At 44.6% G+C, this 143,712-nt stretch overlaps 5 protein-coding genes across 22 annotated transcripts in view; 4 read left to right on the top strand and 1 right to left on the bottom strand.

Moving 5' to 3' along the window:
- Positions 1-15,799: 15,799 nt before the first annotated feature.
- MICU3 (Mitochondrial calcium uptake 3) lies at positions 15,800-37,196 on the top strand. 6 transcript variants are annotated; one of them, XM_050169987.3, is made up of 13 exons: positions 15,800-16,071; positions 16,147-16,291; positions 16,428-16,538; positions 16,647-16,694; positions 16,772-16,854; positions 17,939-18,019; positions 19,714-19,785; positions 22,352-22,381; positions 25,131-25,234; positions 26,337-26,514; positions 28,282-28,390; positions 31,132-31,289; positions 36,978-37,196. In XM_050169987.3, exons 1-13 carry the CDS (start codon positions 15,835-15,837, stop codon positions 37,047-37,049), a joined length of 1,428 nt encoding a protein of 475 aa, XP_050025944.1. In that variant the 5' UTR covers positions 15,800-15,834; the 3' UTR covers positions 37,050-37,196. The 6 variants fall into 6 exon arrangements, with proteins under 6 accessions (XP_050025944.1, XP_050025945.1, XP_050025946.1 ...); XM_050169988.3 differs by lacking the exon at positions 22,352-22,381 and having other exon boundaries at positions 15,801-16,071; XM_050169989.3 differs by lacking the exon at positions 17,939-18,019 and having other exon boundaries at positions 15,801-16,071.
- Positions 37,197-45,382: 8,186 nt separating this feature from the next.
- Positions 45,383-86,725, top strand: LOC126521324 (uncharacterized). 4 transcript variants are annotated; one of them, XM_050169995.3, is made up of 12 exons: positions 45,383-45,622; positions 46,191-46,334; positions 47,527-47,718; positions 53,204-53,511; positions 54,602-54,746; positions 55,044-55,270; positions 66,647-66,838; positions 68,155-68,257; positions 71,536-71,592; positions 73,250-73,495; positions 83,152-83,875; positions 86,290-86,725. In XM_050169995.3, exons 2-11 carry the CDS (start codon positions 46,256-46,258, stop codon positions 83,856-83,858), a joined length of 2,256 nt encoding a protein of 751 aa, XP_050025952.1. In that variant the 5' UTR covers positions 45,383-45,622; positions 46,191-46,255; the 3' UTR covers positions 83,859-83,875; positions 86,290-86,725. The 4 variants fall into 4 exon arrangements, with proteins under 4 accessions (XP_050025952.1, XP_050025950.1, XP_054921885.1 ...); XM_050169993.3 differs by having other exon boundaries at positions 46,229-46,334; XM_055065910.2 differs by having other exon boundaries at positions 46,229-46,334; positions 53,240-53,511.
- A 7,084-nt stretch (positions 86,726-93,809) lies between these two features.
- On the bottom strand, positions 93,810-103,112 carry LOC126521326 (dehydrodolichyl diphosphate synthase complex subunit nus1-like). 3 transcript variants are annotated; one of them, XM_050169999.2, is made up of 5 exons: positions 102,698-103,112; positions 101,813-101,941; positions 97,787-97,951; positions 95,415-95,505; positions 93,810-94,560 (listed from the first exon to the last, which is right to left on the bottom strand). In XM_050169999.2, the coding sequence occupies exons 1-5, from the start codon at positions 103,014-103,016 to the stop codon at positions 94,470-94,472; spliced, it is 795 nt and encodes a 264-aa protein (XP_050025956.1). In that variant the 5' UTR covers positions 103,017-103,112; the 3' UTR covers positions 93,810-94,469. The 3 variants fall into 3 exon arrangements, with proteins under 3 accessions (XP_050025956.1, XP_054921887.1, XP_054921886.1); XM_055065912.1 differs by having other exon boundaries at positions 101,813-101,990; positions 102,698-102,790; XM_055065911.1 differs by lacking the exon at positions 95,415-95,505.
- A 120-nt stretch (positions 103,113-103,232) lies between these two features.
- On the top strand, positions 103,233-110,280 carry LOC126521325 (uncharacterized). Its single transcript, XM_050169998.2, has 3 exons — positions 103,233-104,151; positions 106,613-106,785; positions 108,219-110,280. Exons 1-3 carry the CDS (start codon positions 103,753-103,755, stop codon positions 110,212-110,214), a joined length of 2,568 nt encoding a protein of 855 aa, XP_050025955.1. The 5' UTR covers positions 103,233-103,752; the 3' UTR covers positions 110,215-110,280.
- Positions 110,281-122,300: 12,020 nt separating this feature from the next.
- The window catches only part of Dys (Dystrophin), a 494,001-nt gene continuing 472,589 nt past the window's right edge, over positions 122,301-143,712 (top strand). For 2 of the 8 annotated variants that reach the window (XM_050170000.3, XM_050170001.3), the window contains exon 1: positions 136,577-139,141. In XM_050170000.3, the coding sequence (XP_050025957.1) occupies positions 138,856-139,141 (286 nt within the window). In that variant the 5' untranslated portion in view covers positions 136,577-138,855. Of the gene's footprint in view, positions 122,618-126,586; positions 126,655-128,837; positions 128,944-136,406; positions 139,142-143,712 lie in introns of those variants that run through there. The other 6 variants (XM_050170004.3, XM_055065913.1, XM_055065915.2 and 3 more) reach the window with 6 other exon arrangements.

Consider the following 143,712-nt stretch of genomic DNA (forward strand, 5'->3'; position numbering starts at 1 on the left):
CCTTTACTGGTATATTTCCTGCGTGTGCAGCGAATCTGCGTTCCACTTCCGCCGCGCCTGAAAAAGGATATGACCAGCCTTGGACAGTGTGTGCGTAAGCATTTGCAGATAAAAGACGGGACGCAAAATCAAATGGCCTGCCAGCGCCTTGGCCTCGGTCATGGCTTAAAGACAGGGAGGATCAATGCCTCCCCCAACGAGAATTAACGGGAAGCTCGGCTTCACATCGCCTGTAAAGATTAATGCACCTATGCAAATACTAATAGGCTACGCAAGAACGATGGCTTCTATTGCTAGGTACGGTTTAATTGGCTAGATTTTCGAACCAGCTTACTTGTTATTCTACTTACACGGTATGCACATACATACATACATACATACATACATACATACATACATACATACATACATACATACATACATACATACATACATACATACATACATACATACATACATACATACATACATACATACATACATACATACATACATACATACAGTGAACAGTCCATGGAGGTTCCCACTCCTCGTTTCTATAAGCTGACTGTTTAAGCACTGATTTCTTTAGTTCAACGTTCTCGATATTGCTTTTTTTTTTTCGTCGCTAAACCTGTACGAAACTATACTAAGCACCGGTCGCATGGACACTAATAAAAAAGGACCCACATGGTCAAAGCACTGATGATATCAGAAACAAAGAATACTTTCAGTATTTCTTTATACAATGGTCGCAACGCAGTCTCGCAAATGACTAATACGTAGTTAAGCATGTTGAAAATAGCTTGCTTTGTTGCCTAATTCTCCTGCGCAGACATTATTGCATTGTATTGTTTCCGCCTTCTGACTAACTGTGCAGACGGGACGATGCATACCGCCTTGTTTCGTTTTTTTTTAATTTTTAATATCCTCGTGGTTTAAAACCGGATTTGCGGTGTTCCGCCGCTGTTGTTGCGAGTGCTATTTTCGGTTGTTGCGCTTCCTTGACGTATTCCCTCCACCGTGCTAACGTTTTGAGCAACCGACGAGACATTTATGGGCGAACGTACGAAACGCAGAGCAATCATGCGCGAGCTGCAAGGCTGCAGGCGTTGTGGAGGAGGCCACGGGAAAGAAGCCCGGAAGAACCTCCGCTACTGTGCTGCGCGTCTCACTAATACCGTGCATCGTTACACGATATACGAGGCACACTTAGGCGGTTATTAAGACGCCGCGAAAAGTAGCGCGTAATTTGAGTGCATGGTACCGTGGCCACACCTGTCGCTGGCGCCAAACGCGATTCGCGCACTACAATGCAGTTCTTGCACCGGCCTGAGGGACCGTTTATGCTCCTTCTGTGGGTGTTGCGGCGTGCGCGCAATGTTCCTTCTCTCCCTCATTTCCTCTTTCTATTCCACGCTTTCTCTTACTTCCAGTGTCGGGTAGCAAACCGGACGCTCGTATGACTAACCTTTCTGGCTTTCCTATCAAATTCAAATTGCTTTTGTTTCGCCAGAAATGGTCTGGATGGCTGTCATTAAACAGCTATCATTGCTTCCTCTCTCTTTCTCTCTTATGTTAATGGCACTTGTAGTGCGCACAGGTGCATACACAGAAGGAGCATGAACGATCGCTCCAGCCGGTGCATTTCAAGAACTGCGCTATTGCAGGAAAACCGTTTTGAGTCCTTGGACAGATGTGTCCACGGTCGCAGTAAAGTTCCGCACTAATTTCGCGGTGCATTGGTAACCGCCTTAAGTACCAGTTCTGCTTCTAGAGCAAGGGAAATAGAATGTGTTCAGGGAAATATTTGACATGCATGGTTTGAGAGTATCTCCTTTCTTGGCTGCGTGCAATATTTGTCCCTCTATGGCGGTTGATCAAAACTATTCTTGAAGTCGTTCTCCAGAAAATCGTTCACTTGTGGGGTCACAGCTTCCTCGAGATACTAAAGATTCTCGAAACGGTATCGCTTTCACTTCTCAGAGCAGAAAATATGAAGGCGGGTGTCTGTGCAGAATGTCAAGTTACCAAGGCGGTCTACAAAGGGCTTCGGTGACAGGCCTCGTGTTCCATGGCGCTATATGCAGGTTAAGTGCGGTTACCCGAAAGGAATTAAGACTCAAAACTTTGTCGCCACTTTACGCAACGCATACAAAAATCACTAAATTTAAGGGGGATTTATTGTTCGTTCGAACTCGTTGATTACGCGGCGAAATCACCCGGCCTCTAGTACCGCAACCTGAAGGGCAAATAGATATATGCCGCAATGATTTATAGAGAAAGAACAACGAGTTGGGCAAGTTGGTTAAGGTTCATCATTAGCGGCAGCGAAAATGACAAGGACGAAGCGACAAAGACGGCGTTGACACGAGTTATAGAGATATGACCTGCATACAGAATTCTGTTTCAAAATCTCATCGCTCGAAAAGGCAATCAACCAAGCGCAACTATCTAAATCAGCTTTACTAAATTACAAACCTGAAAGTTTCCAAGATCTTTGCCTGTCCTTGCCAGGTATTTCTTTCTTTTCATGTGTACAGAGGAATGCTCAGAGCAAGAGAAATCACCAAATAATGCCTTGTGCGTTCAATGGGACGTATATTCACTAAATTGAACTTCTGAAGCAATAGTTCTGCGGAAACCCGCAAGGTAGAGAGAAGTAATTAATAAAGGGAAAATCAGACATCCACCCGTTCGTAGCAATCACTACAAAGGAAACCCATACGGTTTCCTCGAAAGAAAAGCCTCACAGTTGACGAATTTTTCTTCAACTGTGAGGCTTTTCTTTCGAGGAACCAGTATGGGTTTCCTTTGTAGCAATTGCTACGAACGGGTGGATGTCTGATTGTCCCTTTATTAATAAATTGAACTTCTGATCACTTATCACACACATATCTGTTACCCGACTGCGGTTTACGTTAACACGGGCTATACTCTGCTTTCAGAAGCGCACGACGTGAACGCCGATGTGCGCGCCGCACAGGGAGCACCCGTGGCAGTACGCTCGGCGTTCCCGCCTGGCTGGCAAGCCGTGCATGACGCGCTGCACCCGATTTAGTGCATGTCGGAGCAAGCACCCCTTTCGCAGCCGCCGTACAGAACGGCTCGCTGTGTGAGCAGCAATGTTATCGTTACCGCGGGATCGGCCATAAATTGAATTTCCGGATGCCCTTACTAAAATCGGTAGGATGAAATCACTCAACGTGATATTAGAAATATTTCGATGCGCTATACCACCCTCAGTTTTTTTGTTGCCTCTGCCTGCACTGTCCGGTCTTCGTCGCTTGTATTTTTTTCGTACGGTTCACTTCCGCCAGGAGCCTTGTTTTATGGCGGAATAACTTGGTCTGTCTTTGATTATACGATGTAAGCGTATCTTTCATGCTTTCAAACATGCATATGACACGTCCGGGTACGTATACTTAAGGGTTTGTTGAAATTCCACTCAAAACTTTGGGCTCTGTATAAGGGATTGACGTTGGGATAGTTGGTGTTGCATTTGGACGTGGATACAGCGCGTAAGACGAGGACAATTGAAGATCAACAACACATTCGCTGACTAACAACGTTGTCTTTATTGCAACGAGGCAATGTACAGAACCAGGACAGCCCCCCGCGTGCGCGTCGATCGTGTCGTCAAGGATAACAAAATAATTGATATAAAGTTTTCTAGCAAAAGGGTGAATCATCGATTTAAAAAGAGGGGTTTTTCCTCAGGAACGGACTACAGTGCTCTTTATAAGAATGTTCGCTTCCTAATCTTGCGCTGGCATGAATTCCGTTAATTCCTTCCTTCCTTAATTGAATTCCTTATTCCGAGTCGAAAGTTATTAATCAAGGGGTATCACAGGGCTCAGCACTGAGACCCTTGATGTTTTGCATTTACATTAACGACTTACCTGATGTTCTTAAGCTTTCTAATGCTATTATGTATGCTGATGAGACCACTATTTCCACGTCAGATGAGGCCCTAGCAACCGTACCCCTCGAATGGAACAATGAACTAGCGAAAGTTGTAGAATAGTGTCAGTTAAATCAGTTAATTTTAAACCCTGTCAAAACTGACAAAACCTGTGAGGATGTTGCCGTGTATACCCCAAGTAACCCTCGACAGTCACCTTATTCCTGTACCGGACTGTGTGTCATTCCTTGGTATAAAATTAGATCCTAACTTAAAGTTTATTAATCATATTGCATTTGTTAAATAAAAAAACAGATTTCGGCATTAGAGTACTGATTAAATCATGAGCATGTCTTTCAGAACACGCATTATTATCTTTATACTTTGCATTCATTCATAGTCATATCACCTACGGTATTGCTTCCTGGGGAAACACATATAACTGTCACCTCTCGTCTATTCAACACGTACAAAACCAGGCTATTCGCATAATCACCAACAGTTCCTTCTACTCAAATGCTCTCCCGCTACTTCAGGCTAACTTTTTACTACCTGTATCCGGCTTGTTTAAGTATCATTTAAGTATTCTCTTTTTTAAATTGCTTAATTACAAACAGATTGCTTACTAATTTGCACACTACAGATTTCTCACCAATACCAACTGCAGTAGGTTTGCGCATAATTTATATACTACCTAAATGTAACACCAACTATGTACACATGACATCCTCGTTTTCAGTGTTAACAATATAAAATACCTTGCCACATTCACTTAAACTAACATAATCTTTGAATGTATTAAAATATGAATTAACATGTTTTATTTTGTATTAGTAGTTTCATACCCTGTAATATGTTATTCTGTATAATTATGCTTCTCGATATATGTACTTTTTCTTTCATTTTCTCTTACCAATGTATTGCATTTCGCGTATTCGTTTGTTTTCCTCGTACTTATTAAATATCTTGCTGCTTTAACCCGCGTCTTATATGATTCTTTCTTTCCTATGTAGAACCGAGGATCCCGTTCCAGCCATTGACTTTGGGACCGTTGTCTGCATGCTATCTGTTACATGACCATTGTTATTGAATGGATAATAAACTGAAACTAATGTGGTTCACTGTGCGCATGAGTCGCCATATATATAACACGGGCTTGATAGCCATTACTTCCATATTTTAGAAGTGTTTCCCCCCGGACTATGCGAAATTAATGCATGTGATATATTTTAAACTAACGAACGACGTTTTGCGATCAGTAATCATTACCTTTCTGACCTGCCGCGATAGCCCAGTGGCTGAGCCGTTGCGCCTCTGAAGTCGAGGGGCTCTGAAATCAGCAGCAACATCAATGACTTGCCACACATACAGAAACTGGTAACTGCATAACCGAACAAACATCGCGTTGTGCATGTGCTCTCAGTGTACACGTGACGGCAGAATTCGCCACGGAGCCTGTTTTGATGCTGTTTGACCTATAAGTTTGATGAAGTTAATGCAGTTCCCATCATTCTTCGAGCTTCGCAATTCTTGGCACGCAATGTTAATCCATTTACTAGGCTCAGAGCAAGACACGTAGCGACTGCTTACGGGATGAATTAAAAGAGCCCACAAAAAGACACGGACAAGACAAAGAACAACACAGGTGCTTACTAACAACTGCATGATATAGTTCAGGAAGAAGTAAAAGAAAAAAAATATGGGGTTTTACGTGCCAAAACCACTTTCTTATTATGAGGCACGCCGTAGTGGAGGATTCCGGAAATTTCGACCACCTGGCGTCCTTTAACGTGCACCTAAATCTAAGTACACGGGTGTTTTCGCATTTCGCCCCCGTCGAAATGAAGTAAAAGAACAGTTCATCGTCAGCACACGCGCGGAAAACAAATGCCACCAGGCGTAATAAAAGATCAAGCTCAGCTGATCCTTTATCAGAAGTAAGGACTTTGTCATACACAAGCCTTCTTGAGCAACCTGTTTCCGCAGTAGTTGTAGAAATAGTTGGGGCACCATAGATGGGGATTTAGCAGCTCGAGCTGCAAAAGTAACCTGCATAGCCGAAGCCACAGACCCGTAATCTGGGGCGTCTAGCTCTCGTGGGCTACGCATAGCGGTTTTTTCATCGTTATCTTCTCCTTCTCCTTCTTCTTTGAAGCCGATCATTAGAGGCCCACAGTGTTTCAAAGGCTGTATTCACACGACGGTTTCGTGCCGTAGTGGTTAAACATAAAACCCAAGGAATGTAGCAGTAACCAGCTTATAGAATTGGCACTGTTTGCTTCTGTTCACGAAAGTTTTAATTTTATTTCATTTTTTTTTTTTTTTTTTTGCCTAACTCCTCTCCAAATGGCAACATACATTTGTTTCAAGTCGATGCACAAACTACGCACGTTAACCTGTTAACTCCATAGACGAGCAAACGTAGACCTGTTGCAGCATATACTACAACAGCTGCTTGAAAGGGCAGACACCTGAAGGAAGCTACGTTGCAAAATCAGCACCGACTTATGAAAATTTGTGCGCGCCTCTGCAATTTGTCTTATGTATATTCACTTGAAACACAATGCGCATGGAGTGAAATAAGAGAATTTCTGATATTAGGCAGCCGCATATGTATGTGCTGTATAATTATAGTGCAAAAAAAGCTTCTATTGACTATGATTGTTTTCGCTGCGTAGGTTATACAACTGCAGTCAGATTTATAATACTGTAAATGTTCCGCAGACAACAACCTTGAGTAACTACTTTCACCGTGCTGTTCTAGATGTTTTTTTTTCCTCTTCTCTTTGAGTGCTTAATTTATAACCAATGTTAATTTGCTGCACTGGGTCGAGCAAAAATAGTGCTGTCAGCATCCTCTTTCACAACATTAATAAATGTGCAAGGCAGCTTCGCCGCATAATACATGCGCTATGCGTGCTGCCAGTTCGCAGAAAAATGAAGAAGCCCAGGCTAGGATCTTTAAAGGGACATCTGATTGACCTTTCAACATTGACATCTGTAAACGTAAAGGAAATAAAAATAAATAGTTTCGATATATGTTTATGTTACACACGTCGAATAGCACACATACCAATTGTGTCGCGAGAGTCAATTAAGTATGCCACGAAACAAACAAATAAATAAAAACGGGTGCGACGCCGCCCCATTCAAAATCCCGAATCAGCTCCTTGTGTCGTAACAAAATTCGTCAATGGCCGACCAAGACTGTCTAATCTTTGAGAATTTTTATGAAGTCACAGTCGCCCGTCCACCTTTTCTTTCAGATGCATGGTACCGTGCCTAATCTTTCCTTTCTGCGCGAGCTTTTACTAGCAGTTCTCCAGCCGAGCGGAGAAGCCTACTTGCAGAAGCCCTCGCAACGCCTGTCAAAAGAAACAAGCAGGTACCATAAAACGTGCGTTGCGGTGTACCGCTTATTTTTGTTTCTTTGTTTATTACCGTGCCGCATTGATGCCAATCACATTTCCAGGGCTTTCACCGTGAGTGGTCTGAAGACGGTACACTGAAAGATTACCGTTCTCTACAGAGACGCCTGGCTGAATCTCCGCGGGAGCATTCCCCGACTTTCACAACCGACGAGTCGCAAAGACTGCTGCGAAAGAAAACTCTGTCTCAATCTGCACCATGCACGTGGCGGTGTCGTGGATCGAGGACTGCGTTCCTGCAGCGGCTGCACGCCGACGTCTGTCGGATATCGCCGAAAGTAATGCGCGCTAATACTCTATTTACGATCGTCTTGAAACACTCGCTCTTCGCTTCCGATCGCCGACTGCAATCGAAGCCGAGAAGCTCGCCCTCGTTCTTATTCTTTTTTTCCCGTGCCTCACGGACCTCCTGCGGCGCGATGCGCTACCATGTATGTCACATATAGCCATCACTCTAGCCAGCAATTGCGTGCTACGTTTTGGAAGCTAGGAGACGCTATACTCGTTCTGTGCCTATCTATCTATCTATCTATCTATCTATCTATCTATCTATCTATCTATCTATCTATCTATCTATCTATCTATCTATCTATCTATCTATCTATCTATCTATCTATCTATCTATCTATCTATCTATCTATCTATCTATCTATCTATCTATCTATCTATCTATCTATCTATCTATCTATCTATCTATCTATCTATCTATCTATCTATCTATCTATGTGTCTGTCTGTCTGTCTGTCCGTCTGTCTGTCCGTCCGCCCGTCCGTCCGCCCGTCCGTCCATCCATCCGTCTAAACTCTAATCTAATCTAATCTGTAACCTCGCGGAAATTCGTATGCATGCTCTCCTTTCCAAAGCGTACCGTACTCAGGTCTCAAGAAAAAAGTTCCGGCAGAACCAATCTCACGATGAATGTCGACGTTAATACGACTAGCACGGAAGCAACGTAGCGTCACACCGTATTTGCACCACCGAAACGCGCCATGCATGAGGCGTGTATGCAGCCGGGTTCCTCTCTCGCCCTTCCCACTAGATCTAGTGGCGCCGCCGCGAAGCCTACGCGTGGCGCCTGTTCAACTCGCGGCTTCAGTCCCACCCAGCACAGGATAAATCTCAAACGACGTCTTTTCATTGAAGAGCGGCCCATACCCAGTGCCACATACCTGACCCAAGTTAGCGTAATATGGGTTCATTGAAGAGTGGCACATACCTATAGTTAGACATAGCATGTGATCCAAGTTGGCCCGACAGTCGGTTTTCAACCATATATTCCCTGAGCACAGTAGCCCGATGCTGTACCCATTAAACCATGGGCCGCCCAGTACGTGATACAAATGCCAACCGTATTAAAACAAGCCAAACTCTCACAGAGTCTGCACATTCTATAAGTATGAAAGAACTTCCGGGTATACTCTCCTTCTTACGTGACGTGGCCGCTGGCTTGTCCAATGAATGCGCACTAAGACATTCCATGAAAGTGATCGATCGAGAATACGGCGTTCGCACTCACCCTTCCAGGCTCCCAATCGCATTTTCATCCCGTGTGCCCAAGCGCCACCTAAATTTCGCGTTTTAGCAGAACCTGTCCCCCGTAAGGATTTAAAATACGATAGTTTAATTCCACCAGTGAAGGCTGCATCACCCTGTAATCATGCGCGGCGCTTCTGCGGAGCAGATATCGCAGCTGACTTTCTTCCATTCGATTAAGTCAGACTCTTGCCACGGTTGTTAAAAGCTACCAACCCGCTAAAACTGAGGCATGTACAAAAGTGCGAGGTTTACTGCAGAATAAATGATTAGAAGTAATAATACGACACGTGGCACTGTTTGTTATTATTGTTCGTCCTGTTTCTCGCATTGCACTTCTCCTGAGTCTGTGTAACAACCTTACCAAGTTTGATACTCAAGTTAGTCTAATTAATAACTTATATACATACATATCATGGACCATAACACAGCCAACAGACAATGAAGCCAAGGAAAGCATCGAGGAAATTGGATGTGGTTGAAATTGAAATGTAGAAAATAATAAAGAAAAGGGAAATTAACGTGGACGAAAATACAACTTGCCGCTGGTGGGAGCCGAACTCCCAACCTCCACGTTGCGCGAGTGTTGCTCTAGCAATTGCGCTGCAACAACATCTATCAATTCGTCCATTAACTTGGGTATTTATGCTTACTAGATATAGTGTTAGCCAGCGCCACTCAGAGCCATGTTGGCGGATGTGGAACATCCTTTTCTGCCCGATAGCGTCACGTAACACGTGAACATAGAACCACCGACACGCGGTAAAAAAAAAAGAAAACCTCCTATGCTATATACCTAATGACATCAAGGCTGCCACACTCGAGACCCTCACAATGAATGAATGAGAGAAGAAGAAAAACCGAGCTGCTCGATTTTTGTTTAAAACTAATGGGGTTTTATGCGTCAAAACCACAATCTGATTATCGGACACGCCGTATAGTGGGGGACTCTGGAAATTTGGACCACCTGGGTTTCTTTAACGTGCACCTAAAACTAAGTACACGGATGTTTTCGCATTTCGCCCCCACCGAAATGCGGCCGCCGTGGCCGGGATTCGATCCAGCGACCTCGTGCTCAGCAGCACAACACCATAGCCACGAAGCAACCACGGCGGGTTCGATTTTTGTTAATCGTGACGGTAATACAGCCAACGGACAATAAAGCCAAGGACAGCATCGCGGAAATTAGCTCTCGTTGAAACTGAAGTGTAAGAAATAATTAAGAAAAAGGAAACGGAAGTGGACGAAAGGATAATATGCCGTCGCTTGAAGCCGAACATTGTGTGTGTATGCATATATATGTATAGTTAGGTACATACATATGCATGCTATATTTAAGCACGGGGTGTCCATCATGAACATTCTTACCCAGTATGGAGGTTCACAATTCAAGAAAAAGGCCCCCTTTTTCTTAATCCACCATTGAAATTCGCAGTAACTTAGGCATCTATTTTTTGAAAGTCCCATTATGTTATTCGAAGATCTGACGATTATTCAATTAGGTATAACAGGGAGGCTCCGCATTACATAGCGTACCGACAAGAGCGGGGTTATTTCGAGTTCTCGACGTCTACCATGCTGCAGGGAACTGTAGGGAGCAGGGTAGCATCGTGTCGTGGGCTGCTTCTAATCCTCTTCCGAACAACCCCGACGTGTCACGAAGACCGCTCGCAACCTTCGTCTCTTCCTCAGAGCTCTTTCTTTTTTCTTTTTCCAGTAAAACAAGGAGCCTTCTTTGATGCCCACCTTAGCGCCTGCGGTCGGTAGATTACGGCAGTATGCGCTCGCGAACGATAAGGAAACGATGCGCAGCCCTCGCGCGTTGATTACCTAGAACGTATACAGCACCTCTTCGGATCTCACCTTCACGCGGATCCCTTTCTCGCACAGAATTTGTCAGCTGCGTGGTCCGAAAGATGTTGTATTTAATTGTGGCATATCACGCAGGCTCGCGAGGTGTTCGCCGAAGACTGGGTATGTTTTATTCAAGGCAGAGTGGCTACCTGAATAAAGTAAATTTCACGCGCACGGCGTTCGTATAAACCGGTGTTTCGAGATAGGCGGGCTCCTCAAAGAAAGTGCGTCTGCACGGTGCGCACACCGTATATGTACGGTACGCGTGATTCCTATGCTATGCGCGTGCACCGTATGCGCTATGTACGCGTGTAACCACGCCGTGTGCGTGTAACCAGTGCTGCATGCGTGTAACCGGCCTTGCTACCACTTTGACGTGCATCTGAAAATGTAATTGGCGGATACAGAGGAGCCACACCTCTTGGAAATACCAATACTCATGCGCCGACGACAAACGTGAGCTTCCATAAGTGGCCGGACTTCCTCGATTTCTCTATATGGCCATAGTGCCGGAAGTGTCTTCACTTCACTTCAGATTATTGCTGCCACTCCAGTCACGTGTTTATCCTTACATCTGCACCTGAGTTCAACCACACCTCGGATGACAATCCTTGCCTATGGCGGGTTCAATTCTGTATACCAAAAAGAAGGGAACGATCCTCAATGCAACAGAATCAGGCACAAATAAGCCTGTGGAACATGGGCCATCGTAGTCTACCTTCCCTCTTCGTAATTCGAGTGGGATCTCTTTCTTAATTGCTCAATCAATCAAAGGCGTGTTCCTTTCCTTCGCCGTGTCGTTCGTCACTCTAAAGGTTTATGCTAACAGCTGAGTCCATGATTTTGTTTGCACTTTCTTGAAGGCTGGGTCACCAAGTTGTACGTCGCAAGCGCATAGAGTTTATAAGTATGTCATATTAAAAAAAAAAAAAAATCTTTAAAGGTGAGCATTGTGGTCTGCGGTTACTTCCGCGGCTTCTACCGCCGCACCGATGCGTGAAGTAATTACTTGGTGCAGAGTGCGCGAAGTGGCGGTCACTTTTTAATGGCAAGGCGCTCAAATTGCGTCGAACCAAATTTTCGCATGAATGCACCGGATACCCGCTAGAGCACCAAACTCGGGAGTTACGCCGACTTGAAAAGCCAAGGCCAATCGCAGTTGTGCGTGGCCTGCGCCGCAGCGAAATCTTTCTTTCTTTCTTTTCTTTTTGTGTCCAAGAGCGCCAACTACTGCTCTGAAAAGGCGCCGTGTGCGCATAGAGCATTTTAGTTATAATTGATTGGGTACCCCCATTTTAAGAACGCTCCGTGATTATACGCCTTCTCTCACTTTCTTCTGAAAGGGAAATCGCCCGCAGTATGCGGCTTTCTCGTCCTTCCCGAATAGCCTTCATAACGCTCTCGACGCTCTCAGGTTGCAAAATGTGCCATAAAGTAATTCATAAGACATTTATTTAATTGGCAGCGTATAGTTACTTAGTAAAACAGCTATATTGTTTAATCCACATTTACATACTTTCATATTGCTGCAAGTAAGCGTTGACGAACAAATTTTATTTCCACTACACTATCTTTGAAATTTTCGGCTTTTCCCATATAAAGCATTTGGCATATAGCTGAGGATGTGGCTCCGATGTGTGGCATCCATGTAGTTTCGTAGAACCTCTGTGCTCACCAGTATTACCAACTTCGTCCAAGGTTTTTAAATTATAACTGTTACGAACCTTGTTTTGCTGAATGTAATTTCATCTTACACCGATTTCAAAACTTAAATATTATTCTGGGGTTTTACTTGCCAAAACCACGATCCGAGGCACTCCATAGTAGGGGAATTAGGATTAATTTTGACCCCCAATGTGCACCCAATGCATGGTACACGCGCATTTTTGCAAGTGAGTGTAAACAGCGTGTCCAGGACCATAAGGAGGCAACGGGGACACCAAAGCTGGAATCCGGACTGATCCCAGCTTTGAACTATAGGCCCGCACTGCCCGTTGGGTGCCCTGGAGATTCGGCGCCACCTGCTTTATTATAATCTCAGGTGCTCTCCTGGGATGTAACCAACGCAAGAGGGAACACAGAACATAGGAAAGGCGGCAAGGTCAAGCGCTAACTTCCAACTGGCGTGTATTACAAAAAGGCACGAATATGCCTTTTTGAATATGAATAGGCCTTGGCGCGCTCTTATTGATCTGTGCTGCTCATGCTAAGTAGCAGAATTATATCTGGTTGTGATAAAGTGCGCTAGGTTATATATTAATGCCTTTTTGTAGTAATTAAAGGGACACTAAAGGTTAATATTAAGTCAACGTGGGCTGTTGAAATACCATCCCAGAAACCTCGAAACGCTTGTTTCGTGCGAAGAAGAGACTTATTTTAAGAGAAAATGCGCTCTGAAGCATCCGCGTACCTCTAGCGCAGTTCAAATCACCCGCCCTTCGATCGAGGAGTATTGACGTCATGGTCTCATAGTGACGTTGCGCCGTCGGTGAGTAAAACGGCTCCCGCAGACGGCGCTACGGCTTTTCTGCACAAAACGCAAACGCGCGGCCAGAAACAGAGCCAGGACAGAGCCGACAGCAGCGCGAAAGCGGAACTATGGTGGCTAGCGGAAGGGAAAGCGCATGACGATAAGCTGGTTCTTTATTTTATGACGCCAACTGCGACGCTCGTTGCAATGGATGATCCTGACAACGACACATTAGCTCGTTATGCTGGGCTCGAGTTCAGCGATTTAAGCACTGATGAACGTGACCTGCTGTTGAGGGCTCGCGCTGCCGGCGTCGTTGCGTACTACTACGACGACAGCCTGCTTTGAAAGGCACTTCCCGCGACTTCAGTAAGTCGGCGTTGAACTCGTAATCCTCTTGACGAAAGTGCAGCGAGCACACTACGTGATTTTTCGGCTTTTTGCCAGAGCGCTGTGGCAGAGGTATGGCACTTAACCACTTCGAACGGAGAGGTTCACTCGTTGGCACACAGTGATAAGTAACGTTGGATTCGCCGCTGCAACTACCCTTGGCCAAGTTCCGCGGACCGTTCGCGCATCCCACGACATCACATGGACGTGGCATTCTCGCTGCTTGTTCCAAATGCAAGCTTCACGAGCCCGCAGGACCACCGCAGCAGGACGCGATAAAGAAACAACTGAAACTCCAAAGCGCGCGTGGCCCAAAGTCGACCACGCAGAGTCGAGCGAAAACGAAACCTTTCTATCACCCATACCACTCAAGGGTAACGTCAAAACGTTATTTTTTTCTTAGAATCGAATAGAAGTAGACAAGTAGCATTTTCTTCCGTCTTATAATCTAATGAAATCATCTTTTTAATACGAGTAGTTGAGTACTAGTGACATAAATTATGATGCTTTCGTCATCGGGCTAGTACCGGAATGTCACTGGGGGGTCTCAAATCGTGTCGTGCATTTACCTCAATTTCTCGGTTACTAAAGCTCTGTTCGCGATTATATTGACGCCTTAGACGTTCTAGAGCATTGCTTTATCACTTTAACTTGACTTTCTGGTAACCTTTAGTGTCCCTTTAAACGCCAGTTGGAAGTCAGCGCTTGCCCTCAATAGCCGCCTTTCTTGTGTTCTGTGTCCCCTCTTGCGCTGGTTACATCATCATGGAATACAAACTAGCCCGGTCTCACGCCTTGCTCTCCTGAGACCTCCGTTCGAGGCTGACCGTCCTCTATACGTGCTCCTGGAGTGTCGGGAAGCTGAATCTGAGAGAAAGAGACATTTTCCCCTAGCAAACTGGCAGCACATCCTTATTCATCCGGTAATGTTTCTCGGTCCAGAAATGTTTATTGAAACCAGTACAGTCCTAGGTTTCCTGGAAGATGTATTAGCCCAACGAATTCGTAGCGCATCCTCTCTTCAGAGGGTGCTGCTGTGATAGTAATTTTGTATAGCACATGTCTCCAGCCCCTTGTGTTTCAAGGCCTCTGGTGAGCCAATTTTTACATCTGACATATTTTATATATCGTATCATTCTTTCGCAATGCATTTTAATGCTCATAGTGTACATCATCAGTCATTGCCATAATATTATTACACGTAGATTTTACGCCCTTTACAGTGACTATATTTAGGCCCCTTTACAGCCATGCCACATCAACTTCATAGAACTCATCCCTCCACTGCAAACTCACTAACACTGGCATGGCGCTCTTTAACCACGCCTGGCTCTTGTGTCACTAAACAACACACATTCATTCGACACCTCCGTTTGCCAGAATTATTTTCATTTTTGCATGCTAAATGAGCTCATAGGAGCAAATCTGACAGGAAACACAAACATTTTCCCGCAGAAAGATGCGAGAAAGAAAGAGGCGCGTTCTGCGCGCCGCCGGATAGAATTCCCCGCAAAGAATATCTGCCTACTTGACCAGAGAACACCTACAACCAACTTGGCCAACCAACTTGACTCTACGATGGTGCGTTAAACGACGGCAAACCAGCGGCCGTGTTTGAACTTATTCTAAATTGGCGCCTCTGGCGCGGCTAGCTTCCGAGATTTGCGCACGCCGACTGGTTTTGCTAGTTTTGCTTCGGCTGGCCCATGGCTGGCCCATTCACCGCGCTCCCCAGCAAAAATGTAATGCGGCGCGCGGGCTTGGCTACGCCAAGAGGGCGCTGTTAGCCGAGGCGTATTAGGGTGCCTCGATGTCCTCCGCGGGCGAGGAGGACATCGAGGCACCCTAAGGCGTATTATTGAGGGGTTTTAAGGGGTACTAAGGTCCCTGATTCAGGGACCTTAAGGCGTACGAAAGGTGTGCTAGTGTCCTTGCATTAGTACACTCTACCTTGCATATGCTATACTAAAACCCCTGGTGTACCAGTGACTCTACCTCCGCCACCGTTTATAAAGGATCTATAAACGGTGACCTCCGCTGTGCAGCTTAATCTCGGAGGCCACGTTTACGATTTTTATTGCTGTTCACATTACCCACCATCTATAATTATATTTTTAATTATTGACAGTAACTATTAATTAAAAACTAAAGAAACTAAAGTCGCAAGAGGCTGTCGAGAGCCAACATTGACCTTGGCACATATTTGTAGAGGGTTGGCGCCGCTAATCGCCGCCGTCTGGCCACTCAATGTAAACCGAAACTAGCTGTCTGCAGATATGGCGACGCCCATTTTGCGCAGCAGTTATGTTGCGCTTTTCATCGGAAAGAGCATAGCGCGACAGTCTTCACGATGCATATCTCACAAGCGAGTATTGGAGAGAACACTTCGCTTTGGCGTTCCCATGAGTATTGTTGCGTCCGCTTCAATGGCTGCTTACCTGCTAGTGAGCAAACGACCCCTGACTGTGTTGGCCAAAAGACCGACCAAGGAAGCGAGGGATGCTGCGATTCGAGTGAGTAATTTCTGCCTACTTGTACTAGATCGTTGTATTCAATGTGTGAATTCTCAAATTATATTTGATATTCAGGAGGATCACGAAGAAGCCGAACACGCGATGCATTTGACTCAGCGTGAACGACGATTCATTCGGTTTGCCTCAGTTGAGTACGAGGGCCAACTTTACATGACCCCCGAAGACTTCCTTGAATCACTGACCGAGTCGGAACCAAGACGTGAGTAGCAGCAACACTCTGGGCGACTGCAGTAGCGTAAGCTACAGTCATATTAGCTCGTTTCGTGAATACGCATTCTTGTTAAGTTATGCGCTACCGGTACGTGAACTCAATTCCCGCCTGTTCCTTTTGCCAGCCCGATTGCGCAGGCATCACCTGTCCAAGAAAGAGCTCGAGCACATGCTTGACCAAACACCAGCAAGAAAGTACGGATCTACAAAGCTTTTCAGAGACCTGAGGGAGCGCGGTGAGTTGTGACTGTTTGTATCACGGCCGTAGCTTAAGCTTTGATTTGCTGCAAACAGTCTATAATATAATATGACATGATTCTTAACTTAACATTCATGTTTTTCAGGAATCATATCATACACAGAGTACCTCTTCCTGCTGTCCGTATTGACAAGTAGGTGTTTGAGAACGTGCGGCACGTGCAGCACGATATAGCCGTTTGAATAAATTTCATTGCTATTTTTCTTACAGAGCCTCAGTCTGGATTTAGAATTGCGTTCAACATGTTTGACACGGATGGCAACCAGAGAGTTGATAAGCAAGAGTTTCTGGTGGTAAGTGAGTGTTAAAGTGGTATTAATTTATTGTATGTAGTGTGTGCATGCATATATATATATATATATATATATATATATATATATATATATATATATATATATATATATATATATATATATATATATCTTGATCATTCATATAAGTTACATAGCCAAAGTTAATGTACAACACAGTGGGTCAACTCAGGTGAACTGTCTGCAAGGTATTAATAATTTTCAGTTCCAGCCCTTTCATGTATCCTCAATATTTAAGAAATTTTTGCTCAATTATGTCATGTGGCACATCCAAAATATTTATATAGAGATGTTGGCTTATCTGTTTTATTTATATATGCATTGTGTTTAAGGGCATATTAAACGAGAGAAGTCTCTTTGTGTTATAAACATGTACTAATAACATGTACTAATATGCTCTAGTGGTAGACTTCACTCTTGTAGTTGATGTTTTGGTTTGTCCTCAGGTCATGAATTGCCCTTCAAGGACAGTTTTTATCACATTGTAAAGATCATAGGATGTTGATTATCAGTTGTTTTCAGACACTTCACTCTATTTCTCAAGTTAATAAACAGTGCACTAAAGCTCATTTGGCAGCTCTTTCTTTGCCTTTAATAATGCTGATGACTTCGGACTTCCACTTTATATTTTATTTAGAAAGATTCAAAATTTTTTCAGTGCTTAATAAGCAACACCTCTGCCCACTGTGGCCCTACAATTGACCTCACAGTGCACAGCTTTGGGAAGCTGTTTTGAGTGTATTTCGTAGTGCAACTGCTCACTTACTGTGGCAATTCTCATTCTTATTGAATGCAGTTAGCATATTGACTAAAGCTCTCTTCACTTTTCTTGGTTGGACTCTGTGCATTTGCACAGTTACTATATGTAAAAACAACACACACTGTGTTTTTTTTTTTTCGTCATGATGTGCAAGCATGTAAGCATGAAGTATTTACCTTTGTTTTATTATGAAAGGCTTGCACATGCTCAAAATGTCCTTTATTTCTTTTTGTCTTCATTTAAATTGACTTCTTTTTACTCTTTATGTTGCTTTTCTTTTGCACATATGCATGTATGCAATATCAGGTCCTGCAAATCCTTGTAGCAGCACTTTTTTTCAAAAAGTCTGGAAAGCTCGGAATTTTTGCAGATGTTCCTCCGGATATTGTAAGTTCATTTTGTTGTGTTTGGGTGTGTCGTTTCTCTCAGGCTTGCAGAAAAATGTTTGCATGAAAGTTGGCTTTGCTGGAATGATATCATATGCCTGTCGCTGCCTTTCTGATTTTTTTTTTCATCATGGATAACCCAGCTGTGTGCTTAGACAAAGTGAAAATTTTCACTTCAGGTTGCGCAAATATAGCTGCTTCAAATGGCAGCATTGTGTGTTTTACAGTTGTGAATGATGTGAATGAGTTTTGGTGTCATTGGTGTTATTTGTGCTAGCAAAAGTTGGCAAAAAATTATAATGCATAAAGAACATACACTGTATTTAATGCCAGGTAGCTGTTAGCTGTCGACTCACTAAATTTAGTCATGTGATGTCTGAGCACTTGGAATGCTAAATGCTATACGATTTTCAAGTGAATGACTAGGAGTGCTGGTGATTTTATTTTATTGGAAAATTATGTTATGAATATACGGCTCCACATGTCTGAGCAGCCGTTAATGATAACTCCTACCTTAAGGAAGTTGAAACACTGTCATCAGCTGTCAGTGGGCTTTTACTATAATAAACATCCCAAGAATTTGGCCTTTGAAGATTGCATGCACGATCCTAAGGAACTTAGTTCTGTGTAAGCTGAAGAAAACCACATATTCTGAAATTTAAATATGACTTCCAGCCCTTTTTTATTTTGTCACCTGTGTAAACTTTGTGACCTGTCCCCAAACAGTTTGTTTTTAGTGTGAACACATGCAAACAGATTCTGTGCTAGGTTCACTCAAGAGAAACAATAAGTGACGCAGGATAGCTTCTGGCAGGGTGTAGGCCATTTAAGTGAGAGCTCCATAATTTTTTGCCAAATTAGTATGAGTGCATATGTACATTCTGCTTGAAGGTACTAAGGAGATGGCAAGACCTGTCTGTTTGTTTTGGTTCCTGAATGTGAACAGCAGAGAGGTTGTAGCATTTCACTGCATCATTTGCACTTGCTGCAATGGCTTAGCAGCTACGTTGGTCTAGTGTGGAGCATGAAGCTGCAGGTGCAGTTCTCAACCACAGTAGCAGCATTCCGATGGGGTTGGAATGCAAGAGCACTCGTGTACCTTGCTTTGAGTGCACCTGGAAAAATCCCTTGTGGCCAAATGTAATCCAGAGCCTATATGGTATCTTCCACAGCCCCTATGTTGCTTTGGAATGCTAAACCCCATTGATTGATCGATTGATGCAATCAATCAGTCAGTCAACTGCATCGCAGCATCTGCAACCACATATTTGGGTTCTGCATTATGTGTTGTAGACTAGGATTATGCACACATTCCTCTGCTGAAAAGCATTCGTTTCAGCTACTTAGCAGGTGAGGCCCTCTTGGTTCCCCTCCTTATGCCAAGATGAGCTATGTTGGTGGTTTGCAAGTTCTCTTTTGTGTCCGAGTATTGTAAGCAGAGCCAAATGTGTTATCTGTTGTTTTGTGACTGCTGCTTTATGCAGTGAACACAATGCTTTGAGCGCCTGCACTTGTGTTCTAATTGTTCCTGCATTTGCACTCTGGTCCTGCACCCATTGTTGCAGGTGCCCAACCTTTGCACTGCACTGGCCACATGCACTCAGAGCGAGTGGTGCAAACTCTCTGTTGATTGCTATCAAGCCACACTCTTGACTTTTCCCACCCCTCTGTCATCTTCTTCCCTCTTTTCCTTAGCTTGAAAAGATATTTAGCACTGTCGCACGACGTGGAAAGAGGCTCACAGGAAATACAGATGTGCCTGAGCTGGTAAGCATGTCCCTAAGATGGCAACTAGTCACTTCATGTCGTATAAATGGTGCATCTTGAATTTCAGCCTAGTGTAGAGGCAATTTGTGTCTCTTTTGTTACCTCCATGAAGTTATCCCTAAAGTTTAGTGTTTTATATAGCTACGTGAGATATTTAAATTTAAATTTCATGGCTGTTCGCATTAAGTACATTCAGAATAGGAATTCTCAGCTTGTGGTATTGTGCATAAAAGGTAGATGTTAGGTGCAGCACTTACTTTAATAATGATGTAACTAATTGTGGAAACTAATACTCTTCCTTAACTACTGATTCTGACATGCACGTTTGTGGTGCAAAGTTGAAGATGGTGCACAAGACTAAGCCATTTTTATGATTCTCGTAACAAGGGTGCAACCCTGATCGCAGTAGTTTTCACAGCTGGGGTTCCGGAAAAATTTGAAGTCCCATTAATAGTCTCATTACCAATGCATCCGTTCTAGAACTGAAACAGTGCAGCGCTGAACTCCAGGTGGAGCTTCAAAGCTAAAAGTAAATTGACCTTTTCGTGGCTTCTTTTCTCTGAAAGGTTTTGCCAATTGAATGTACTGCTAAAATTTTTTACCACAACTTTTGTGGCTTGGGTTTGCCAGTAGATTTATTGAGGCTGTACTTTTCACTGGGAAGCAGGTGAGCAAACGAGCCAACTTTGCAGATGCTTTGAGGTTGGTGGTTAGCTGCAGCTTGATCTTCATCCTGAGCTTGAAGCTTTTGTAGCATTGAGTCATGTTATGGTCACTACTGTTACAGCGTAGTCTAGTTCCCATGTTAGAACAGCCCAGCAACGCAGTTATGAAAGGTATTAAATGTGTCCCATATTAAAGGGCACCTCTTTGTGAATATATTCCTAGGAAATGTTTTGGATGTTCCTTGCATTAATAGCGCTATCTGCAACTAAATGTTTTCACTGCCACACCTAGGCGACCTTCTCTTCCCTTTCATCATTTCTATAATACTTGAATCTGTGTGCTGCGCCCGTACAGGACAATTCCCACCATGCTGTGCACATCATCAGGCAGAGCTTTTGTACTGGCATGGCCTCAATTTCACATGTCGGGACCCTCTGCTGTGTCACCCATCCCAGAGGCCATAGTATCAGTGCAGTGGCATCATTCTTTACCACCAGATTACACTACTACTCCAGTGATGAGATTTCTTCGCTTTTGCTTTTGCTAGAGGCGCTGCTTAGTGGTGACGCTCAAAGTAATCAAACCAGTGTAATTTGCATTGTCTTCTGCGTAAGAGCAAGGATAGGAGAGGACGGCGTGTTGAAAATCTGAAAAGGCACGTGGCTTTTCAAGTTAAGTTGTGTGCCCCCAGCTGCACATACAAGAATAAGAAAATCATGACATTATCACTGGGTGTCTGTGTAGGCTTATTTTCCATGAAAAAGAAAACACCATTGCAAGGTTCTTTTTATAGCTTTTCTTTAATAGTTTTGTCTTCCTTCCACGTATACCTTATTTGTGTTAGGTTGTGGCTGCAACTTGCTGTGTGCATCCCAGTCAGATGTGCTTTGTGTCTGAAAAGCTGTGCTTTTTGTGGGCAGCTGTGAAAATGGCGCGAACATTGCTGCACTTCCTTCAGTTTCTGTCGGCAATGATCTGTTATGCTGCCCCATGTGTTGCAGTGCTTACCTTAACCACTTGAGCATCAGTTGCAGCAAATTGTCTTTGCTATTGTGCATCCCTTTGAGCATATTTGTTGAAGCTTACAGTTTTCTTTCTCAACCATAGCTTCATGTGACTGTCCATACTGCTTTCACATTGTGCACTTCTACAGGAAACTTCCCATAACACAATTGATAGTTGTCATTCCATTCTCGCTGTGTACACAGTCGTTGTTTTTTGTACTGTAGCACAACCTGTGTGACATCCGCAATTAGAAGGAAATGTTGACAGTACTATGCATACAAAGTAAGCCTTAGAAAGCACTTGGAATTTATTTGAAACTTTTCTTAAAATACAGCATGAGATCTCTCCTCCCTCCATTGTGCACTTGAAAATTCAATCGGCTGAACCACTACGTAATTAAACAATGTGGAAAAACCAGCTTGTTAATGTCGGGAATTGCGTTGGTGAATAGCTAGAGCCCAACTCAGTGCAACTAAGGTATTGTAGGCATTGGTGATATTGAGTTTAATTATGCGGTAAGAAACCGACTGAAACTGAACCGCAAGATAATTAAATGGACTTACGGATAGCGCTACTTGCAATGAAAAAAAATTGATTATTTTTTCCACCTTTGCTCTCTATTTTTTCTTTTTTGAAAAGCAAGAAAATATTCAGTATTCACTTTGTCATTCAAAGCACAAATTTCCCAATACACGTAGTGTTCACTGCTACTTGACAACTTCATTATTCAAACCCCTCTAAGAAAAGTTTTCAGTTGGCCATTTGCCGGCCATTGTCTCCATTGTCTTAGTGACAGTCTCCCACTAGCACAAAACAAGAAGGGCACTTGATACATGTGTGTGTTGTGTATGGAATTAACATGTGTGTTGTGTGTCTCACCTTTACCCATCACCAGAGATTGTACTCACTTCCATCAAGGCTTCCCGTAAGGCCTCGTCCTGTGGCGATCAGTGTTTGTAATTATGCATGTAACTGATAGCCTTCGTGTGCTTTCTTGAAAGCTTCTCCATTACTTGCTTCTCCTTTTGTTTCACTGGCTTTGCTGGAGGTCTTGAGCATAAAACCCAGCTTAGGCAATTGTGCATTTTCTTGGGAATTGTTTGTGTCCCCTTCAGGCACTTCATAATTCAATCAAAAGAAGCAGATTTCTTGCATCTTCAGCATTATAAAGAACATTTGGCACCAGAACAAATGAAAAAAATTTGATTTTTCGGTTAGTTTTCTTGCATCCACGAATGTGGACTCCATGCCTAACTTTAAGAAATACTTCATGTGGGGAAGCACAATGTACAGTTTTATGTGCAGTGTAATTGAATAATGCCTGCCGCAGTGACTAGGTCGAGGGTTTGATTCCTGGCCCGTGTGGACACGTGCCGATGGAAGTGGAATGCAACAAATGCTTATGTTGCGAGCTTTGGGTGCATAGTAAAGAACTTGCTACTGTTGGTCACCCTCCACTACAGCATCGCCTGTATAGCCCCTTTGTTGCTTTCGAATGTCAAACTCAATGAATGAATGAAAATGATCAGTCACTTGAGAAACTTGCTTGACACAAATCATTAACAAAAGATGAGAACTCTCTACATGGCCACATGCTTGGGCTGTGAACAGATGCCCAGACGTCTTTCTTCCAGCTCTCTTCTCCAGAATAAATTAACATAGTAATCATCTTCGTAGCATAAGTTCAACCAAAATTGTCTTAAGATCAATGCAACGCGCTTTAAAGATTAATGTTTTAATTAGTGATTCCGTTTTTTGGACAATGTCTTGGTGTCTGCAATTGTACATGCAGTGCCCGCAGGTGTTACAGGCTGCCTACCAAAACTGTCTGTATTGGCTTTCTCATGAACCTTGCAGTCTGTAAATATTCTGCACTGATAGTACATTTATCTGACATCCTATCGTGATGACACTGATCAGATTCAAGCAGTCTTGCATTTAAGGTTACATCGTATTTAGTCCCACATTTTCTTTTTTTTCTTCTTTTTTTGCTCAATTTAGCAGTATGCGTATGTGTCAGTGGTTTTTCAGGTGAGAGATGGTGCGTTGGTGCAACAATATCGATCCACACTGGTTGCCGAGCTAGTATGCAAGTTTCCATTGGAAATGCACTGCCATTTGCGTTTTGCTGGGTTTATTCGAAAGCCTCAAGCAAGGAAGCTTCTGACATCCTATCAGTCCCTCCTATCCAGTCCCTCCTATCACTCCTATGACAGTCCCTCCTATCAGGCTGCCTTTATCTGCTTGCACAATATAAGCATTCATTCAGTGTGATCATGTGTTGTTGCATTATGACAGCTTACTTCTGCTGATTGCTGGCTGATGTGCTTCATTGCATCTTGTTTCAAAAGTGTTTCAGTTAGTACATATCTAGATTGCTAGCATTTGGGACTTCACATTACCCATTCTATGTTGTGCTATGTGTAATATCTAGTAGACTCAAGTACACTTGAGTCTTGTTATGATGAAGCCAGATCTGGCACAAAAATACCTTAATTATATCCATTATTCATTATAAGCATGTATTTATTAAACGCTGATATTGGTGAGAAAAATTTTAAGTTTACTTCAATATATGCAATAATTCATAATGTTCATGTTTGACATATATACGTTGGACTGTATATTTAAAGTAGCATTACATGCTTATTTTCTTGATGCATGTAACAAATCAGCTTACTGTCAATCTGTGCATGCTGTTTGATGCTAATTATCTAGGGAATCATTTGCGCTGACAGATGTCAGGATTATTAAAATCACTAGATCCAATTTGCCTTGCTTTATGGTTAATTACCGATGACTTAAAACATATTTGAAATGGATACTAATGTGTCCCAGGCCTCATATTACCTGTCGTGGTGGCATGATGATTGGGTGCTTTGACTGAATTTTCATCTTGTGCTGGCAGCCAACGCTGGTATTTCTTGCAAATTCCTCTGGCTTTCCCAGCTGCTTCATTGTTCGTTTTTGGCTTGCAACAGAGTGCATTCTGTATTTGTGCTTTGTCATGCAAAGTAGTGCCCTGTAGCAAATTTTTGCATTGAGGCTTTTGTCATGCTTCACTTGCTTCTTTGCAATTCTGTGTCATAATCTCATGTTTTGCTACTTGCATGTACACTGTGCATAGGGTTAGCAAAATTTACTAATGCCAATGCATTTGACTAATGAGTGTGAGGATGTGTAAACATTAAAGTACACTGCTGGAATCTACATGCATAATGATTTTTTTTTCTTTTTCTGGCATTGATGGGTACCAGCTAAACCTAATCTTTTACTACTGCATACTTTATCTTGATGGTAGACTGTGGATTTGCTCTGTTCAAGTTGGCACTTAAGCATTTAAGCTGGTGAAACTTTTCATTTGTTAACTATTTGGTTATTGCTCCTTCTGCTTTAAGTACTCCTCAGTTTTTCAATTTGCTTGTAATATGATATCACTGAGGATAATTTGTCAACTTTAACTTTAGCTGTCATGAGAGCAAGTAGAGAAGCCACAGCTAAATGTCAGGCATAATAGTGGAAGACCACTAAATTTTATTAACTCGGAAACTACACTGTAGCTTTCTCCTTTGCAGTGTGCATTTTTTTTTTTACCAGCTCTAGTTCTAAAAGCAAACAAGTGAGCACATTGGCTGCTTCATGTTGCGTGTATTACAAAATACAAATTTTCCTAGGAGAACAGTGAAAGCAATGATTACAACATAGTAGACACAACATTGCTTGTGCACTTGTTTGGAAAGAAAGGCTCAGACACGCTTAAATACGACGACTTTCACAGGTGAGTGCATCTGATGGCAAGATGCATTTTTTATCTTGCTAGATAGAGCTTGTGTAGATTTGGGAATCGATGATAAAAGTACAGAAGGTGTTCTTGAACATTTTAGTCATGTACTGCCACTCACAGCATATTTTTTAATGATGCAGGAATGAAAAACCTGAATTCTTTTGTTGTTTGGGCATACACATTGAAAATCGAAGGTATATACAATATTTAGGTGGCACACACAAGCCTAGAGTGCATTCGTCAGTTTCTGCATTCATGCTTCTGTGACTGGCTGTGCTATTCATAAAAATAAAGCACCTCTGTATTTGGAGCTTTCCTTGATTTTGTTTCCCACTTCCTCACAAGTTCCATATTTATTTGGATCAAGAGTAAACCTGCATTTGTGTTGGTTGCATTGTTGTTTGTAATTTCGTTGTACATTTTTGTGCACAGCAATTCCAGTGAGAAAAATGTGTCAGTGACTGTTTAGGCAAGCCCTGCTGAGATTTGCAGTGGCTTCCTTCGCAATGGCTTAGGTAAACATTACTCGGGTGCCGATGCGAGTGGGCAGTTCGAGTTGTTTACACACAGATGTATGGTCGTACAATTAATAAAGTTGGCACTTCCACTCTGGGCCACTCACACTTTGTCCTTGTTTTATATGGGCGTTACACTTAGAGATAAAACCTAATCTTCTGAAAATTATGATGGTACTTGTGCAGTAATGTTGCTAACATACACCACCTCTTTTCAAATGACAAGTTTCTCCATTTTCGAAATCTTTTAAAGATTGTGTGGACATGATTTGAGAATCTGGCTTTGTTTCTTATTCAATAACGCATTCAGAGTGAGAATACTCTCAAAGATCAAGGTGGTTGCACTACTGTTTCACAGCTTGAGGTACTGGCACATTTTGATAATTTTATGTTTGCGTTAGGAGCACGAGTATATAATTAAACGCAGTTTTCTTTTTCTGAATGGTAATTCCTCTTCCTTCACCAGTTTCTGTGCAGAAAACAAAGGCATGTGTTGGTGAATCATTAGTACATGTGCATGGCCTCGCAAATGGACCTATCGTTCACTGAAACATACTCGCTGAAGCATCTTCTATGCCCAGGTTTATGGACAACCTTCAAACAGAAGTGCTGGAGCTAGAGTTCACAGAATTCTCGAGAGGGATGCCGACCATCTCGGAGGTGGACTTTGCACGCATCCTACTTCGCTACACGTACATTCACAGTGCCAACTATGAGGCCTACATTGACAGGGTTAAGGACCGTATCCCTGAGGAGAAGGTTAGTATGCTTGGAAAAACCTTGCTTCACTGGATTTTTTCATAAAGTTTCTATATAAAATTACTAGAGAGAACTCTGGCCCTGAGATGTTCAGCTACTGTGGGAATAGTGGGTAGTACATGCATTTGTCTAACTTTTGAGCTTGTGGCTCCAGATGTAGTGTTATTATGCTTTATCTTTCTAAGTTTTCAAGAAACCATAGTTTTCTAAACAGAGAAAGGCAATAAATCTCAGTACACATGCATAATCATTGTGAATTGTTCTATTTATAATGCAATATATTTCTAAAAATTATCGCCTTCCAAAGTCACAAAGCCATTTGAAGCCAGAAGGATAAAGTTTAGGCAAATCATCATACTGTCCATCATTCCAATACTGTCCATCATTTCCATTCTCTCTAATAATTTGTGCGAGAAGCTCTGTTGTTGTTCTAGGAATGCGTTACCTGGGTAATGCTGCTACTGCGACATAGAGTTGAAGAGCCACAATAGCTGCAGTGAGCACTCATTGCTGGGCATTGTTCCATCCGTCAGGTATCTCATTCATTCGCAATCTATCCTCTGTCAGATTTTACATGACATAATCAAGTCGCAACAGCATTTAGATCCCTAACTGCAAGGAGTAAAGATTCATTCAATGAACAACATTGAATGAATGAGCAACAGACATGCAAAAGTAAGGCTCATTGCAAAGAAACACTTTCCTCTAGCATACCGCCAGCACACCCCTCCCCATCCTGTAATGTTTCTCTGCGCAGAACCATTCTTTGACACCAAAGCAGTTATAGGATTCTTGAATGATGTTGAATTGCATGCTTTTAGCCCCATAAATTCATAGCACCTCCTCTTTCGAGAGGATGCTGCTTTGATAGTGGTTTTGTATAGCACATGCCTCCAGGTCCTTGCGTTTCAAGGGCTCTGATAAGGCAGTAGTGCTTCTTGCAAACGCTTACCTCTGACACATTTTACTATATTATAATTGTTTCACAATGTATATGCTGTACCCATAGTACAGCTCACTAACCATTGGCATAATTTTACCTTATATAGGTATTACGCACTTTACATCAACTGTTTTGTAGGCCCCTTTACAGCCACGTAACATCTACCCCTCATTACTCATAGCTCCATTGTGAACTCATTAACACCGGCCTGGCGCTCTTTGGCCATATTTGGCCCTAGCACCACAGAATACCACATTCATCATCATCAAGGCTTAATGCAGGCAATCATTGATAATAATAATCAGAACAATGTCACTGTTGAATCATGGTATAAAACAGCACACACATATTGTAATTGGAAAAGCAATATATGCTTTTGGGGCTATCACTATAGGACTGCATTCCTTGGATAAGTGAGCAAAGATGATTCCCATAGCTTGAATAAGTTGCCATAGCAGATGCTCCATCGTGCTGGAGTGAATATATCTTTGAAAGTGACATATCAGGAATGTGGCCTCTGCATACAAGATACACTGTCATGTACATACAAGCTTTTGGTTACAAGCATAGCAGCTGTGAGAAATAAATAAATAGCTTTCAAACTTAATTTCTATTTTGCATTCAGAGCTCAACTACCGAGTCACACATACGTAATGTAACATTTTTTCCAGGAATATGTCAGTCTGCTAGCTCTTTCTAATGCTCTACAATTAATTTTCTATTCATGCAGTGCACTAATTCTCAAATTATCATGAGAGAATTAGCCTTGCCGGGTGAATTGTGCCTTCTTTTTTTTTAGGTTGTTTTATGTTTCTTGTTTGCAGGGCATCACCTTTGACCAGTTCAAAGCCTTTTGCCAGTTCTTGAACAACTTGGATGACTTTTCAATTGCCATGAGGATGTTTACATATGCAAATAAGCCAATATCACAAGGTACCATCATACCCCAGAATTAATTTTTTTCCACGTGGTACTCGGTGATTGTTTAGTCAATGTTTCAGTTTTCTTTAGTGAAAATGTTTGTGTTTTGAAAAATGCATAGTCATCATTGCACACAGGCTGCTGTAGCTCGTCGCATGCACCAAGTTGGGTTCCTTTATTTATTTATTTATTTATTTATTTATTTATTTATTTTTAGCTGCTGTGTGGAGATGCCACTAGTGTTTAGTGCTGAAACTCAGTGCATTGATGACAACCCTTTCCTTCCTATATAAAATTCCTGTTTTCAGGTCTCAAAAGGAAATACACCGTTATTATCTCCAAGGATCACCACCAAGGCTGCACTGTTGGTTGTCAAAAACAAGCCAAAGGAATTCTTGCATTTACAGTAACAAGGAACATACTCATTACAAAACTGAGCAGGAATTGTTGAAATAAGAAAACTTCAGTAGAAGTATAAACACTTGTGAAGAACTAAGTGTAGCTTGAAACCAGAAGGCAGAAACAGAAGGTCCAAATATATCTTGTAAGCAGTACTTTCAGTAAGAATTACTCCAGATTTCAGCTTGTGGGAAAGAAATGTTTTCTGTAAATTATTCTGTTACAAGAAAAGATGTTCATGTGGTCAGTCTGCAACTTCGCAGAATGGTCGCACTGCCATATTGGCCTGTTAAAAGAACATTTTGTCTGCAGTGACGTCAGACAACATGGTCATGAAACACCGATTGCATTTGTACAGCCATTTTCATGCATACAAATCGACTGCAATGCCATGCGTTTGGTTGTTACAGATAGAAAATAGCAGCAGTGATAGAGCAATTGAGATAGTGGCACTCAAGCACTTCCATAAAATAGTGTCGTGGTACTCGCACTGCCCTCTTGTGGAGTGCAAGGCGCCGTATAACAAAGTAGCACTTGCTTTGAGCAAGCTTTTAAGACAAGTTCCTGAAACAGGCCAAACTGGCAATGGCGAAGTCACTGAAAAAGTAACTGTGATCTAAATACAGTGTGTTGCTTGTCAGCCTTCGCTGTTCCAATTTTGCTACAGCATATATGCTGCGTATAAAGATGCTGTGTCAAATCATCATTAAGAAACTGCCTGTGCATTCCACGAAAGGTGCTTGCTCAGGGTGAACTTTAAGAAATGCGTGCTATCACTTCACGTACCCCCCTTTAGCCATGCCTAGGATTTTTTTTACAAATTTTAATGTTCACAAGTTGGCAAGTATGTAAATCTGCTGTGTGTTGGGTGTTTTTGGTATGCGAACTTAACAAACATTTCAGCGTCACCGAACAAGGTCAAAAGGGAGACGTAGACACCACGATGTGCTATCGGGAGAGAAAAAGCTATACACTGTCCAGCTGCCACCCACCTGGGCTCCGAACCACTTTAACACTTTCTTGCTGTCAGTATTAAAATCTAATGAATGGTCTAGAAAATTACATGCGCATGTGTTAGAATGACATGAGAAATTACTTTTCTGAGGAGCAGCACTATGTAAAGTAGACGCCTTAATTATAAACAGTGACCACTGACCAGTGACCTATGCAACTGCTTTAAAAATTGCCACTTAAGAAAACCAAACTATTATAAGGAAAGCAAATATGCGATGTCTTAGCTGTTTGAGTCGCAAGGAAGCACCCACAATGCAACAAAATAGTGACCTGGAAACTATCTGTGACAGGCAACTGTGGGAAATAGGTGCCAGTGGGGAGAGAGGTTAATATTTAGCTACTGATTTCACCGCCCATGTTTTGATGTCTAAGCTTTAGGTTAAGCATAGGTAGGTGGTGTTGTTGAGATTTTGAGGAACAAGTGGATTTGGGCAGGTTATGTAATGCATAGAGTAGACAAATGTTGGTCTGTTAGACTAACAGAATGGATGCCAAGGCAAGGGAAAAACCATTGAGAGCAGTAGGGGATTAGGTAGTGTGGTGTTACTAGGAAACTTTCAGACTTCTGATGGATTCGGCTGATGCAAGACAGGATAATTGAAGGTCACTCGGAGAAGCCTTTGTCATGCAGTTGATGTAATGCCGCTGATAATGATGATCTCTCATGCTTCTCTCTTTGTCATATTCAAGAGAAAGTGTGCAAATTTTCAAAAAGGTGCACACAACAATCACCTAATGCACCTCTCAGTGCTGCCGTCAAACATGCCAAAAATGGACTGATGTCCTCCATGCCTGACCATGTATTGTGCCACAGATAAATTCAACTTACCTATTCAAAGGCATCCGAAAACATTGCATTACAATATGAGCTTTGGCGTCAGTGCTTGGGAAAGTAACTACTTATTCATAACTAAGAGTAGAGCACAAATATATAATGATAATTGTCCTTATGACTGTTAACAACACACAGCTGATTTCATTCATATAAAGCGCTCTGAGTGTTCATGTTGTTATTTTTAATTTTTGTAGCACATCAGCTGGGACTTGCTGTATATGTCTTCACAATAGAACTTTAACTTATTATTTTATTTTGTTATTCTTGCTGTGCTGTAGTGTATTGTCATTTCTGTGGGCCATGTTTACTGTTGCCTATAATAGAAAATGCATGACTAAAAGCACAATGAACGTGCGGATGAACGAACCAAAAACTATCTCAGCATACTATATAAAAGGCAGGAGGTGCAGCAAGAAGCATTACGTCTTTTTTTTTTATTATTGCACGTTCAGCCTTGTGCCATTTTTCATTGTTTCTAATTTTTCATTTTTCCTGTTTCTCACAGAGGAGTTCCACAGAGCAGTCAAGATCTGCACTGGTCATAACCTGGATCCCTACCTCGTGGACACAGTGTTCCAGATATTTGATGCAGACGGTGATGGATTCCTTTCATACAAAGAATTTATCGCCATTATGAGAGACCGCCTCCATCGTGGCTTGAGGGTAACGAGTATCTATCATTTGTTTTAGTCAAAACTGCCTGCTCGTATCAAACGTCTTAACTGCAGAACTCAAGTAATTAAGACGAGTTTTGTAACATTGCAACAAAGGTGATGCTGCAGTTAAAGTTGAACAATGTGAGGTATTGTGCCAGGTGTTGGTTCCTAGTTCACCATTTTGTCTCTCGCAGTGCCTCTTGTTCTCTGTAAAATATCATGTATATGTTTTGTAAATACATTTCCATTTGCTGCTGTCTGCTTACATTTTCCCGTAGCAATAAAATATGACCAGTCATCTAAAGTACCCTTCCAGATCTTCTTGCACTAAGGTTCTTGCCCTGACAAGCTGGCCTCCTTGCCTTCCCTTGTAAACAAGTTTTTATTGCAGATGCCATGCCACAGTACTACTCTACTGTGCTTTTATTGAAGACTTCTTGTTCATATTTTGTGCCATACCTTCGGCATTCAACCACAAACCATCTACAAAGTTTACCTTTGTCAACGTTATAGTATACCAAGCAGATAGTACGTGCATCATATCACATGCATGTACCAAGTACACGATTGATGACATCTTTTGCTCATGTTGTGTCAGAATACAGTGCAATTACTTTTTGTTTGACCACTGTTTTAGTAATTCATTTTGTGTTTGTGCCTTGCGTTATCTTGGCAAGTGTGAGAGGAAAGATGTTTTTTTTTCTGTTTTAGTTAATGGTGCTGCCTATTTGCCATTACATTATTATTCTGTCTCTTTGTCTCAATGTTGTTAATAGGAAGTAAAGGCATCACTTGTAGTAGGTCCTAAATATCCACAGGCATTTAAGATACCCAACTTCTGACTTCAGAAAGATATCCTGTGCTGTCAGTGTTTTGTGGGAGGGAGCAAAGGGGCGCATTTATCTCATTTGTTCGGTGCTGCCTTCTATCTAAATGTTTCAATACTTTGTGTGAGAATAGTTTTGGAAGTGGGCACCAAGTGGTGACAAACATGCAAGAGCTGAAAAAATTATCGTAATTGTTGAATCGCTTCATGAATTTGGCCCACACTTGCTCGTGATAAGGAAGTTCTCAAGATGCCCAATAACTTATTCTTCTTTCCATCACTTAGACGTGCACATTTAGCTCACAATAAGCACCTATTTTTGTATCTTGAGGTGGCAGCTAGTCTGCAAGACTTGCCCTTGTCAATGCATGTGCAAATAACATGCACATGCAAAAAGACGGTGGTGCCATTTGTGTTCGACACATAGGCGAGAAGTGCACGCAAGCTTTTTGTGTATGGCCTGTGCTGTGTCACTCTATGCGTCAAGCTTCTGTTCGTTTTATAAGGGAAGTGGTTCAATATAATTTTTCATTGAGATTATGAGGATCAGCGGGACAAACGCGTCCCACATTTAAATTAATGGCTTGCCATAGAGAAATGAAATTCGTTGTAAACCATTTCTGAGCTCCTCATTTACTCATACCACAAAAATACTTTCTAGAGTTTTGTTAGAAATATGCACCATTTTACAAATGGTTAATTGAGCTTTATGTTGTTCTAGCATTTTGTTATGTACTGAGTAATGCCAGTACTGTGTTTCAAAGTTCACAGTGCTTCTCAAGAATTTTGTATGCATCATTTCCCTGCATTTCAGCACGCGCCTTTCACATTAGTAAGTACAAATATGCCAATAACTTGAAATTCAGGTAAAGCTAGCTGGCTGTGTAATGCTTTCATTATGAGTTTGCAGTATTACTTCAGAGAAATCAGTGTTTACTGAGTATAGTGTTTTATGTTACTAATTCTGACTTCTGATGCTTATTGCACCTTTGGATTACCAGAACCAAAACTTGCAGCCATTAGAAAGGAACATATCTGTCTAAGTAGGTGTGCAAATTAAAATGTATAGAAATACTTATTCTTGGAAAGTGGGGCCATGTGCTTACTGCAAGCCCATCTCCACCTGCAGTGTGTACCACCTAAAATATGAGAGGCATACAACATAAATTGTGGAGTGTTGTATGTATATCGGACAACATTTTTGAAGAGAGTGTTGTATGAAAGCGTCTTTCTTGTGATTACCTGGCTATGGTCTAACATTAAAATATAATATTGTGGCATAAAAAACTAAGTTCTATAATTTACATGTCTAGGCCACATTTAATGTGCTTCTTGGTTATTTGATGAAGTTTACAGTTTCCTGACAAAATAATTTGACTTGGCAGAGGTATGTAGAGAAAAAAAGAGCACTACACAAAATGGAGTGCCTAATTATGCGACTTCTTAAAAATCACAATGGTTCAATTTGTTCTGGCTCAATTTACCTTTGGTGTACTGCTGCTAAGCAGAAAGCCATAAGTTGAGTTCCTGACCATAGCACCAGCATTGCAATAGAGGTGGGATTCAAAAATAGTAATGAACTTATACTGTATCTAGGTGCCCATTAAAGGGACACTGATCATGAGAAGGAAATTAACAGAAGAACAAAAATCTACTGAAGTGCATGCGGCAGGCATTACCAAATCCTGACTGGGAGCTGACCACTGTTGTTGAAAAGAAAAGTGTGCAATAATTGCATTCTGCCGGTGCTAACATATGGGGCAGAGACTTGTTGGTTAACAAAGAAGCTTGAGAACAAGTTAAGGACTGCGCAAAGAATGATGGGTCAAAAATTGTTAGACGTAACATTAGGCATAAGACAGCAAGAGTGCAGTGTGGGTCAGAGAGCAGACGGGGATAGCCGATCTTCTCGTTGACATCAAGAGAAAGAAATGGAGTTGGGTACGCCATGTAATGCATAGGATAGCTAACCGGAGGACCATTAGAGTAGCAGAATTTGTGCCAAGGGAAGGGAAGTGTGGTCGAGAACGGCAGAAAACTAGGTGGGGTTATGAAATTAAGAAATTTACAGGCACAAGTTGGAATCAGCTAGTGCAAGACAGGGGTAATTCGAGATCACAGGGAGAGGACTTCGTCCCACAGTGGACATAAAGATAGGCTAGTTATTATGATGATGAAAGGGACACTAAAGAGAAAAATAATTCGAGCTTTATTAGCAATTTCCCTTATACAACACCAAAAAAGCCACTCTTACCTTAAGAGGATGCTTGCCAAGCCTGAAAAAACACAAAAACAAAAGTTGGTTGGCAGTGCAGCCTTAAAATTCCCACACCAGCTTGCCATAACATCATAAATTTTGACGGCATCTAACTGGGTCTAGATTATTTCTTATTGTTAAAGGTGGGCTGCATTGTATTGTAAAAGAGACAAAGGCTGAATTCAGCAAGTCTCAAGAACTTCTATTGAGCCACAATGGCCTAATATTAATAAACAGTCCTTCAAAATCTGTGTTGTCACACTGACGTACCTGCACCGAGATTCTGTCACAAAATTTGAAGTATGGAACTTTGACCTTCATTTTCTCTTCCAATGATCAACCTATAAGAATAAATTAATGAAAATAGCATTTTGAAAGAATAGTTTATAAGTCTAAACTGATTCAGTGTTTCTCTCCAGTGTCCCTTTAAAGGATGTCAGGATGTTAAAATATTTGGCTAATTACAATGTAACAGGTGCTCTTGTGCCAGCATGGGCACCAAACGGGGGAGCTTGGGAGCCCATCTAGGTGTTCTATGCTACCTAGTGGATATTACATGTGTAGAGTTATACTAATCAAGTGCATAAATTACTAAAGCTCTCTAATCAACTTTATGAGCAACAATTTTGGAGTCATTTTGCAATGCAAAACTGAAGCCCTCTGTGGGGCTTCAGTACTACCAGTGGTGTACGCAACTATAAACACTTGAGCACTTGAGCGTTGCTCCTCTCCAATACTCAAGGTGCTGCTTGGTTAGCATTGCAGCATTGATGTTAACTGTCCCATTCGTGTCCACGAAACCCATGGAGGAAGGCAAAACCCAGAACCTGAATATTTTCAGGTTCTGCGAGCATTCAAAACGAATGCGATCCCAACCACCAGTTGGACAGACCTTTACATCACAGCTTGAATTTAACAAAAGCGAGTTTTAAGACTAGTTTCATTCGTACATGCAGGGACATATCAGTAGGAATGGACCCGGCTTTTCTGCGGGCTGAAAGCCGATTTCTCGTTGCCGACGTATTATTTTCCATTTTAAGAGCGTATTATCAACAGACACACGGCCGGGCACAATTCGCAGCACAAGTGCGCTGATGGCGTCATGTTGCTTCCGCAATGTGCCCACTTCAACTACCTTATCCGGACTAAAAACACGCAACAAGCACTTCGACATGCACCGCGGTCTCACGGCCAGGCGATGCGGGCTTTTAGGGTTAGCATTGCAGAAAGAGCATTCTGCAGCGCATGACTTGCGACATTCGTCTGCAAAAAGCAAGAAAATCTGTAAACTTTTGTGTGTTCGATGCGGTTTTGCAAAAACAAATCGGTAAAGGTAAATTACTGAGCTTTTCATGATCTCGGAAGACTGTCTGAGACGTACAGAGTTTTCGATAAGCTTCAGATAGGCATATCGTATATTTCAAATTATTGATATATCAAACTAGTTCAAGATCCCCTTTGAGTTCGGTGTATCTTGGATCGACTATGCTGACTGCTTGTGAGTGTGTAAAACTGACCTAAATAGCACACAAATTCACGACAAAGTTCAAGGATCCAACACTGTCAAGACGTTATGTGTTTGCCTGGCATAAGAAATTCATGAAAGGCTTTGAAGAGTTTGAACTTGAGAAATATCACCATCGAGCACAGACTATCAAAACACGGCTGCCAGCAGGCAATCTGCTTGCAACTGTTTTTTTTTTCTACCACTGGCATTTTGCCTACTGATTTCTTGCACGGATTCGCACCATCAATGCTGCATATTACTTTGAGCTTTCAAGTGAGGTTAAGCTTGCTTATCACTCCAAAAGGCTTCACCAGCCACTACATAAAGGGATGCTTCTCCATGACAACTTCAGACTGCACAGTGCAGCTGTCATATGTGTGCAAAGTTTAGGGAAACATATAGACTGAATCTCAGTGGAACGCTCTCCTTATAGCCCTGACTAATTGCCCTATGACTTTCATCTCTTTGGGCCACTCAAGCAAGCTCTGGAAGGCCAACAATTTGACAACACTGTAGTGGAGGTGTAGCGCAACTGGCTGCTAACACACCCCACTTTTTTTCATGATGACTAGATCAAAAAGCTACCAATTTGCATTGAGTATATATATATATATATATATATATAAAGATCACCGATTCGCAATATACATATGTAGGGAAAGGGTTTGGAAATGCTTGTCGCCCACACCCCACCTACACACAAATATAGAAAAATTTAAACTCTCCACCTATATTTGCCAGATGTAGCGTCCATCAACACTGGCAGTACAGAATGGCAGAATGAATGTTTCTTTAAATTCTTATTGCTGATTTCTTCCTTGTGCACTGTTTCATTTTTTATCTCAGAATGAGCTAGGCTGACATTTCACTATATATACTCTTGTAACTCAGTACTTTAAAGGAAAGATCACCAATTCTACAAATACTGGCTGGGATGAAATGCAAAATTGGATTATTGCAACTACATGCAGCTGTTTATATTTGTTAGGTGAGCAGGCTAAATTACGCCTGCTGTATGTTTTCTTTCTTTCATTTTTCTTTTTTTCTTTTTGCTGTATACCAATGTAAATCTATATGTAATAACCTTGTTTCTGTTTTCCTGCAGTCTCATCTAATATCAACAGAAGGCTGGGATGCATTCAAGCTCTGCATTAAAGAAGAAATTCGGAGCCACTAGAAACTTGTTCTGTTAATGTTATATTGTTAATTAATGTATGGACATCATCCGCATGCATTGCATATTTATAAATTTTGGCTGACCTGCCACTCTGTTGCTTTGACCCTTATCTAATTGTGCTACAAATAAAAGCGTTGCTGTGACTTATATGTTGTCTATGAAAATTTTCTTACCTGACGCTACACAATTCAATGCTGTTACATGAAAAACAAAGCCTGATCATTTATAACCTACAGATCTTATGTGTCTTGACACAGCAGTGGGCTATGTGTCTGCAAAGTTTTCAAAAGTTTATTGTTAAGTATTTGGTCCATTTAGAAGGAAGGAAAGTGGGGAGGAAGCGCGCAGTTTTTCATCATGCGCAAGGCTCCGGGGTGGCAGGTAGGGAGGGGGTTGGGGGCATTCTACTCCGAGTGGCGTGGGTTGCTGTGTGCCCACCCAGGCCACTGTATCGTGTAAGCCATCTGCGACGAAATGCGCTGTGTTTTCGCGGCTTAGTTTGCGTTGATGCGAGAGGCAGCGTGAAGGTGAATTCGCTCGCTGCTGCGGCCGTGCTTCCTCACTCCAGCGTTTTGACGAGTTTCCATGGTCATTGCTTGAATGAGACATGTTCATGTTTGCTTGTGTGCGTGACACCATGCTTGTTAATTTAGTTGTTATGCTTATGTTTACAAGTTTATACAGCTGATAAAATCATCTATGATAAAATTACTATCCTTACTTCATATAGCTGTTGACTAATTAGCTATTGCAATCGATGCTTCACCTTTGGGGCAAAATTGCAACTTCTTTTATTAATGCGAAAGTATATAATGTATGCCCCATTTTGCGAAAATTTGGTGGCGACGTGATTAAAACATGATACCATAAATGGCCGACAGCGCAAAGAGTAAAAACATGTCAAGAAATGCTCAGATTGATGTCAAATTTCTCAGTGTCTTACACAACCCAGCATCGTCTCTTCCCTATATGCAAAAGCTCACGCAACACTTTTGATGACGTGCGGGTCACTGTCGTCATCGTCTTCTATATCGCATGCTATTGATGCGATATAAAAGACGATGACGACGGCGACCCGCACATCTGCACTTCTACCATCTACCATCTGCACTTCTAGTTCCAGCATTGCAGAGCAGGTTGCAATTGCTCATGCATTGACGGACGATGTACATGACACGATTTATTCAGACTCCAAGGCCGCTATCAGGGCCTTTCAGATGGGAAGGGTAGCTCCCCAGGCCCTACGTATGATTCAGGATGCTAAAGACCTCAAACATCGCTCATTGGCCTGGTTCCCTGTGCATCTTGGAACCATTTAGGGTGCCTCGCTCAACCCCAACGAGGAGGCGCACTCGGCTGCACGAGGTTTGACTGACCGTGCGCCGGGTAACGCGTCCTCTCCAGGGCAACCCGAGCCTCTCTGCTCGTACAACGAGATCTGCAAGCATAATTATCTCTCAAGAAGACTCCTGCCTTTGCCACACTCCTTGCTGTGCAAGGCCCAAGCAGTCACTCTCAGACTTCTACAAACAAGCACTTACACGAGCCCCACGGCAGTGCACACAGTCTACCTCGAGCAGTTCCCAAGCCCGGACTGTCCCCTGTGTGCACACAGGGGGCAGTCCTGTGTGGTGGTTATGCAGACTTGGAGCATGTCCTGTGAAGCTGCGCCTCTGCCGGTCCCCCTCTCACCCAAGAGGAAATGATGAAACTTATTAAGGCCCAGGACCAGACCTCTCGAATCCTGGCAGTCCAGAGGGCCCGCGAGAGGGCCGTCAGGTTTCACCTGATGGTCCCCGAGTGGGCCTAGCCATGTGACGTTGATTTTACTCGCATCTATTGTGGACTGAATAAAGTTGTTTCACTCACTCGCTCATGCTAATGATCCTCCAATACAAAATGGTGCCACTGCGCAACACTTTTGATGTGCGGGTCACCATCGTCATAAATCATGCTCTAACGATCCTTCAATACGAATGGCACTGCTGCGCTTCGCATAATCATTTCTTGGCCAATCCCCCATATAGTGGGTAGGAGCCACATACTTGACAGGAAACAACAACTACAACAGCGCTCGACGCCAAATCGTGAGTGTATATATGATCTGGCCCCCTCTCCAATTCGTCGTGTGTAGGGGAGATGAGACCATAGAACATTTCTTTATTTCTTGTCGACGACTTATTAGCTTAAGAAAACAAATCCTAGAAATATCACTCTGCCTGCTTGGATTAGATTGAGCTCTTCAGAATGTACTATCTTTGGGTGCCTCTACACTTGGGCACAGCGGTGGGAAGGTTAGCACTGCCATCTAATATTTTTTTTAGAATCAATTAGATTTAAACTCTGAATATAGATTTAAACTCTGAATATAAAATTTTTAAGTCTCCTTTTCTTTCACCCAAATTAAATTTGAATTGTTTTATGTGTATGGCTATGGTAGCATTTTCATACTTACAAAATCATGTAGGCTCTCCAATCTCTATCTTTCAATTATAACTTAGCCAGCATAAAATTTTGCACTCTTCTACATTTCACTTTGACCTACCCAATTCTTGGCCAATCCCCCAAACTGGGTATGTGCCTGTATATTCCAAGGATCTAAATGTACGTCCACATATAATATGAGGTGTACCACCGCCAACATGTCTGAAAAGGAACACTGTGCAAATTTACAATATGCACGACGACATGCAGATGAATACCTAAGCAAAAACACTTCACATAAGTGGCTACATTGCTTTCGCATTCCCGTGCCTAAGCTGCCTTAAGTGTCCCTGTTGATATTTTTTTCTTTTGTGGCTTAAGCATTCACTTTTGTTAATTATAAAACTTACTTTTACCATTTCAGTGTAACTAATTAGCGCTCCTCTTTAGTGTACATCTCTAACTTAAACATGCACATCTTAAAGAATTAGCAGTGCTGGTTGAAATTCACTTGGTGTTAAATGAAACCAGCTAGGGCCTGGACAAAGTAACAATTCCATTCCAATTCTTTTCCTTTTGGTACTTCATCAGTGGTCCGAGCAGCACTTCGCCTGTGTTATCACTGAGGCCAACTAGCCGTGAGTGGCGGATGGTAAAAAAGGAATGGAATCAGGTGAAATGAATTGTTGCATTATACCAACTTGCTTTTCAATGCCTTGAAAACTGAGCTTTTACAGAAGGTTGCAGTTTCATCCAAAGTAAGAATAAGCAGTGGCAGCACCAGCGAATAGGCACATTTTTATTTGCTGTAAGGTTCTGACCAATTCATATAGTATTACTTGCACAAAATGTTCATAGCCATGCAAGGACACTCCACTCTAGAGAACTACAGCTTTAGCTTTTTGTTTTTTAAGGTCTTCTATTCACTATAACATCCTTTGGCTTCTTTCACCTCACTGCCGATATATGGTAGCCTTCTGCACCATAGTACATACCATAACCACTTCCTTGTTAAGCAATGCTGCTCACAGCACCAACATTTTCTCACCGTCTTGGTGACACGGTTGCAGCATCAATATTTTGAGAATGTAAGCGCTCGGCAAAGTGAAGTGAACAGTGCATACATTCATTGAAATCACCCATACGACACAGAACAGCATACGTTTCTATAAAGAACAAGCTCAAAACAAGCATCCAAGCCATTAATAAAGCATTGCATACCCCACTAAGCAAATGTAGTGGCGGTTTTGCAAGGGCTTTGCAAAATTAACCCTAATTCACCTATTAACATCAAAGGTCGTGGGTTAGACTCCCACTAAAGATAGAGGGTTTAAGTGCCTTAATTAACTCTATCTTACTTAACTGTGGCTAATGAATTTCACCTTGGTTAGCACCAATGGTCGTGGGTTCGAGTGCCATAATGAACTCTATATTAATTAAAACTGCCTTATCATGTTCATTATAGAACGGTTTTTTTTTTTTTTTGCTCCAGTAGCAGCAGGTAAAACAGCCTTAAGAAACCTAACATGTCAACTGAAGCTATGGAAACCACATATACATATGTATACATATATATATATGCACTACTTATACAGGCTGACATAATAATTAAGGTATACATTTATAAGAGAGATACTGAGAGATAAAGAAATGAGCAATCTTCTTCAATCTGCTAACATATCCCTTTTCTAGATCATGTTGGTGGTTTCTGAAGAGAGATTTCTATCTCTCCCTTCTTTACCACACACAAGTGCCTTGCTGTGTTGTTTCTTGTGTTTCGTGTTTTTGTTTCACTTTAAAAAGTTCTTAAGATGAATGTCAACCAACTAGCCAGTTTGTTCATAATGTTCATATTTGTGAATTTTAAAGGTGTCTGGATGCATCGAGTGGAAACTTTGGAGCAAAAGTACAGCAGCAAAGGAAGAAATTGGATGCGTTATGTGTTAAGAAGCATTGTTTTCCAAGCACCGCTTGCACGATTTAATTTGTTGTTCATTATGATTAGGTTTTTAGTTGCGAGATTAATCATGAACATCTGAGGCACGCACCTATGCATCCTTATCTCGACAAATTTTCACAACTCTCGCGGCAGACGAATCCAGAGATGACAATGATAATGCGGCTTCACTCTTTGCAACGGGCAGGCATGTCAATTGCACGCCCTAGCCATGAAAAAAAAATAGAGAGAAACCCTAAATAAACAGTACAGTAAACATACATGACCCACAAGTAAGGGGGCAGGGAAACGAAAGGCCACAGTGGTGTACACAACCCACATGTACAAGGGGGAGGGAAACAAAGGGCCACAGTGGTGTACGCAACTATAAACACTTGAGCACTTGAGCGTTGCTCCTCTCCAATACTTAAGGTGCTGCTTGGTCAGCTTTGCAGCAGTGATGTCAACTGTCCCATTCGTGTCCACAAAACCCATGGAGGAAGGCAAATCCCAATGATTGGATCAGTGTTGTCGCCACTTATCGGGTACACAAGGAACAAATCACGAGGCAGCATGGGCAATGGGGGCCATGCTCATTCTTCATTTAGCCCATTGAGGAGTTCCTGGGAGCTACTAGATGGGCCACTACTTTAACGGCACCTTGTTCTTGCATGGATCGAGATGCTTGAAATTCAAGAAGCGCGATCACATTTTTTTTCACTGCTTTGTATTTGTGGCAAAGTGTTGTGTGACACAGTATGGCAGTGCTACAAAATATGCCTTTATTCGAGGAAGCAGCAAATTTGCATGTGGAACGGGAACTGCATTCACACACGCCTAACCAGCCGCGTGTAAACATATCAGATATGTATCATATTCCGACTGCCCCATTCGGAACTGAAATGAGGAAAGTACACTACATCTCCAGGCTTGGAGTGGTGCCTGACACTGACACAAACACCGAGAGCAAGTGGGGCTATACTAATCCAAATTACAACCATATAGGAACCAAATTCAACCAAATTAGGAAGACCCACTAAGCTTCAACAAGACACTCCCTCACCAGAACAGGAATTGGCCTCCCTGGTGCAGTATTCGGCCACTCCCTCCCAAATGACTCATTCAATTAACTCATGGCCTTCAGTCCCCAGCAGCTGCAGAGCACCTGACCAAAGCAGTGGTCAGACCTGTAACGTAGCAGAGGGTGCTAAAGATCTCTGGGCCTGGACAAGCCGGCAATGGAAACTGACCCTTGCAACGTTTAACACCCGAACCCTCTCAAGTGAAGCTAGCCTAGCAGGACTCTTTGAGAAACTATCAGGCATTGTTTGGGCGTATCATTGGCCTTAGTGAGGTTAGATTACCAACACCTGCAGACAGGCTAGATGGTGCATTGCAGATCGATGGAAATAAAGCGCACAGGAAGACATACACGAACAGCTGAGAAAAGCACAGGACAGGCGCTAATGAAGGTGCACATATAAAAGAGACCTCATTGTTTGAAAGATAGTTTAACAACACCTGCAGATGGGCTAGATTGTGCATTGCAGATCGATGGGAAATAAGTGCACAGGAAGACACACACGAACAGCTGAGAAAGACACAGGACAGACGCTAGATGCAGGATTAGCGCCTGTCCAAGACGTAGGATTAGTGCCCGTTCTGTGTCTTTCTCGGCTGTTAGTGTGTGTCTTCCTTTGCATTTATTTTCTGTAGTGAGGTTAGAATTGGAACTGGCGAGGCTTATGCAGTGCTGAGAAATGGCCACGTCCTTTGCTATAGAGGACTACCAGATAAGAAACAGTTCATAGTAGGATTCTTAATCCATAAGGAGATAGTTGGCAACATTGGCGAACTCTACAGCATTAGTGAGAGGGTAGCAGCAGTCGTAATAAAGCTGAATAGGAGGTATAAAATAAATTAAGGTAGTACAAACCTATGCTCCAACCTCCATTCACGATGATGAAGCAATAGAACAGTTTTATGAAGATGTTGAATTAGCGATGCGGAAAGTGCAAACTCAGTATACTGTAGTCATGTGCGACTTCAATGCAAAAGTGAGGAAAAAGCAGGCTGGTGAATAAGCAATTGGCAACTACAGTGTGGATTCTAGGAACACTCGAGGGGATATGTTCATAGAATTAGCAGAAAAGAATAAGCTGCAAATAATGAACACCTTCTTCAGGAAGTGTTGGAGCAAAAAGTGGACCTGAAAAAGCCCTAAATGTGAAACAAGAAATGAAATTGATTTCATACTTTCTGCCGATCCCAGCATAGTGCAGGATGTAGAAGTGTTAGGTAGTGTAAATTGCAGTGATCATAGGTTAGTGAGGGCTATAGGATTCACCTCAATTTGAAAAGAGAGTAAATAAAGTTGGTGAAGAAGAAACTAGGCCAACCTAAATGCAGTACGGAAGGGTAAAAGCAGACCAATTCAGGTTGGCACTTGCGAACAAATATGCAACCTTAGAACAAAGAGATGAAGATGACATAGAAGCAGTGAACGAAAGCGTAACTAGGCTGGCTTCAGAAGCAGCAATTGAAGCGGGAGGTAAGGCACCAAGGCAACAAGGCTCTCCCAAATAGTAACAAAGGACCTAATAAAGAAACGACAAAGAATGAAAGTGTCCAACTCAAGAGATCAGATAGAATTTACAGAATGGTCAAAACTAATTAACAAGGAGAAAATAGGGGATATTCGAAATTGTAATGTGAGAAAGACTGCATGAAGAAGCAGTAAAAAATGAATGCAGCCTGAAGTCAGTGAGAAGGAATTGCAACTTGGCATCGGACAAACCAAGATGTATGCACTGAAAGATTAGCAAGGTAATATCATCAGCAATCTCGAATATATAGTAAAAGCAGCAGAAGAAAGCAGCCACAATACCTCCATTCGAAGTAGTAACGAACAGGTTACAGAGGCTCCTTCTATAACTAGCGATGAAATTAGAAGGGCCTTGCAAAACATGAAACGGGGAAAAGCGGCAGGAGAAGATGGACTATCAGTCGATTTAATCAAATATGGAGGAGACATAATGCTTGAAAAACTAGCAGCCCTTAATACGAGCTGTCTATCGACTTCAATGGTCCCAGAGAACTGGAAGAATGCCAAAATTATACTTATGCACGAAAACGGGAGACGTTAAAGATTTGAAACATTATAGGCCCTTTAGCAGTACATTTCAGTACCATATAAAATATTTACCAAGATAACCGCCAATGGAATAAGGGCAACACTGGACTTTAGTCAACCAAGGGAACAGGCAGTTTTCAGGACGGTATATTCTACAATGGCATCCATGTGCATACATGTCATCAACAAGGTAATCGAGAAATCCACAGAGTACAATCAGCCTCTCTATATGGCTTTCATAGATTACGAAAAGGCATTTGATTCAGTATTTGATTCAGATTCAGCGCGCGCATCGAGGCACCCTAGAAATTGCTAAACATATTGCGAGATGCCCCGCCTTCTTGGCGGCGCGAACAGCCAGACAACGCGGCTGGTCTGAACAGGCGCGGGCGCTCGCCGCCTCGCCGCTTGGAAAATCCGCTTGTCCGCTTAGACGCTCCGCTTTCGGTGTGAATGTGCCTTAATAGGCGCAATGTTAAGAGGCAGGAAGAGAGCGGTGTGAGTCAGAGAACAAACAGGAATAGCTGATATTCTAATTGACATTAAGAGAAAGAAATGGAGCTGGGCACGTCATGTAATGCGTAGGTTAGATAACCCATACCATGCCCATACCATGCCCATACTCTATGAGATAACCGGTGGACCAGTGGGGTTACAGAATGGGTGTCAAGAGAAGGGAAGCGCAGTCGAGGACGGCCAAAAACTAAGTGGGGTGATGAAATTAAGAAATTTGCAGGCGCTAGTTGGAATCGGTTGGCGCAGGACAGTTGTAATAGGAGATCTGACGAGTTCTTTTGTTTTCCGCAGGGGCCGCAGTAGTCCACTATCATCATTACCAATTCTCGATTTTTACGCCATTTTGTTAATCTTGTTAGCCCGAGAAACTGTGCACGTTTCAGGTTGCAACGATTTACTATTTTTGATCTCTGGAAGAAAGAGGTGCTGTGTATGTGGACCATGATGTATTTTGGCATCTAGCCTGGCCGTTTGCGAAAGTAAGATCACGGAACATCGTTGCTCCGGCTGCGTCGGAGCCCTGCACTACTGCAGCGCAACTCTTGCCGCATTCAATCACCCAAGGTAAATTTCATTAGTTTAGCTGTATACCACGATCTGAACGCCCTATTGTCGATCACGGACAGTCCATGATTGAAAGAACAGTTGTAGCAAATGATCCCATCGGCACTTTGAAATCAGAAAGAGTTCGTTCCGCGCGCTACCGGCGCTGGCGTAATGTGAAGCGTTCTTCCTTAATGAGAGGAGGTTCTATTTGTGTTTATCATTCCTCCTCTCGACTGTATTGGGTGTGATACCTACTTAAGCTAAAATATGCGAGTTTTTTAAATGTTTAGAAGCTGAATGAAATCCCATAAGGTTTTCTTGTGCAGCGTTTGTGCGGGAGTAAAACGCACTTTGTACTCTGATCGCTACATAATTCATTAGAATCTACCTAGGAACAGGCGTCTGTCGTAGAAAGTACATTCGCTAATCTGCCTATCTTGGATTATCTGCAAGGAGGTCATATCAGAATGCTGAACTCACGTCTGAAAGCTCTGTTATAGGTATTGTGCGCGCATTGTTAACGACGCCGCATGACCGTTCGCACGCTGTTTGTGATGCATGCCTTGATTCGCTTCTTTCTTAGCAGCCATGAAAGAGACTGCAAGTTGCCTGTTTTTTCTTCAGTGTAAAAAATTGCGGTAAATAGAAATCATGTGGTCCGGACCCTCTGGACCGTGGAATCAATGGCCGATTCATGCCTCCATGTATCAAAACGTGCCTCATGAACAAGGTAAGGAACATTACATGTGTGCTATTTTCATTTCTTAACATAATGTGTAAACGTAGAGCATTGTTGTAGTCTTCATGTTTCGCAGCCAGCGTAGTTAGCAATTGGTTATCGTTAGTTACGCTATCATAATAGGCTCTGACATTTAACCATTTGTCTGAAGTATACCCCTTGCAAGCGATCATGCGCGCGACGGGGACATGCGACGCGATGGAGTTGGCTAGTCGCTCACAGCACTTCTGGGCGACGAGTGACGAATTCTAGATTTCCAAAACCGAGCGATCGAGCGACGAGAATGAGTGATCTGTTCGCGCGTCGGCCTGTTTCATAGCTCGAAGCCATCGCTTGTCGCTGTCGCGCACAAAACCGCTCGCACGGAGTTTGCGTTTGACGCAAGCTGCGCCAACCAGGCGCATTTAAATATTGTGCTTGAGGTTGGCTCATTTGAAGAAGAAAAGGAAGTGTAAATTAAACAAGTAAAGCAAAGCTGGTTTGTGTTTCCTTCACATTCCACGATGATGTGCTGGTGATAAGCACCAATAAAGCACTGCAGCAATGCTGCTTTTGTTTTCATGAGGCTGAGGGCTTGTTAAAGTACAGCAAGCTTGTGTCTGAAATGTTATGACCACTGATAGCATTTGTTTCATTGACAACTTCTATTGCACAATTTAAGGGCAGTCGCTTGTTTTCAGCATAATGAAATTGGTGCTCTGGAGCCCAGAAAGGCTGGTATTGTGTATTGTAAAACTGTGAAAGTAGCTGCGAATGTTTCTTGAGTGGACAAGAAATATTTGTTGTTGGCCTAGGATCAAATCTAAGCACATCGTGATCTCCAATAGCGAATAAGCTCAAAAGAACAGACTGGTGGGCTAGCTGGTACTGCATAACTTGAGTTCAAGTTCAAGAGAACACGTAGGACAACAGAGGGGAACGAAGACATGCTTTACCTCGAGTTAAGCAAATAAGTGTTGTTTGCAATAAATAACTCTCAAAATTTATTTGCTTTTGAAATGCACCTTTTTTTCACATGTCAGTATTCTCCATCTCATCCTTTCATATAATTTCTGTTGTTCATCTGTAGTTGCTTAGTATGAATAGTTTCTTGAATTAACTCAGTTGTAGGGATCTTGTGGGGCTCACTTTCCTCCTCCCCCAATATCTGCCCTAAGAAAAGTCTCGCTCCTTGCTTTCTCAGTGGACTGGGCCCAACTTGCCAAGCAATGGATCCAAATGCAGCAGGCACCCTCCAGGCCAGAACCACCTATGCCAGCACCACATATGGCCCCACCTATGGCCCCCAGAGTGCCTGCACCACCCTTGCCACCTCCTCAGGCACCTCTTGGGATGCCACCATCCGTAGCTCACAAACCTATGCGACCACCAATTGGTATGTTTTACACATGCCTTTCTCTGAAACCAAGTGCAACACTTGGTTACAACCTGCATGGTTAGCATTGCTGTGCATTGGTGTGAACGCGACATACACAAGAGACGACTAAACAGATAAGCGCCAGTGTATGTCTTTCTCTTGCTGTCTCTCTCTTGTATATGTCAACTTCAGCTTAGTGCCATTTGAAACAAATTGTACCAATTCACTCAAGAAGTCTTGATGTCCCAAAGCGATACACATACTATAAGTGATACATAAAAAAATGGTAGCCATGACGTCACCATGACTTTCAATCGCCTATTGCAAAGTAAGAACATAAGAAAAGTTTTGGTCACTCTTAGGAAGCAGTCACTGGAGGCTGTACGATGTGAACAATAATATTGGTCACCTGGATTTATTTAACTCGCAATAAAATGCATTGGCCAGGTATTGAATGTGCTACTGCATGCTCAGCACCAGAACGGCGTAGCTTATCAGCCACTGCAGCAGATGGCACAGTTAAGAGGATGCTTTAGGGTTGTGCCAGCCAGGTGTCAATGCTTGGCCTGTCACAGATGATGTATGCCTGTGATGAGGTTCTTTCAATTAATTAATCCTAGCTGAGGCATTGCCTCAGCGCATGAAGTGACGAAGTCGTTCGTTATCACATTGCAAGCCATTCATTAAAGAACATCCAGCACAAAGAGGAACAGAGACTCTACAATCTAATCAAACACACACACAAAAAAAGAATTAAGTCTCCAAAGAAAGTGTCAAAGTCAGAAAGGGCCTACAGTTTCATGGTCTGCAGTGGAGTTGCGAGATGAACTCGAGGTGGCGATGGAGGCAGTCCTCGCAGCATATAAGCGGTGCTGAAGACAGGCACTGTTCAAGAAAAATCCTGGTCACCCTCAGGCGAACACCCAGGATCCAGTAATGTAGGAGTAAGTCCGATTGCGACGCAAGAACAAGGGTAGGTGGCCTTGGCACAGTAGAGATCCTGGTGCGTGAACTTCATTTTCCCGACGTAGCTTGGCATCTTCCTGCGTGCGATCACGAAAATGCGATTCACGAGAACGTGGTTCATGAGACCGCGGTGACACCCCCCTGGAAGGTCGCCCTAGTCCAGTAGAAAGCACAAAGCACGGGCCTGACGTCCGATGACATCACTCCCGCGCCTGGAGCACTGGTGAACTCCTTCCTCCACACAGGCTTGTTGTTCCACATCTCCCCAACCTCTTCTTCCTTTCTTTCTGCTCGCTTGTTGTTGCTGCTGTTCAAATTATTTCTTCGGCACGCTCTGCCATCACTGCAGCGTCTCATCGTCACCTTTGCATGGCTGACCCACTTTAATCACGGCACTCGCGCAATTGACACATCACAATGCTGTAGCGAGCCTCAAACATAAAGTGAGAGGGGAAAGCCAAGACATATTTTTATTTCATGTAGTTACTTCGATGAAAGACATCATGAGAGGAACATCATTAATACCTATTATCAAACAGTACAAATTTTGTAACAGAGTAAAGTGGGAAAGATGTAAATCTGGCAGCATTGTACTATTCTAATGTTGAATAAATTTGTGAGCTCGTAATATAATGTGACAAAAACATTTGGCCATCCTGAAGGACCTGTGTGCCACAAATAAGCATAAGAAAAAGCACTTGAACATGAGAACCTTACTATAGGCAAAAGCCAACTAGTCACACACAGCTTAGCCACAACATTGACTATTTTTGGAGTAAGAAGCTATTATCTTGTCATATATTATGTCTGGCACATTACAGTATGGTTTTCCTGCCATTTGTGCCAGCAGGATATTGGCAAATTGCATGTGCTATAAGGATCTAATGCCTGGCTATGTGGCCATAGACATAGAAAGGGTTTGGCATCATGTGGCATTAGAGTCACACCATTGAAAGAGGGCACTGGGGTTTGTGACCTAGCAGTTGCCCTAAAGATGTATGAAAATACATGGCGTTCAAATCGGGATTTAAAATATGTGGCGTTCTATGGACAAGAAGTTATAAAACGTTAAATACTTCATTATATTGAGAATTTTGCTATACACTTCAACCTGGTTATGATGAAGTTGAAGGGGAAGCCGAAATTACTTTGTTATATCCATTACTTCGTTACACCAACTATTGCCGTTTACTGCAGTACATGCCCAATGATATGCACAACGTTAAACAGGCGAAGAAGACTATAGCTTTTCAGCTTGTATGCAATGAAAATTCAATAAAACAACAGCAATAGACTCTCTATTGGATGCAGTACGTGACGTTTAGCACCTGATGTGACAACCATTACAATAGCGTTCTTAAGTTCCAATGTGATGGTCTTTCGCTTCTGCTTTCCACTTGGCTTGCTCATATTGTTGTGATACCCATTGAAGTATACGGCCAACAGCTTGCCACAGTGCCAGAAACGGAAATGTATATGTGGATGCATTTGGCCGTTGAAAGTGAAACTACCTGAACAACCGCTTTCTCATGTCCCCGCGGCTCAGCTGTGTGAGCGTGCTGGCTTGGCTTGGCTGGCTCGTGCCGATTTCGTGCAATCTCAGAGGTCACGCAGCTGCGTCAGCACAGCACGGTGCGCCGCAGTGAGAGAGAGAAATGAAGGCACTATCCTGATTTTGTTGCGCTGATTATTATACTGGCAAAAATATAACGCTATAGCACTAGTTTTTACTTCACTGCACGCAAGCAGCATCATCAATATGTGGGTCAGCTAGGCGTGGCCTCCGAGATAGCGATCTCGGAGGCTGAGCCTAGCTTCACCAGCTATGTGCCGCACCGAGAGAAAGGTGCAATAAGATGAGAAAGAAGTGCTGCTTGTGCATGGCACCGTGCGTGCAGCTACACGTGGTGGTGAGAAAGACCAGTGCTGCTCAATGGTGTATTCGTTGCGGGAATTTCAATCTGCCATGCTGAATGAGTGTGGAACCTGGTGGAAAGCGATACACTCAGTGCACAACGATTGGTATCTTTGCTTTCGGAGACAAATCTAGATCATTGTATCCATTGGCAGAACAATTTTAGTTCTTTAAAGGGAGGTTTAAAATCAGTGGATCTCTATGGGGATTTCAAGGGGGATTGCATTTACTTGGTTATATCCATTGTTTTGTTACATCCCCTTTCACTATAACAAGGTTCAAGTGTATTGCAGTTAGTTACGTTGAGGTTTAACTGTATAAAGTTTCGAAAAGAGAAGGCATCTTGACCGACTTCATGCCTAGGACCTTTCCCTCTCAAAAATTGATGTCACAGTTAACTGTATCACCATGACATTGATGATGCATCTGTTGAGAGCTTTAATGGCTCAGGAGGCTCTTTGTGTGTTGTGTACCAAGACACAAAAGACAGTTGTAAAAGAGTAGCGAGATGAAAGTAGTTAAGGGGGGGCACTGGTCTCAAGTAACCTTAATAACTCCTAAGCCTATTTCTGCAGTCACTGGGGAGGGCTTTGGCTGCGTTTGGCACTGGTAGCAAACTATCGTCGACGTCTTCCAAAGCTACTGCCCACTTCCGAAAGTTGAACACGTTTTATTTCCCTTTCTGTTCGCCGAATATGCTTTGTAGCAAACTGAATTTGACATCGTTGTGTGGCAAGCTTCGCACGCCTGAGCAGTTCGAACAGACGATGATGAAAATCTGCAAATGGCACGGCATGCTTACCGTCACGTGTCTTAAAGGACGAATGAAATTGCTTGTCGGGACAACTCTTTTGCAGGCGTTTTCTTTATAGTGATTTGGCGCATGGAGTAGCATCGCACATTGCAAGAAAAGGCCGTTATTTGCGTGTTCATCAGAAAAAATTCAGCTTGCCAACATCACATGAAACACTTCCGATTAAAATATTGATCCAAGACGCATGAAAATTTCCAAGATCATGCATAAGTTCCTGAGGGCCAGGTTGGACAGCGAAGCTGTGAGGGGACCACCACCTACAATATGGCTACAAGACAAACAGTAAACTGTGGCAAACGTTCTTCATATTACTGAGAAAAGACGGGGAATGCGGGAGGTGGAAATTCAAGACAATGAGCAAAACGGGAACAAGGTGAATGCAGGAGCCAACGTTTCGACAAGTGGACTTGTCTTCTTCAAGGCGACATATGCTTCTTCAAGCGACATATGCCCTTGACACGCCGGCTAACGCGCAGGTGCCCTGGCTTTGACCTTGGACACAGCGTTCCTTCACTCTCAATTCGACACGCTAACATTTTTTCCTTCGTTTCTGCGTCCTCCCCGCCTCCCACCCTCTCCCCTTTAGAAGAACCCCACCTATAAATACTGTGGCCAGGAAAGCATATGTTGCTTTGAAGAAGACAAGTCCACTTATCGAAACGTTGGCTCCTGCATTCACCTCGTTCACGTTTTGCTCATCTTCATATTACTGTGATATACTGATTACTGTGATATATGGGGCCATGAGCTATTGCATTTTTTGCTTGCTTATGGTGGTATGAACCATTGCTTCCACAAGTATGAGCCATTGAGGATAACAGTTTTCGACATGTTGTTCTCTATCATGCATTTATTGCTTGCTTGGGGATATGAGCCATTGATTAAAGTTTTTTTGCTCGCACTTTTCTATCTGCAGACACTATTATGCCATTAGGGGGTAGCGGGGTGAGCCATTGCTGATGATGATAGTTCTTTCTGGCACTTTTCTGTCCACAGACATAGATGTGCTGTTGGGAGGTAGTGGTATACAGCTTCACTGTAATATATCAATTTAAAAAAAATTATTTTTCCACGCTTTTTTGGTCTCTGAAACTTTTGTACCCCGTTAAGCCTTACTGGCAGCACAGAGATGCCAGAAAAGCTGAATGTAAAGGAGTTTGGCACTGTTTAGAGAAACGGAGAAGAGGCAGAAACTTTGGTTTTTTTTATGTACGTACAAAGCCTGACTACAGAGTTCAGATTCACAGTGATCTGTAAATTGTACTGTGCTACTGTGCTGTCACTGCTTCGCACTTTGGGTGAAGCTGAAACATTTCCCTTCATATGTTGTCGTCAGTAGATGATCAGGGACTTCTTAAAATTCATATTTTTCAGCACTCTGCTCAGTACTTGATAAGGCTTGGCTAGCTGGTTTTCCACACTCGAGCAAGTTGTGCTACGCAGGTTAGTGAAAACAATATAAATGGAAGGTGGAACAAGGCATAAAATAATATGTGCAACAGTTAATGAGGTCTCTAGAGAGGCTAGTTCGTCTTCCACATTCAAGTAAATTGTGCTAGAAAGGCTACAAGAAACAAGAGGGACATGAACCGGATTTCCAGAAGTGCACAGACAAGGAGACTGTCATTTTGAGTTCTGCACTTCATTTCGTGTCTTATTCCATCCTCCAAGTGTCTTGTTTTCAGTCACCTGTGTAGTGTAACTTACTTGTCTATGCATATTGCTTGTGCTTCTCAGGAAAGAAAACTGTGCCATATTATGCGCTTTTATCTTCTAGTTTTTCCCGTGCTCTCTGCTTGTGTAATCAGGGGGCATGCCACCATCTGGGCCACCTCCACCAACAGGCGGCTACTGGGGAGGACCGGCATCGTCGTCCTGGGGTGCTGGGGAAGGAAAACCCTGGCAATCATCAGTGGGTCCACACCAGGCAATGCCGGCTGGGGGAATGGGCCCTCCCACAGTCGCTTCCATGCCACCCATGGGAGTATCGGAGAAAGAGACCTTTGACTATGGCCATGTTTCTTCAAGCCAGCCGCACGCATCCCAGAGCTACGATTACAACCATGGCGGTGCTGAACAGTACGCCCAGTACGCACCCCCACCACCACTCATGGACGTAGGTGCAGCTCAGTCATTGCTCCAGCCAAATGAAGCAGGCACCCTGTGGTTATATTGTAACACTGTGGAGGATCTTCAGGCATAATTCGCTGTTTGAAAGTGGTAGCTCTGTGAAGGGTCAGCACACACCTACATTGTGGGGGGCTGATGGGACTGGAATCATTAAAGGCTTATATATATATATATATATATATATAAAATGAAGGCATGCTGCTTCCTCTGGAACATGAGCCTATGCTACAGGTGCCACAAATTGTCACTTTAAATAACTTTTTCGTATCAATTAAAAAACCTATTTTTGCTGGCTGTTGACACGTTTGCCAACTGATTTTTTGGTCTTTGAGGGGACTGTGATAAGAGTTCAAGCAATGGGAGCAGTCTGAAAAAAGTGAGTGTCAGAAATAACCCTTACGTAATACCCATCAAATGAGACCATTGTAAAAATTGCAATTTGGTTTGCCAAGCATCACATGACTTGTTGATACTCATTTGTGAAGTGTTTGGCTTCTGTGCAATAACAACTGCTTGAGATGTTGTGGTAGTTGTGCACTTTACATTTGACTTATCCTGAAAGACACTGCAGTCTCAATGCAGTAGTCTGCAAAGGGTTGTGCAACCACACTGTCCACAGCAATGATATTTGCAACTCACTGTGTAAGGTAATGTGTAAGAAGTCTAGCAAAACAAAATGCAGTAAAAATATTTATTTACATTGATACAGTGCCTTTGTGGGATTTGTGGCGATGCTGCAAAGAAGTCGAAGTAATGGAATATGTCCTACCTACTCCCCCCTTTCCCCCCCGCCACCCTTATGGAGAAAAGATATCTGAAAAATCAGTTGGCAATTGTAGATATGAATACTTCGTGTTCACTGAGAGAGAGGCACATGGCAGTTTAAGGGAGGCCAAGAACTTCGTACATGTTTGGGCCATTTACAGGCATGCTTTCTGGTAAAGTGCAGGACATAGGAAATTTAAAGAATTGTGTGGGGTAGGACTAGTGGAGCAAAGCTTGGACACAAGCTCATGCTAAAAGACAAAAATGTGTTGCCTGCAAACTTCAGCGACATTTTTGTGGTTTTCTCGCAGAGCTATCCAAACACCGGGGACCCTTACCACCAGTACTGGGGCATGGGCCAGAACTCTTGTGCACCGCCGTTCCTGAGGAAGGAGCGGTGCGATGACAGGGAAGACATCCAGGTTCCCTTTTATGAAGAGGAGGTGCCACAGATAGGTGAGCTCTTGAGTCTCTTGTATTTCAGCCATTTATGAGCAGCTCTGATACGTCTGCTTATACCTTGCCTGAGAACGTTCAGTGCCTGAGGTCACTGGATGCACACTGCAAAATGATTCCCAGCTGAAATCGAGTTACAGACTCCTCAAGAAATGAGACCCAACATTCTGCTGGTACATTTCGTACTGCAGACAGCACAATCTCCTTTCCTGGTGTCTGTGTCCTTGTTCTTTGCTGGCAAGCATTTTTGCAATATACTTATGGCTTGTTCTAAAATATTACCTTGTGTCATTTCAGGCTTTAAGTGCAGGAACAGGCAGATTAACATGGAAATTCCCATGTCTGTTGATGTCCTAGATGCCGCAAAGCGCAAAACCTTGCCTGGCTGGATTCGTGAGGGCTTGGAGAAAATGGAGAGGGAAAAGATGCGCAAGCTGGAACGTGAAAAGGAAGAAACAGAGCGACGTGTAAGGCTCAGCAAGCAAACTGAAGATGACGACCCATCAAACACGAAGTCAAAGTTTGTAAGTGAGCTATGCGCACCATGTCCAGTGCGTGGTACGGATATTATACACTGAATATTGCTTTAAAGGTGTGCAAATAGGGATTTTTAAGACTGAATCAAATATGAAACGAATAGTTTTCAAATAATGAACAGCTGTTACCACAATTAATATAGACAGTGTTCACATCCTAGTAGCCTTAAAGTTAGCAAGTACAGTAGAACCCCGCTGTTACGTTCCTCACTGCTGCGTTTTCCCGGCTGCTACGTCGTTTTCATCCGGTCCCGGCATAGCTTCCAAAGGATCCAATGTATAAGGAACCCCGCTGTTACGTTGTAGCTGTGAAAACGTTCCCGCATGATACGTCGCAACTTAGCACCCCGAACCCGCCTGGGCTAAAGTAGACAACGCGCTCCAACCGCCATTTTGGCTTTTGACGAGTTTTGGCTGGGCTTGGCCGGGCTTGGCTATGGAACTGGCTGCAAGAAGCCGCACGCCAGTTCGAGAGGCCGCATGAGGCCGCCACTAAGTGGCCATTCGTGAAAAATGATCTTACTATCATCACTGTGATTACGATCACCGCTTGGTTGTTGGACGGGTCGACTCACGGAGGAAGGAAACTCGGGAGAGGCCCTGACGTCACTCTTTGTGAAGCTAAAGTGAAACCGGAAGTTGGCGTTGCTCGTGGCGTTGCTCCGCCTATCGGGCCTGCTCTCCTCTCTTGTTTACGTTTCTCCCACGCCGCGCTGCGCGCGACCGGGCTGCTCGGACGCGCGCGCTCCGCAGCAATACTAAACAATCGTTAGCACGTTAGCATGATTACGCCAAAGAGGGCAAAATTTCCCGCGGATATTCGTTCGTCCGTTGCCATTGCCGTGGCGCGGTGACGACAAGGAGCACGAGCCGCATGATGCCGGGGAGTTGCCAAATCCTAGCTTTGGAGAAGCCGTCGTGGCTCTCGACCTCCTCCGCAGGTACGTCGCACCTCACAGCGACGCTGACAGCAATGCGGCCTTCCAGGGTATTGAGAAACGTGTGGCGATTTATAGCGAGCGAAAGAAACGGCAAGCCACCATTCTAGACTTTTTTAAGTCCTAAGCGCACTCTGTGGAAATAAATTGTCTATAGTTGAAGCTGCACTTTTTTCATTCATTTTCGGAGCTTTCCTCACTGTTGCGTTTTCCCGGCTGTTACGTTTTTTTCCCCCGGTCCGGTGAAAAACGTATGAATGGGGTTCCACTGTATCTGTAATTCCAGTCACGTTATGAAGCATTGTTTATTAAAAGCACAAATGATGCTTTAGGAGCATACAATTAGTGTAGTTTCTTTGCGTGCACAGAACTCTTCAGAGAGTGCAATTGATAGCTGTACATATAGCCTGTAAAGTATGCCTACCAAAGTGACATAGCCTACCGTATTTACATGATTGCAAGTCGACTCGAGTGTAAGTCGACCCCCCATATCGCATGTGGCAGGGGGAAAAGAAAGAAGAGCTTATCCGCGGGCGCATTCCATAACGAAAATTTATTAGTAGCTGCCATGGTCATTGCTGCTACGGTCCCACAGCACGTCGTCGTCCAGCGAAATTCCACATTTGCATACATAAGTGCATTTGCATGCATACATAAGTCCATGCCTAAAGCATCCACTTACACAGAGCCACCAGGGAGGCTCTTTTGACATGTCCGGTTGACGTAAGTTTGCGGTCTTCTGCCGCCAGCCACTCGTACTCACGGTGGAGCAAGTCCTTAAAAGGCGAAGATCCAGGCTTGTCTCATGACCATGTCGCACGTCACTGGCAAGGACCGATCATGCATTTTGGCGACGTACTCCGCAGGCTTGGCCTTCAGCTCCGGAAAGCGTCCCAATGGCCCACGGAAACCTCTTCGCTGCCGTCGCCACTCTCGCACCACCCATTAAGAAACATCAAACTTGCGGCCCGCTGCGCAGTTATTTGTTTCTTCAGTGTAGAGGATGGCAGCCCTCTTCAACACTGCTGTGAACGAGTACCGTATTTACACGATTGTAAGTCGACCCCTTTTTTTAAATTTGAAAGTCTGAAGTTGGGGGGTCGACTTACAATCAAAACCGAAACATGGCCCCGCCAAAAAAAAGCGATACCAACGGGAGCTACAACGTAGTTATAATTTTATGTTTGCTCTATGGCCCTACCCGTATCTTTTCGCTATCCCGCGTGTTTGTTCGCTTTTCGGAAGGGTTTTTCAACATTTTTGAGAGTTTTACAGTGCATGCAACACTCATGGGGGGGTGTCGATAGTTGATGGAAGCGCCGCTGTTCCCATTTGCGGCTGCACCCTCAGAACGGCGGCGCTTGCGGGGAGTATCGGTAGTTCATGGAAGAGCAGACACCGCTCGCTGGTTTCTCTTTAAGGCATTAGTATTGGCATGGTATTGGTTTGACGCGTTCCACTTGACTGCCGGCTACGTGCTACTTCTATGCTTCCCCAGTCGTCATGAGTGCTCCAGGCCCACTAATCGTTCGGCACTCGTTCACAGCAGCGTTAAAGAGGGCTGCCATCCTTTACGCCGAAGAAACAAATCACTGCACAGCGGGCTGCAATTTCGATGTTTCTAAACGGGTGGTGCGAGAGTGGCGACTGCAGCGAAGCGAAATTTTCACCTGTGACGACAAGTGAGAAATTTCCCACGTGCCAAAGTCTGGACGCTTTCCGCAGCTGTAGGTTAAGCTTGCGGCGTACGTCGCTGAAATGCGTGATCGGTCCGTGCCAGTGAAGTGCGACGTGGTCATGAAACAAGCCCGGACCTTCGCCTTAATTTTAAGGTTCTGCTCCGCCGTGAGTACAACGAGTGGCTGGCGGCAGAAGACTGCGAAATTACGCCAACCGGACCTGTCAAAAGAGCCTCCCTGACGGCTGCGTGTGGTTGGGTGCATTTGGCGTGGGCTGCTGTTCTGCAAGATCTCCTGGTGCGGTCGTTTGCCAAATTTCAAATTTCGCTGGACCACGACGCGCTGTGGGACCGCAGCAACGATGGCGATGGCAGCACTAGTGAAGACGAGTAGCCCAGTGACCATGTCAGCTACTAATAAATTTTCGTTATCGAATGCGCCCTCGGGTATGCTCTCTTATTTTTTTTTTTTTTTTCGGTCACGCGATATGGGGGGGTCGACTTACATTCGAGTCGACTTACAGTCGTGTAAATACGGTACCAACTGTTTAGTGGACTCTGAGCACTCACGACGACTGAGGAAGCATGGAAATAGCACGTGCCTGGCAGTCAAATCGAACGCATGAAACTAAAGAGCTACAGGAAAAGAGAAACACGTGAGCGATGTCTGCTCTTCCATGAACTATTGATACTCCCTGCAAACACCACTGTCCTGAGGGTGCCGCCGCAAATTGAACAGCGGCACTTCCATGAACTATCGACACCCCCCCCACGAGTGTTGTGTGCATTGTAAAACTCTAAAAAATGATGAAAAACCCTTCCGAAAAGCAAACAAATGCATGGGAAAGCAGAAAGCTACGGGTGGGGCCGTAGAGCAAACATAAAATTGCAACTACATTGTAGCTCCCCTGATATCCCGTTGGTCTCGCTTTTTTTGCGGTGCCATGTTTCAGTTTCGATTGTAAGTCGACCCCCCCCCCCCCCCCACCCCCCCACTTCAGATATTCAAATTTTAAAAAATAAGTTGACTTACAATTGTGTAAATACAGTCAAACCTCGATATATCGAACACGGATATATCGAATTATTGCGTATATCGAACAATTTTTATATCACATGAAAAATCGCATGCATTTTTAATTCTTTATTTCGAACGGGGCCGGATGTAAAATGGGTATATCGAACTCCGCCGCCCCAGACCAAGTGCGCTCTGTTGACATGAGGCGAGCTTTCCCGCAACACCTCGAAGATAGCGGCGGCGCGATCGGCGTTCCAGACTGCTGCGTACGACAGCTGCCCACATCGGTTGCGCCGAGGGCGCCATTTGAACGTAGCGGCGTACACACGCGGCGGCTTGGAGCCAGCACGGCCGCCGCGATCACGCGCGCACCTATGCGCGCACGGCGGGGCAAGCCGCCTCGATCACGCGCGCACGGCGAGGCTTGCCCCCGCCGTGCGCGCGTGATCGAGGCGGCCGTGGAGCCAGTTGGAGCGCTTTGTCGGTGCTGAGCCACACATCATGTGCATTGCGGACTTCGTTGGCGGTGACGACTGCACCGGAACAGTGGCGGAGTTAACAGACGTGGAGATCGTGGCAGAAGTGACTGCTGAGCGGCCAAACGAAGACGCTGCCGAGGCTGATCCAGCAAGCGCTGATGTTGCCCCGCTCCCGACTGCAACTGAGGCTGTAGCTGCTTTGGCCGTTGTACGCCGCTACTGCGGCGCAATAGAAGGCACTGGACTGTCTATTGTGGACCGTTTGGACTATGTTGAGGACGCCGTGGTCAAGCACGCGGTTGCCAATATGAAGCCGGCTACGCTGCTTCAGTACTTTCAGCGAACTAAATAAATACTTTGTTTGAAGCTTCATGTGAGTATCTATTGCGCCACGATTGGTTCATTGATTGATTTGCGCTAGTTTTTGACGCGTTTTCTACGTGATTTTATATATCGAATTCTGGCTATATCGAACTATTTTGCGATCACCGCGCTGTTCGATATATCGAGGTTCGACTGTACAGTACTCCACTGCGCAAGTTCTCGTGTTTTATGTCTATACTACGCCCGTGGGGATAAAAATTTTCCTGCTTTTACTCCAATTTTGTTTCATTGTGTGCATTGGACATTTTTAAAATATTCAGTAAGTATTAAAAAAATATTCGTATTTACGAATAGAGATTATTTGATTCGAAGACTGAATCAAATATAGGACACTACTCGATTTGTTATTCGAAAGTTTCGAATTTTCGCACACCTTTATATTGCTTATTAAATAATAGCGCCAGGTATATATGGATCTTGCGATGAAACTGCTTGGTCATTCGCACTCAAACTGCGAACAGGTGTCGTAACTGCAGTGCTGGGCAAAGATACTTTAAAATTGTATCATGCTACAGATACAAGATGCTAGCAGATTAGTTGTATACAATATGATACTTGCCATTTGTACCTTAAGACACTCCCATAGAGTAAACTCCTCATATGGACCACTGCAGCTTTTCAATAGTTTGCTTGCAAATTTCTTAACTTCTGCAATGACACCTCGTTCCTTTCAAATTTTTATGAACATGCAAGCATTGTTCTAAGAAGGTACTATGCCACGGTTCCGCAACATTCTATATAAATTTGTGAAAACTATAATCAGGCCCGGTACTTTTGCGTGATCACTTTTGTGGGTACAATCGAATTCATGTGATTTGGCACCGGATGTGTCGCTGTCTAAAGCCGATAGCGCTCATTGCACAGTGCCAAGCGCGTCGTCTGTAGGAAAAGTGCCAGATGCCACGTCGTCCCTTAACGCCGATGCACCGGGTGCTGTGTCAAACGAAATCTCGCGAAAGTGATCGTATCCCCGAAAATGATTGCTCAAAAATATCACCTCAGATGAACGGAGGTGCGCAATTTTTTCATGCTACCTTTGTAATTGGGATGACGTAATTATCTGTGGGCTACTACTAAAACGGATCAGCATCTTATTTTTCAGCATGTTTGATCACATCAGGCTTCACATTATGCACTGGACAGATTGGCATGAATTTCGAAGTATTTCTTATAGTTTATAAACAAAATGTTGCTCTGCAGACTTGGTTTTTAAGCAGCATAAGAGGACCTGTACAGTGGCACAAAACGTTTGCACCAATGTTCATAGTGTAAGAAACTGTGTGCTCCTGTGATTATAGCAGACCCGCTGTGGCTGCTTAGTGGCCTTGAAATTGCACTGCTAAGCACGAGGTCGTTAGATCAAATCTCGGCCACAGCGGCTGCATTTCGATGGGATCGAGAGGCAAAAATGCTTGTGTTCCGTGCACTGGGTGCAACATTAACAAACCCCAGGTGGACGAAATTGATCCGAAATCTACCACTACAGCATGCCTCATAATCAGATTGTGATTTTGGCATGTAAAACTCCAGAATTAAATTTTTTTGTGATGATGGTATTTCAAAATGCTCGGCTTACATGTACTTTGTCACCGTCAGACGATAAAATGACATGCAGTGTAACAGCAGATGATTTGACATCCAAGATAGCATAACAACTATCAACAGTCATGGTGAGCCCTTCAATATAAATTTTAAAGTATAATATTATTACAAACGATGCAGCAGATAGCATGTATTGCATGCATCTGGAAATAGCACTAGCCTTACTCAACTACTTATTTGCTTTATTCTTTGAAGGCATTGGAAAAGCATGGAAAAATGCTGACTTGCCATAGGCGCAAAGTTTGAATTTCTGCCGGTGGTGGGGGCCGTTGGTGGGCCCGACCAGCTCTCTGAACCCTATATATAGATATCGCGGATGTATTGAACACGAAGGGGATCGCGAAATAGTTCGATATATAGATAATTCGAAATATAAAATATGCATGTCAAAAGCGTCTCTAACAATTCCACATATCTCAAGGCAGTTTCCTGATGTCGTGACTAACGGGAACTTAACAATCTGTGCCTCCAAGGCACGTAAAAAAACAAAAACACAGCGCGATGACCAGAGCACTTCATTTCGAAAGAAAAAAATCTGTGACCTTTGCTTGCTTTTTCTTCTGCACCATCAAGTTCATTAAGCTGTCCTCAAGCTTGTTGACAGTGTCCAAATGAGAAAGGTCAGCTCCTTCCATTGTGCCTCAACAGCGGCGAATAACGCTGAAAGCTGATGTAAGTTCAGCTGCAGTGCACGGTGGTTGGTCCTCTTCATCGGAACCTTCGCCGCTGCTCGAGTCTGCGTCCTCATCAACCATGATGTCTGCCACAATCTCCGCGTCAGCGTGATTCGCTACAGCTTGCTCGCCGTCATTAGCACTGACGAAATCGCGTGCTGTAACGACGCCTGGGATGGCGCCTGGGAATGCCGAGAGCTCGCGAAATTTGCTGTCCAGGCATCCGGCGTCATCGTCTTCACTGTCAAGACATCCGTCGTCTGCAGCTACCACAAAGCCTGCTTTGCGGAAGCAGTTCACAATTGTGCTTCATGTCGTTCCAAGCACCAGCCAGCATTTGAATGGCTCCGAGGAGGTCCACCTTGAGTTCGATTCCTAATCGAAGGTTGATTAGGAGCCTCTGCACCAGTCGTCGTCTGTACCCAACCTTAAACGCTTTCACAATGGCTTGGTTGAGAGGCTGAAGTTTTGCCGTTGTGTTTGGCGGCAGAAACTTGAGGGTGATCTGCTTTAATGGGCAGACGACATGATGGGCCAAACAATTGTCAAGAAGAAGACACTTTGCAGCCAGACTTCTCCAGTTCGGCATCCCACGCCTGTAGCCACTCAACGAAAAAATTGCGTGTCATCCAAGCTTTCTTTTTGGACGCGTATCGAACCGGGAGGCCTTTCGCGTTCGTAAAGCAACGTAGCGACCTGCTCTTTCCGATAACAAACGGCCGTAGTTTGCATGACCCATCCATATTTGCAGTAAGCAAAAACAATACGCACACATTGCTGTTCTTTCCACCATAACATGCAGTGCCCTTCAGATGCAGAGTCTTGTTTGCCAGCATTTGCCAAAACAGTGCCGTCTCATCTGCATTGAATATTCGCGACGGCGAAAAGCCGTCGGAAATATTTGGCCACTCTTCAGACAACCACTTCTCTATGTGACTTGTGCTAGTCGCCTCGCTTTCGCCCAAAAGGGTCTTTACGATAATGCTGTAGCGACTCTTAAATAGCTGCTGCCAACCAGTGCCACCAGTGAAGCTTTCTTCTCCGAAGGCCACAGCAAACCATTTGGCCTTCTCCATGAGTATTGGGCCATCAACAGGTATGTTCTTGGCACGTGTATTCAAAAACCAGGCGTACAATGCCCTCTCAACCTTGTCAAAGGTTGGGACACGCACACAACACACTCCAGTGCGACTGGACTGCACTGCCTTCAGCTTAACATCGGCTTTGTTCTTGAGGATCATACTCGGGGTGTTGCGAGGAATTCTGAACGGCACGGTGACCGACGACTTTTTCTCGCCAGCCTCCACTCGTCGAATGATGTCCGCCTTTGTTGTAAAATCCAAATTCTTGCGTTTTTTTGTGGCGATGGCTCCAGAACACGTGCCAAAAGCGGAAAGAAAAACGCACTGCACCACATGAGTCTCAAGCCTTTGCATTGGCCTCGTGAATAAAAGGAACAAAGCGAATCGAAAGATGCATTGCTCTGTGTCTCCGCACTACCACAAGCCCAAGCTGCACTGACCTTGTTTGTCTCGCTGCGCCAGCGGTGTCAGCCAACCAAAACACAGGAAACGGGCGCCTGCGGTCAGCGTGGCTTCTGCTTCCCGCTTCCCTTTCACACCCAATCACACTCCAAGTGCTCCTCGTCGCGTGCCTTTTACCCACACGCCCCTTTCTCAGAGTGCAGGGCGGTGCGCGTGAAGATCGCGGGAACGTCGCGAGATCTTTGTGAGGAGAAGCGCACTTGCAGGAGTGGGGTATGGTGGGAGAAGCGCACTTGCTGAGGCGCAGCTCAGCACGGAGTTCGATACATCGATATGCCGGTGCACGGGAGTTCTATATATGCGAACAATAGCGCTATACTTTTGCATGGAATTCCCAAGGGGATTTTTCAACTGTTCGATATAGGCAATAATTCGATATATCCGGGTTCAATATATTCGGGATCGACTGTATTCCATGTACTTGAAAAAACTTCGTGTGACCTCGAATTGTTAATTGAAGTGACTGCCTTAAATTAGAAAATGCAAGACCTCATACAGTCGAACCCGACTATATCGAACCCATCTACATCGAATTATTCTATATATCGAACAATTTCTGGACAAGGTATAGTTTCAATGAGTATACATAGCAAAAATTACACTTCCATCGAACAAAAATAGCAGCGACTTCTGATATATCGACGTCAAATGTCGGAAAAGTGCTCCCAGAAGTTGGCTTTCCCTCGCGGTAGCGGGGAAACTCGGCGGCGCGGCTCCATCCAAATGCTCTCCCTACCGTGACCATGCGCATCGAGCGAGCCGTCGACACCCCCTGCAAAAAATGATCCTGGCCCACCCGCAGCCCTTGCTCAGACAACCAGTCAGAGGCTCTTGTGCCCTCGTCGTGCGGGATGGCGAAAGTGCGAGTTGTCTCGCTGCTTTTCTGGTTCATGGTGTGTGCGCCTTGTGAGCCTTCTCCTGCAGCGTTGCTGTGATGAAGCGGCGGAATTTGCCTTTTGTCGTGAAGCTCGAAATCATAAATTGGGTCGAACGCGGTGAGAAGTTAGATCTCCCCGCAGTGTGCAAGATTCCGAGGAGCACGCTCAGCATGATCTTGAATAAGGGGGTGATTAGGGCTAAATCGGCCAAACTCTCGACCCGGTGCCCGTGGCGCCCAATGCATATGCACGGCCGTGTACTAGTGGTTCACCCGAAATTGCTTCAGCCGTGCCGGTTTTCGGAAGCTTGCTCGGTGATGAGTAAATTCTGATGAATGTGACGAAGCTGTTGCCGGTGTTGCTGAAGTTTGGAGCGAGCTGTCAGAATTTCTGGAAGTTGTTGACGGATCAATGGTAGACGAGTTTGTGAGTGCAAATGATGGTGTCGCGACCACGGGAGAGCCAGAAAATGAAGACTACATTGCCAACATCGTATTGAGCACAAGTGAAAGTGGGCACAATGAGGAAAGCGACAACAGTTCTTTGCCCACATCCTCCGAAGTGATTGGTGTGCTCACACTAGTCCGGTGCTTCAGCGTGAATGCGGAAGGTTGCGGCCTCAGCTGCTCCCGACTCTTTAGACAATGTGGAGAAGTGCATGCGTCGCAGGCAGCGAAATTGCCCAAGCAGAAGAAAATGCAGGACTATTTCATGCGAAACTGAGCTAGTTTCATCAATAAAGTGATTTTACAAATGGTATGTGCTTTTATGACATCCAATTATTTAGCAGGCTTATATCGAATTATGCTCTATATTGAACTGATAGGCGTTTTTCTGCGAGTTCGATATAGCCGGGTTCGACTGTAGTAGGAAACTGTCACAGCCCAAGTCCTCTCACACCACCAAGAATCTGGCGTCTCTCAGTGGTGTAAGCTTCCTTCGTGTAATTGTCGTATACTTCGCTATGACTAATGCTGCTTCGCCTTTTCGGTGAAACTGCAGCCTCTCTCTCTTTCTCTTTCACGTTTTTTTTTATCTTTTCCTTAGAGTCTGAGCATAAGTGCTGCTGCGTTATAACCTGTCCTCTAGCATAGACCATTTAAAAAGTTTAGTGAATTTTGTTTATTATCTTTATTGACCGTGTCTTCTGTAACTCAAGCTAGTTGGCCACATACTCTTCTAACAATTATGACGATCACTTTCAGTTTCGGTTAGCTCCTTTTGGTCATATAGCACCATACAGCATGCTATTTTTACAAGAAAATAGAGGCAAGCGGGCAGTTGCCATTCGGTAAAACAGGAAAGTGCTGAGTTTCTTGATTTCACTGTGTTGATGCATTGTATATGTCCCTGGCCCTGCTGTTATGTATTATAAGTGCTAGTTAACATAAGGATACCTTCCCTTGTAATCACTTGCTTGCCTTCTATGACTGGGTATTTTATTGATTTTGCAAGAGGTGTATCTTGTATCTCAAGATGCCCAATACTTCACTCGATATATTGAAAATAAAGATACAGATACAAGACTTTTTGAATGTATGAAAATACAGATACAAGATGCCCAGAGTATATTAAGGTAGTATCTAAGATACATGTAGCTTCAATACTGCCCAGCCCTGTGTAGCATGACGTGGTGCATGCAACTTAATGCCACATTTAGGTGCATTGCTTTCATGTGTTATCCAGAATAAATCAGAAATGTATTGTCTGCAGAGATGCTGAACAGAAGAGTGCCGATTCCGCCGCCATGAAACTGTGGTGGTGTGATTTGTCATTGTTAGGGGAAACATAGTTTGTGCTGTGTATCGCCGTGCAGTGCAGTGCCTGAACGTGACTAATAATAATTGCCATTCATGTTTCTTTTTGTTTCTTTTTTCCCCTTTGTTTTACTGCTCACTTATGTCGCTGTATAACGTGACTTTTCAATGGAAAATCCAGTTTTGAATGATCACTTGTCCTGCCTCTTTTTAATGCTTGTGTCTTGCTTGATCTCACAGCATCTCTTTTTCTCAAAATGAGCTTTGACTAACTCACCTCTGTCACCAGATTGCTACATTGCTTCATGGTGTAGCTGTCGACCAAGAGCATGGTGGTGTGAATTACATTCTTTGGTTGACTGATGTATTCAGATGGGAGGGGCATGTCCTTACTGGATTTTTTCTCTTTTAGGATTCTGATTCTGAAGATGACAAGGATGCTGTTGACATGTTCAGTGAAGGTGGTCGTGCAAGGCTGTCACCAAAAAGCAATGGTGCTCCACCGCCGCCACCACTACGCGAATCCTCACCAGAGCCAGAGCCTGCGCGAACAAGGGAGGAGGATTTCAGATTCCAGACTCCCGAAGAGCAGCATCAGGAAATGGTAAGCTAATAAGGGACCAACCTCAGTATTCTTAATGGAGCCTCGAATTGTAAGTTATGTCTAGGCTCCACCAAATGGAGCATACCTCCGACCCTCATCTGAGGTAGGGACTGTGATTCAGTAATGCTCATACTTGTCAACTTTCAAGATTTTATTCTGAAACGTCTGATTTGTGGAGCTTGTTAGCAATTGTCGTATTGACACATATTTGTTTTATATTTTTCATTTGTATCCGGATTAGGGTAAATCTTGTTTCAAAAAAGAATCCAAATACATTGCCCACCAATTTCTTTATGTTGATAAATCTGACCTGCTTAATTATCGAGCAGGCCCTTCTTGGATGAACATTTCTGTTTTTCAGTGACGCAGATCACTCTTGGTGTGGCTATAGAGCAGACTGCCTGTAGTCTCCTGACATAACAAAGTCTACACATCTCTCTTTTTTATGAACAGTCAACACTTTCAGTAATAAATTTCACCAAATTTTAGTGTTAGCAGACCTGAGTGCTCCTGGGCAGTTCTTATGGCGAGTTTCTTGAGAAATAGGTTTTTGGACCAGTGCATTTGAGACATCTTTGCTTAGGCGTTGCCATGAGTGTCATTGAAGTGCGTTGATCGCATCAGACGAGGGGTTATGCTGTGATTTGTTTTCCTAAGTTGAGGTGTAATTTTGAGGGAAATAACTTTTTTGAATACGGGATTAAGGTAGCACAGAGTAATTTCATGCTAGATACGCAAAGACTGTGTGATGTTGAGAGAGCATGACATATTTGAAACAATGTGTTCTTGTATGATGCCTACTAGTTCAAAAGTGAAATAACTGACAATAATCATGGTATACGTAGTAAGAAAGAGTGTTGGCAAAAGATGTGGTGAAGTACAGCTAGCATTCCTTATTTCTTTTTTTTCTTTCTAAGTAGCATGTGTGATCATGAGCCTGTATGATATTTGTCTCTTTATTAATTACCTTATTGTGTTGTTTCTCTGGCTTCTAAGTGGTAAACTGTCAACCAAACTTGGAAATATTGCTGTGTTTCTTTAAAAAATTCATACAATTTTTACTTGCACATCAAATTTCTGCCTCAAGTAATTTTAATATGTATGCTGCTATCGTAAACACTATCCTAAAGAAATCAGTTGGGTAATTATTGTTCCTTACGATTAAGGAGGTTTGAAGCGTTTTCTGAAGCCCCCTCCTTGATCCAACTGTGCATTGGTGTGTTATTACGCATGCAGCTGAAGTAATCGGTCATTATTGTAGCCGACATTTGTGAGCACATGCTGTGTGCTAAGGAACGGCCCTGTGACTTTTTCAGATGCTGAAAGTGCGGAGGATGCTTACTGAGTTGTTGCTCGAAGTGACAAATGAAGAGATGCACTCCTTGTGCCAGGAGGTTTTCCAGAAAGCAGTCCTCAAAGGTAGCTTCAGTGTAGCATTGAAGTTGTGTGTAGCAATCAACGTGGAGCAGCTCTTGTGCATTTGTGAAGGATTTGATGCGCATTCAATTTTCAGAGTGCATTCTTCTTGGTTATTAGACCTAGCATTATTGCAGTATTCTTGCTTGTTTGTATGCAGTGGTGGAACAGCTGCACCAATTGCTCCCTCATGCTCCAAAACATTTAACAGAAAATTTCGCCAAATGAAGCATGAGAATGAAAGCCGCCGTTTGTAGATCCTGCCTTAGTTGTAAAACTGAAACCAAAAATTTTAACCACGCCACCATTGTTGTTGTCATTGTGGAAATCAACGAAGTGGCCATAGCTATGAAAATAACCAATGCTGTCAGTTATCCATTTGCTGCTTCTGCAATTTTATTGCATTTCTGACCAATGTTCCATATGTACTTCTGCTGTGCGGTCTTATCTTTTGTGCCCTTTGTGCTGCTGTTTGACAGTACTCATACCAGTGTGGCACGGAGCTTGTTCAAGGAGGATGTTGAATAAAAAGGAGACTCGGATAATGTCTGGTCGCGCATTGTTTAGCATAGTTGTTGGCACTGCCACTTCATCTTGTAATACGTGTACCCAACTGCTGACATATAGATTTCTTATGATTATGGACTTTCCTTGAAACTCTGCATGGTTGGAAAAGCAGATTCTGAGGTTGAGGTTTTGATCAGCTTCACATGTTCCACGGCACATTTATATATAGTCAACATCCAATTTTTTGGACTCTGTAGGGACCGTGAGAACGTCTGAAAAATTGGGCAGTTGAAAACAAATGCATGCCTTTAACTGCCCTCAAGGGCTCAAATCACCACAGCCACGTTAGAAATAGCTTTAAAGGCCTGCCAGTACAAATAAATAGTGTCTCGGTGCTCCTACTGTGACAGGTGACGGCGGGTGCTTGCGTGTTTATTTGGAACGCTTTTTATGTCATTTGACAGTGGCCCCTTCGCACTTTTGGTGCGCTTCACTGCAGTACAATGCATATGCTTTGCTGAGTAACACCGCTATATTGTGGCGAAGCTGACTTTCGGGAACCGGCATTATGCAACATTTTAGATTCTTGCCGTCCTTTCTGCACCATCGGTGAGGATAATGAAAACAGAGTAGGTGCCATTACCAACAGTGGTGAATCCTTTAAATGAAAAACACGGCACTGAGCAGCAGGAAGCTTGACAGCGAACATCAAAGCAGTTAGGCCAAATGACAGCACTGAGCAGATCGGTATGCTCAGATTGGTACGCGATAGCGCTGGTTCAAGGCTGTGAGATCATCAATATGGCAGCGATGGTGGCTTAATTTAACGCCGTTTTGAACGTGCTGTCACAGCAAAAAGTTTGAAAAATTAGGCGACAAGGGTTTCAATGTCTGATATTTCAGGCATCCGAAAAAGTGGTCGTTCATTGTGTACAGGAGAGAGTGAGACCACAGGGAGCTTTCCCAAAATGCCACAATAATATTGTCAGTAACTTTCGCGTGCATTGGCACCGGACGCTGGCTTTACTGACACTGTGCCAAGGCAGCTTGCTTGGCCCAGAGTCAAGACAACTGACCCTATTGGAATATTTGAAGCCAGTCGTCCAAGCATAACAGTTTGCAGACATCCATAAAGCGGACACTGCTACTTTCTGCATCGTAAATAATCCTGGACAATTTCACATCAATAACAGAAACTAAACTGTGGAAGAGTGCAACTGTCATGTTTTTAGAAGATGCCCACAAATGACTTCAAGCTTGTACGATGGTGAGCTGAAAGCTTTACTATTGCGCAAGCTTGAAGCAAGAGTTTTTATAAAGCCGCGATCGCACTGAGATGCTGTGGGCTCGCATGCTGCCTTCTAAGGGCGCCGTGCATGGGCTGCTCGTGTCTTCTCTGCTCGTGTCTTCTCGTGTCTTATCATGTTGAGCAAGGCCACGATTAATACGCTGTGACCACATTGATCCATCAGTAACAGCGTTCTAAATGAGAAGGAAAAAGGAAAGACCAGCTCACCTCTGCATGTGTGAGCTACAGTGAAGTGCTAGCGAGCAGTTGAGCAAGGGCAAGTGAGCGGTGATAGACAGAAAGAATGGCTAGAGATAAGCAGCGAGCGCAGCGTGGCATTTGGTTCAGCTAGTCAGCTGCAGCCATGTGAAAAACGTGTGCAGGCGATGCTACGGAGTTGCCTTTTTCCTGGTATTTTCAAAGTTGAGATTTCGAGATATCTGGAGTCTGGCCCAAAAAGCTTTTCGAGAGGAAAGGTGAAAAACACGGGGGCTGGCACCACGGGCAGAAAAAAATGTTGACTTGTCCAGTATTTAGAGTTAAATAAGGGTACTTGTCACTGACAACCAAAAGTGCTTGTCACTGCGCCAAATTATATTTTTGCCTGTGCCAAGACCTGTACACAAGGTCAAATGGCTGTTCCACCACTGGTATGGAAACTGTAAACTAAAAAACTAAACAGTAAATCTCCGAGTTCATCTTGATTATTTGACAATGTTGGACAAAGGCATCCAACTTCTTGCATTAGGTATTATGTGGCAATATATTTTTTAAGTAGCAAGTGCACCTTAATTGCATCTGAAAAGCTTGCTTCACGAACCTCTTGCTTTGTGCCAAACAAAAAGCTAACACCTAGTTTTTGTGCAGATGTCTGCTGAACCTCATTAATTTCGAGATCTATAATTTGGCAGAATGCTCCAGTAAGCAATAAGGTGAAAGTTTCTCTCTCACTACGATTAGTGAAGCAGGCACAATAGTTAAGAAGAAAGGAAAATATTAAAATTTGTGTAGGATTATTTATCCCCCTTTTCAGCGCTGCACGTTGTATCAAGGCTGTGAGGAAAAGAGAATGAACACAATGTGAAAGGACTGTATTTTTTTTTTCTTTTACCTAAAATTGTTTGTAACTGCCTTTCTGTAATATAAGGTATTATTTAGCTGTAATGCTAGAATGTGGGGCTGTATAATAATAGGAAGCCTGGATGTCATTTCCTTTTGGTGTGTGTGTGTGTGAGTGTGAGTGATCATGTTTGTGGGACTTATGGCTATGATATCAAGTGAGCTGAAATGTATGCAGTATAGCTGGTTCTTGACAGTCTGAGGAAAGTGACTGCAAATGTCTAGGCTGTGTTTTCAGAAACTGTGTGTGTGTTGACACATCTTGTCTTGTGTCTGTGAACAGGAGACTTGGTGTTCCCCTGTGTCTAGGTTGTGTTCTCTGTGTAGTGCACTAAAATGGTTCCCCTCTGCTGTATTGCTGCAAAAGCTCCTGCCCGCCAGCTCAGATCCTCCTCCGCTTTGGCAAATATTACCGGTGGATTGGGTAAGTACACTCTAGGCTGCTGTCAATGCAGCATGTTACATTTTGCAGGCTTATCTGGTGCATTCACACTTTGGGATTTGGTGTCGAGAAAAATGCTTTTTGTGTATGTGTGCACTGCAATGCCATATATATGCTTGTGTAAGGGCCCCACTTATATTTTCTTTTCCAATTTCAGCAGGGTGCGTCACTTCAATTCAGTCCCATTTTTGGTCCATGAAAGCAAGAAAATAAAACACTTTTTTTGTCTTAGTAATGGCACTCTATCCGGCCTTTGTCTGCAGATGTGCCTGTTAATAGTCCATCTTAATTTGTGTTGCTGCTCCTAGGACGCAGTTTGCGAGCACCTTTAAAAAGGCAGTCATCCTCATTGCTGTCAATCGCATTAGAAATGCCTGTAACCTACAGGTAATAATGATAATGTCTGAAGGCATTGTATGCCACATTTTCAAGATCCAGGAGCAGACATGCTGTTTGTTTGCCACCTTACTTTCTTCCCACAATATATGGGCTGCCAAGTTTGGGGTGTGTGGCCCTTACACAAGTATACTATACAGCATACAGTATTTTTCAGGAGTGTGTACTGGGCTGAGTGAACATTCTGTCAGCCCCGACAGAAAAATATGGCGAAGTTCCACTGTGTTTGCTGAATATTGAGAACTCCTAAGCTTGGTGCATCAGCAATCAAAAAGGTTGGATAGTGCAGGAATTTTCACTACAGGAAATATCAGTTTTCTGACACCAAACCCAACTGTGAACATCTTGTAGAGGAGTTCTGGCCTCAGTTCCGGGCAAGTTTGCTGTTGCCTTGCCTTACACTTCAATTGTTTTAACACGAGAATCGCTCACTAGTCTGGTAGCAATCATTAAACTCTTAAATTATATGTCAGTGTGTTAGATAAGTTTTTCAAATATAGCTATAATCTATGTGCCAAAATATTATAATATGGTTTGGGTAATGCCTTAACAATGTAGCCAACGTGGTTCATGTGGATTACAGTTGAGAAAGTGGTTTTGGGGTAATATTTTATGTGCCCAAGTGGTAAAAAAATAGAGCGCGCAAGAATTAATGGCGAATTCAGTGAGGCGCAACAACCCACCTCTTGTTTTTGCCTGGTTTCAATCTTTGGTGCCCTACCATTTTATTCCGTTACTTTCATTGTAAAGTTGCCCTGTAAATACAAAGAAATGATGGTTTCAAGTTTAATCCTCACACGTGGCATTACTTTAATCTTATGCTGCTCACAGATAACATATAAGGTGACTGGGAACCAGAAATAAGAGCAGTTGAAGGTGATATTGTGCATATTGTGCATATTGCTTACTGAGGGTACCATTTGCTACGAGGAAAGGCATATAGAATCGTTTGCTTGGATTCCAAATGCAAGCAGCATCTTCTTGGAGCTGTCTCATTTTGTTCCTTATGTTTTCACAACATATAGTTGTTGAGTTTAATGGCAGAAAAAGAACAGCATCAGAAATGTGGTTGGTTTCTGCAGTCAAGCAAGCACCTTGCTAGAATGTTTTATGATGTTAAAGCAATTACTGTTCAGAAAGCAAGACCATTCAGGAGTTTGCTATCTTTCATTTATCTGTGTCTATTAAGGCCAGTAGTAGAGACATCTGATAAGCAGGGCTCTGTGGGCATGACCATTCTCAGGCGGCATCAGCGGTTATGGCAGCGACAGCGAGTCGAGCAGTGGTGCTGAGAGCGGAGACGACTCTGAGGAAGAGCTGCAGCGCTCTATTCGTGACAAGCGGGCCGCGTTTGCCGAGTGGGAGCACCAGGTGGCTGAGGAGCTCGATGAAGAGGACCGTCAGCATGAGCGCCGGCTGCAGCAGCAGCAGCAGCAGGCAGCTCAGAAGGTAACGGAAGACGGGGGCGTGCGTAACAGCAACAGGCCTGGTGAGTAGATTGGTTATTACTTCAATGCTGGCTTTGCAAGTTCAGTGGCCGGGGGTATGTGGGCAGTGCTTCTAAATAACACTACTTCTGAAAGGAAACTGGCAACAATTGCATTTATCACCATTCTGCATTTTGATCTCATTTTATGCACCATGATGCATTCTGTTGTGTCACTGAAGACGAAAGCCTGTGTTGGCATGTTGTCTCCAACAGGAAGACAGAAGGGCATGTCAATAGGCTCATTGGAAAAAGTAATAATAATAATAAAGGGATATAAATGGTTGCACATTATTGCTGACTGCACTGCTTTTGTTGCATTGGTCTTCAATCCCTGTTTGTCACAGATGTGGATTAATAACTGTTTCATCAAAATGTGTTGCAAGTCCTCTCAAAATTGAATCAGTTTTTGCTAGGAGTTTGCGAATACTTAAATATTCGATTTTGAATTGAATAGCGAACATTCAAATAATTTTATTTGCAAGTCAAATATCTACTTTTAATGTTCAGTGAAATACCCTGCCGGGGTCGATGCCTTGACATGCGAGGCTTTCCCATAGTGTACGATATCTTTCGTTTCGACCAGGTTGGAGGGACTGATCGAAACGATTAATGCAACATGGACAGAGGGAACAACAAAATCAGCGCATATGGAAAGCACGAAATCGTGTGAAGATTGGGCCGATTAGCCGCAGGAGGGCACACAGATCATATCGGATATTGTTCAATAGCGTTTACGCATGCAGGTTCGTGCAGTTCACAAACTTGGCACGCATGCCGACTTGCGTCACATCAAGTTATCGTGGGCCTCCTGATTTGACTACTACAGGTAGCAAACAATGCTAAAACTGAAAGTGAAAGGGCACCCGTTCTTTACCATTGGCACTGACTGCAGTTGACCCGTGTGTCACCGATGATCGTGAGGACTGGTGACAAGTCAGATGATGGTAATGAACTGATGATAATCCACAGAAACCAGTTGCTATCAAGATAGAAAAATCCTGTCTGTAAAAAACCTAAAAGCATTATATTCTTAGTGATAGAAGACGGCTGTTAAGCATAGTATGGCTAACTGTTAAACTGAAAACCTCATTGGTATATGGGGCAAGATAACTCCCCTATTTATTGTATCGCAGAGAAAAATTGATTGATTTTATTCAACAGACTATCTACTGATAAAAAATGTTCTCCAGACCTTCATATACAAACTAAGCTGTTATCGGTGCTGGCGTACTAATTCGACATTTACTTTATTTAATAAGAGCAGATCATACTATACATCTTGGTTCCTAGGTACCTAAGTTATTGATAGCTAGCAACATTCTTATATAATTGAGTAGCCTCCTGAGCATGTGCAGCACCGTGTTCTTTTGCACAAAGTTTGTAAGCATAAAGTGCGGTGGTAAATTTTCTGATATTCAATATTCAGTTTGCTATTCGGCTTCTTTTTCTTGGTTCGATTCGATATTTGATTAGAAATCTATATTTAGTGCACACACACCCCGACTTTTGGCCCATGGACTCGGCACTATCTGTACCACAATTCATCATTTATATCTCAGGTCTGCATTACATGAACTCCTGTTGACTATGGATGCCAAGCAGAATTTTGATCTGTGCCTTAGCAGTGAACCTCGTTACTTAATACATAGAGTTTCTAAATAAATACCCTAGAGGGAAATGTGGTGCTAGTGTCTACGGGGGCTCTCATGAGCGTTGCCTCAACCTACACGGGAATGATGGCAAGTACAGGCTTCGGATTGACTTCGATCTTTAGACTAGTGGCGTTTGCTTGCAGCGCAGTAAACAAAGCTATACTCAAATATTATCGTGTAAAATCTAATTTTATTTCTGCAGTATGTTATACAGTCGAACCCATTTACATCAATTTATTCTATATATATATCGAACAATTTCTGGGCACGGTATGGTTACAATAAGTATATATAGCAAAAATTACGTTTACATCGAACAAAAATAGCAGCGACTCCCAATATGTCGAGCGGCTGAAAAGTGCCCCCAGAAGTTGGCTTTCCCTCGCGGTTGTGGGGAAGCCCGACGGCGCGGCTCTGTCCTACCGCTCTCCCTACCGTGACCACGCTGCTTCGGACGAGCCGTCGACACCCCCCCCTGCAAAAAATGATCCTGGCCCACCTGCGGCGCTTGCTCAGACAGCCAATCAGAGGCTCTTGTACCCTCGTCGTGCAAAATGGCGAAAGTGCGAGTTGTCTCGGTGCTTTTCTGGTCCATGTGTGTGTGCCTTGTGGGCCTTCTCCCGCAGTGTTGCCGTGATGAAGCGGCAGAATTTGCCTTTCGTCGTGAAGCTCGAAATAAAAAATCGGGTCGAACGCGGTGAGAAGTCGGATGTGTCCTTGCAGCGTGAATGATTCCGAGGAACACTCTCAGGACGACCTTGAAGAATAAGGGGGAAATTAGGGCTAGAACGGTCAAACTTGCGCCCCGGTGCCCGTGGCACCCGACGCGTAGGCCGTGTACTAGTGGTTCATCCGAAATCGCTTCAGCCGTGTGCTCGGTGATGACTGTAAATTCTGATGAATGCGACGCAGCCGTTGCCGGTGTTGCAGATACTTGGACCGAGCTGTCACAATTTCCGGAAGCTGTTGACGAATCAACAGTGGACGAGTATGTGAGTGCAAATAATGGTGTCACGACCACGGGAGAGCCCGAAAACGAAGACTACATTGCCGACATCGTACCGAGCACAAGTGAAAGTGGGCACAATGAGGAAAGCAACGACGGTCCTTTGCCTACATCCTCCGAAGTGATTGGTACGCTCGCACTAGACCGGTGCTTCTGCGCGAATGCGGAAAGTCGCGGCCTCAGCTGCTCCCGACTCCTTAGACAATGTGGAGATGTGCGTGTGTCACAGGCAGCGAAATTGCCCAAGCAGAAAGAAATGCAGGACTATTTCATGCGAAACTAAGCTAGTTTCATCAATAAAGTTATCTTATAAATAGTATGTGCTTTTATGACATCCAATTATTCAGCAGGCTTATACAGTGCAGTCCACTTATAACGATACCACATATAACGATATATCGGTTATAACGATGGGTCGACATGAGAGTGTCATTTTATGCATTAGGTCTATGGGGAAAAAAACCATTTATAACGATAGGTTATTCACCGCATATCAGATATAACGATCAAAATTTTGCAGTCTGGACGGCGTTTTCCGTGCCAAATAATCGTAACGTTTGCGTTGCTTAGTTTCTTGAAACGAACGATGTCGAGACAAGGCGATGTTTACCTCCGTAAGTTCGTATCTGCCGCCATTACCGCGCAGCGCGTCTCGCCCCGCCCGCGCACGAGTAGGCGCAGCCAACGTTGGCGCAGCGCGCCACAAGATGGCGCTAGCTGCTTCATGCGCGTCGGCCACAGTCGCTCCGAAAGAGAGAGAAATAAAAAAAGAAGCGACAAGCAAAGCGGCGCGGTGGCGCCCGTCCCGCGTCTCTCTCGCGATAGCAGGCTGACGCCACCGAAGCAGCGTGCAACCAACGGTTCAGCCCAGTTCGAAGATGTCGCCGACAACGCGCAAAGCTGTGTCGCTTGACACGAAGATGGATATTTTGCAGGACTCTCGATGCGGCTTCAAGGTGAGCGCCCTCGTGAAGAAGTATGAGCTTGTCCAGTTAACGATATCAACCATCTTGAAAACCGGGAGCGCCGCGATTGTGAAGGCAGGAGCTATCAGCGGCCATTCCGATCAGCGGAAAAGGGGTTGGAGACCTTTGTACGCCGATGTTGAAGAGGCGCTTTACCAGTGGTTCATCACCAATTGCTTCAAGAAGGCGGGCTTTGTGCGTAAGGACGAACTTCCCCAACCCGCTGAGACCGACCCGGTGGAAGTCGCTGACATAACCGAGCTCTGGGAGCTCGTTCCTACTGGTGACACAGGTGGTGTGTCGAAGGAGGAGTTTTTGACTGCAGACAGTGCTGCCTCGTTCTGCGATGAGGTCACCGACGAGGCGATCGCCGAAGATGTGCTGTCTCGACAGACAGCAAAGTTGTGCAACGGTGGCGACGGCATCAGCGACAGTGACAACGAGATCGACAGTGGCTCCTTGACCCCGACCACGATGTCCACGCAAAGTGCACTGTCGTCGATCGACTCCTTAATTGATTTTATGCATGCTAAAGGATTGCCGCCAGTGTTTGCGCAGCAGCTGGAATCCATGCACACCGCGGTTGTGAAGCTGAAGTTGCCGCAAAAGCAAGTGCAGATTTCGGACTATTTCGGCGCGCCTAATCCTTGACACGGTCATTGGCACTAGAAATAAAGTTTGTTTTTCACGGCCTACTGTATACATCATCTATTCTTTAGAGCAAGTAGCAAATTCGAGTTCAGAGCTGCAAAGGTAAAGAGCGCAAACGCGTTTAAATTTTTTTTTTTTTATAACTGCAGTCCAGATATAGCGATCATCGGTTATAACGATCATATTTTTAGTCTTTCTTGATATCGTTATAAGTGGACTGCACTGTATCGAATTATGCTCTATATTGAACTGATAGGCGTTTTTTTGCGAGTTTGATATAGCCGGGTTCGACTGTATAATGTACAACATGCTACATAAACTTTGTATGACTTTGAGATGGAAGCATGGTTTACTATGGTTTATCACCTGTACACATTAGGGTATGCATTCTTGTGCGATTCTGTTCCCGATTTAACACCAGAGAATAATTATTTATTTATTTTTGTAATAGCAATAACAACCGTGCATGTATTATATAAAGATACTCATCAAGTATTTATTGAAATAGAAATGTTGTATTGTGAGAAAGTGTGGCGCCCTTGAGCGGAATGCTACAAGTGTCGTCTGCTACGACGCCTGCTTGCTGCAAACGCAAGACTTTTCTCGCAGACGACAGGCACTTGCAAAATCGCTCGCTCTTTCGAAAAGCTGCGTCGGCTGTCACGATTGCTGAACGTCTTCGAGTACTTTTAAGCACATCTGCTGCAGTGCTAGCTAGGACGCTAGTGGCCTCCTACGAGTATGCTTCATCATATTTTATATTGACGTACCGCTTCCGAAGCATTGTGGCGGGGTTTTGCACTTACCCATATTGCGACACTAGACTAAAGCCAGGAAGCAGCAACCTTTCCTACCACAAGTAAGTTTGTGTTCTCAAAGTCCTAAAACACGCATTTCAATGAGCACATAAACTAGCAACGCATAATGAAGCCCTCAATAAAATTTGATTGTCAAGCCGCTAGAAGTACAACTGTCTTGTATCAGTAGTGCCTTCTTTTTCCTATCCTGAATTTTCATAAAGCATGTAACACTACAGCGCCAACCTAACACACTTAACAAACCAAGGTCCAAACGGTCAAAACATGTTCTTTCAACGTTTACGATGCCTCGCTTTCTCGTCAGGGCTTAGACACCACACCGCGACACAAATGTCGTCCCAGCCACTGGCCCAGCACGCTATTGCCACTTCGAGCAACATAACAAAGGCAGAGAGCTTTGCGTTGCACTGTCCCACTGCAGGTTATAGCAATTGCGCTTGGAGCGAAACCAAAACTGCCAAAATATACTTGTAGACTAGTTCGCCAGTCAACAGAATGCTAATCCGAAGCCTGTACTTCCCATCATTCCCATGATGGTTGAACGATTGCAGTGCCAGATTTCCCTCTAGGTATACTAATATGAAACTTAATATGAAGGTAGAAAGGCGAAGGGTAACACAGATGCGTAACTGCTACTTGAACTTCCTTGGCCATATGCTGGCTCTGCATGCCCTGCTTATCTGCGCCAAGCTTATATGTGGTGTGAAATCGCTAGAACATGCAAAGCTGGCAGGTGGACAGGATGGTAAAGGCACAGTTAAAATTGATCTAACGAAACCTTATTTTACAAAGTTCGCGATATAATGAAGAGATTTCCATTCCCCAGCTAGTACCTATAAGGTTCAATGTTGTCATCAACCCGAATTAAAGAAACTAGCTTGAATTAATGTGATTTAATGAAGCTTTTCCAGAAATAAATGAGTAAAAAAAGCTGTGATTTCTTTCAAATTTCGACGCAGACAGGTTTTTCTTAGATTGTGCACTCTAATGCTATCGCATTAAAATAGCTAGGCACCATAGTCACGGCCCTACCTTTATTTTGATGAGGCTGCACGTCGTGGCCATGCACAGAACAATGGCCTCGGCAGTCGCTAGCATTCTTAGGTACGAGATGGCGCTAGGGGTGGTGGTAGTTGGGCCACCTTCGCAGACATTTTGCCCGTGCAGGCATGGGTTAGCGGCAAATGAAATGCTGCGGTACCTTTTGGGTATTGCTACGTTAACAACTTTAGATTTCAAAGGACCGAAAAATCCTTCACTCAATTTTCCAAACTTCCTGATTTAATAAAATACCTAATTCGAGTGTGGTCATCACTTCATTAAAATGAGATTCAACTGTATTGGTAAACAGTGGCACTTCTTGGAATAAGACCTTGTTCCTTACCATTAAAAGGGCCTCTGAAACTTTTTTAGTTGTACCAGAGAGGATGGCTTAGAAAATAAAGCACACTTTTTCTCACAAAAGTATAAAATTCTACCCTTATCTGTGAACATGTGGCCATCCCCTTCAAGTTGTATATTGTGCTGTTGCAGCTATGCACCGCTTCCTTAGGCAGTAAGTCGTCCAGAGGTACTAGTGCTATCTATTTGTGAACATGGCCAGCTGCACAATATCAGCCAACTAAAGCACAATAGCCCACTGTATGTGTGTTTGCATGCATGGAAAGTGGGCAGGAGGCCCCTTGGCAAATAATGTAGCTGTACATTGAATACCAGCGTAATCCCTGCCAAGTCATCAAATTATATGCTTATAGGCAGTGTGCTGCAGAATACAGTCTTTTACCAGCTCACCATTGTAGATAGGATAGGAAGACTAAAGCAAAGTTCACAGCAGCAGGCCTCTATAGCAGTTTATTTTTTTGTATTTGCCTATTGTATGTCAATTGGAACAAGCTATGCAATGTTAGGTTGGTTTCTTTTTTTTTGCCTTTGTAAAACTGTGGTATGCTGCTCTTGGTAGCAGAAACTTCAAAATTCCTCAAGCAAAACAATTTTCCAGCCATGCTGCACAGATTTCATGTGTAAACACCTGTTATTTACATTTCATTGTGAGCAATCAGATGGTTGTTTTGAAGATCCTTGAAAAAAACATATAGACAAAGAAAATGTCGGCAGTATTATATTTGCTAAAATTTCAGTGTTTGACGTGAGGTAGGTACAGCAGCGCTGACAAGTGAAATGTGACAAAGCAGCACTCAACTGCTTTCTGCGTGGCTGCAAATAACAGTAGGCTGCAGTGATAATGGCCTGTAAGACTAATGCTGTGAACATGAATGTTTAGTTTGTGAAAAGAAAAAGGCAGAAGTGTAGGGAACCACGCCAGCACATGTAGATTAGGGCATTGATCTTATTTTCTATCACATGTAGAACTAATTTCAATTTCAATGTAAGAAATTAAGGAAAAAATTAGGGATGTGCGAAAATAAAATTTTCAATTTTGAAGCCAATTCAGATGATGAAAAGCAAGTGTGAGTCGAATTGAATTTTTTTTTTCAAATAAGAATAGTTTTGGTTTTCCAGAAAAGAATTCTTTTTTCGCTAACCGGAGGTACAAAAAAAAATGTGGGTTTATTGCACAGCAGGTAATGTACAGGAAGATTCTGCTTTGTGATCAACAAAGTTCTCTAGTGCAGCACTTTTGCTTGGCAGTATCATAACTGCAGTTATTTAATGTTTTCGTGAAGGAAGGGGGATAGCTGCTTGACATGTTCAGGCAGAAGCGACACCCTCGACCTGGTATTGGCAGTTATCCCTTCACGAGTCGAGCCGACAGTAGGCACCATGCTTACACCACCACTGACACGGATCTTCTTTCTGGCCCAAAATTTCGTCATGTGCATATATCTCAACCTGTGCTTGTGACAGTAAAAATTGCTGCCACAAGCAAGTGAAAATTGCGGGTGGTTGATGAGCCTTTGAAAGTCTTTCCACAGTGCTGATGTGGAAAGGAGCCTCTTCAGAAGCTTTCATTGTTGGGAACATGCCTTGGTTTCTGGTTGTTGAACTTTTTCTTGCGTCTTCTAAAGCCAGATTTCTAACCCAGTTTGCCGTTGAAATGCCTCATCCTTGTGGTACTCAACTACTTCTGACTGGGGGTCTGAAAACATTGCCCAGTTCACTACTTTTTCATATTTGTAGTTGGAAACCATGTTTTCCGACACTTGGTCAAATTAATAGTAAACGGATGTTTCCACCTGGCGGCTGGTGTTGTCCAGATACATGAGGAGGCAGCACAGTTTGGGTACTTACAGGGGAGGGGCCCTGATCTGCCCCTCGGGCTTGGTGAAATAACATATTCTGTGGGTAGCATACGCTGCTGTGAACGTCTCAGCCAAGTTTTGCTGCTGTACGCGGTGCATGGAGCTCGCAAGTGAATCGCAAGGTCACCTTTCTCTCAAACGCTATCTTTTCAACAGAAAACCCTGTCCTCACTCTCTTCTAGGGGCATTGTTTTGTCATTCCCTTAGACGGCTGCTATTGGCCGATAGCTGACATCAAGCTGCAGTCAGCTACATGGCGTAGATACCACGGCTGCAGTGGAGTGCCGCCACGAGTCCCCTGGCTCAGCGCACTGCAGCTCGCTGAGGACAACCGCGTTTGGCCTATGTTTAGCACGTCGTAGGCACCAAAGGGGGAAGTCGTGGTGTCTTATGTTAACATTCAAAATGAAATTTGAACCGTGCGCCATGGTGACATTTAGAAGGTGGTGCGTTGTGGGCACACCCCACTGCGCCATAGCCTTCACAGTGCAAGACATTGAAGAAGGAATGGGAGCATAGCGGAGGCCATGTTTGATTGCCAATAACTCCGCTTCTACTGAACCTATTGAACTGCTTTTTGCTGCAAAGTATTTCTGAGATAGCCCATTTTCACTTCAAATTCCTTTCTCCACTTCGATAAAAAGTGGTTGAGGGCCCCTTTAAACTGATATGTCAGAGGGGCCCCGTGACACCCCTTCTTAATTTTGATATGCTTCACTGCGTGGCAAATGTGCTTCACCACAACAGTCTGTATGTTTCGCTGCATAATTCAGCTGTACTACGATGAAGCCGCATTTAAGCTTTTACAACAGCAATGTTTACCGAGTTCCAATATTTTCAATAGGAAAAGTGTCCTTCAAATCGAATATTCGAGGTTTTGAATATTCTCACACCATTAGAAAAAATTGATATGAACATGTTTGTGTTGCCTTAGCATTGCAACAGTGGTGAATGCCTACACCACCATCAGAATTTTTTTTTTCTGTGGTGGTGACCCTTTTTCTCTAACCTTAAAATTTTAACAGTGTGTGAGGTTGCCACTGGTATGAAAAAATGTTTATGGTTCTGCACGACTCACTGGCACAAAACTTACTGTCATGTGCCACTTTACACATTGCAAGAAAGGATGCTCAACGGTGATACAACTGCAGCAACTTCTGCAAATTAGTGCGCAATAAATGTTGCTGTAACTCTTGAGTTTAACAACACTGTGGGTTAACTCCATGTTTTTGTAACTCTTGTTTAGCATCTTGTGAACATAACCTATGCGAAAGATTAAGTAATCGTTATGGTTGTATTTGTAGCCGAGAAGAGTTCTACCGACGCTTTAGACACCGACTCGCCTAGAGAGGTCGTCCACGAGGAGACAGCAGTGCCTGATGACAACGAGGAAGAACAAGAAAGTGCTGGTGACACTCCGCAAGAAGGCTGGTTGAGCCCACCACAGATGCAACTTCCAGACGAAAAGGTCAACGACAAAAGCAGCAGCACTTCTTCTCCTGAGCACAATTCTTCTGAGACGGACGATAGGCAGCATGACGACACCTCTTCATCGAGGAGAGATCGGGAGAAGAGCTCAAGGCGCGAGTCAGTAAAGTCATCATCAGAAAAAACAAGTGTAAGCAAAAAGCGACACGACAGAAGGAGCCGCAGCTCTTCCCATCGAAGGAAAAGTCGTAGTCGTTCCCGAGACAAAAAGGATAAGCGGCGGTCCCGACATTACCGCAGCAGCAGCAGCTCTAGCCACAGCCGTAGCAGTAGCCGGAGACGAACCAAACGACGGAGCCGATCAAGGGAAAGAAAAGACAGGCACAGGCGTCGGAGAAGTAGCAGCACAAGCCACTCCAGAAGCCGAAGTCGAAGCCATGGCCGACGAAGGAGTCGCTCAAGGAGTGCAAAGCGTTCGAGCCGTAGAAAAGATAGGAGTCGGAGCCGAAGTCGGAGGCGCAGACACAGCTCTGAAAGCGCAGGGTCGGGTAAGAGGTCCAGTCGCAAAAACAGAGACCGATGAGACGTGACGTGTTACAGGTGCAGTATGCCTTTTCCTTACTTCTCATTTGAGTGCCTTTGTTCCTCAAAAACAATTTTTTCATTAGTTGCATTCAGTTCATTGAATGGCTTTCTTATTTTGCTGCAAAAATGAGGCCACAAAGTATTATTGAACACAGACTAAAGAGCAATATATATATATATATATATTTTATAATATTTGTTTATTGAAAAAGGCTCGTGTAAATACTTCACTGTTGCTATGAACTGCGGACAGTCATGGACAGAAAGTTGTCTGTGTAAGACAGGGAAAATATGTCTGTTGTAAGTTATTCTGAGCTACCAGACATTTCACGAAAACAAAAACTAGAAAACCCATCACCTAACACTTTAGATAAATGTTTTCAGTGCTTGTTCAATGGATAAATGAACAGTTGACAAAGCTCTGCTAAAGGTACCGCTTGCTAAAAGTAATAGCAATATGTAAAGGAAATGTGCTAAATCGGAGAAAAGAAACGAGCTTTTTTTTTTTTCTGTGTAGTTGTAACAGCGCAAATCAAAACTTTTGCCTGCAATTCCTTTTAATTACATATTTTCAGTCCTTTAGTGAAATGTTGTCATGGAAAAGCCCTAGGATAGGTTGGCATATTTAGATTGATCTTATAGTGTTGAGGGATGCCGAAAGCAGACATTTACTTAGACTAGACTGGTATATTATACCTTCTCAAGACAGCCTCTCGGTACAAAGAGCTTAGCATTAGCTTGAAGGATTGCAACTGTGTACCGAATTTGCTTTCTAAGCTTTTCTGGCTTGCAAACTCCAGCAGCAGACATAAAAACATGGCATTCTCTTTGCACGCAACTGCTAAATGTGAGCGAGCGCCACGCACAGTTGCCAGCACCAAGAGCAGAACCATCAAACAAACAAGAATGGATAGCCTAGACGGGAACAAGAACAATATGTACAAACAGTACAGCAAATGAGAAGAATTAGGGGATCCGAGGGGCTCATTTTTTTGTTAGTCACAACATAGGGGAAGTTGTGTGTCACGAATAGGGGAACTATATTGTTATATTTATTTTAAATGGATAAATAACCAGGTAAAGGGAAATGAAAGTGGATGAAAAAATAACTTGCTGCAGGTCGAACTGAACCTACATACCACATATTACGTGTGTGGTGCTTTACCAATTATCAAGCTACCATGCACCATCTCTGGCCACTGTCTTGGGTATTTGTGTACAAAGTTAGCCCTGGGAGTGTTAGCCAGTGCTGACAAGATTGTTTGACAGCCATAGCCAGTCAACGCCCAAGGAAATGCGAGGACTGAAAGACGAATAAATGGATATGGATGATGCACTCAATATGTTGTTGGCAACTGAATTACATTTCATGGCTTGTACAATGTTAAAGAAGTACAGTCGCTGAGCAACAATTTGGACACCGATAATTCGGACAGCTCCACAGTACCCTCACTGGCCCCATCGCATGTTGCGTGATAATTCGGACTCTGTATGCATGGCCATATGCTAATTTGGCTACCAAGTCGAGCAGAAATGACAATATTTTCGTTCAGATAGCTTGCCAGCATGGTTGTCGGCCATGTCACTGGCAACCAAGTTTACAGTGACAACCGGTGATCAAGTCTGAAAGATTTCTGCTACTTTTATTTCACCTGTTGTGGTAGCTCACTGGCTACGATATTCTACTGGTGAGTGCAGTGCCCTGGGCTTGGCTCTCGGCCATGGCCATTTTTGAGCTCAGCATTTTGAAGCAAATGAGCACACCAGCAAATTTGCTCCTGCTTTCTTCATGCATTGTGTATCCTTTCCCATAGTGGCAGCAGTTGCAGAGTCCAAGTAAACTAAGTAAGTGTTGATGTTTTAGAATGATATATAAAAGAGGGCCTAGTTTTCCTTGAAAGTTCCATATTTTGGAACTGTGTATCAAAACATCAACACAATGTGCACTTTTTTTTATATTTGCGTTTTCAAAACATGCCAATACGTCAGCTATGTACAATGAACAAACTCCTACCAGCACCTAATTTGCCGCAGTAGCTCAGTGGCAATAAAACTCAATAGTAGCTCAGCAGAACAGAGCCTGCGACGTATTGCTTTAGAAGGGCGTCGCGGGTTCTATTCCTGGCTGCAATGACCGCATTTCAGTGGGGGCGAAATGTAAACACACTTGCGTACATAAATTTAGGTGCGGATTAAAAAATGCCAGGTGGTCAAAATTAATATGTTGTCCTCCACTACAGCACCCCTCATAACCCTCTGTGCAGTTTCTGGATGTTAAGCCCCACAATTTGTTTATATTGCCACCATGCCAAAAGGTACTAATTTTCTGGGCCTAGTGGTTCAAAAAGTTTACAGGTGGTTCCCAGCACTCTGGTAGTTCTCTCTCCAGCCCTGGAGCTTGAGGGGTATGCTTTGTGTTCCATTTACAGGTGCAGAGATGATGTGCACCTCTTCCTGTGGAAAGTCCTCATACACACTCAAGGGCTCAGCGTTGCGAGCACGCTGGTCAAGTATGATTTCCTCTTGTGAATAGTAGGGGCATTGTGTACAGAAGCTGCAGTGTGCGGTACTGCAGCCACATAAAAAAAAATCCTACTGGTGAATGCTCAGTGAGGAACTCTGTCCACCAACCAACCTCCCGTCCTTCCTCCCTGCACTGTGTTGTCAAATGTGTAAATAGAACGAGGCTTTGAAAAGCCTCGCCCATCAATCAATCTATCACTCAGCCAAGTTTACCTTGCACAAGCACTTCTCCTCATTCACTCAGTCCTGCTCTTCGCGCCCAATAAAACTGCATTTGCCACATTTGGTTTCTTGTAAATTGTGTTCTGCTGCAAATAAACTTTGCCAATGTTGTTTACTGTGCTTGAGCAGTTGTCCTTTAAATTTGTGCCGCAAACATCACTAGTCTCAACAAAATCAGCTTTGTGGTGTGGATTGATATAACTTGTAAGTCAAGGCTTGCACAACTCAAAACCAACGGAGGGCCGAAATTTATTTTATGGGAGCCACATGGTTTGCCTCTATAGAGGGAGGTGTAGCATCTTTTGCTTGCTTGCAGAAAGGCAGTCTGGTGTCATTTGCTGTCCTTGGCATGACATTTTAATGTCACGTTGGTCCTTGAACATTGGAGGCGGCTTTTGTTCAAAGTCAAACAAAACTTATCGCAGACATAGGTGCTTCCTAAAAAAATTCCAGTTCAAGGCATTGTTAGCTATGTTTCTGTGTTTTATCAAGGTTCCTATTGGAGGGGCTATTCTCCATGCAGGCCAATGAGCTCTGGCTGTACTGTATCATTCGCATTATTCTAGTGTTCTGGTATCAATGAGGAAAGAGTTGTAAAACAGGTGGTCATTGTTTCTTACCTTTGAATGACATGAAATACTGTTTGAATCTTGCTAAAAAGTTCTTCACACATTTTGAAGATTTCCACATGTGCACGAGCATTTCCCTTATTAACGAAAGCATCTGTGGCTAGAAATTATTTAAAAAGACTCCATTTCAGTTTTTGATGCATATAGAAAACATTTCGGCTTTGACCATTAGAATGGACTATTCACCATTTCAATGGTAGTGGCTGTGTCTGCATGCTGATACCAGTTCGGCTAGTGGCAATTTGCAGTAGACTTTCTTTAATTCTACTCCAGTTAATTCTACTTTTCATTTAGTTCGATCCTGACCAAAGGTCCCACGCAGTGCCTATGTATTTCTATGGTCCAAAAATTTAGTTATCTCAATCCGAAAATTGGCCACATATGTTGACGAGATTGGCAGATAGTTCCTCTAGCTTCCTGCTTTACACTTGCCGCTACGAATACAAAATTCTAGCAATCTATTTTGTTATTAAATAAACAAATGTACTCCTAACAATGTATTTTGTGTTTGCCATGGGGCTATGCCATCGCGCTGCGTACTGCAACATATTGATTTAAACTTCTTAGTACAGATTCACAGTATACCAACAGTGCGAGACACAGGACGAGAAAGTAGACAATATATAATTACCGCGCATGCACTGCGTTGCATGAACCAGGCCAGCAGTAAGATTGAAGTTCGCAGAACAAATTCCACTTCATGTTCAGTAAGTGCTCGCAGATCATTTGCAGCTTCCTTCTGGGTCAGACGTGAGCTTTCGAGTTGGTGGAAGAATATGACTAGAAGCAGGCACTGCTTGTGTGCAATTATGAGCGACATAAACTCGTAATTTCTGCAGAAGCGGATGCTAAGCACGGGTAGTGCAAGGTTCCGACTGCACTGGCACGACGACTTTGCTGCGGCCGAATTCTAAATAGTACATATGCGAATAAAGGTAGCTATATGGGTTTCTTGATAGGTCATCTTGTGATTTGTAGTAGTGTAGGCAGAATTACACAGACAAGTTACATGGGACAACAAACGGCGCTGAATTACCACCTGCTAACAGTCGCAGCCTCTAAAGATCTGCTCAAAACCCATATGTTGTGCAGCCTTGTTAATGGATGCTGGGGCAGTGTTCTCAAACTCACTTTCAGGAATAGTCATTCTTGCTACATTTCATGTAATCGGCACCGAACGCGTTGACATCTATGAGCGACAGCATTTCTGGCACTGTGCCAAGACGACAATGTGCTTGGCACGCTAAGAAAAGCGCTGTCACAAGAAATCTTGAGAAATTTACCGTATCCCCAAATGTGGTCATCTTATAATACCTCCTGCTTATTAGTGAAAGTCGCAAAGCAACAAGTTGGCCCAATTTTGTTTTACGGGGACGACGTGCATTCAACCTTAAAACATCATAATTTGATGTCTGTTTCTTTGAAACGCTGGAACACTTGTGGGATTTCAGCTGTCTTGCAAATTGTTCCGTAATTTATACTGCGTAACTTAAACAGCCCAACCCGGATAATTAATCAACTTAGGCACTGACCTCTAAGACGCCGGTTCACACGCTTATAGTGTACAAAACAACGTGATGAATGTCCAATCTTCTCCCGGTATATACTATCTATGTGTAACATAGGTTTTATTGCTGCGGCAATGGCTGGTTTGCACCCTTCGCTGGACAACTTGCAGGCAAGAAGAGATCCTGAAGATCATGCTAGTTATATTTTACAAATTACTTGTTTTTGTGCGGTTACATGATGCATTCCATTAATGACCACCAACTAGCCCGCTTATCCCTGTTAAAAAGTTATGAACTCAGTTTGCTTCCAAAGAAGAGTAGCAAGCAGTGCCGACTAGATGGAACCTTGAGCATCACATGGATACTTGTCACTTCGAAGGGTTTCACCACATTAAAGAAGCATGTGGCAGGTTGGCCTAATTTTTTCTTGGGCACCAAGGAGCGATTCTGAACATGCACGTTTTATAGCAAATAGTTTTGTTTGGCTAAGTATCTTGCAGAGGGAAAGGGCAGCGTGCGTGTTCAGAGGAGGAGAGAGTGCTTGCTGATTGCCCACGCCAGTGCCTGTCACAACTGACGTCACTCAAGGAAAATCGGGCACCAGGAGAGGGAAGAAGTGACAGAGGAGGAGGGCTGCAGAGCATGTGCGTTGTCGAATGCCAACTAGCACATGCTCTTATGCGAGAGCTATATGGCATCCAAAGGCTTAGATGCTGTGGTCAGTAATGGTGCTGTGTCACCTGGGCTGACAATTGCTAGTTTTGTTTGATGCCATAGTTGTGTGTTCTTTGTTGAGAGAGAGAGTAAACGTTTATTGTAGTAGAAGTTGTTTGGTTATGGTGGGTGGAGCCCCTCCTCCAGGGCCTCTCTGGTTACAGCGGCTTGCCGGGCTTGGTCAATTCCACTTCTGCGAGTCGCGCCTCCCACAACCAGCTATGGAGAGTGTCTAGCAGCGGCGAGGTGGCAGCCGCCGGACATAACGTGTACTGAAATGTTGTGTTCCAATGTCTGTGTTCCTTCGCACCACGGGCATTTGTTGCTGTATTTGTCTGGGTACATTTTGTGTAGCCTGTATAAATGTGGGAAAGTGTTGGTTGAGATTTGCCATTTGTTCCTATGCTAGGTTAGGCCATTCTCTCAGACAATAATATTCAATGGTATCAATTTTTTTATGCATAGCACTTGTAGGATAGCTCCCCAGGCTTTGTTATTTTAACACGACAGTGTTAAGGAGCTCGTGTCGCAGAAAAGCCGGTGTCGGCGGCGTTGGCCGTGAGCGAAAAAATCCCGGAAAGCAATTCATAGATAAAAGCAACTTGCAAGATGGGCTGGGTCGGAATCGAACCAGGGTCTCCGGAGTGTGAGACGGAGACGCTACCACTCAGCCATGAGTTCGATTGTTCAAAGTGGGACAAAAACGCCTCTAGTGAATGCGGTGTTGCCTTACAAACATGCCGTAGAAAGTTATACTGCTGTGTATATAGGTAATTATGAGCAGGTAAATTACAGAAGTCCAGTTAAACGCGCAGCTAAGTACGTTTCCGCTACATGTCTTCTGCGCTTCCGCACACGCAGAGCCATCTTGCGGCAAGCACAGAAGACCCCCTCCTCGCAATGTACAGCGCTGCCCCGACAGGTGGCGCACCATGCGTGCATTGGGGCTGTGCGGGGACCGGTGCGAGGCACGTCGCGGCCCGGCTGTCCGTGCTGATCACAACGTTTGGCTCGCGTAGATGGTTTTCCCCTCTGAGACACCGAGTTCTTTGGTTTGTTTCGCTTGCTCAGGCGCACGTTTCGTTGCCGAGCTGAACGCTGCGTTGCTCTACGCTCATTGCGTGATTGGTGGGTGCGAAGTCCGATGCGGGGCGCCTCGCAAGTGATCGCTGCGTCGTAGCGCATTGTCTTACACCCCTTGGCGGGTCGACGGGAGCGCTGTCGCATTCCACTCTTGAAGGTGAAGCTTAAGCGTCCTCCAATTTTTGTCTTCCGTCCGGCTAGTTTCCACATCTTTCAGAACCACTTCTGTGCATTTTCTCATTCTCTCTAGATGGTGTGTCATGCATTGTACTCCAGATGGAGTTTAGCATTCTACTACAGGTACACCATGCGCTCCGAGGGTATGCGTTAGTCTGGTTCTAACGGCCCTTAACAAACTCAAACAACACAGGAGCAGCCAAACAAGCAATACACAATTGAAGTACTTGCAAAACGAAAAAGTTATGACACTTGATCACAAGCTTTCTGTGGCCGAATGCTTCACATTATTAAGTTCCCACATTGTGTGGAATCTGCATAGTAAGTTATTATGCTTGTGTGAGAATTAAGCATGTGAAACCCATAAATAGAGCAGCAAGCAGTACTGATAACATAACAATTTGAAGATCAGACAGATGTTTGCCACTTTAAGGAGTATTGCCATGTTTATTAAAAGAAGTAGCAGGCAACGACTCTTGTGGCAGCGCCTATATGCATGCTTATGCCGCATTATGTCCATGCCAAAACATCGGTCATCATCTGTGAAAGGGAATTTGGATATGGGGAACTATCACAAAGCACTCCTGCAATGAAGTGTGCTTCGAATAATGGTATAGTGGATCAATGCTGTATGCTGTGCTTTTTCTTTCTAGAGCTTTATTCTTTTTGGAGTGAAAAATTGGCTTAACGCTTCCAGATGCCACTTCAGTATTCAAAATTATTTAGACCTAAGTGGACAACTTTAAGGAGTATTGCCATGTTTATTAAGAGAAGTAGCAGGCAACGACTTTTGTGGCGGCGTCTGTATGCATACTTATGCCACATGATGTCCATGACAAAACATAAGCCATCATCTGTGAAGGGGAATTTGCATACAGGGAACCATCGCAAAGCACTCCTGCAATGAAGTGTGCTTAGAATAATAGTACAGTGGATCAATGCTGTATGCACCTATGCAATGTAGTTCTGTGCTTTCTTTTTCTAGAGCTTTGTTCTTTTTGGAGTGAAAAATTTGCTTAACCCTTCCAGATGCCACCCCAGTAATTAGTCAAAATTATGTAGGCCTAAGTGAACAAAGATGTCGGTATTTGAACATACATTGGCAGGAGTTACCATGTAAACATACACAATTTTGTATACAGGACCACAATGGTCGCAGATTATTCGTTGAGAGCACAGATCATATTCTTGCTCCATGTTTTAGAGTGTGGGTGCAGTTGTGATAATTTGTATGCTTGTTAGTACTGTAAAACCAAGGAACATTTCACGTTGCTAATTGCTTATGGCAGTGTTGTCTAATAGAGAAGTGTTGAAACAGCTTACTTGTCTCCAGTCTTGTGCAGTCCACCAGGAATTGCTTTGCATTTTTGCCAAAATGCAAAAGATGGCATTGAAACTGACCGTGGTTGCCATGCCAAGACTGAGAAATGAGCTAAATGCTGCCAATGCAAAAAGAGTAACCTTTTTGCAAATTATTCAGCATGTAATCTACGCGATTGTGATGGTTCAAGCATTGTTTGCAGTCTTGCAGACCCTATGTAAATGAATGCAGTGTGCTCTAATTTGTTAAACAAAATAGTATATGCTGCGCAGGCCCTATCTTGAGAGCGATCTGTGATGGGGACAGAGTGCGCCGAGTGCTGATAGCTTCGTGTGCGCTGTTTTCGTCGCTTAATTTGCATTGAAACGAGAGGCAGCATGAACATCAATTTGCTCACTGCTGCTGCCGCGCTTCCTCACTCCAGCATTCTTACAAAGAATTTCCATGGTCATCGAGTGGATGTGTTCATGTTTGCTTGTGTGCGTGCGACACCATGCTTGTTAATTTAGTTAGTAAGTAAATGTTTACAAGTTTATACGGCTGATAAAACTACTATCCTTATTTTGCATAGTTGTCTACTAATTTGCTATTGCAATCGATGCTTTGCCTTTTGGGTGAAGCTGCGACTTTTTACTCAGCACAAATGGAGGTCACAATTGATAATCTTTTCTATTTTTATTGGCACTTTTGCAAATGATGCAACATCTTTGTACTGGAAGAGAAGCTTTAAGAGGAGTTTTTAAAAAGCAAACTGTCTGGCAGCCTGTAAAACAGTATTGCAGATACGACTGTAATGCATGTGCACCTAGATTGGTGCATCTGTGAGAGTCTCTGGCAGCGTTTATTAGCCTGATCAGAAAAGCCATCTACAGAGTACAGTTTTCCAAGTGAGATGGCACACCAACATGTTGTTGGACAATACACAATTCCAAAAGCCACCTTTCTTTCGCTTAGATGGGCTTTGAAACACCTTTTCTTGAAGTTGAGCAACGCACTGGAATTCGGGTGATGCCTTTTGGTAACATTTTCACGAAAGAAAATTTCGAGATGACCTAATATGAACAGTGATACTAGTCCAATACTTACTTTTCCCATTTCTCCTCAACTAGTTGGTTCCTTTCAGCCAAGGCAGTGCTGGTAGCAATGCCCCGCCAATCACTTTCTTTTTTACATGGTGAACTTGTCGTATTCCTTCAAGGCCAGCGTCTCACAAAGCCACCAAAGAGCAACAGAGAAGGCATGATAGAACAGACGGGATACATAAACCACTAACGCTTCCCCCCGTTTCCTAGAAAATCTGGAACCACGTGGACATGTGTCCCAATGGCCAACATCTATGGGTTGTTGTCGCATTTTATGTATTTTCATTGCTGATGTTACCTAGTGTCGAAAGGTGCAGGAGAGAGCTAGTAACATATTATGCAATATTGTAGTTTCTTTGCTGCATGCATAGTAATATTTGGCTTGTATCTTCATGGCAGCATTGTCTACAGATTGGGAATGTTTTATCAGTGCTCAAAAAGTGTTTGCCACCCTTTTAAGCATCCAGTCCCAAGCTTGGAGTTTAGAAGGCATGGCGCGGCAACCAGCTGGAAGAGGAACAATAGTATTCCTTCAAAGTGATCATTGCAGCAGTGCAGTAAAAATTTGACTATGTAAAATTCCTAATGCTTAGGAGTGAAATCTTTGCTTACCTGTTTTTGGTAGTGTGCAGTAACAAATGGCACTGTTACGTGAACAGCAATTAAATATTAAGCAGAAATACTACTGGCAACATGTGGAAAACATTTATTTACAGCACTTCTCAGTAAAGCCATCTAACAATGGCCATTCTATATTAGCCCAAGCATGGCAAAAACAAGTGGATTGCCATTACTGGTCAAAACCTTCATTTCCAGCCCATGCAAACACGTGTCTGAAAGGCTCATGTTATGTCAAAAGCAAGACATTTTGGGCAATAAACAAAAAAGGAAACTGCACATGGGCAGTGAAGGAAGCATCCAAATTAACATATTTATTTACAGCATTTTCCAGCAGACCTACATAATGTGGCCATGTTGTACTTAACTAGCCTATGTCCACCCACAAGGTGAAAAATTCCAGATATTCATTGCTGGAATCTTCATTTAAAAATCTTCATTTAAATGCCCATGCAAACTTGTATGTGTGAAAAGCTCATCTTGCGTCAAGGGCATGTCTTTGTGAAGGCAAGAGATTGAAACGGAAAAAGTACCTGCAACACCTTCGAGCAATAAAGAAACATCCAAATTAATAAAACTTAAGTAACAACACATTCATACACTAATAGGAAGACTTAGTGTTCCTCCTTTAGAATGGAGCATCTCATCACTGGGACAATGGGTTATGGATGATGGAGGATAGCCAACTTGGAGTCCTGGGTGAAGAACAGTTGTGCTCCAAATATATCACAGTTACTTCCCGAAGCGCTGTTCCCTCTTGTTGTACTTGGCAAGTGCTTCAAAGAACTCCGAAAGCCGGAGGTTGTGATGAGTTGGCAAAGTGCTGCAAGTAAGAACACCGACAACCCTTACTTTTTCTCTCATCTCTACCTTTGCAACGTATAGACACATAATGCAAGTTGCACATAAAAAAATAAGCTGCTGTGCTTTTGCCAATTTGGACAGTTAAAATTCGAACCCTATGCCTTTATAAGGTCGTAGCCTCTACACGAAACTTTTGAGAGAACTGGAGTGCTGCCCTGTGGGTTTCCATTAATCATATCTGTGTTTCTGTATGAGTAACTCAAATTTATTTTTACCCTGCCACTGATCTTTGTTCTTTTGCAATGTTGCATGACAAGGTTCCTATTCAAAATGTAGAAATCTGCTGCGAATTCTGTGGCAACTTGAAATGGAGTTATAGGAAATGCTTCTTAACACAAAAGTCGTTCTTCATACTTATGGTGCGACTGAAGCTACCACTGTCAGCCAGATGCAGGGTTGGTATACGTCCTTGAAATCCTGGAAAGTTTGGTGCAATTTCTTTCATTTCCTGCAGTACAGGAATGCTTAAAGCAACAGATAATGCTGTCACACCTGCCAAGGTGATTAAGTGGCTATGGCAGTCTGCTTCTGAGCACAAGGTTGTGGGTTTCATTCCCAGAAACCATAGCCGCATTCTGACAGGGGCATAATGCAGAAACACTTGCGTATCAAGCTTCAAACTTTGAACAGCATGATAAGGAACGCCACATGATCAAAAATCAATCTGGAGCCCTCCAAAGTTCCATCTTTACAGCCCCTGTGTTTTAGTGTAACGCTATCAGTCATACCAACAACGCCATTACAATCCATCAATTAAGCAGCCTTAATTGACTGACATCAGTAAAATGTATGGCACAATGATGGCAGACTTACACAATCTCTGTTAGCCGAATCTGCCATGGTGGGTAACCCAGCAGGCTGTGTACACAGCCACACTTTAGCAACAATTCAGGGTCAGGAACATCTGTCACAAAGAAAGCACGCATCTGAAGAAAACATTTTTCCTTAATGTGCCTGGAATCGTAATTAGTTACTCATCTTCCAGTGTTTGCAATGTCACGGCTAAAAAAAGTCTAGCCCCCCTCCCCCTTCCATATCTGTGGCAGACAATGCACTTAATAATTGATCAAACTGCTTAAATCTCCAATGGCCCCCTTCCCTCAAGGTATCATTATAACCTCAAAGCACGCAATCAGGCATTAAAGGGACCCTGAAATGATTTCGACGATTTTCTACAAACGTACTGAGTCGTTAGAGTAGGCCCTCCTGGTCATTAATTGATGCATCTAAGTGCTCCGCGTAAAGTGTGTAATTTATTATAAGGTTTTAAAAATGCACATCGCTGCCGATCGCAGCAATTTAAGCCGCCCCTACCCATATGATGCAAATCACCCATATGACTAACCAGGGCGCTTGCCATATGGCTAACCAGGGCGCTTGATCGATAATTTTTCCAACTTTATGGTAAACAAATGATGTTCGTGATAGTTGGAATGTTAGTTTATTTGTTTTTATAAAAAGAAAGTAACATAAAGGGAATGCACAAGAACAATTAGCACTTCCGGCACACAGCAAGTGTAGTCTGCTTGCGTTACAATGTGTTCCGTCTTTGACGAGAGCTCCGCCGTCAGTGTCGGTCTGTCTATTCGCGAGCGCTATGATTAGACTTTGTTGTGTTGTCGACTGCAAACGTAGCCACTGGCAACATGTCAAGCTGCGACATCGTGTCCCTCTGCAAGCCAGAAGACGAGCGGACTGGCTGCAGCGCATTGGTCTGCCGCTATCCGATAGGCACCAGGATTTGCGCGTTTGTGGCCGCCACTTTACACCGGAAGATTACTAACGCAATAGCGTTTCGAGAGTCCGGTATTAGGGTAAACGCAAGGGAACAGGGCCTAGCCGTGTCCCCTTGCATGGCGTATCGCGGGATGAACAGAAGTGCAAATGTGAATAGTCTGCATGGTGCAGCCACCTGGTGGCATAGAGCTCAACCACACACAGTAGCAGTAACAAAATGTATTCTTCTTTGCTGCTGATGTAAATATTTCGCAGGAGTGTAATCATTAACACTTTGTTTTTGTAAATGTTTAAAATGTTTTACACTTGGTTAGAGCAATATTAGCTCTTTCTTTGGCTGGTTAAGCTCTGCGCCGACGGGTGGCTGGACTGTGGAGACTGATCAGGCAGCTCACGTGCGTCTACGCTAAAGTTCCTTCATCAGCTTGAGTTTATGCCTCCACCGTTAGGTCGAAACGTTCAGCTAGTGTGTTATTACCACAATACCAGACACGTTCGGCGCTGCAACAGAATGCTCGCAACGCACACTGCTTCTATAGCTCTCGCTTAGGGTCGACGCCCAAGCGGCTAGCGGAGAGGTTTCGTGCGGGCAGGGGTGGGCTCCAAAACAACCGGAAGTGGACGATGTGACGTCGCATTGTGACGCAGAACCACTGAAGGCGGAGCATAGCCCCAATCGCTCGGCGAGCGAGTTGAGGAGGAAAAGCATGGCTAGGGAGGAGGGAGGGTAACTTGTTATCGCTTGTAGCTCTATTAATACGTAACGCTTCACTTAAATTGTGGTGCGAATGTTCTACTTAAGCTGTACCCTACGCATCTACAAATGTTGTCCGGAACGTTTCAGGGGCCCTTTAAAGAATGTTCAAGCTGAGCTATGGATGAAAGAAAAGCTAAGGACAAGCACATTGTTTCATGTTTACTGTTTGCTATAAATTATGAACTCGCCCAAGGTTTTCTGCTTGTACACTCCAGGCAGTTTCAAAGCAGCTACCAGATAGATGATGTGCCCCTGCTTCAACCCACCCCCACCTTCGCAAATGTTTTACATTTTGCCTATGTAAAAGCCATATTTTGTACTTGTGATCTGAAAACAGCTGTATTTTTAAGAAGAAAGCAAGAATCCCGGCTTAGCAATGCTGTGAGAACTGGAGTAGTACTTCCAATCAATGGAATCTTTATTGGTCCTTATTTTTATTATTCGCGCTGTCAAACGGCAATGCATTTATTACTTTCTGATGTCATGAATTCTTGGATGGGTCCATGCTATGGTTCCACTTTGTTAAGGTGGACACTAAAAAACATTTACAGCTGGATAGCTATCTGTGTGACAGCTTTGCCCAGGCTTTTGTGTAAATATATAGAAGGAAGGTGGCACAGCTATTATGCAAGTGTATATGGTTAACCTTGTCATAAGAAATTAAAAAGCATGGTGTCAAGAGCAAACCCACCTCCCAGCTCTTGCTGTATTAAATGAGGAGTGATGTCACTGGGCACCATCTCTCCTCTCTCCACAGCTTGGCAAAATGTGCGAGCTATGCTCGCCAGGTGTGGGCGGCCATCATCACCGCTCGCAAGGTGCACGTTTATGTGCTGCTTGTAGCCATTCCTTTGACCTGGGAGTGCAAAACAATGATGAGATTTTGCAGCATTGCAGCCACTCCTAGAAAGAGAAAAATGCTTGGAGCATCATTTCACTCATATTTGCACTTATCCAAACAAAACAAAATTTCACAGGCAAGGTAATCAACAGCAGTAAAACAAGGGATGGCCGAGTCCAGAGCCAGCATTTCGACAAGGTAACCTGTCTTCATCGGGACAGCTATTGATCACCTTTGCACAGAGTGCCAAATAGGTAGCACTGCTAAGGGTGCCAAGCAGTACAATTTTTTTTTCCCCCTTTTCTCTGTGAAGTATGCTCAAAGTTCTGTTGTTTTCAATGTTACCCAATGTCTCCTTTTGGATTGTTTGTTTCTTTTATTAGCCCTTGTGCATAGTTTTCCTCGTCTTTTGCGTGGCCAATACCATTCATGGGTATGAACCATGTTTTGAGGGCACAACACTTAAACTTCTGCACTGGTCAGCTCTTCACCTAGAAACCTGGCAGACACAACATGCAGAAATGATGCTAGGGCCTCATACTGTAGGCTACATTTCATGAAATGCCACTAGCTAACCAACTGTCTTTTTCCTTTGCCTTCAGGTAGCTTTTTTAAAACAATACCTTTGATTGGCACTGCAGACATGATGCTACTCAAGTTAGATGCTGCCAGTGACAAGCACGCACTGAAAGCAGGTGCGAATAAGAACAACTTGGGCATTAGTGCAATTAAAGTCAATTTGTATGAAATAAAGTGCTACAATGGGCAGCGGAGAGCAGAGCTAAATTTCGAAATAATGTGCACCGAGACATGCGACTTATTATGTATTTACTTTCTTTACATGCGCTTGAGTCAAAGACAGTTCCGTTCACACCGCAATAAAATTTGCTTTTCTTCTTTATCTATTTTTGCAATTTGTTATACAATCTCAGCATAGGTAAGCAGGAGACAGTTGAAAAGTGTTCAGCAGTGACAGATGACATAAGGCATAGTTGGCTGATGAGTTCAATCAAAAAAAGCCACAAAGTATGTCTTAAAATATGTGGTATGTGAAGTGAGCAGTACAGCTTGGTTTTCTGCAAGGTGTTGCAGACCTGGTTGCCACCTGGTACAGCTGAATCTCATTTCAATGAAGTGACATTGTTTGTGTTTGTTACAACCAACATTCGTTATGGAAGTAGACAAATTCTGAAGCAACATCTGAAGCAAACAAATTCTTACTTGGTCCTAGGTAATAGTTACTTGAGTGCAAATGTGGCCCAGATGCAAAAATATGCATGTCTTTTTGAAACCAAGGCCCCTTTCTAGGGATGTAACACTACACTTCTTATTTCGATTTGCAAGAGAAAATACCGTAAATAGTAAACTAGGACAAAGGATGTTTACAATATGAAGAACACAGCTTGGCAAGTCCATGTGCGATTACAACTAGAGTGCTTTATTGTACCAGTGGGTAGTTCCACAAAGCAGGACAGCACTGATAATTTGATATGTACACAAATAAAGATCTGGTGTGCTATAAATGGCACTCCTTCACATTATGCACTCTAATTGCAAATCCAAATAAATTATTAGTGCAAACTAGGACAAATGAAGACAGAAAGTGTAATCATAAGAAGAGCTGAAAGGTTGGCCTTTGGTACAGCCTATTGTAAAAAAAACAGGCCAGTTAACCATTGTCAGCAGTGGACAGCTGGCCTTCACTATTTTGCAAAACGCATACAGGTACAGACAAAAGTAATTGGAACATGGGAGCTATGGCCAAACTGCATCCCAATGCCCTTTAGCAGTTGGGGGGAAGCAAGAAATTAAATTACACATGTGTGCAAGCTGGTGATCATAGAAGTTCAATCCCCATGTTTTCTGCTGAGGACATCAGGACGGAAATCGGTCACAGTTCCCGTGTTCCACTTACTTTTGTTTACACCTGTACATTCTTCTAATCCAGCTGCACATTCACTGGGGTAAGGGAAAGAGAGCTCTCTATACTAGAAAAAAAAAAAAGCAAGGCCTCACAGCTAAACCCAATCTAAAGAGTATAATTTCTGTTGGCTAAACCTCTAACATTCATTATGTACATGTGTACAATAGTCGACTAGCCCATACCTTGAAACTTTCTGACGTCAATTTCATAGCTTATATGCAAGCAGGGTGCGTTCAGATAGACAGACTAAGGGGGTCCGGACTATATTTACTTTTCAGCAAAATTTTTTATGAGGTGGGAAAATGTCTCTAGAAAGAAATGAACACTCATTTTGCAAAACCTAGTGTGGATTTCTAGAAAAATATTCTGATTGCACAGAAGGTGGAGAAGAGTATTTTAATAACTTGCAATTCAAGGTTTTATCACTCTAAAATTAATGCATTGTACCCCACCAAAATTGTTTTCTATAAATCTACACCACGAGTAATATCGGTTCAAGGGAAGTTAAATTTATTTCACAAAAATTTAAGTGGAAATATTCTGGAACAGTTTTGCAACTGTCCTCATCCGCTGTAGTGGCATCATCGCGCTTTCTCACTCTGCTGTTCAATCGTCATGTACATGGGGAGCATTTCGGATAGCAGATGTAATTAGCAATCTATGCCAGAAATAGGTTCCCCCGACTAGTCTTTAAAAGCTTGCTGTAACATGCCCTTGCGTGCTTGGATACGGATGCAGGAGCCCTGAAAACTCAATTTCAACTTATTTCATGGCTGAAAAGAGGCCGAACAGACACAATCTGAGTTGCACTGCTTTACTACAACAAAAAAAGAATCAGTTCAGAATTCAATGAGTGCAATTTTTATTTTATTATTAGAATGAGAACCATCGTTGGAATGACCATACATGGGCCTTAAAGTAGGCTCAATTTCCCCACAGATATAATATAATGCAACACATTTTCTGCAGTACTAGATTTATCAGTCCTGGGTGGGTATTCTATGAAGTTTTCATAAAAATCTGCAATGATTATTTTTTTAAAAACCTCTCAAAAATGTTTTATCACTATTTCTGCAATTTTTGGCATTTTAGAAATTTTACAACGATATAAATATGTGACGGAGTTGCATACTTCATTTATTAATTTGCGAGAAACCTTTTGAAGATTTTTCATAAATACCTTCCAGCTTCATCGCCTTAGCTAAACTGGCCCAAAAAGAACACCTGATTTTGGGGTCAGTCGGATGCAGTTGCTCAGAAACCAAAGTTTGACAGTTTTTCAAAAAACATACTGTAGAAGACAAATTTAACTTCTTTTGGGCGAATATTACTTAGTGGCATAGATTTACCGAAAAATTCTTGGCGGGGTACAATGCGTTAATTTTAGAGTGATAAGCCTTCAAATTTGTAAACTCTGAAAGTCGTTACTACACTCTTTTCCACCTTTAGTGAAATAAGAATTTTTTCAGGAAATCCGTGCTAAGTTTCACAAAACGAAGGTTGATTTTCTTCTACAGAGACATTCCCCCACCTCAAAAATTTCGCTATGAACTAGAAATTGTAGGGACCCCCTTAGTCCATTCTTACCTGAACACACCCCAAAAACAACCTATGCCAGTGGTACATTATTATTATTCTGATCAACGTTCCTTTTTCCACAAAAGGCGAACAAATGACTCTGAAACCTGTCTAACTGGGGCTTATCTTTAAATGGCAATAACCTGTTTTGTAAGAGAGATGATCAATGTTTACTGCACCACTATCAGCACATAAATTTTAAGAAAACGGAGGGGAAAAAATGGCAGCATCCTTGTCTTTTAAATGTTCTAGCCTGCACTCAGTATATTACAGAACGTTTGAATAATTTTTACAACATACGATTTTTTTTTTTTGTCGCATATACAATTTTGAGACAAAATTATTACAGCAAGAACGGCCTTAAGGAGACATACCATTCTTTTCTGGCAATTCCTGGCCCTTTACATGCAGCACAACTTTGCAGCGGCCGTTGCATCCAAAGTGTTCAACCTGGCTCCTTGTGATCTCCTTGTAGAGTCTGGTGACGTTCTCTTTTAATGCCCCTTGGCGAAAGAAAGGACGGAGGGTAGTCTCCGGTTCGTAAATATGTAGCTGCATGCAGCGTCGAACGACGTTAGACAAAACATATGTCCGTATAGCGCAAACCAGAAGCGCTTTCACTGCTGTCGATGCGGAACACACAAGTCGAGGCAGAAAAGAAACAAATATGAAAGAGTGACGCTAGCAACGATGGAGAAACATCACACGTGTACTCGCCAACGCGTAGCGCGCCGAGTGTAAAATGCCACATGAGCACGGAAGTCGCTTGCTCGCCAATACATCGGCTTAAGGAAAACGATGGGAAAAGCTGACGCACGATCAGGCGCCCGACAGTATTGATGCCATCGTAACGCTACATAGAGGTTACCGACTAGCGGGGTAGCAAGGCGATAAGCTTGCGTGGTAAGCTTTCGCCAAGAGTCACGCTCCGTTAATCGTAAAGTTCAGTGTTAAAGTGCTCTTGGAAACAGGGCTGAGGGCACAACTTGGCGCCAAGGTAACTGCAAGTGATAGTAAACCTGATACGAATATGCCGAGTCTGCGTGAAGCGGTCTGGCATAACCGGCATCCTCCTCCTCCATCACCTCCAACAACTTGTTGGGACACCGACCTAAGATATAAATATATAAATGCTAGTCCACTTCTTATTCTAGAAGATCACAACTAGAATATGATGAAAGAAAGACACGTGCTGTGGATGAGATAGTAAAGAGAAACGGACACAAAAACCTAGAGGTCGGCAAGTGTGTTAAACTCACCTTCGGCATCGTAGAGAGTTACGTGCGGTATTCCGGCAAACAAACACCACACTACGAGATTTGCGGCATCTCGATACGAAATGTCGTGTTCACCAATTAAAACAGCTATGTGCTTGGGAACCTTCTGCAGTAAGTCCATGCCGGTGTGAGCACTCGAGGAGCACGGAAGTTTCGCGTCGGCAAACTTTGCATCATGCACACTCGAGTACTTCAACCGATGAAGCAGCTTGTGTTTCACCATAAGAAATACGTCTAAGACGTATAGACATACGTGTAAAATACACAGTATAACTTTATACACAAAGCTAGTAATGAACATTATGCAGCAAGCAAAATTCACCGGCTCATATCAACATAGTTACACGAAAGCGCGAGAGCGGAGAGCGAGGAGGCGTCTGGTGGCGTCGTGTTTACAGGGCAGCACAGAATGCGGTGGAACGCAGCAAATCAAGTTGTAAGCGTTCAGTTCAGTTAGATTTGCAAATATTTTTCTATTAAAAATTATTTATTACTTATTCGTTTAAACTTAGATAGCTTTATAAAAATACATAAGTTAATAATGATCTTGCTGTGAACCCCTCTCGCCGCTCTCTCCATCTATGTTATGGCGCGAATTGTCTGCTTTGTAAGCTGTAGCTAGTACTCTCTTGGAAATGGTTTTGAGCTCATGGGTTTGAACTTAATTAGCGCAATTAGTGCACGCGAACAGGTTTTGGAGCTTTCTGTTTGTCCCTGTATTTTTGTGCTTTACTTTATCATCTTTGTAATCCTCCGGTCGACCGCTGTGATGGGTTTCGCTGTGAGAATAACTGATTGGTAGAAAGTATCGATAATCGCGTTGCTGCAAAGCTTATTTCACCTTTTTTTTTTTTTTTTTTTTTTGTTGGTGTTTGCTCCACGAGCCATGTATACATCGCGCTGTGTGCTGGTGTGAACGTCACTGTGCGCATTAGATCACCTTAATGATCCACGGACTGCAGCTGTGCCGTGTACGATTCGCGTGTTGTATGCCTGCGTCCATCGCATAGGAATAAAATCCAGGTGCTGTTGACTCAATGGAAGATGATGGCGACGCAGACATTTATTTTGGCCTTGGCGAATACCATTCTGACAGCACACTTGACGCCAAGGACTCGCACTCGGCGTCTGCTGCCGAATTGGATCTTTTGGACTCTTCTGTGCTACCAAGAGAAGTCTCACCTGTAAAGAAAGTCAATCGGTCACAAGTCCGCGGAAGACGTGGTGCTGGAGACGCAGTGGAACGCGATAGTATCACTGACACTTTAGACCTCGCTCAGTCGTCTTCCGCGAGTAATAATGACTCCAAAGCTTTTCGTTCGCCAATCTCTGCCGAGTTGCACTTGGACACTTCTGTGCTACAAAGACAAGCTAACCCAGTTGAAATGGACCACCTTCCGAAGGCTATCGCGAGACCTCGTCCAGCGAGAAGTTTGGTAAGCGTCCCATGCACGTCTGAACAGTACAAACACGAAAAAAAAAGAAAATTGGATATATAACGCATGTCACGTTTTCAGTCACAACGTCAAAAACATGACGTTGTTTTATTTTGTAATATTTTGAAATTTCTTACTGTTTCTGTTTGATGCGGCCCATGGTAGCCGAATGGCTCATCTTTGTAGACATAGATTTTTCATTTGTGCTGTAATTCGGAAACTTGCTTAGCATTCAGTATTGCAACTGGCAATCATTGATCTGCTTTCATGATTCTACTAGACGACTTATTGCAGTCAGTGGCAAATAAATTTCAGTTCAGTTGTACGCCACACAACTTGAAAGAGGTCCAAACAGAAAGTGAAAACTTAGCTCAATTAATGAAGGTTTGAACCTTTTTAGCGAAGCAGAGCAGTGGAACCTTTCCAAATAAGCGTGACATGAGACAATCGATATTTTACACCCAGGAAATCGCCCAGGCCATTCGGCAAATGGTGAATATAATGAAAAGAGAGACAAGTTCCAAGAAAACAAGTGTCAGAAATCAAGTGAAATGAATTATACAATACTTAGCATACCTAAGCAACACATCCAGAAAAAGGAAAAGACCAATATACACGACAAAGTCCAGAATTTGTCACACCCAATGCAAGATGCATAATTAGCACATTCCACATTCCCACATTACTGAGCCTCCTTGTGGGGTGTAATGTGTACTTACGTTTTGCTTGTACTGGGCATATAAACAAATATGCCATTTCTTTTCCTGATTTTGGCGAGTTTATTACTGCTTCAGTATGCCATTTTTGATTGCAAATGCTCTGCGCATCATGAAAGCTAAACATCTTGTGCACCTTATGTTGCTTTGGTACATAAAATCAGTCACACAAGAGCTACACTTGCGAATTTACATGCTTTGTTGAAAGTTTCAAAGCCACTGCTTATGTGACAGATGCAGTGTTAAAGTTAACCAAGCCTTGAAAGTGGGCTAGTTGGTATTCCATGACTAATAATCTTGAAGCATTAGCTGCCTGTGTCTGTACTGTCGTCTCTGTTGTCTTGTGCTTCAATATTATTTGTCTTGCAGGCAACATACTGATACCCCTGTTGAACTTTCATTGCTCCAAAGCTTCAGAGGTTGAAAGGGGTAGTGCTGCTCATTCTGAAGAGCTACCAATGAATGGTGTATCATGTGTGGTTGCGCAGGCCTGGCAACAAGTCTTGTCACTCATAGGTTGACTTAAGAACTTCTTTCAAAGACCCTGCACTGATGAGTCATGGGTGGTTCCAAAAGAAAACTGTACACATTTCCTTGTAGCATAGATGTGCCTATAACCGACATGTTTAGCATGAGGTTTGCTACCAGAATAGTACAGTCCTCTCTGTAATTCACGGCCCTGTTTACATGCGGTGAATAACTTTTTTAAAGCACCCATTCTTCATATTCTTGTGCTCACGGGTGTACATAGGTTGCAAAATGTCAAAAGCATGTCGACACTCAAACGTTTAATTAAAACTGCCATGTTTATGAATACGGGGGTTACTGCGCTATAAACACACGGACAACAGAGCGGACAATATAGCACAGTTATCCCTGTATTACAAGATGAACTTCCACCAACTAGCCCAACTTGTCGCTCTACGATGTTTGTGAAGGATTCAACTCTGGAACTGCGATGTGGCGTTCAATTGCCACGCTAGTGACCATCAGAAAAGCTGAAGGAAGAAAAAAAAAACTTATCGATATGTCTAAACTTTCTTTATTCACACTGTAGAACCTTGCTCTGACCATGCTTTCCAAAGTGATATCATTTATCACAGATTCGTGGGCAGTTTTTAGTACTTGTGCTTTGTTTAGTCATGAGCTTTGCATTGCTATACTAAAACATGCACTGGCTAAAATGTGTTCAATTTAGCACTGTTTAACCGCATAGCTAACTTGAAGCAAATCTAAATATGTACTCTGTGCACTTTTCTGACAATATACATTGCAACCTTTCACCTTTTATTTTTCATAATGCAAGTCTGCATCAAGTCACACCTATTACAGACACATCACAAAATTAAAATTAAATTATGGGGTTTTACGTGCCAAAACCACTTTCTGGTTATAAGGCACGCCATAGTGGAGGACTCCGGAAATTTCGACCACCTAGGGTTCTTTAACATGCACCTAAATCTAAGTACACGGGTGTTTTCGCATTTTGCCCCTATCGAAATGCAGCCGCCGTGGCCAGGATTCGATCCCGCGACCTCGTGCTCAGCAGCCCAACACCATAGCCACCACATAAACATCTATATTTGCAATGTACACCTCTTCTCAACATTGTCATGGTGCTATAGCAGCAATTCTCACCTATACTACAATAATTACAGTAAATGCTCATGGCTGTTGCTGCCTTTATTTGTTTGTTTTTTGCTTAGTGTATTTAGAGCTGTTTGCTTCCTGCCTTTTGATTTCAGGTTGATAAAAGTGTCAAGCCCAGCACCTCTTTTGCATCAACTGATGCACAAAAGACCATTCTTACATTGAAAAGAGAAAATGAGATGCTGAGGCACAACATTTCCATCCTGTACAAGACGGCCAAGCACCTTGTGGACTCAAAGGAGAAAGAAATCGTAAACTTGAAGCGAAGGTAGGTAAATGTCCTAGCAAGATTTCGTGACTGCTTTATTGTGGCAGAGTTATAAAGTTCAGCATGGTAATGACTTGCTGTCACAAACATTGATTTAGTGCTTCTTGTTTGGCAACACATCTTTCGCTCAATAAAGAATTTATACTGTATTATTACTGAAGAACTACAGTGTATTGCCTTATGAAAGACTTGTTCAGGTCTCTTTCCTGTGTCGCCTGAGCTAACTGACTTCTTAGTGTCACTCTTTGTCAGAAACCCCACTTTAAGAGAGCCCCTTCGTATATATCTTTTTTTTCAACAAGAGTGCTAATTTTTTTTTGGTGCACATTTTGTTCTTGCTATTATGCAGTGCAGAAAGCATTTCTTTTGTGCTGATCAGAGTATTATTGACGGAATGTTCATTACGTGGGTCATATTGTTCAAGTAAGTGAGAACTGACATATTAAAATGTTTTCTTTAAAGTGGTTAAACGTGCATTGCAAAGCCAACTAACCTTCAGAATAAGCACAATGGAGAAAAAAAATTTTCTTTTGTGCAGGATTTTTCAATCTGTAGAATCTTCAATCTATATATAGTCATGTTCCTGAAGCACTAATCATTAGCAGTGGTAGCCATTTTATGATTCACGAAAATATAGTTGCGCTTGCTATAGCGCCATTCAATGAAAAGTTAAGGTGGTGGTGAGCAGGAAGCTTATTTTGAAGGTTACAAGGTGGTAATATAAAAATTCAAAATTAGTTAGATGCAGAAACGCATGCTGTACCATCACTAGGAGTTATAGTGATGCATATGCATGGTCATGTGGTTGATTTTTGAAATTTTATGTACCACTGCAGCACGTTGGCAATGACAGATACCACAACAGAGGGCTCCAGACCAACGTTTATGATGATGCATTCCGTGCATAATTTCACCAGAGAGAGTCACTCAGTTTTGTACACCTTTATCTTTCAGTACAGAGCTGTAATTTTTTTGTATAGCTGTTAATTTTTTTGTATAGCTGTGCTATTATGTACTGGGTTCTGTCAGTATGTTGGAGTGTATCATGGTCAAAGATCATTTAATCTATATCGCAGACACTTAAGATATTCTGGCTGGTTCAGGCTTTAAAAAGTGGTATTGACAATGCTAAAGAAATAGACCTTGTCCGCTATTTTATTGGTGATTCCAAGCTTTAAAATAAAATTGAAAAGCAAAATTTTTATGGGCTGAAATTCTGGAAGTTTCCAGATTGCTATGCAATGGTAAGTGCATTGCTCATGAAAAAGCAAAGTAGAGTACCAAAGCACATTCTCCTTTTATACCTTTTGTCAATGACTTGTAAGAGAACTTATGCCATTGGTGGTTTGTGCTGAGCATCCTTGCTTTGTTTGTCAATAAATTTGACTTAACTCATTGTGTTTGTTACTAATGTCACATGTTTGCTTATGCAGGCTAGACAACCTTGTGTTCAAAAGGAACCGGGGGTCGCAAAACTCGTCACATGCCACAGCAAGTGGAGGCATGCAGCAGCAGGGCAATTCACCCAATATATTGACAGCACGGAGCACTCATGATTCTCCTCTTCAAAACCCCTGCAGGAGAAACCAAGCTTTACGAAACTCACCACATGACACTACAAACACAAGAGATGCACGGCATCATTATCAGGAGCGAAGCGAGTCAGGGGATTCACCTAGAACTCCTTCCACACAAATCTCTCGTGATTCTCCCTTCCAAGAGCATAGTTGTCATCTGCAGCCCGCTATGCCAACAAAAGCAAAGGCTGACATGTCGGAGGACTTACAGCGGCTTTATCAGTACAACAGCGTAAAGCCCGAGAACAGAACTGAGTTCAGCCAGGTGCCTGCATTAGCGCTCACACCACAGAAGAAAGGAAGTGCCTCCAGAGTAGTGGTCACTCCAACAAAGTCTGCGGCACAGATAAATGCAAGAAGGCTTGTCAAAAATAGCATCAAGAATGTAATTGGGTCCCCCGCCAAGCAACCAAGGTGGCTGGAAGTGTACACAAAGAATGGCTCCTCACCTCTGAAGAGAAGAAGGGCTTCTGAAAGAACTGCATTTTCTGAGAAGCGTGGCAGTGCACCCCACAAAGAGAGGGGAGGTGCTTTGACACCAGAAATTCCACCCGAACGCTGGGCGTGGGAACCTCGAGTCAGGCAGCCGAGGACACCACCCCACTCTGGTAGTAGAGTTTCTGAAAGACCCCGCACGCCACATCAAGGCTGGCCCGAGGAATCAATTAATGCATATTACGTTTCGCCCCCGCTCAGAGAGAAAACTGTTCCTAAGGGTTCCCAAGCACCACCTGAATACCAGACAAATACATCGAACAGAGGGATCTATCGTACTCCACCACCCAAAGAAAAGAGAATTGTTAAAGGACCACACACACCACCTGAGGAGCAGTCGGTGCAGTGGGCTCTCGACAAATCCGAGACTCCTTCCCTCGAAGGTAAAATAGTTGCTGAACTAAGGCAAACTAAACCCGAAGACCAGCGAACGGAATCGCCTGCAACGCAGTCTAAAGTTACCGAAATTGGTGGACCATCAAAAAACGCCGTGGCGCCAATTAGGCTTGCAATTGGCAAGTCATCACCATACCGAGAGATGGCTGCAGGGTCGGGCAGACCGTCGCTAGAAGTCCGGCCTAGGGAACGTTTGGGAATAAAGCGCCGGAGGTCTCCTAGTGAACCGCCAGGCAACAAACGAGCGCCTGAAAACAGCTCCACCGTAGAAAAGCCTCTCAGAGAGTGCTCTCCTGGGCGCGACTTGGTAGTCGAGAAATGGAGAGATCGCAGTCCACGAGAGTTCAAAGACTTCCGTAGCCTGCCAGCAAAACGGCGCAGGTCTCGTTCACGCTCCTTGTCAGCTTCACCTCCACCAAGGCCGCGCTCTCCAAGGCAGCACTCACAAGTTCGCAGGATAACGGTGCGTGACCGCATTGGCGTTCGCCCTGAAAGACACAGAATTCCAAGCTACCGTCGCCACAGTCCTGAGGATAGAAATGTGCGTCGCCGGTCGCGAGAGCGTTATTCGCCCGTGCCTCGGCGACACCATCGATCAGAAAGGCCTGTGCGTTCACCGTCTCCAGCTCGGCTGGGAAGGACGTCTCGAAGACAGTCTTCGCCTGGAAGGAGACCAATGAGTCCTTTGGTCAGAGATAACGTGGCCAAAGTGAGTCCACTGAACGAGCACCCGACTAAGAGGCCAGAAAAAAGGACATCGAGCCTGGCTAGTAGTGTCGTGTTGGTGCAAGCGAAAGAGGACACTGGTGTGCGTCAGGAGCCGGAAGTTCCGAGACCGCCTCCTGAGGACGCAGTTCCTTGTCCGCTAGAAAGTGAATCACTGAGGACATGCAGTGTCGATGCTACTGAGCCCAAGGAGCTAGCTGACGGGACAGCTTTGTGTGATTCTGGTGGTAGTTGACTATTGGACGCTGATATGTAGCTTCCTCCGCTTATTAAAAAAGAAAGAAAATATTCATCTTGTTGATATATACTCGTGTGTACTTCAAGAAGCCAAAGATTCGCTGTCTGAATTATAGTTCATGTGCGGTCTGAAGGCGCGCAGCTCTTCACAACGTTGCGAGGAAGTTTTACCTCGGGCCCTATTCATGTAGTAGATCCCGATGACCAGGGCGTCTTTCATTGCAGGAAACGTGTTCGGTGTATGGGGACATGCTCTCGAAACATATAATAGAAGCGACTAAGTGCAAAGCCATCGCTTGAATCTCGAAGACAATGCAGCAGAGCAACACAGTATATTGCGAGATCGGAATGCCTGTGCGATTTGAGCCGTGATGTCACTCGGGAAGGCCGAGAGCCTACGCTCTGAAAAAGGATAAAGAGAAAAAAAAAAAAGAATAGCGTTACAGCCCAATGTGCGCAGGACTTCTGTTATCTAGAAAGTGGTCGGATTCTTCAGTCGGACTAATCTGCGAAAATGAGCTGTGGCGCTGCGAATATGCGACCCTCTGTCACCTCTCACTAGGTTAACATTCGTGCAAAATTCGCTTCCTGGTATTCACGCTTAGGTTGGCGCTTCATAAGGTCGAGGCCACTTGCAACGTAGCGAATCTGATGTAAAGGGGTCAACGAGGCGCTCTCAAAGTAGCTAGTCGAAGTAAGCCGACAGGGTGTTGAAGAATTGTGTGAGAGAGAGAAAGAAGCAGGCAGGAAGGGTCACTCAGTAATAGGTTCCGATTTGCTGCACTGCACAAAGGTGGAACGGCGACATGGAGGCCAAAGGGAAGATAGCCAGGGGAACGTCGCGCGCATACACGTTAAGTGGCTTGACATCCAATAGTAATACCAATACAAGAGGTGCTTTTGATGGACAGCACCTCATAAACACAAGGAAAGAAACGAAGAAAAGTGTCACTTCGCTTGTCTTCGTTCTCTGCCTTGTCATTGTTCCTTTCTTCATCTCTCTCTCTCTCTCTCTCTCTCTCTCTCTCTGTGTGTGTGTTTGTGTATGTGCGCGTGCACGCGCTTTTTTACACTACGATTAAGTTACCATCCAATAATCCCGTACGATCATTTTTGATCATGTACAGAAACTCATGATGTAACACATAATTGTTCGATATGAAGTTTATAAAGCGTTAATTTTAATTTTAAAGTTTTTTTTCATCTAAAAGTTTTTAATGGATAGCTTGTAAAGCAAGTTACGAGTTATCGCTTTGCTGCTCGCAGCTAGGTACCCGGGCCGCTGCAATGGGTTAAACGTCCGCCTCAAGATTGAGCGGGCGCAGGTTCATAAAAAATCGGATGATAGTCAAATATTTATTTATCTTTTTCCTTCAATATGACACCCGCGACAACCATGTTCTTGTAGCACGCATACGTAAATATTTTCAGCGCGAAAGCGTGCTTCCCCGCACGAGATTTACTATTGCGGGAAAGCCAGCTTGCACGAGCGCTTTTCACGAGCTGCGCACACACGCTCGGAGGAACAGGCCTGTAGGTGCAATGCAAGCACTGCCTGTGTCGCAAGTTTCCAAGCCACTCCAGGAGTGACTGCAGCCATCCATGGACCACGTAGGCGTTCTTTCACTGGCGTTCCTTCGACAGTAGTCGCTCGCGCGAAACGTCATCCTTAGGTAAACTTATATATTTACCTTCGATTGCTGTTTAGTTATGCCTTACCTCTGTTAACTTGACCTGTTTGCTGCACCTGATACTTTTTGACACTACTGTTTCATCTCTAAAGGAAGCGCTGTAACCTTCTTGTCCGATAAAACATTATATCATATGAGATCATGCTTTTTTTTTTTTTAGTTCCATTCCAAGTTATATGTTGGATCATTGGTCGTAGGGCTAATAACTGATCGTGGTTCTTTACTTTTTCAAAATATGGCTATATCACCCATTCATGACAATACAGATGTAATTTATGGCACCCAACTGTCCACACTTGTCTAGAATGCTTGAGCGCTGCTCTGTGACACGAAGAGAGCGATATTTTCATGCGGTAGTGACGTGCTCAAACAAAACAGTAGCAGGATGAGAGAACAAACGAGCTATTTATTTGGCGAAGTTGTGTCCAGAAGGCAAAAAAAAAAAAAGCTTTGATGGCAACAATAGCGGTAACCACGATCGGCGGTCGTCGAATGCAGTCTCACTGCTCGAGCCTGAACTGAATATGCAGGATGTCCCAACGAACATGGGCCACGAGAGAGAGAGAGAGAGAGAAACAACTTTATTCGGTCCACTATAGACGTAAGCAAGCTCCACGTCACCTGGCTAGGCCCACTCGGGGACCATCAGGTGAAACCTGACGGCCCTCTCGCGAGCCCTCTGGACTGCCAGGATTTGAGAGGTCTGATCCTGGGCCTTAATTAACTTCATCATTTCCTCTTGAGTGAAAGGGGGACCGGCAGAGGCGCAGCCCCACAGGACATGTTCGAAGTCCGCATAATCACCACACAGAGGGCAGTCCGGGCTTGGGAACCGTTCGGGGTACATTGTGTGCAGCGCCGCGGGGCTCGGGTAAGTGCTTGTTTGCAGAAGCCTTAAAGTGACTGCCTGGGCCCTGCACAGCGAGGAGTGCGGCGAAGGTAGGAGTCTTCTTGACATATAATTATATTTGCAGAAAAAAAAAAAAAGAAAGCAAGACTTACTGTGCGTGCGAAACCAACTGTACGTTGTTAGTAACCTCCTTGAGAATTATCCGGTACTTTTTATAGAGAGAATTTATTTGAAAGAAGGCAGAAAGGTCGGCCTGAGCTAGCGTGCTCTAGCCTGCTGCTCGGGACAAGGGGAGGGTGCACGTAAATGCTGGATGATGGGTGATGATGACATAGAAGAAGGATGCACAACGATGAAGGCAAGTTCAGCATTCTCATGGTTATCAACACGGTACAAAAAGGTCATTCGGAGGTGTCATCCGCCTTCCAGAGCACGACCTAAGTCGTGAATCCAATTGAAATTTCACAAAAAAAGGCGCAACGATGAAGCTTGTGTGTGGGCTTCTGCGTGAGCCTCACAGGTACCAAGAAATGACTTTAAATTATGTAAAGAGCAGCGATAGGCGGCTCCAGTACGACGAGGACATGCACGGTGCTTTTAGCGGCCGGAGTGTGTGTGTCTTAAGCATGGCCTATGTTAACGGGACAGCTACATGCGTCGCCGTACATTCCACATTAATCGTAGTTACTGACGGAGGTTCGAAATTGTTCAACACTATATTCGCGTCGCGCATGCTGCCTGCTTAGACACCCTTGTCTAGCTATCCAATTAGCGACAACGCTCACGAAAGTTTGTGGCATATACAGTAAGCGTGCGTTCTGCGCGAGCGCGATAGCAGGATATGCAAATGACCGCCTTCAAACTTGGCCACCTGCAAAAACAAAAGTGTCGTTTGCAGATGTATACCAGTCTCGGCAACTGATACATCCCGGACAGCGAAGCTGTATAAGCGAGTTTCCACGCACTTCGCAAGTGCTATGGGTCCGTTTGCTGGCTAATCTTTGTGACCGCTTCAACGCAGACGGCGTTGCAGCACAGCGGTATCAGCTTTCACCACCGTAGCCGTACAAACACCTAGCTGAGCTCCACTGTCGAGCTCAGCTAGGTGGGACGTGGGAAACAAAAATTACGGATTACTGGCAAAAAAAAAAAAAAGAAGAAGAATGCAATGAAGTTGCTGTTTATTGGAAGGAGGTATGCGCAAGGCAACATTTATTTCTTAATAATTGATAATTACGTACTAAAGCGGAAATTCGGGGCTCTGGCTGTTCTTTGATTATCATTCGATACCAAGTACGCCTCCGCAGGCTGGCCTTCAACGCCGCACGAAAACAGTCATGGGACTCCTATCAACTAGGGGTGTGCGAATAGGGATTTTTGAGACCAAATCGTATACGAATCGAATAGTGCAAGAAGCGAATCGAATACCGAACGCTTTTCGAATAGTCTTTTGAATAATGAATAGCCTTTATCACAGTTGATATAAAACGATGTCCACATTCCAGCATTCTTAAAGTTAGCACCGTTTCTTTCATTACATAGTGCGTTGTGAAGCTTTGTTTATTAAAAGCACAAATTGAGCATTAGGACCAATCAAATAGTTTCTTCAGAGGGTGCGGATGATTGCTGCACATCCTGTATATAAGTGACGTAGCCTGCTCCACTACGCAAGCTCTCGTTTTATGTCTATGCTATATACATGCCCGCGGCGGTGAAAATTTGCCATGTTCTTGCTTCAATTTTATGTTTATTTGGCCGCTGTTGACGTTTGGAAATACTCGAAAAGTATTCGAAAAATATTCGCCTTTACGAATAGCGTCTATTGGATTCGAAGACCGAATCGGATAGGACACTACTCAATTCGTTATCCGAAAGTTTCGAATATTCGCATACCCCTCCTTTCAACAGCTTCGCCGTGAATGTCTTTATTTTTTTTTTTTATGCGCTGCTACTCGCTTTTAGAGACGATGATTGTGAGCAGGAATTCCGATACACACACGGAAGCCGCACAGTGTTAATTAACCATGGGGTTTAGTGTCCGGGAACTGCACATTTTGTTTTCAGGGACACCGCTTCCATCGGAATGCGGCCGCCGTGGCCGGGAATCCAATCCGCGACCTTGCGCGCTCACGAACAGAACGCCACTCTATTGATACATCGCGGCGGGCGCCGCACATGTATTCAGGATGGCATCAAGATTCTCGCAGGTACTGTCGCGGTTATAAGATGTAGGTGACGCTTTCTTTGCTCTGCAGCTCAGAGCTTGGACGCTCTGTGCAGAAGTGAGGGAATTGTAGCACAACAGTAACCGCCTGTTGCATGACAGTGGTTCCTTGTCGATCTCCGATCTCGAAAGTCTGTGTCGTCGATACTGCCGACTCAAAAAAGTGACACGCTGGGGTGCTTCGCACGGCGGCTACGCTGCGAACGCTGCGTCCTTCTCTAGACATAAGCACGTATATACATGCCCTCCTCCCCTTCTCGTATGAACCCTTCCTTCCTGTTGACGCTTGTCCCGCTATCTTCCTTTACTTTCTATTTATTTTTTTATCACGGCGAAAACCGTCCCGACTCGATGTGCTGAGTTTCACCAACTGCTTATTTTCAAAAGCCATCTGTATACCGCGCAGAAAGCAACCGTTCTGCACCAACACCCCCTTTTTTTTTCGTCGCTCGTTCTTCGGCTAATTTACTTCGGGCGACGAGAAGAAAACGAGCAACAAGCAGGACTGCTATCTCACTGAAATGCATGCAGCGTTGCAGAAGTCATGAGCCGCGCTGAGGCGGTCACTGTACTGCTCAGGAAAGAACAACTTAATAGTCGTCAGATGGCGGGCCCGGTGCCGTCCAAAACGTGAGCATAGCATCTATGCGACGTTAACTGCGCGCAGCGCAATGTCGTCTGCAAAACTGTGGCTGGTGCAGACGACGTGCCCGCGAATATTTATGCCACGAAGGAACACACAGTGCGCCGGTATATCAGCTCGGTGTTATTGTCGGAAGATGCTGCAACTCGAACTTCTACAGCGCTGCATGGTTTTCTAGTGCCAGAACGACTTGAAGACCGCCGCATGAGACGAGATCAGTGGGAGGGAGGAAAGTCGAGAAGACGTTTCACGAGCGGCTTCCGTCTCCTCTCCGCCACTGGGCGTGCGAGACTTCTACGGTTTCATGGTGTGTATGTTTCTTTTTTTACGTTATTATTATTCTTGCTCTCTCCCTTCATTTCGGACGACGACTGCAACCTTTAGTTTGTTTTGTGGCGCCCCTCGAGCGGGCAGCGACGGCGGCAGAAAGGGTTCGCGTGTAGTGGCTTCTCAATAAGAGCGGAAGTGTTTGCGATGCGACGGCAGAGGCGACGCAGGCGCAGCAGACGCCCGCACTTCGCCTCGCATCAACTGGGCGACGAGCGAAATTTCATTGCTATTCAAAGCAGCGCGCCACGAACCCCCTTTTCCTATTTATTTTTTTATCGCGTTTTTGATTTCAGTCTGGAGTGCTCCTTATCGCGCTATGCAAATTGCTACCGGTATTTTCGCATTCCCACTTTCAAAATTATTCCATTCATGAGTGCTTCTCACTGCCACATCTGTTACTTTTCATCATTGTAGTCGCTATCATTATAAAAATATTGGCCCTTTTTAAGGCGTCAGAACGAGGCTGAAAAAGAATCGATTATAATAGATGACAAGTATTCCGAGAAGACCGTTTCGGCCAGCAGTTGGCGAAACTGCGGCATACCAGCCGCACGCGGCTTTTTTTCAAGTCTCTTTTCGCTGAACGCGGCCGTCCTTACGCTCAGGCTTTCACCCCGATCGTATCTTATTCCGATAGGAGGGATCGGAATTTTCGTTCCGATCTAATTATTACGGAATGTTATGCTAGGCGTTGACGAACACTTTAGTTTTCACAACTTGATGTAATTTGTTGTTCTTGAAAACTGTACCAGCGTAGTTTCCTTGCAGAGAGGACAAGTAGTCAAACTACAATGTATGGTCTGAAACTCTTTTTTTTTTCTTTTTTTTTTCTGCTGCTTTCTATAGTGGACTCTCTTGTGGGTTTACGAATATGTCAGTCTTGCCACCCTTGGCCCATGCACCAAATATATAAACAGAAGCATAGGATGTCGCCGACTGTATTAATTGCTTCATTAACACGATATTTTTTTCTGGGCTAGTTGGTGCATGTCGACTTCTTCTACTATAGCATAACGTTACACGGGGATGACAGAAAGAGGTGTCCAGCGGTTTCCTCGTTTTATATCTGTCTTCCGTGTATAACGTTATGCTGGCCGAACCAATGTATTAATAATGTTAGCATATTTGTTTGTCTACGTCGTGGCTACCATGTCCGATTCCGACAAGATGTCGGGGCGGAATCTTAGCCAACAATTTACAAACACCGCCTGTAAGCATTAACTACATTGAGGGCAAGGGTAAAACGAATTTGGGCTATATACGCTCTGAAGCCTGGTCTAATGACTTGTGAATCGAAAGCGCGATGAACTTTTCACATTTCAGAACTGCTTATTTTTTCTCAGAGGACGAACGCGCATCCTAGCGGCATCGTTCAAGAAAGCTATAGGAGATAATCTTTCTTCAGCCCTGCCAAAATAACAGGGGCGCTCAGTTACACGACAACGAGTACATTTGCGAGGAGAGCTCTTGCGCGCACACACGCTATTTATTTTTATATTTCCTTAGCAATAAAGAGCGAACGTGTTTGCGTGCTCCGTATCGTTTCATGCCTCTGTGTTTTGCCTAAAGAAAGGACGCGATTATAACCGTACAACTGCCTCGCTCGAGCACTTGGAATGTTTGTCAATTATTGTGCCTTAAAAAAAAAAAAAAAAAAAAAAAAAAACGGGACGCGCATCAGTGTTTCCCGGAAGCGTTTTTTTCTGTCTTTCTTTTCCCTACGGTTTCAGTGTCTTTTCTTCTTTTTTTTTTTTAATTGTGCGAGATGCGGAAGGTGAGCCGGTACTCGTTCAGAATTAAAGGCAGTCAGGTTAGACTCCCCCTGCAACTTGTCTACAGTTGGGTGGCACTTTCACATACCTCTGGGAACCCGGAAATCCGGTGCTCTAATTTACGCCTTGTACACTTTCCGAAACTACGTAGAAGTGGATGCTTCTGCCTACGAGCGCTATAGAACAGATTGTCCTCGAAGGCAAAGAACCGGGCTTGTGCTCTTATATATGTGCTTCACAATATATGTGCTTCACATTAGTGGAAGCTTTAGTGTGACCAGGTGAGCGGAACGTGACACGTAGCGCACAAGAACCAAGAAGGATATGGACACACTTGGTGCTAATTCGCAACCGTTAATTTCAAAGCTCGAGCCCGTCTTTCTTCCCCCCTTCATCTTTTCTTTCTCTTTTTACCCGGTGAAGGAGTTCACGGCACATACCAAACAAAAACGGCAACAAAAATCGACTAAACTTTGAGAAATGCTTCATTGCATCGACAGGCTAACAAAGTGTTCTTGTTGTTTCCTAGCTTATACAAAACGTGCGTCTCTATACCTAGCAATGCAAATTTCAGCGCAAATGTGAGGCGGGTTTCTTGTAGACGTTCGGGGCCATGGGAGGAAAAAACGATGAGCCACAAAAGAGGGACAAACGCAGTGCTAGTGTGCACAGACTTGTTGGCGTCTCTGAATTTGCATATTTAGCCATAGAAGACGGCGCAAATATTGACGAAATTTCTCAATGCCGTTTGCGATGCTTCGGCGTTCCAGCGCTGCTTGGCTGAAAAATGCATAACGGTAAGAATATCATTGAAACTGTAGGGCAAAACGAAGAGCGGGAGCTGCAATGTTCTTTCTTTCTTTCTTTCTTTCTTTCTTTCTTTCTTTCTTTCTTTCTTTTTTTCTTTCTTTCTTTCTTTCTTTCTTTCTTTCTTTCTTTCTTTAAATGACTGAGACGCTTACGCAGCCATGTGGATGCCACACGAACGGCCGTATTTGTCCAGCACATGTTTCGAATCAAGAATTCTTCGAGGAAACCGTTTAAAGTTAAGCCACCATATCAGTATTCAATGACTCGATCGTTGCTTCGTCATGTTACCGTCGTCTAAACTCATCGGTTTTTCTTCCTTGCACAAGGTCGTATCCTATGCTGCATGCGTTCCGATTCAGAAGACGCCGAAACTTGCTGTCATCATTTACAACAAAACCAGCGACTGCTTCGGACAGTCCGTTGTTCACTGTGTCTTCCTCTTTCTTGATTATCTGTATTTTCCGTGCCCTTCCTATCAACTATACCCTTCGAGGCTGGCGGGTGTTACGCTCCTCCCAGATGCAGTTGTCAGGCTGTCTCCATAGCTCACTCGGTCGTGGTTTCCACTTGTTCACTGCGCTGACATTCGCCCAACTTCGAAATGTTTCGGTTGGGCGGAGAGAGTACTGGCTGCGCAGTGTGTAAAATAGACGGTGAATGAGCCTCTTGGTGCAGCTTGCATCGCGAAATATATCGCAGAGTAATCGTAGAAAGCGCAAGGAATTGTGTTAGGCCTAGTGCTTGTTGATACGTCATCTCTCTTCTATAGTATGTTAATATCATTATTTGCTTTGGAAGAACAAGAAGTTTCAGGACGAAAACAAGAGAGTATACTGTGACAGTTCTCGGTTTCCATATTACTGCGCTAAAATTGATTCTTAAAAGGAATCAGCGATAGTGGCGATTGCTATATATATATAAAAAAAAATCGCGGACCGCTTTCTATGTTACTACCACTGCTTCGAAGATGAAAGCCTTGCATTCCGCACCGCTGTAAGTGAGACGGAAAACCTTTCTTGGTGAACGAGATCTTGCGTACACGAGCTCGCATATCACAGCTGCCGAAGGCCAGAAGAGCACTGCTGCGGTTCTTGAAGTCAAACGGACTGAGTGACCGTCAGGGACACATCCTTGAGAGCCCCATTATGTCGGCCACTCCAGTGCACACCGACTCTCGACTTTCTCCTTACCTCTCGGTCTTTTTTTCGCCTTCCCCCAATGCAGGGTAGTCAACTGGCCTCAGTCCTGGTTAATCTCCCTGCCTTTCACTTATCCTTCTTTTTGTTTTTTTCTCTCTAATCACGGTACATCTCGCAAGGCTCTCGCTCATAGATGAACGGAAATTTTACGGGACGGAACATTGTGCGACGAGAATTGGGAATCAACGCTCGTGGACCACATCAACGTTTAGCCATGGAGACGAGGAGCCTTCTTTTTGGGCGTCATGCGGAACGTGGCCCTCTTTCTATAATTGACCCCAATTGCGTTCGCATGCTGCGTCGTTCGGGAGGACGGGACGGGCCGTGGGAGGAACCGAGCATGCTTTGGCTGAGGCAAACTCACCGCCGCATGCACCTATCGTCTCCAGTGCAAATTAAGTGCACGGGCATGCTGGTGTGCTAAGTCAAGGCAACATTCATTATCATCCAACAGATAGTTTTGTAGTATATATAGATATACTAATGAAGGCGTCAAAGTCTCATACAAACGGGCACAGATTTAAGGGTCAGAAAAGTAATGATGGGAACAGCAGCGAAAAGAAAACAGCGAATTAAATAAGCATAATAACACTACGCGCAACATGTGTTCATGTATTGTTTCTGATAATTAACTATACAGTTACTCTTTGCTTTGCAAAGTGTCTCCAAAGCTCTTGGGTAATACATAGCATTTAGGGGACCATAATAATGACTGGCATGTGCACGATCGTGTGCCCACTAATTATCACCCGATTTCTACCACGCAGTTCCTCGTTTCAATATTCCCGCCAGCAGGAGTGAATAACCTTTGAGTGACGTAGATGTTGAGTACTCGACGTCATGGGTGTACCGCGAACTACCAAACCGTTGACGACAGCAAATTGATGCGTTGTCTTCTCCATTTCACACGTGCGCCCACGTTCGTCGACGCCGGTGCTACAGGTGGGAGAGGCGCACTTGCGTCTTCCGGCCGTGCTTTGGCGGACACACGTGCAGCCGCTCTGAAAATGCGTCTCCACCAGCGTCACACTATTTCGCTCTGAACAATGACGTTTTCACGATGGCTATCTCGACGAGTCCGGAGAAGGCAGTCGCGTTTCATTCCTGCTCTTTGAAATTAAGATAAGTTACCTTTTAGCCGTCTGCCGTGAGTCATATTTCGTGAAAGCGACCTTCATAGGCATGCAAAGCTTACGATATACACAATTTACCCTCTAAATTTGGTTTCTATGCTCCTCTAATTTTGCTCGTGCAAAAGTAGGTCCCTGCGCGCTGCGTGTAACATGAGCCGCATCTGGCCTTTCTGGCCGCCGTACGAGGACTCGATGAGACTGCGTAATTTTTCAGTGTGTCTGTGCAAGCGTGCGCGCGTCCGCTTGAGCACATATGTACAGTCGACCAAAAAGGTTTACAGAATACGGTTTCTCAGAAAACGTTGACTTTCCGAGCAAGCTCTAACATTAGTCAGTAAAACCTTACATCACTGTTGTTCGCATGTGTACTAAAAGGGGCTGGAAATGCGAATACCAGGCTGCGTTGTGAGGCTGCGCAGATACACAGCTTTTTCTCAGATACAGTGATTCGTAAACTTTTGTGGTCGGCTGTACGCGGGCGCAGTGCATACAGGCATGTATCTCAGCAAAAAAAAAAATTTTTTTTTGCAGTTGCTCAACCGAGCGGTGTTCGTTTACCCATGCGGTGATTATCGTCACCGTTGAGGTAATTCGCCTGCCATGCTACTCCACGAAGACCGGATAGAAAAAAATATCGATCAGAAAGGCCAGCATTACGTCATAAAATTTTCATGATTGATGTGTCCTCACGCAGCACAGTTTTCGAAGGTATATATAAATCATTCCTTCAGGAAAAGCAGGACAAGTGGTCGTAATTTGTTTTGTCAATTCCTGGCCCATCTCTCTTTGGCCTGAACGGTCCATGCGCATCATGCTTCGTCAAAAGAAAACTGTAGAGGTCAACAAGGTAGAGGTATGATAGCAAACAGCACAAGAGGCAGTACCTTATAAGCAAGGGTAGACAAGGCAGGCGCATCTGCCAACGTTTCTACTCGGTGACTTCAACGAAAACATTTGCACATTTTGAAACTTCCTCCTCTACCCCGTTCCTCCTTCGACTCTCACAAACGTGCATCCTCCAGCTGTGATCTGTTTGCTCCAAACGTCGCCGAAAACTGCGCAGTTTCGGTGGAGGCGCTGTGCGGGAAGACGTTGCTCCGCTCCTCGCTCCATCCGTGCGGACACATCCCTCACGTTTTGCGCAGCTCTCCTCTGGGCCATTCATGTGTCATCTCGTGAGGCACTGTCTCAGCAAGTGAGAGGCGGTTCGTCCCCCCCTCTCTGCTTGTCTCGGGCCGACGGAGACGGCGGCGGATGTGGACGATTAGGTCGGCACTGCCCTGTCTCGGCGCGGCTGTCGCTGCCAATTGCCCCCACACCCCTCCTCGAGCGCCTCTTGCCCGCAGCAGCAACCGCCGTCATCTTTCCACCCTCGCGCCTTCTTCCCACTTTCGCTTTTCGCTCGCTTCCACCAGCTCGTTTCACACGCACACAAGCCTCGAAGTAAAGCGAGCGCCGCCACTTTCCGCGGGTCTTGCGCGCTGTCACTGCTGCTCCGCGGGTGCGCTATTGCAACGCGACTCGCTCTGCGGGTGCTGTGTCTCTCGCGGGTTCCGTGTCTGTCCGAGATCGTGCGTTTTTTTTTTTCTTCGTGTGAGTGTGGGTGCGTAGGTGTGTGCGTGTGTTTGTGTCCGCCTTCTGTTCGATGCAATTCGTGAGGCCGGTGTCATGCCACGTTCTTCTGGCGACGATGTGAGCGAGCCTTGTGACACCGTCGCCGCCACCACGGCCACCGACGGTTCAACGACGGTAGGTTGAAGGTCCACCTATACGGACTGTGCGGCGGAGACTGCGGGGTTGACCGCCGGCGCACGCATCGGTTGGCAGCCATGTGCGGCCACCGCCGTTCAAGTGACGACGCTTCCGGGTCCTTCTGCCCGGCGTTGAGGGCCTCGATATTCATATAGGAAAGGCGGCGGGGAGAGGGGAAACCATTCGTCGCAGGCAATAGCTTCTGAATGGTTTGCCACGACGCCTTTTGCTTGGGTGGCCGTGAAGTACACGTCGCTTTATGTATGCACGCAGCATGCCGGCAGCGAGCTATGACGACCGCTTGAAATTGTAGCTTGCTTGTCTGCTTGCTTGCCAACAGTGCTATGAGTGGCAATATGCAAATTACCATGCTTGACGTTATCGTGTTACTGCTGATGCGCTTGAGAGTAGAGCCACCACAAATTGTAGCTCGAAATTTTACTCTTGCGCTGGTTCATTCACGAAAAGCGAAGCACCCATGTTGGTTTTTTATAAATCAACCTACAAGAAGTCTATAAGACGTCTATAGATAGAATATGGACACTACCAATGAATAAGGGTAACTGCTTAGTGGCCAGCTCTTCGCTAGCGTATCTGGTTGGCGGTCACGATTGACATTGGACGTCGCTCTGACCAATGACCTGTTCCAGTGTACAAAAAGCTCTGTGAACTCGCTCGCAGAACCTTTGTTCATTTGCTCTCGTTTCTTGCAAATTGAACGATGCAGTTGTGGCATAGGGCAGGTGTTCCATTGTATCTTTATAACGAAGCTTTCCTTGCTGTACAAGACAATTGCGTGCATCGGATTTATTTGTATAGCCTTACAGCTTATTAACCGCTTCACGAAAGCTTCGCTTCCCATCAATTCCAGCATCTGCGTTGGCCCTGCTTATTTTTAAAGCCTAAAATTAAACTTTATATTGAGGTTCTTCTTACGGAGTGCATGCTTTCATTTCTTCTTTCTTTTTCTTTCTTTTTCGTCACCATTGCGTCTTCTTTCATTTTTTTTTTTTTTTTTGTCGAGGAGGAGAGGGGAGGGCGAACCTCGCCCTAGAACAGTGCATGGAGTTTCCTTTCTTACTTACTTTCTTTCTTTCTTTCTTTCTTTCTTTTTCTAGCTGTAAAAACATCTTTCACCCTCATTTCGTAGTTGGCAAACGAAGGACCTCCATATAGATTTGTGTTCTGCCTCCTAAACTGTTTCTTAAGGCTTCTGGATTGAACCTTAAGATTCACAGCGCGTATATATAATCATACACTGGGACAATGCAACGGGGCATACGGGTAGGAGAACTGACGTGCCTTTGAACTTGCGGGATATTTCATTTTGTGGGTAAATATTCCAACAGCTTTCAAGCGAATTGGAGATTTAGAGGCTGGTTGTGTGCAAATGAATCGCATACAGCGCACTGCCGGCAAACTGATAAAGTCAACCTTTCCAGAAATAATAAAACATATGAAATGCGGAGGTCATCTGCGCCAATGTCAATAATTACACACTGAAGGTGCACCGCTGGTAGTCTCGCTCTTCCTGAAGAAAAAAAAATAAAATTAAAGTAAGTGAGAAGGAAAGGAAAGGAGAGGAGGTGTGTTGAGTTTAACGGTTGAACCGACGACTCCAAACGGGCAACGTAATTTTCGAAGCAATTTCGTACCATGCAGCTTTGTCGAATTAATCTTTACATGAGGCTGTGGCCATTTTGACATTATTTTGGATCCTCTATGTTTAGCATCATTCCTTAAAGAAAGCTAAGCAAGAGAGCACTATGAAAATGGATGCACTGTCTTAGGTCGTCGTGGCCGTTTGGAGGACAGTGGTAGAGTATACGGCGGCACATGCACGTTTGGTGCTACGCCTTGGTGAGGTGGCGCACGAGTGGTTTGTTGTCAAAACCTCATGATGTGCGCGAAACTGGCATTACTGATAATTGGTGGCGGCGCGCCGACGCGTTTCCCCCGTGCCACTGCAAGTTCTAATGATGAACGGCTACAACCGTTCAACCATCATCGCAAATATAGTTGTTTGCATTAACGGTTTCTCGCTGATCGATGCCACCGTTAGTGTGTACGATCAGCTTCGTCAGTCATGAGTTTACCGTTATTCCGGAATTACTAACGCAGGAGCACCTTCACTACTGAACAAATGTGAGTTGACTAGTTGTCGGTGTTTTTCTTATCTTCCTCTTTCTTTCCTTTTTTCTTTCTTTCTTTCTTTCTTTCTTTCTTTCTTTCTTTCTTTCTTTCTTAACGCTCTTCAAAGCGTTTTGAATCAAATCTGTTTTTAGAGATTGTATGTTTATAAGAAGAAAACTCTCTAAGCTATGGATAACGTTCCGTCGCTCGGCGTCGATTATTCACGACAGCCAACAATACAACAATAAAGGTCCTGGTCATTGGCCATTCAAGAGCCACTCTTGCGTGCAAAGAGAATTTGAATCCTTATAGTCGTCACAATGTCACATGCCCTATTTAGTTTAGAGGTGAGGTAACGTGTAGTTATACTTGACAAAGGACTTGACAATGGCGGCTGCATTAGTGTCAGAGCATCGGGAAGTTCGTTGAAACGTTCCAACATAAATGTTCGAGAGAACATTTTAACGTATAGTGCTGCTGTCCTTTTACCGTTACCGCACCTGCCTGGTTACAGTTAGCTGTAGAGCAATAGGCATTGTTAAACCGCTCTACTGTGCACGGGCTCATGCGCTGTGTTGGGCGCACAAGTCGCTTTATGCACGCTGCCCACGGAAGGCAGTGAACAGTCGGTTAAACGTGGAGCGATCATGCAGGCCTGCAGGTCACATTGTCTGCTTGAATGCGTCGCCGCGAATGAAATCGTCAGCATGGCCTTAAAGAAGATGTGACGGTTATACGTACGTGATACAGTTATTTACGTGCTAATGTACACACACTTTTTTTTTTCTTTTTCTCGAGCGCCGCGGTGGCCGCGCTTCATTCTTGACTGACTGTGCACGGAGGCCCCGCTGTCTGTGCGATGGTTTTTATCAACAAGCGTAAGACTGCCGGTGTAGTTGCTTCGGCCTGGTATACCCAAGCTCTTTATTGGATAAAGCGGTTGTTTGAGGAGACGTTAATTAAGCGTGCTGGCTCGAGGCCTACTGGGAAACGATGAGAGTGTGGAGTCAGAGCCAGCTCCAAATAAGCATCAAAACATTTTATTAAGAAAGCTTGCTTTGCACGTAGTATTTAGAAAGAGAGAGAAAAAAGAATGTAGAGAAAGGCAGGGAGGTTAACCAGAGGTAGTTCCGGTTGGCTACCCTGCATAGGGGAAGGGTTAAGGGGGATAAAAAGAGAAAGAGAGTTGATGGGGGAGATAGAGAGAAAGAGAGACGAGCACGAACAAAGCGCGTACACTATAGAGAGGTAGGGGGCGGTATTCTTAAAGTCTATCGTGAAGCCCCGTAGACCGCAGGAACGCGAGTGCCCCGAAAGAACATCCGCGTTGTAGTATTTAGAAAGAAAACAGCGCAAACTAACGGGACAAAAAAGAGAGACTCAGACACAGGCGCCCGTGTCTGTCTCTCTCCGTTGTCCAGATGGTCTGCGCTGTTGGCGTTCAAAATATTTATCGAAATGTTTCGACGAATATTTCTGTCAGAGTCCCTTGTCGCCAACGATAAAGATGGGTTCAGTGGGTATCGCGATTTTAGCTCTGCACGTCGCCCTCTCGGATGCTCCGCCACCCCGGCAGTGAATCCACGCGGCGTGCCACCGAGTTGGCGTATACCGTACGTATACACGCTCGGCACCTGTCCGTTCTGCGCACGGCGGCGGCGGCGAGGGCGGCGGTAGAAGAGGGATGTGGGTCGGGGTTCGGCGTCCTCCGTGGGCGAGCCGGCCGTTCCTTCGCGAAGGCGCCGAGCGCTTCGCGGGCGGCCGCCGGTGCCCCGTGCGACAACAGCTGTGCCGCTCAGTCGCGCCTGGAGTGCTTCGTCGTCGGTCACAGCGTGGCTGCCGACAGTGATTGATGCGGCCGCGTCTTGTTAGCGGACCCTTCGTCGCCTCTGCGTCCGACGGTACGTACATGTGCGCGGGGGCACGCACGCACAACAAGCCGGGTGCACGCGCTCGCGTCGGGTGCGAGCACGGTCGGGGGGCGCCGGCTACGCGAAGGCGAGCGCCACGGAGTTGAAGTAGCGAATGCGGGCTTTATCCCGCCAGACATGCCTATTCTCCGTCTAGGCGATTGTTTGGGGTTACGTTTACGCTGCAGGTCCCTCCGAATCTGCGCGGGGTACGTTCGATTTTAGATCTGAGGCGTGTTTGGCTACTTTCCTATGTTTGTAAAACTGCTACCCGACTTCACGCGGCCCGGATTCGCAAATCATTTGTTGCGCATAGAACGGCTGGTGCAATCGTAATAACGAACATGCTGCTAGCAAAGGCGTCGTACAGCGACAAACGGTCCGTGCGAACTAACGACACTATGAATTCGGCTCCTGCGTCTACGGCTCCTTAAAAATGTTGATTTCTTTTCAGGATTTCTTTTCCTTTGCTATAGTTCGATGCGTTTTGTGCGTTAAGTAATCCCGAGTGCGTGCATTTTGTGTTTTCCTTAGTCTTTTCAATGCGCAGCTTCTTGCTTATTATCTACGAAGAGCGTGCCTGCATCGCGTACGGTTGACACGAACATTTCACATGAAAAAAAGGTTTTTATTTATGACCCCTCTTTCCCTTCCTCCAGAAAGTACTAAACCTGTTTTTCGTTGTTGTTGGTGTTGTTGTTGGTGTTGGTGCTGTTGTCGTCGTCGTCATCGTCGTTTAACCTAACTTTACATAACATAAGCTAACTTAATAGAAAACGAAAGAAAATCATCACTATGCTCTACGAACATAGCTCAGTGTTTACAAATACATAATACAGAGCCTAGGAACGTCAGGTGAAAAGCGCGAGTAGCTTCATAATCACGCTGAAATAGTTGAGTTGACACAAAAGCGCATAAAACATCTACTGACGCGAAAAAATTAATCACGAGTCCTGATTTCCTGCTTTCTCTCTGTCTTCTCGATTGACGAGAACGTATTGCAACATGTTTAAACAATGCGTAAGGCGTGCACGTCCGATCCTCCACTCTTCATGTGTATTTGTGCGGAACTACTGCGTCAATGCTTTTAACGCGAAGTGCAGCGCGTGATGAGGGGTTGAAAAAAGCGGGAAATTTCGAGTTTTAGAACATTCCGTTTGCTCACTGCGTCAAGCAGCCGATGTAATGGCAGTAAAACAAGTTTAGAAGGGAGCACTGATTGGAAAAGGAAGCGTACGTGACACCCTTAGACAGCGCCTTCCGAGAAAAGTACTAAACTTCTCGAGAAGAGCAAGTCGCCTTATTGTTTCGGGAGAGACAGTGATGATAGATCGAAGGGGAAAAAAAAAGGTCGGAGGGAGAGCAGAAAGCTTTCACAGTAAAACGAAAGAAAATGGGAGGGGACGCCTCGTTTACGCCTTCTCAATAAAACCGTGCAGCAGCACAGGAGACAGAGTTAACTCATCTTGCAATACGAAATTAGAGCATACCAATGCCCCGCGTTGGCTGGCTTTTCCATACCAGTTCATTGGGTGTGGGATAGCCAGCTTTCTATAGTAACACAGTTCTCGTGCCTTTGTAGCTAACGAGAAACTCTACCTTCTATGTTCGTGCACCACAAAGACTTTTGAAACAGAGAGAGAAAGAGAGATAGAAGTGATATTTATTGGTCTGACACAATTAACTGCACAGCTCGCTAACACACAGCAAGTAGGCGTACCGCAAAGCCCTCTCGTTAAACGTGCGAAGCCGCATCGAAATGCGTGCCAATGTTTCGCGCTGCACGCTTCCTTCGGCGGACATCTCAGCACATGTCGTGGAGTTCACGGCGATGTACTGTACTTGCGAGATAGAACGCAGTCTTGTTACGCCTGAAGACTCTCCGCAGGCGGCGAGTATAAGCCTAAGCATCCCGCGGCGCGCCTCTGGCACACTACTTCGGTTCAAAAAAAAAAAAAAAAAAATGGAGAGCGTAATGAGGTGGAGAAGTTCGTGCGCTCTTTCTGCACCTTCACTGCTGCGCGATGGGTTTTCAGCGCTGCGTCGATTTCTTCCTCCCTGCCGTTTCCTCAGCTACAGAGTCGTGGCGACGTGCGCGTGCATAGCGCAGCGCGTATAGAGGCCTGCCCGTCCGTGGAACCCAGTGCTTCATGTTGCGCGCCTTTTCCACGCAGTCGGCCGACATGCCGGACAACGACGAGAACGGATGCTCTGAGGAGCCTACCTCGACCGAAGAAGAGAACCTAGACTTGTTTCAACGCAAGATCAAGACCGAGAAAGGTGAGCCGAGAAAAGGAACCACTTCTTTAGAATCTTTAGAGTTCCGCAGAAGGCTTGGTCGGCTGAACTTCCTATAAAACTATCTTCCAGGAAACATAAAACAGATTGCGCTGAAATGTGTACGGCCTTACACTGCTAGGACAATTGGACGTAGCCACAAAAGGGTACGTCCTTCACTGCATCGTGACTGGCGACGTGCAAGCGGCAGGGCGTTCTTTATCTCCTCGGCAGCTCTCGGCCAGCAGCACGCATTGGCGCCGTCAACCGACGACAGCCGACCTCGTTCACCGAACGCACGCTTGAGAGCAGCACGATACCACTGCGCAAGCGCTCCGTCACGTTCCTTTTTTTTTTTTCATATTTCGCGGGCTTTCTTTGCAACCCAGAAAAAAGGACTACATGAGACGTATCGTACAGGAAATAACTCTATCGGTGGTTTTTGCAGGTGCTGTACAAACCTGCGTATTATACTTGGGGTCCAGAGCCAATAATTAAAACGTTGGGTAACTAAACTTAATTAATTAGTGAGTTACGGGAAAAAAATTACCTGAGTCACTATAGGCCAGTGCGAATAGTATGCGTTCGGTTCAATTCGCTTCCGATGCGCCTTTCATTATTACAGTCTTGGCTCAAGTTACGTGGGACACCCTGTATATATATATATATATATATATATATATATATATATATATATATATATATAGTTTCAATTACAAACAACATGATTTGTCTCATTGAAAATTCAACATATATAATCTTCCGGCTCGCTTGATTTTAGTGCGTCCATATTTCCTTATACGCCCATTGAGACCTCGTTGTCTGGCTTTCTTCCAAAACACATAAATTTAGCAACAAGTCATCTTTAGGTGCGCTTCCGGCTTGCTTAGTACTTGGAGAGAGAGAGAGAGAGTAAACTTTAATGAACACCAGCAGTTCTGTCGGCTGGGCCTAGGCCTCCCACGATGGGACGTCGAGGTCTTGCCTCTTCGCCGCTTCGTAGGCCTGCTGGGTCGCCCAGAGTTGGTCGTCGAGATGGGAGCTGCGCAGGGCGGCGTGCCATCTCGACGAGAGGGTCACGGGATTAAGCTCTTGGTATTGATCTTTGCACTCCCATAGCATGTGGGGGAGTGTTGCCGATTCAGTTTTACAGACCTTGCACGTCTGGCTCGGGTAGATGTCGGGGTATATAGTGTGATAGCGTGTGAGGGAGGGGTATGTATTCGTCTGTAGCAGGCGAAGGGTGGTTGCCTGTGCCCTGTTTAACTTGCGGTGAGGGGTGGGGAAGGTTCTTCTTGCGAGGTAAAATGACTTTACAAGGTCGTTGTATCTTGTAAGGCGGTCGCGCCCTGCGGGTGCACCTGCACCGTCTCCGGCACGGTTGACTAGTCCTCGTGCTACGGAGTGTGTAACCTCGTTGAGGTTGGTGAGGTGCGGGTGGACAACGCCGGCGTGTGCTGGGATCCAGACGAGGGTGATTTGATTTTCAGACGAATGCGGGGCTTGTCGTAAGATACGGAGTGATTGATGAGAAATACGACCTTTGATGTAGTTGTTGACTGCTGCGCGAGAATCGCTCAGTATGGTGTGACAGGATGGGTCAAGAGTGGCCAGGGCAATGGCCACTTCCTCGGCCGTCTCGGCATTTTTTGTAATGATGCTGGCAGCATGTCGGAGCAAGCCGCCTGCTGTGGTAACCGCCGCAAAGCGCCGTCCATCTTGGTACTCAGCTGCGTCGACGAAGGTGACACCCGCTGCGTTGGCGTAAGCTTTGATGAGGGAAGTAGCTCGTGCCTTCCTGCGTTCTTTGTTGTAGTCTGGGTGCATGTTTTTCGGAATAGGGTCGGCGTGTATCCATTGCTGAATTTCGCGTGGTATTGGGTGTTTGTCTCCATGTTGACGGTGGTAGGTGATATTAAGCTTGTTTAGAATGCTGCGGCCCGTTTCCGTGAGAGTAAGCCGCTCTAGTTGAGATCGACGTTGGGCCTCGATTAACTCGTCTAGCGTGTTGTGGATACCTAATTGTAGTAGAAGATCCGTGCTGGTGTGGTTGGGTAGTCCTAAGGCCTGCTTATAGGCTCCTCTAATGATGATGTCCAGTTTAGTCTTTTCAGCTTTGTACCAGTTGAGAAAGGGCGCAACATAAGTAATGTGACAGACGATAAAAGATTGGACAAGGCGGATGAGGCTGTCTTCCTTCATACCCCCTCGCCGGTTGGTCACTCGTTTCAGCAGTCTGGATGTATTGGCGGTCTGTCGAAGGATCTTTGAGATAGCCGTAGAGTTAGTTCCGTTGGCTTCTATGGTCATACCAAGAACGCGGATGCAAGGGACCACGGGTATAGGTCTGCCATCCCTCAGGTTGAGCTCTATTTCCTCGTATTGGCGTTTAGTCGTGGAGCCCCGCGGGGGGCGTCCACGGAGTGTGGGTCGGTATAGGAGAAGCTCCGACTTTTCGGGGGAACAGCGGAGTCCCGTGCCTTCAAGATAATTTTCTACGACGTCAATGGCGTCTTGTAGGGCAGTTTCGATTTGGCCGTCACTGCCCTTTGCAGCCCAGATTGTAATATCATCGGCGTATATGGTGTGTTCAATGCCGTCGAGTTTTTGTAGTTCTTGTGCTAGTCCGAGCATAACCAGATTAAACAGTATTGGGGAAATGACAGAGCCTTGCGGTGTGCCCGTGCTGCCGAGGGAGAGTTCCTCTGATCGAATGTCTCCGACCGACAGGAAGGCCTTCCGATTGGATAGAAAGTCCCTTACATAGTTATAAGTGCGTTCTCCAAGGTTGAGCAAGGAGATGCGCTCGAGGATGGTGGAGTGCCTTATATTATCGAAGGCGCGCTCGAGGTCGAGGCCCAAGATCGCCTTCGTGTGACGGGATTTGCCATCTAGGATTTGATGCTGAAGTTGGAGCATAGCGTCTTGGGTGGAAAGATGCTGTCTAAAGCCAATTATCGAGTGGGGGTAAGCACATGTGTCTTCGAGGTGAGTGTTTACACGGGTTAGGAGTGCGTGCTCCATGACCTTGCCTACACATGAAGTTAGCGATATGGGCCGGAGATTGGCGAGGCTAGATGGCTTACCGGGTTTCGGGATGAGAATTACTTTGGCCGTTTTCCATGTCGGGGGAATTGATCCCTGGCGCCAGCAGTTGTTGATGTATTCGGTGAGTTGTTGCACCGAGGGGTCATCTAGATTTCTTAGTGTTTTATTCGTAACCCCATCTGGGCCTGGCGCCGAACGGCTGTTCAGCTTATGTAGGGCAGCATGAATCTCTGCCACGCTGAAATCTTCATCAAGGGCAGGGTTGGAGGTCCCTGTGTATGGGCCGTGAGGCTGAGTGGGCCCAGATGGGATGTACTTTTCACATAAGCTATTCTTAACGTGGTCCTGGCCATGCGTTTTGCTTTCTGTGAATAAAAGCTTGGTGAGGCGATCTTGTTGATATGAGTGGGTGGTGGTGCTATCAATCAAATGTTTGAGGATTTTCCACGAGCGGGGATGGTGGAGTTGCCCGTCTAGAGAGTGACAGAGCTCTGTCCATTGTTGGTGACTTAGAACGCGGCAGTGTGCTTCAATTTCCTTGTTGAGAAGTGCAACCTTCCGTCTGAGTCTTCTATTGAGTCGTTGTCCCTTCCATCTATAGAGGATGGATGATTTGGCCTCGATAAGGTGGGCGAGTCTACTGTCCATGCGCTCAGTCGGGGCGTCTGTTGTGATAATGCGGGTGGCCGATTTAGTATCAGACAGTAGATCACGTGACCATGATTCTATGTCGGTAATGGGAGTGTCCGTCGCTGCTGTTACACGGCGTTTACGGAACGCATCCCAGTCCGTCCAAGTAAAGTCCCTTGTTCTTCTCATAACGGCTGTTAGGTGTGGGAGAGTAATTTCGATGATAGAGTGATCACTCCCGAGGTCGTGTTGGGTGTTGCGCCAATGGGCGTTGTCTGCGTTTTTGGTGAAAGTGAGGTCTGGCGTCGTGTCTCGTTCAGTAGAAGTGCCGAGGCGAGTGGGGAAGGCTGGGTCAGTAATGAGCGTAAGCCCGAGATCATGGGAGTCTTGCCATAAGTTACGACCTGCAGCAGAGCTGCGTCTGTAACCCCATCCTGTGTGCGGGAGATTGAAGTCACCTCCGATGATAAGGGGGCCGCTGCCTGCGATGTTAAGGGCCTTTTTGAAGAGGGTTAGAAATCGGCTATGGCGTTGAGATGGAGTATTGTAGATATTGAGGATAAATATTCCTTCCTTTCGTTTTCTGTGCGGGATGAGCTCAATGAAGAGGTGTTCGGTGCGCCGATCGTTGAGATCGTGTTCGATTGCGGTAATTCTTTTTCGAACGAGTGTGGAGACTCCGTGTGGAGCGTTGTTCGCAGTGAAAGAGTGATATCCTGGAAGGCTGACCGGAGTATTGTGCGTTTCCTGGAGTAAGATTACGTCGGGTTGACATGAAGTAGCACGGAGGTGTTGACGGAGAACGGGTTGTTTATGGAGGTAGCCGCGGCAGTTCCACTGCCACAATGTTGTGTCAGTTTTAGTGCGGGCCATGATGAAGGATAGGGGATGCCACAGGTGGCAGGGTGGCGGCGACGGTTCCTGTGGTGTCCATGGGTACGGTTTGAGCGGTGGAAGCGGGTTGTGTGAAAAGGGTTTGAATATTAGCTTCCATGGTGGTGACTCTGTGCATAAGGGCGATTAGAGAATTCTGTAAAGTTTCCACCGTGCTTTGGAGTGTTATGAGCATATCCTTGACTTCGGAGCGTACTTGGCCCTGAGCTCCTTCTTGGAGGGCTCGCTTTTTTGGGGCTGGTCTTGAGAGTTCTTCGGTTTGGCTGCTGGTAGCGGGTTCTGGGGTGTTAGGTGTGGGTTGGGTTTTGGGTTGTTTGAGGCTGTGAACCTCCTGGGTAAGCTTTTGGATTAAATCACGCATAACTGCGTTTTCTTTCTTAAGGTGTTCGATGTCTGCGTTATCTGTGTTGTCTGTGTTGGGTTTAGGCAGTGGGGGGGATTTAACGTGACCCTCTCGCGAGACGCCCGTGAGGGCCTCTGCGAAGCTCACCTTTTCTGAGGTATATCTGGCTCCTGGAGTCGACGTGGATCTTGATCTGGACCGACCTCGATCCGACCTCGGTCTGGAGACGGAGCGGGACCGGGACCGGTGCTTGGTCTCCATGGACGGGAAATCTTCTGAATGAAGGGCTGAATGCTGTGCTACTCGGCGTTCTCCGAGGCGTCTTCGTATAACGTACGGCGTTTTGTATCTGGCAGTACAGGCTTTGTCCGCTGTGGGGTGGGGTCCACCACACAACATGCACTTGGGTGTACACTGATGATCTTGATCTGGGTTGCGAGCACCGCAACCCCGGCAGATCTTGTTATTAGGGAACGGGCAAACGTCCATGCGGTGCCCGAGGCGGCCGCAGTGGTAACATATATCGATCTGCTTGCGGTACAGGGAGCATGGGATTAGTGTTGCGCCATACCGAACCATGTATGGTACGTCAGGTCCGTCGAAGGCAATGATGATGGTCGTGGTGGAACCGATTCGCTTTGCGGCCAGGGCTAGAGGATTACGATCATTTATGATGTTAGCATCGACTTGTCTGGCGTCATCGGTGAGAGGGATGCCTCTGATGACTCCTTTGGTGGTATTATCTGGGGCGGCTTCGTACGCGCTGACCTCGTGGGTCACCCCGTTGACTTGGATGGACTTGATTCTGACGTACCGGTCCGCATTTTGCGGGCTGGGCGTGCTGATCACCATGATGTTTTGCTGGTTGTTCGAGCATATTGTGTCGTTTTGACTGTCTTCTGAGCTAAGTTGCGCTGCTTGAAGAATAGCTGCAGTCACTGTAGGGCTGCCGACCTTGGAAATATTGAGTGCTCCTTTGGGTCTGACGATGATCTTGATCTCATTTGCTGGTAGTGGGAGCATGCGCCCGGCCTTGAGAACCTGAGTTCTAACTTGCTGCCTGGGTCTATAGCGAGAGCGAGAGTCTTGCGTCCTGGGTTGTTGTTCTTGGGATAGTTTTCGGCCCCGCTGCTCGTCTGGGCGACGGGCGGTACACCGACGGGAACGGGCGGTACACCAACCCATCTCGGCGGTTAACTCTTCTGGGGAAATATCTTTGCCACATACTTGGACTTCCATGCTTCGCAGATTTGGCCAGGGGCTTGTGCGTCGTAGCAGTACTTGGAGCGCATCCATATTTTATAACCACCTATTTGAAGAGCGTAGGCTGGCTTCGCTGCTCAACACGTGAGCTTAGCAAGAAGCCATCTTTACAATGTTGAGCGGTTTTCAAATTTGCAAAATTTCGTTTGTGTGTGCTGCTTCGTATGCGGCTTGTTGATTTGAAAGTTTTGTAGAAGAACATACACAGTGTTATCCCTAGTGAAAATGCGTACATTACGTTGCTAACTTTAGTATAACCGCCATATTCTGTAATGGCATGTGGGCAATGTGGTTTCGCGAACTTCTTAATGCGTTATTACCATGTAACCAATTGTCATTCACAAAAATAGAGTAGTGGGTTAGTTGAAACGAAATCTTAATGTACAGCGCGAAATAAAACATGAATAAAACCAAGATAAATAGCTGCACTCGTGCTGCCAATACTTTTCCTTGTATGCGCCGTTTATAGGGCTGTAAGTTGTGAGCGTATCATATTGACCACAAATAAAGACGGGGACAGCGGAAGAGAACACAAAGAACGACGCGGGCGGTATGTGTTTTTGTGTTCTCTTCCGCTGCCCCCGTCTTTATTTGCGGTCGATATGATATGCAGTAAACACCAACTAGGCCAAACTGAAGTTCTTCTGAAGTTGTGAGCAATATGAAATAGACTATCGAATTTGTTTTAAAGCAGCAGTTATTCTGTAGCAAGTTGCTTTTCAGTTGAGCCTTTGGTCTAATTGAGAACTTTTATGTGGGGCATGTGCGCTTAACCACTTGAGAGCCTCTTGGAAGCAATTTAAGTGTTCCATCTCATATTGCTCGAGGGGGAATAGATTATGAACATTTATCCGCGTGGCACCAGTGGTGCCATACAGCGATGGAAAATACATTTATCATAATCATTTGATCAGAAATTGTCACTAGACTTTAGGAACAACGAGTGAAATACAAACGGCCTCGCAAATTGCGTCTCTGTCGCAACGGTCTGTCGAAACTGAAAACATTCGCTTTCACTTTAACCGCGCACCCTTGCTCACACGCTGGACCCTATTGTTGCAGTGTCAAAGGATAATACCAGAACGCAGTAGCGAAAAAGCCAAGCTTTTGATGCAATGCCGCAGTCACATAGTTAAGCACGAGCGTTGTCTTACAACTTGTCGGGATCGCTGAAATCTAGACAGCTGCTGACCTAGGCCCTCATTGTAGAAGCGCCTCTGCATGGTGGACCAATGAGCATGCGCAATACAGCGGCTTAGAAAGTTCGCGGACGATATCTCACGTGACAGTACATACGTGGTAATGAAGCCACGGTTGTCAACGTTTCATGAGAAAGCATCGGAACGGTTCCTATCGGAGATTGCTGTGTACTGCCGTGGGAAGTGCGTGTGATGTGCCCCCTCCCCCCCTCTCCCCGCGGCCAAGGATCTATTCTATTTGCTTGTGTCGTCAGTGTGCCAGTTTGTTAACACACTCTGAAGTTCGTTTTAAGTTTATTAAATCTTTGTCCCCTTTGTGCTCCGCCTTTTCCAGCTCGTGAGGTGCTGCTCACGAACCCTTCCAGGAAGCAACCCGCTTCAAACTAAAGAATACTGTATATTTTTTATTGATCCGGTGTTCTACTGAGTGTTATATTTAGTGTCGCTATTCTCCCTTTTTGGGCAAATTTGTTTCGTCAGCCAAGTGACAAGGAGTAGCCGGTGCCACCACATAAAGGCGCCAACCTCTCCTAACATTCACTTCAATAAAAAAAAAAAAAAACGCTGTGAAAGCCACCAACACATTTTCACGACTGCTCGCGAAGACTCGATCAGATTAGTGTTAGCGCACGCTGTGTCCCGTGTTGCATTTGTCGTGTATCTGCTGCGCCAATTAAAATATTTAGCGTAATACTTCACCAACTAGCCCGTACTTCTCTATCCTTCCACAGAATATACAGAGTGTCCCAACTGTTATGCACCAAGATTTGAAGATATGTAAATTCCACGTAGCTGCACAGAGCCAAGGTAATGTTGTTTGCCGTCGCTTGGAGGTACTCAGATTATTTTTTGCATACCGCCTAGTTACATAATTAGCATTAATCAATTAATCAACTTCCCAAATCTTATAATTATATGAGAAGTGTCAATGAGAAAATTGTAGAGCGACATCAAAATCCCGATACAGCGTTCCGTTGCTCAATACGTGCTACTTAAAAGTGTTTTACCGAGCATGAAAGCAGCCCGCGAATACACGCAAAGTACCCCGAGCGGCCAGTCACGCGGCAATTTTGCGTGCATTCATGGGCGTCGTTGGTAATTGAGTGATTAGCCATCGCTATAATCGGCGCATGTCATAACCAACAAAGGCATTTCTTTCGCGCTGTCACCGATGCGGAATAAAACGCTCTGTCGTTGAAGCGCCGTCCACATTTACTAGGCCACGTTCGTACGCTCGCGGACACCCCCTCACGTCACAGAGGGGCCGGCTAATATGCAGTAACGAGATCAGCGAACAAATGGGACGCGCGTCGCGAGGACAGTTGCGTCGCACAGCGCAGCGGAGAAAAACAAACGGCACTCCCGGGAACGGAAGGGACGCACTGTCTCGCTCTCTGGACGCGGCAGCGGAAAGGCGTGGAGAAGAGAGCGTTGATGTGCTCCCAAGTGCACCGGGGAGCGGAGGAGGCGGCGTTCGGAGGATGGAGAGCTCACGTGACAGTCCTGGACCACGTGATGCGCCCGGAGGCTGCTGGGAAGACCAAGCGAGAGAAGAAAAAAAAGACAAAGAAAGACAAAAAACAAAACCACAGGCTTCAGCTATTGGCCGCGTGGCGGCAGGAGAAGCCTCCCCTCCAGTGAAGCGGGCTCGAAAGGGAGAGCCCCGTCACACACAGGCAAGCTGGCTCGCTCGCGTCGCCGCTGCTCACTCCTGTTCCTTCGCAGTCTGAGTAGCGCGAGCTTTCTTGGCGGACCCCTTCGAGCTTCAGGGCTTACGCCCTGTTCTTAAACTGCCGTCGTCCGCCGCTGCAAGCACTTATCTCAGCGCACTGTTCGGAATTGTTCGCGTGACGACCAGGAACGGTGCGGCGATGTGACAGCGATGTCGCCGGGTGCAGACGGTCGGTGAAAGCGTGCGGGAGAGAACATCGCCGACGCTCGGAATTTCGTCTGCAGCGGCAGGAGCAGAAGACAGCGCACGGTGATCGCTGACGCACGGTTCGGTAGGTGCGCTGCGTGCAACGCGCGTTTTGCGCGCTCAAGCTGCTACGGCTGCTCTTCGCTCTCGATTCGAAATCACAGACAGACGGGCGTTCGTTTTCAAAGGCGCAGCGTGGCGACGAGCGCGTGCTTGCGTCTGGAACACTCATCGCTTATGCACGCGTGCGACGGATGACGCGATCTCCTCGAGCTCTGTAGCAACCGGACATTCCACACGCCTCGCGAGGGGAAGCGGCATTTTGGTTTGCCACAGTGCCATCTGCTTTTCTCGTTGCTAGAAGTTGCTTCCTTCCCACCATCACTTTGAGCAGACTGTTTCCATCGCCTGTTTATCGACAACGTGCAACCTGCGACGAAGTATGCCACTGATAAGGAAACCTACGAAATGGAAACGCGCTTTGCAGCGTGCGGCTTGGTGAGTGCGTGCTGTTTGTGAGGTGCGCGTGGTTGCGGTGTCGGTGGCACGCTGTGCGAGCTCCTCTTCCTGAAGTTCCTGCGGGCCAGTGCGTCGAGTGTTAGTGTCCTCCGATCATCAGTATGCATCGCAGACGACCCCCCGCAATCCCTCCAAGACCGTCATTTTCTGCAAGTTTCGGTAGTGGCGGTGGTGTCGGCTCAGGAAGCGGTCCTTCGAGGCGCGGAGGCTTCGTGATCCCCGCGCTTGATGTGACCGACTACGACGACGAGGAGGACGACGAAGAAGAGGCAGCGGCAGGAGGAGGAGAGGAGGACGAGGAAGAAGAAGACGACGACGACGATGACGACTACGAGCGCGACAGGTGGCGTCGGCGGAGACGGGACGACGAGCTCGAGATCGACGAATGTGAGTGCACTTTAAGCGCATTCCAGCATCCATTAAAAATGAGAAGAAAAAGAAAGGGTGGTGTACGGTCGTGAATAGCGGTGCATATAATGTAGTTCTTGGGCAGAAGGGCGGACTGTCTGCCTGCTTGTCCTCCGATACCCGCCGCTTTGGACGATAATCACTGGACCATTCCACGCGGTATTGACCTGGTTTTGTTTGAGCTGGATGTAGCACATATGTCAGTTGTCTGTCTTCCAGGACTAAAAAATCTTAGGGTCATAAGGGTCATAAGCTGAGGCGACTAAGCGTGAATACCTGCGGCACAGATGTCGGCACGTTAGTGCACGTAACTTAAAGCCGCAACTTACAATGCTTGAACATGCAGCATGAAAACAGGGCGAGGGCGAAAAGGGAGAGAACGGTATACGGTATCCCGTTCTTTCATTTTTCATCCTAGTCCTGTTATCGCGCTGTATTTTCAAGCATGAAATATTTTCAACAAACCCAGCCGTCTATCCTGCTTACAACTGACAATGTAAGCAGCAATGAATGTAGAAATATAGAAATTACACATTAGAAAAAAGTCGCAGTTTCGCCCAAGAGGCGAAGCATCGATTGCGATATCAAATTAGTACACAGCTATACGAAGTAAGGAAAGTAGTTTTATCGGCAGTATAAACTTGGAAACATTCGCTTACTAACTGGATTAACAAGCATGGTATCAGCGCTCACAAGCATACATGGACACATCAAACTTGATGAGCGCGGACACTCGCTGCAAAACGCTGGACGCTGCAGGTGTGAGCAAGCGCGGCAGCAGCAGCGAGCGAAGTGCGCTTCGTGCGTTCTGTCGGCTTCAACGCAATAGCAGCGAGAACACAGCGCACACAAGGGTCTGCAGACCCCTTTCAAGACACGGCGCGCGCAACTGCCCGCGGCCGTGCAAACTACACGCTTGTTGGCGAAGTCGAAGCCGACACCCCCCCCCCCCCCTACCTCCCGTGCTGCCTCCCCGCGTTCCTCCATATATGGCGCGCGAGATTGAGCCGCAATCGTCAGTTCCTCTTGCGCCCGGTCGCGAAATGCGCAGTTGCTGCCGAAGCACAATGCCGCCCCTCCCCTACCTCCCTGCCATCCCCCCATAGCCTTTCGCGCGACGGAAGACGGTGCGTTTGCTCCCCGCTTTCTTCCTTCGCGCGCGACAGCGGGCTTTCACTCGCACATACAGCATACGACGCGTGGCGACTATGTTATCGTGCTTAACCTTTATACGGAACGTCAGTGGCGTAGCTAGGTCGTCTGGCACCCGGGGCCCATAGGTCTTCTGTCACCCCCCCCTGTTGTAGTCGAGGAAGGCGAGGATATCGACAATTTCCGGGTTTCAGCAGCAGTACAGCCGCCTTGGATACCGCGCACGTTCCCCGGGTCCCCCTCTCCTTCGCTTTCTTTCCCAGAGATCGCGTATGCAGCAAATATACAAGCTGTTTTTCCTGCGCCAAGTAACACAGGGTGCTGCACTGATAACGTGTGATAAGCGCATGTGCACATCTTCTGTAAGACTGTAAGGCTTGGCAGCCAATACAAATGCGGCATCGTGGAAAATATGGATCACGTCACAAGTAACAAAAATATCTTTATAATAAAGTTTTAATTGCCAATTTTAGCGGCAATATTGCATGTGCAAAATTGAAGCCCGACATTCATATCTCGCCCAACAACAACTTCACAAAAATCGTCGTAGGTACTATGGCACGCAGTATTTTGTCTGTGGGCAGCCCTGAACGAAAACGAAAATTAAATTGTTTGTCAGTGACGCTGATCTCCCCACCCTATTAGAAAACGCTACCTGCCTCCCCGCTGCGCGGGTGCCAATGCTATGACAATTACGAGTTTTCTTCATTCTGATCAATAAAGCCTTGTTTTCATTTGCTGCTATATGGACGAACGTGGTTATCCGAGCTGCGGTACCACCGCAAGATTGGGAACAGAATAGAGCACGCTTCGCGTCGATTCTTGGCGTCACCATGAAAAAAGAAAGAAAAGGCCGCGATGAAGCCCGCGCCAGCGAAAGCTTGCAATATACTGTTGATCTACACTCGCAATGGAGAGGATTAACGGACCGACGTCACTGGTCCACTATTTCATATTTCTTTCGCTGCTGCCATATACTGGGCGCCGCCCGCAGTGCCAAAGTACTGTAGGTTGTAGAATCCAAAACGATGTTGTTTAAGAAGGTTTTGTTGAGTTAATAATATGACTTTGAGTCCTCAATTCTCGAATTGAAGTGCTTCCTGTATAAGTACTAATTACGGGATTATTAAGGATATAGTTATTACTTATCTGCCATATTTTACGCGCTACCGAGTTCCTAGTAATCACAAAAAGACATAACTCCATATAGAATCTCGATCGGGAAATATCCTTACAAAATTCACTTTTCTTATATAAAATGTGCAGCTTATACAGACACTGTACTTTTGACATGAAGTCACACAACAACAACAGTTTTCTAAACTTTCGAGGGTAAGAAGGAAAGCGTGAAACGTAACGGCAGGTTTCGCAGCGGCTTCTCGGAGCGAGCGGGAGAGGGGAAGTAAAAGCGAGCCGGACATCGCGGCGGGCCTGCGACTACAGCCTGTCGAGTCATACGCCGCCAAACTCTTCGGCCGAACGGAGTCTGAAGACGATCCAGAGAATCCCATTCGCGACTTTTGACGGCCCCACTTATGCAACGTCGCTCTCATCGAACGCTTCACCGCTGGTTGAACGCCCTCTTGCTGCTGTCTTTGTTCGTCTTCGCTGCGCGTTCTGAACGGAAGTGGGATCCAAGAGCCCCAACGCCTTACAACGCCTCACTGTATGTTTAGCGACTCCTGCTCCCAGCATGAACACAGCACGAGCGCGCCCCATATGAAACGTTCCGCTGAGGCGAGTGGTTTAGCGACCATTTCGCGAATTAAATTTTTAGCCCGCACATTCGTGCAATTATTTCGTGGGCTGTTGCTAGAGCTGCAGCCGACAATTCTGCGGCGCAACGCATCGGGTGCATGAGCTCGGGCTACTGGATACCGGAGCATTCTTTGCAATTTGCGCCCAGTCAAGCCGACGGAAAGAGGGGTGTCTTCAGGCGTATATGACACCCCCCCCCCGCTGGCCCCATGCACCCGGGGCCCACGGCCCCCCGGCCCCCCCTGTTGCTACGCCACTGCGGAACGTCACAGTGACGGCGGCGGTAACAATGCGCCTGGGGTGTCCACATAATTTCTATCGCAATTATAAAATTTTCGAAATAGTACTAAGAACAGAAAAATTTAGTAACCTTAAGAAGTGATTGTTTTACTTTCTCTAAGATATATGAAGCGTAGGAGCAAAATTATCACTGCATTTTAAACACGATGAACTTTAATAGCTTTTTTTTTACATTTTCATCTCATCCTAACTTGTGCAAGTACAAATGCGCGTGTGCGACTAGTTTCCCTTTTACTAATTGACCATTACGGCATCCAACACACGGCACAACCACCGTCATACTCAATTGGAACTGCTTTAAGAACCTTATCTTTCCTTCCAGAGCCAGTGCCGAGCTTTTCTAGTCATAGCTCCTTGACACTTCATATATAGTACCGGTTAAATTTGTCTTCTTTTGAACACCCCTGCTTGTTCCCTAAAACCTGCGCATGTTAAGACAGGCAACTAGAAAAGCGTGTTTTGTATAGCATGGTAGTGTTTTGAATGAAATTATCTCTATTAGAGCGGTTTGCGCCTCACCTCAGCGCGTGCCCGTGTTTTGACGGTACGAAACTGGCTTGAGCCCAGCATGTTTTACAGTGCTTGATCGCTCGACAACGCCGGATGTTCGCAAAAGAAGCAGTGTCACCAGGAACCAGAGCTCCGTCACCTTCTTTTTTTATGCCTGTCTGCTAGGCTCCTCTTTCTTTCATCCGTAATCCCCTTCCCTCCCAACCATCGCCTCTTATTCGCAGCGTATACTCGCTTAAACATTCTTTGGTCGCTTCTACTATATCTTTATGCCTTCTCTTTCGTATCAATCAATCAATCAATCAATCAATCAATCAATCAATCAATCAATCAATCAATCAATCAATCAATCAATCAATCAATCAATCAATCAATCAATCAATCAATCAATCAATCAATTACAGCCAAGGACCTCCCTTATGACTGCATACATATAGGTTCGCGTGCCTGTCTCAAAGTGCTTTTGCAATGCTGAACGCAGACTGGATAGAATGGCTCATGTGAGCAGCTACATGCGTTGCACGCAAGGTTGTAAAGAAACGGGAGAAAGAAACGGGGTAAGAGGAGGAGGAAGAAATAAACTGTACAAAATAGGGGAAGAGGAAACAACTAAAAACACATGCACCGTCCGAGTTGGACTAGTTTGGTGGATGTTCTCATCAGAAAGCGATTGAAGCGCAAAAGCGCACAGACAAAAAGAGAAAGAACAGCAAAAAAACATGCACTACGTGGTCTGTCCTTCTGTTTCTTTTTTTTTTTTTTTGTGCGCGCTCTTGTGCTTCAAGATCTTTCTATTATGATTATAAGGCTTACAGTCAAGTTAGCTACCC

Source organism: Dermacentor andersoni, chromosome 6, assembly GCF_023375885.2.
Source record: "Dermacentor andersoni chromosome 6, qqDerAnde1_hic_scaffold, whole genome shotgun sequence".
Classification (NCBI taxonomy): domain Eukaryota; kingdom Metazoa; phylum Arthropoda; class Arachnida; order Ixodida; family Ixodidae; genus Dermacentor; species Dermacentor andersoni.

Bases quoted from the DNA above. Each gene is read 5' to 3' on its own strand.
- MICU3 (XM_050169987.3), top strand. From the start codon at position 15,835: ATGGCGACGCCCATTTTGCGCAGCAGTTATGTTGCGCTTTTCATCGGA. The intron at 16,855-17,938 runs GTAAGTGAGTGT...ATGCAATATCAG, and splicing joins ATAAGCAAGAGTTTCTGGTG to GTCCTGCAAATCCTTGTAGC. The intron at 25,235-26,336 runs GTGAGTGCATCT...TTCTATGCCCAG, and splicing joins AAATACGACGACTTTCACAG to GTTTATGGACAACCTTCAAA.
- LOC126521325 (XM_050169998.2), top strand. From the start codon at position 103,753: ATGGAAGATGATGGCGACGCAGACATTTATTTTGGCCTTGGCGAATAC. The intron at 104,152-106,612 runs GTAAGCGTCCCA...TTTTGATTTCAG, and splicing joins CTCGTCCAGCGAGAAGTTTG to GTTGATAAAAGTGTCAAGCC. The intron at 106,786-108,218 runs GTAGGTAAATGT...TTGCTTATGCAG, and splicing joins ATCGTAAACTTGAAGCGAAG to GCTAGACAACCTTGTGTTCA.
- LOC126521326 (XM_050169999.2), bottom strand. From the start codon at position 103,016: ATGTTCATTACTAGCTTTGTGTATAAAGTTATACTGTGTATTTTACAC. The intron at 101,942-102,697 runs GTGAGTTTAACA...TCTTTCGCCAAG, and splicing joins AACTCTCTACGATGCCGAAG to GGGCATTAAAAGAGAACGTC. The intron at 95,506-97,786 runs GTGGGTTTGCTC...TCTTTGTGACAG, and splicing joins AATACAGCAAGAGCTGGGAG to ATGTTCCTGACCCTGAATTG.
- LOC126521324 (XM_050169995.3), top strand. From the start codon at position 46,256: ATGTGGTCCGGACCCTCTGGACCGTGGAATCAATGGCCGATTCATGCC. The intron at 66,839-68,154 runs GTAAGCTAATAA...TGACTTTTTCAG, and splicing joins AAGAGCAGCATCAGGAAATG to ATGCTGAAAGTGCGGAGGAT. The intron at 71,593-73,249 runs GTAAGTACACTC...GACCATTCTCAG, and splicing joins AAATATTACCGGTGGATTGG to GCGGCATCAGCGGTTATGGC.